Source organism: Numenius arquata, chromosome 1 (assembly GCF_964106895.1).
Source record: "Numenius arquata chromosome 1, bNumArq3.hap1.1, whole genome shotgun sequence".
NCBI lineage: Eukaryota > Metazoa > Chordata > Aves > Charadriiformes > Scolopacidae > Numenius > Numenius arquata.
The window spans coordinates 114349785-114469631 of NC_133576.1; the positions used below are offsets into that span (position 1 = coordinate 114349785).

Sequence of the window (119847 nt, forward strand, 5' to 3'; positions counted from 1 at the left end):
CATGAAGGGTCTCTCATGGTAGATGACACACTAAAATGTATTATGAGTCAAAACCCCTGCTCTGAAGAGCTAAATTAAGATTGAAATGTTCTGATTCCTGAATGGAGACATCATAAAACAGGATTGTTGATGAAAATTCCACCCCATAATTCCACCTTGTCTCCAGTGGAGGGAAAAAAAGAATGTGCTAAACCTGTTACAACTCACCCTCTGAACTGGACTATTAAAGACTGCGGTATATAAGGCAGACAAAAACTGATAACGCTTTCTTTAAATCACAACACTGCAATTTTGCCACTTCACAAGTTGATAAATAGCAAGTTCAGCTGTCCTCACAAGAGAAAGGGTGAAAGGAGAGGGAAGGCAACCTCATTAACCATCCTGCTTTCTGCTCCTTTCCTCATGAATTGAGGCTCAAAGCAGACTTGACTAATGAGCAATGGGAGGGAAGGTTGTTTACCTGCAGACTCACAATGATTAGAGAGAATATTTTGAACCCAGAATTTCAGACTGACATCTCAGCTTTGTAGCAGAGGATCCTCCTAGAGCACCTGGTGTCCTTATAAATAATTTGATGGAAATCTAAGTTCTGCTCTGATTAGAATTATAAATAATATGAGGAAGTGATGTGCATTGTTTCAAACTACTGAATACACTTGTATCGGCTTTTGCTGGACAGACCTAATTTCCTTCACAGCACCTAGTATAGGGCTATGTTTTGAATTTGTGATGAAAACAGTGTTGATAACACAGCAATATATTCTAGTTATTGCTGAGCAGTGTTTATACAGTGTCAAGGCCTTTTCTGCTTCTCACCCCACCCCACCAATGAGCAGGCTGGGGGTGCACAAGAAGATGGGAGGGAATATGGCTGGGACAGCTGACCCCAACTGACCAAAGGGATATCCCACACCATATGACATCATTCTCAGCAATAAAAGCTAGGGGAAGAAGGACGAAGTCATGGCATTTGTCTTCCCAAGTAACTGATACATGTGATGGAGCCCTGCTCTCACAGAGGTGGCTGAACACCTGCCTGCCAATGGGAAGCAGTCAATGAATGCACAACTTTGCTTTGCTTGCATGCACAGCTTTTGCTTTACCTATTAAACTGTATCTCAACCCACAAGTTTTCTCACTTTTACCGTTCCAATTCTCTTCCCCATCCCACTGCGGGAGAGTGAGCGAGCAGCTGCGTGGGGCTTAGCTACCTACCAGTGTAAACCACAAAATACAGTAACTATACTCTTCAGCTCAATGTTATATTGCCTTTTCCTCAGAAAACTATACCAAAAAACCCCAGACAAACTAAACAACAGCTGTAGGAGAAAACCGAGGAGGTAGAGAAAGCCCCGTGCCTCAGGAAGGAATATCACTGCATTTATAACTCTTTAAAATATTTTTTCTCTAAATGCTGAAAAAATTTTAATAATTCTTTTTTTCGACAAGGTGAAGTGCAAAGTCCTACACCCGGGGAGGAACAACCCTAGGCACCAGTATATGCTGGGGGCCACCCAGGTGAAAAACAGCTTGGCAGAAAATGACCTGGGTGTCCTGGTGGATACCAATTTGAACATGAGCCAGCAATGTATCCTTTCTGCAAAGATGGTCAATGTTACCCTGGGCTGCGTTAGACAAATTTTTTCCAGCAGGTCAAGAGAGATGATCCTTCCCCTCTGCTCAGCACTAGTGAGGCCACATCTGGAGTTCTGTGTCCAGTTGTGAGTTCACCAATACAAGAGAGATATGGACATACTGGAAAAAGTTCAGTGAAGGGCCATGAAGATGATGGAGGGACTGGAGCACCTCTCCTATGAAGAGAGGATGAAAGAGCTGGGACTGTTCAGACTTCAGAAAAGAAGGCTCACGGGTATCTTATCCATGTGTATGAACACCTGAAAGGAGGGTTTAAAGAGGATGGAGCCAGGCTCTTTTCAGTGGTGCCCCGTGATAGGACTTGAGACAATGGGCATAAACTGAAACACAGGAGGTGTCATCTGAACACCAGGAATCATTTTTTTAATGTGAGGGTGACCAGGCACTTGTACAGCTTGCCCAGGGATGTTGTGAAGCCCCCATCCTCAGAGATATTGACACAGTCCTGAGCAACTGTCTCTAGGTGGCTCTGCTTGAGCAGGGTGGTTGGACCAGATGACCACCATTCCGTACTTCTGTGAAAATAAGAAATTATGTAAATATTTACAAGTGCATGCTCATTTATAACTTATTTAGTCTTCTCTTATTTCATATTTTATGAAGTAGTTGTAAAGAATGAAATGCAGAAGAAACTTACCACACCACAGTATCACATAGTCTGCCATGCAGGTACTTTAAAACTTTCATTTCTGTTGACCATAAGTCTTCAGTACACTAAGACTAGGATTCATCTTACTTAACTCTGACTTAACTCTATTTCATAGAATCATAGAACGCTTAGAGTCAGAAGGGACCTTAAAGATCATCCAGTTCCAACCCCCCTGCCATGGGCAGGGACAGCTCCCACTAGACCAGGTTGCTCAAAGCCCCATCCAGTCTGGCCTTGAGCTCTTCCAGGGATGGGGCATCCACAACTTCCCTGGGCAACCTGTTCCAGTGCTTCACCACCCTCACAGTAAAGAATTTCTTTCTGGTATCTAATCTAAATCTCCCCTCTTTCCACTTAAAACCATTACCCCTTGTCCTGTCATTTCCCTAGGTAACTAACTAAATCATTTGTCAGGGTTCCTGCTACAGGCAGTTCAGTTCATTCCACTCATTTTTAACTGTGGTTAAATGGGTGCTTTTATGCAATAGAAACCTGAAATGCCACCAAAAGGGTTGTTGCCACATTCCCTATTCTCCTGCATCCCTCCATGGATAGCAGTAGCGTGCTCGGACCCTGACCCTGCTCATTTCAGCAGCTGCTGAAAGAGACACAAAAGGAGCAATGGGGTGAATGGGGCATGAGGGGACACCTCCTTCAGCAGCTGCCCAGAGGCATGATAGCTTAAAGTGGGCCTCTGACCAAGACCTCAGTCTACTACTCTCCACTGGCTGTAGAGGAAGTTCAAAAAAATAGTTCAGACAGTGCTGTCTGCTAGACAGAAATTAATCTCTTCTGCTGTAATTAAACGCATTTCATATTAAGTCTGATCAACTAAGCTGTGCTGCAGCCAGTGGCAAAACCCTACAATCTTCAGTGGTTCAAAATCAGGCCTTGTATATCTGCATGCAGTTCCCAGTGATGAAAATATATGCACAAAAGAAAGCTAGAATTTTATTTTTGTTACTTTGATCAGACAGCTTTAGGTCAATTGTTGGTATTTCAAATTTACTGTAACTCCTGTTACTAGGATCTGCCTGGTGCTGTATCCAAACAAAAATGTGTGCCTAAAAGTTCCACTTAGGCACACAGAAATATGTTCATGTAGAACATGATGATAACAAAAAAACATCCTAATTATCAGGAATTATACTAAAACTGAAACACACTGTCTTTGTGATAATAATGCAATTCACAAAAATTCTCCCAGAAGGAATGAGATCAGATTCCAGTCATTTTTAATATGGTCATTTTTCATCTGTTCATTAGTCTAGTTGCTTCATCATTTACAATTACATTTATATTAAGGATTTGCATATTTAACTCATTGGACATCTGTCTGTTGCTTTCAGTCTAGCTTGCCTGACAAAATCATATAAATGTTCCCATATGTCAATGACTTCATTCTAGTAAACACAGAAAAGGGATGAGGGTGCCAATGAATATTGCTAAGCTTCTTCCATAACTGAATCACCGTGGCAAAAAACCTCAAATACTATAAAAGAATTACTAGGAATCAGTCATGAGAAACAGCTGCATAGTTCTCCAGACTGTATTAAAGCAACATAGCTAATGTTGGAACCTCTGGGACTATGACTCAAGGAGAAACAGACTGTTTGTGAATATTCAAGCTACTTCTCAGACTTTGCTTTCAGTGTTACACAGCAATACCCTGCCATCCTACTGCTCCAAGCAATGACCTACTGACTGTTGTACGTCCAGAATTCCTAGAGAAGTGCCAGCTGCACATGTGCAAATCTGCTATACATACTCAGTCTAATGCAGGGGACACAGGAAAATATTAAGCTTCTCCAGGTTTCTACAACTTTCTATCCAAAGTTCATTCCTGTTCAAAAAGCAGACAAAAAGTGAGCTTAAAACAATCCTACCAGAAGTGCTAACACTTATCTGCCAGAAATACAAACATCTGCATTCACATAAATGAAGAAAGCTGCAGAAGCTATGCAATACCTCTTTGAATACTGAAATCACTGATAATATTTGGCCATGTTCTCAACCCATATAAGACCCTATGGACTTTGGTGTCACCAGCTTACTCTAGTTTTCCTTATTGGATGTTGATTTTGTAACAAATATGACCATCAGAAACAGAGGCTAGACATGGGATCCATCTCACCTGACTTCAGATCTCTATATAGAAACATTATCATTATGGTTAAAAAATACATACTTCTATGGCATGGTTCATTGCTCTATCTTTGATGAACACTAAAATGAGAGGAATCACTTGAACCTTTTTAGGATTGATATTTTCATACCATTGAGCAGAGATCTATCTCATTATCTTTCAGCTACTCAAAAATTTACAAATCTGAACTGAACAGCAAGGCCCCCTCGACAATCACTGGGGAAAGACAGGAAATTCCAGAGGGTGATGCCAGCCTGATATGGACATCTAAGATAGGAACAATGGCAGTCCATGGAAGAAAGTCACATCATTTCTTAGCATCATCATTCCTCCTAAGAGCATAGAAGGCCAGTGCGGGAACATCTTTCCATAATTATATATAAAGTCAGATCAAAAAGCAAATTATTCCACTACTTATATCAAAGGTGAGCAGGTCTGTCTCATAAAGTTTTCCTCTAAATGTAAAGAGGAGATAAATATGATAAATACCATGAGCAAGACTAGCAAACTGGTAACAACAGATAAGGAGAAGGCTGAAGTACTCAACAAATTTTTTGCCTCAGTCTTCACTAGCAATGTCTCTTCCCACACCTGTCAAGTGGAAAAAAGACTTTCTTGTGATCATCCCGTGCCTGTGTTTGCCATTTTTTCACATCATGTTCCTTCATCATACATAATACACAGAAATACAGAAAAGTATGGCCTGCAGCCAAAATAATTTCCACTAAACATGAAAAGTCAGGGAGAAAGCCATGCAGCTACTCAGCAAGAAACATGTAAGACACAGATGAATGTGAGTCAGAGATACAGAGGGTTTATTGACAGTACTGACTGCTCACACTTCTCTGGGAGAGATATGTCAAACAGTGGGCTCTGAAACGTCCTACTCTCACACTGGAAATCTAAAATAAAGATCAATATTTCAATTATAAGGCAATCTGCATGGATTTGAAAAGCAAAGTGTAGGAAGGAAAGAGCAGGGAAATGTAAGTATAGATGGATCCTATAAAAATATTTCCTCTGTTCCCCATAATCATCAGTCTAGGAACACAATACACCAGAGCTTGTACCTAGACCACCATTGCTAACAGTTACACAGACCATCTTCCATCCATTTGACTGCTTTACAAATCTGAACTGAAGAGTAAGGCCCCCTCAATGATCACCAGGGAAAGAAAGAAAACTCCAGAGGGTGATCCAATCCTGATATGGACACCTAAAATAGGAAAAATGACATTTTTGCTATGGGAAAAGTGCCCATTTTTGCTTTTTTTTTTCACGATGAGAAATTCTGCAAAGTCATTCTTTTATTCAACCTCTCTACCAAAAGGTATTCAGAAAGCATGAAAATTAATGACTGGAAATGCCTTTTCTTCTTTTCACTACTGAATACAAATGAGTTAGTAAAGTTCAGAAGTTTTCCCCTGTATGGGGACATATTTTCTCTTTCTTCCTTTTCTTTTTTGACATTTTATCATTTTTCCAATGAAGAGGTTCTAAAACTCTACAGATGAGTAGAAGGGGGGAAAAAGGCCAAAAAAAATGGCAAAAAAATAAAGAAAATAGCACAAATCTTAAATGTTATTCTATTTCATTCTAAGACCAAAAGGAACAAAAGAAAAAGTAGCAGTGAAAAAAGAACTGTAAATGATTTAGTTCACCTCTTGCTGGGTTTGCAAGATAATTCCAGTTGGAAACCCTACTTAGATTGTAGTCCAAGCTATGTGGTTTTATCATTTATCTGTCCAAAGTATATCTACTATATCTGCTATGCAAGCCATGTGCTATTTGTACTGTGCTATTTTGAGGGGGGCAGGAAAGGAAAATCTATCAGAAGCAATTCAGACATATAACAGGGGAACGACATAATCTGTTTTTTACTGAAACCTCTCCCATTCTTTCATGCAATTCTAGGCTTTCCATTTAAATGCTTGGCTAACTTTCTCCATGTTTACAGAGGTTGCTCTTTTTCTTACAGTGGGACTGATTGGAAAGTGTGGGTTTTTTTCTAAAATAACGACTGGAAATATGAAACAATTGTTCCTTACCGTGTACATTTTCAACTGCTTTTTCTCTGGATAATTAGAACAAGGCTGAAGCAATGACATTAAGAGGAAAAGCTTACGGGTCAATACAATTAATGATGTATTTTATGTGTCATCAATCAGTTCATAGATTCATAGATTCATAGATTGGTCCAGGCCAGAAGGGACCTCCCAAAGGTCATCTAGTCCGACCTCCCCGCAGTCAGCAGGGACACCCCCAACTAGACCAGGTTGCCCAGGGCCTCGTCGAGCTTCACCTTGAATATCTCAAGGGAAGGGGCCTCAACCACCTCCCTGGGCAACCTGTTCCAGTGTTCCACCACCCTCATAGTAAAGAACTTTTTCCTAATATCCAATCTAAATCTCCCCTTCTCCAACTTAAAACCATTGCCCCTCGTCCTGTCACTGCAGGCCTTTGTAAACAGACCCTCCCAGCCTTCCTGTAGGCCCCCCTCAGGTACTGGAAGGCCGCTATGAGGTCTCCCCGGAGCCTCCTTTTCTCCAGGCTGAACAACCCCAGCTCCCTCAGTCTGTCCTCATAGGAGAGGTGCTCCAGCCCCCTGATCATTTTGGTGGCCCTCCTCTGGACCCGCTCCATCAGGTCCATGTCCTTTCTATATTGAGGGCTCCAGACCTGCACACAGTACTCCAGGTGAGGTCTTACCAGAGCAGAGTAAAGTGGCAGAAGCACCTCTCTGGATCTGCTGAGAGGTGATTCTCAGTTGCAGTAATCATATTTATTTTACTTTGTATTTCAGTGCAGTTATTTCAGTACTGCTCAGCTGTAAAAATAAAATAGCTTAAGCTAATTAAAAAAAGCTCCTCTCTATGCAACACTTTTGTTATACAGGACTAGCTACATCAGGACTAGACTGACAGCCGATGTGAGGAACAACATGTGACATTGAACCAAAGGAGCCAAAGGAAAAATTATCACGAGGACCTCCAAACAGGGAAGGAAGCATTAATGGTAGCTGAACAACTTTTTCTCATACAATCACATTGGCAAATTTTCCTGACTGTAATAATTAATACTGATAAAATTAATAGAGTATCAAATTAATGAAAGTGTGAGGAAATCTGGAAATAAAACATGCAATATTTACCAAACAATACAATAATGTAACACTTTTCAAAAAACTTCTGTGAAAAAACATCTGTGCAAAAAAGTGCATTGGCTACCCAAGAGAAACCTGGCACCTGTGTGACACTGGTTTGCTGACATCTGGAGAGCAGACCTTCCTCAGCCAGAACTGACATTTTGCAGGAGCAACGCTTTGAGATAAAACCCACAGTTAGTGTGGCAGTGAAGGTGACCTCAGCTACAACACGATTTCTGATGACCAGATCATGTAACCATTCATTTTCTATCAAATCCTGCGTCATTCACTCTGCCCACAAACCACCAATGTGCCAACAACCAACTGTTTAATGTTTTGTTTACTCTGTGTACACTTTCATGTGTTATTCATTGTGGGTTATTCAACACTGCTGTGAAGACAAAACTGTGTGTTTCTGGGTAATTTTTCATGGTTACTTATGGCAAATGAAATTGTATTTGTCTCCTGAGCGTATGGAGCATTACATGATTTCAAAGGAAAGCTCTCATTGACTTCCATCAGCTGCAAGCCACAGAATCATAGAATTGTCTAGGTTGGAAGGGACCTTTAAGATCATCTAGTCCAACCATCAACTTAACTCTGATAAAAAACCATCACTAAACCATGTCACTAAGCTCTATGTCAACCCGTCTTTTGAATACCACCAGGGACGGTGCCTCAACCACTTCCCTGGGCAGCCCATTCCAATGCTTAATAACCCTTTCCATGTAAAAATTTTTCCTAATATCCAATCTGAACCTCCCCTGGCGCAACTTGATGCCATAAATTGGCCTCAAGTTGGCCTCATTTCTTGTGACTTAGCCACAAGAGCAGTGTTTCTTCAGTCTTCCTCTTTGCCCTGTCAGGAATCTTCCTGCAATATCTAGGACTGTGAGTGAGACAGCATTGAGACATTATTTGAGTGTTATCTGATATGGGTCAATCAGTACTGAACTAAATCTTCAGCAAAATGTTAAAATCAAGCCTGAATCTAAAGGTGTCTCTTCTTTATAAAGAAATACAAACCTAGGCCCCACATACTCCAACCACTCGTTCTAAGTCTCTGAAGTCCAGGAAGGCAACCCTAATACCTGGATAAACTCAAATGGAGGCATTTCTATTTGTTCCCTCCAATGCACTCTCACTCAATTATTGTCATGAAATGTTGTATACTTTTTCATATGTTATGTAGGAAATGCTGCATTTGAAAGAGGTAGCTGTCTGAAATGATCTAAAACTTAGTTATTCTAGAAGGCACTAGTTTCAGACAGAAATAGCAAAAGGCAATGCCAGAGACTTCTCCAGCTTACACCTGGACCGACTTCAGAAACTGATTTTTTGTCTAGCAATTCGGAATATTCTTTGCTGAGGAGAAGAGTGAGGTTTTATAATTAAGCCAGCTCAAAGCATCTGCAGAACTGGATAGTTGATGTCTACATCAGAATAATGCTGGAGTTGCTTAAAAGATGAGGTTATGGAGTCAAAAGAAAGGACATCCAGTATTTATAACCCACATTACCAGATAAATTGCATTGGTGGTAAAACGCTTATTTAAAGCAAATAACAATGATACCAGTGACATTAAGTCAGAAGGATCCCAAAATTGCAATTAAGAACCACTTCACAAATAACTGAAATACAGCACAGAGTTACACTTGAAAAATTATGTTCATAAGCCAGTTTGTAAATAAGAATATGCAGTTATACAATCTCTGATTTAAATTTCTAATTAAAAACTTTATCAGTAGGTTTAACTGTCTTAGTAGTATAGTGAACTTAAAACAGGATTATTTACATGACATAAAGTGTAAAACGTTAGTGCAGAACCGGTTCCAAACACTTTGGGCATATCACAAAAATCTGAGGTAGATTAACAGAAAGGTGATTAGCAGGACAGCAAAGGACAAAGGCTGGAGTCAGTTTCAGATTTTGATGATGACATTTTGACATTCTCTTACCAGGTCTAGGGTGGGATCCAGTGGCCTTAAGAGATATTTCCAGTGTCATGGACAATCCAAAACTTCTGCACAGAGGTAGCAGCTATGTCACAGGACTCACAGGAAAAATGTGGAGCAGCAGCTGAAGTCCAGGAACATACCCCTACCACGAAAAAGGACACTAAACTCATATACTTAGGAAACTAAATTTTCCTCCAGCATATATAACCAACGAAGCTTATAGAGTGATCCAGTTTATTTTAAAATAGACACCTACCTGTGATCAGCTGAATAATCTTCTAAGACTCTTGAGCTGAATTCAGGCAACTAAATCCCACCTTGTTCCCTGTATTGATCTCTCTTGTGTCTGGACATGATTCTCATCTTGGGTTCTTGATACAAATATGTGAATGATACAAGCAAGTATGTATAAGAACTTAAAACAGAAATAACATATCCTGTCTGGAGCTCCATAGAGATTACAAATGTACAGAAACATAGGAATGGATGGGATGTTTTCAGGTGTAAAGTCCACTTTTCCACAGCTGTAGAACAACAAGTCCTAAGTAAGAACTGTCTATTCCTTGCCCTTACATACACCAGAAGCCATGACACACTATTTCCCTAAACAAATGTGATACTATTCATACAAAAGACCAGAAGCACCAAAATATAGCCCTTGACATATCAAGAGCTTAGACAATAATTAAAAACACCATCTAGTTGAGAATATACAAACATGTATGATCTGCAAAGTCAAAAAGCATGTTATTCTCCAGGCAGCATTTTGTCCTAGACATAGTAATTAACATCTTTAGCAAAACAAAACAAAGACAAAACAAAAGAGACCTCAGATTGTGGAGGGACCCAAGTCAGTGAAAGGTGTACTATGCTTCTTTTTAGGCCACAGGCCAGTCTCTTCAGTTAGCCTACCCGGGCTACACGATTCCGGGACTGAAATGAACATCATAGGAAAAAGTCCCTAGAATCACGCATAGTACATGTTAGTATTGATAAGACATTTACTTTAATACATAAACAGAAATTACAAACAAACTTTTCATTACCATATGGAACAAATTGGCTCTGTTCATGTAAGAAAAGGCCAAATACTCTTGATTTCAGTATCAGTTCAAAGTTTTGGATTTATTTATCATTTACAGCATACTGTATAACAATAATAATACATGAAAGAAAGAAAATAAAAAGCCAAAATTAAAGGGAAGTAAATTCCCATAGGAAAGCTTTCTGGATTCTCTACACAAAAAGAAGATGCAGTGACTCTATTCTATCTGGAAAGCAACAAAAAGAATAATGGCTTTGAGTCAATGTTCTTCTTAACAGACACACTTGAGGCCCATAAAGCTGAAAAGCAGAGGCTGCCAATAGCTGGAAAGAAACATATATTCTCAAACAAAATTATGACCTGATATATATGACAAAGTTACATCATAAGGATACTTGGCCTTCTCACCAGGTGATTTTTTCCATGCCATGTCAGTTTAGCAATATTTGATCTGACTTCTTTTTAGAACTACTTCTTCATAAAAGTTATATTATTTATACTGAATAGCATGTTAAATTGATTTAAACCTGAGGCATATTGAAAATTTTATAATTTTGAGGCATGCAAAGAGACATATCATGTAACAGCATTCCTTCTGGGCTTGAGTTAAAAAAAAAGGGCCTTGCTTCGGCTATTTCATTGATCAGTTATTAATTTTACTACAGTTAAAATTAGTATTAAATAACTTAATCCAGATTTCCCTTAAGTGCTCGAGTCTCACTGTAGATGAGTCCCAACTGCCATGTTAGGTGAGTTAATTGAAAGTGTAGACCAGCAACATCACCATTTAGTATATGTTAATCTGGAGGGACATAAACTGTGCAGCTGGCCAAGTTTCTGATACCAGAGTTCACCTGATGCCTAGAATGTTGCACCTGGAAATTCTCAGAAGAAATATATTCCTGACAGCTATGACAAAGTCAGCACCTATTTCACACATAAACCAGATTAGGTGTTCCTAGGCCTGTTACCTTAAGAGCTCAATTCCTGAGGCATGTTCAGAGCACACGCAGCGGATCAATCTTTGTAAAGGAGAATGAAGTGTCCCTCTTTCCATTGTTAGTAGTTGCACGATGGTTAGTGAGACTACCAAAGATGGGGATGGATGATGGGCATTTAAGTTCACTCTTTGCTTGAGTGATTAAAGATACTGTTCCTGCTTTCTCAGGGAATCCCCTCCCTGCAGCTTTAGGATGTTCAGAAAAATGTGTTTGTAGCATAAGACAGCGTGAGGGAAGAGTGAAGGAAATGGAGCTATTTTTGACAGTTCCATTCAAATTGGGTCATTCTTCATGGATAAGAAAACATTCTTCAAACCAGATAGGAGAAAAGAACATGGAAGAAAGTGAGGAAAAACTCCAGAGAAAAAAATGTCTTTGTCTGTCCACAGATAAAATGTCTTTTCACAGATATTGTCTTTTGAGAGAAAGGACTGGTGTCTCCTCAGTTTTGTTACAAGGGCTCTGCCTTCAAAGGAATTTCTGGGCAGTAATTCTGCTGTGGAGATGGGTGGGAAAAGTTATGATTAACAACATTGCTATTTTCAACAGTTTCAACAATGTAGCATGTATGATTTCCCAAACAGCATGTTGGCATTCACAAAACATTCACAGGTACTTAGCTCTGCCTAGTTTGGGCATTACAGTATGTTTCCACTAGTAAAATGAACATGCCAAAGCACTTGTTCTGGCCCTCTGGCAGGTTGGCATAGCATGGTGCGCATCCAGGCTAGTAAACTCACCACCTTCCAAAACACAGCAGCCTTGTGCCGGGTGCCACTTAGGTGGCAGAATTCCAGGCACAGAATTTGCCTCTCAGAGCTTTGAAGTTACCTGCACACCTCTCTAGTATGTCATATAGGCCACACACACCCTCATCTGCCCTACAGAGTGGATAACTTCAAACCCAGACATGATCTCTGAGTTATTGGGCAGTTATTGAGCACAGTGTATCTTAACATGCTGCCTCTGGATGCTTATATTCCCAAGCTCCTACTTTGAGTTTTTGTTACTTCTATCCATATCAGACAGCCTTCCATGTTTTCTCAGGCTTGTCTTCTTGGTTAGGGCCCACAAAACCATTAATCAGCAGAGGCTCCACAACACACGCATCCCATGTCTGGTTCTGGGACTCAGCAACACACAAAACTGCTATTGAGTCTGGTCTATTGACCAGACTTCCCCGCTGTCATAGTTTAACCCCAGCCAGCAACGAAACACCGCACAGCCGCTCGCTCACTCCCCCTATCCCCCAGCAGGATGGTAGGGAAGAGAATCGGAAGTGTAAAAGTGAGAAAACTCGTGGGTTGAGACAAAAGAGTTTAATAAAAATATTAATAACATAATAATAATAATAAATAATATTAAAATGTAATTTAAAGGAAAATAGCAAAAAGAGAGAGAAATAAAACCCAAGAAAGAAAAGTGATGCAAATGAAAAACAATTGTTCATCACCAACCAACCAGTGCCCAGCCAGTCCCCAAGCAGCGGACCCCTGGCCAACTTTCCCCCTAGTTCATATGCTAAGCATGATGGCATATGGTATGGAATATCCCTTTGGTCAGTTGGGGTCAGCTGTCCTGGCTGTGTCACCTCCCTGCTTTTTGCGCAGCCCCAGCCTACTCGCTGGTGGGGCGGTGTGAGAAGCAGAAAAAGCCTTGACTCTGTGTAAGCACTGCTCAGCAATAACTAAAATATCCCTGAATTATCAACACTGTTCCCAGCACAAATCCAAAACATAGCCTCATACTAGCTACTATGAAGAAAATTCTATCCCAGTCAAAACCAGCACACCTGCTAAGGCCAATAGCAACAAGGAGGGTCCAAGTCTGCTACACACTACCTCTTAGGAGAAGGGAGGTCTAAGACCAGAAAGACCCATTGGCAAGACTACATTGTGCTGAGTGGGATGACGAGCAATGGATTAAGAACTTCCCCACACAGAGGGCCACCTTTGAAACCCTCTTTTGAGAACTGACCCTGGATATCCAGCCTGAGACCATCACAATCCAGCAGCCTATCCCAATGGAGAAAAAGATTTTCATTCTTCCCTCTGTAGAGCCTCACTACCCCAACTCTTGCCAAGTACTGGGTAACCAAATCAGTTTCAGAAAGCTTCTGGCATGCAAGAAGGTGTATGAGATTGCTAAGGCTATCAGCTGCATCATCTACACGTGACTACTGTGCAGCAGCAACGCTTGATATTTACTTTGGCATTGATTTTGGTGTAAGTATTAGGACAAAGATGCACTGTACAAGTAACTCTTTTTAAATTGGGTGCCCTGAAAGACAGTATCATGAGAAAAGTAGAATGTGTGAGTCAAAAGGCTTAAAGCAACCAAGGCTTCAGAACAGCAATTTGATCATACTGAGACAGTGAGCTGGCCAGACCGGCCTGGCAAACACCAAAAGAGATGATCCTGGACTGCCAGTGTGCTATAGCAAAAATTTAGTAAAGTCTATGACACCAAATAATCAATTGGCCAATGACTCTTATAAATCACCCCACTGATTTATTCATCTTCCATGTCTACTGGAAGGTCAAACTATTCCAGAGACAATGCTGTATCATGCAGCTGTCACTCCTTTGTGGGAACTTGTAGTGAACAAGCTCCACGTACAGCATATAGAATCATAGAATCATCCAGGTTGGAAGAGACCCCTGGGATCATCGAGTCCAACCATCTACCCTACTCTACAAAGTTCTCCCCTATACCATATCCCCCAACACTACATCTAAACGTCTCTTAAACACATCCAGGGATGGTGACTCAACCACCTCCCTGGGTAGCCTATTCCAATGCCCGACCACTCTTTCTGTGAAAAATTCTTTCCTAATGTTCAGTCTAAACCTACCCTGTTGGAGCTTGAAGCCATTCCCTCTTGTTCTGTCATTAGTTACCTGTGCGAAGAGACCAGCACCAACCTCTCTACAGTGTCCTTTCAAGTAGTTGCAGAGAGTGATGAGGTCTCCCCTCAGCCTCCTCTTCCTCATACTAAACAGTCCCAAACTATACACTATATATCAAACTATACACTTAATGTGGTAGAATTCATTTTACCGTGTTCCTCACGAACACATTACAGAAAAAGGTCTCTGACTGTTCTTGTCACAATATATATCACCCTTCGTGCTGACAAAGATAGATGTTTGTTCTGCACCATTTTATAGTTCTATGAAGAATTTAAAAGTATCTGCCTTTTCCCAACTTCAGTTCACTAACACAAGGTGAAAACGAAAGGCTGACAAATCCCAGCACATAGTCAAAAGGTTTTCCTTCACTGCATGATATTGCCAAATGTGCAAACCCATTCATTACATTACATTCTCCCACAAATACCATTATCAGAGCGGCTCAGAAACATAAGAGCAACTTCCATTGTTTGAATTTAATCAAGTGCTGTAAATGTGAGATTTCTAAAAGAATAAAGCCAAATATCATGGAAATAATCTTATTTATTCTGGATAAATACACAGCTGTGCCTGTGAAATTTTAAATTATTGACTTTTTCAAAAACTTGGGGAAGAAGGGAGGTTTCACCCTATGAAAAATATTAAAAACAAATACTAGCTGACATGTCAAACCTCTCACACTCAGTTTAACACTCAGTCTTCTGACTCTGCCATGATCCCTTCAGTGGTTTTTTTTTGCATCTTCACTACTCCAGAGCCCCACATGTCAGATATCACATGTCACCCTGATCTGGGATTTCCTGACCACTGGTTGGGCAAAATGGCTACCGGGCTGGTAGAACAGCAGCAAAGCCAGGAGCATGATCCCACTGCATGGCCCAGCAAATCCAGAAGCATGATCCCACTACATGCCCCCCTGCAGCAGCCCCTCTGCACTATCAGCCTTTCCCTGTGGCACCCCCAGCACACATACCATAGAGTGCACCTACTCCAAATGCAGGTGTGCATCCCTCCTGTGATGCTACACACACAGCAGGGAGCTGGTGCTGCTGTCACTCACCCCCACTTGCAAGCACACATCCCACATACAGACAGACAGCAATCTGACAAATTAATCCTCTGCGTCTGAAGTCTGGTCACTTGAGAGAGATGTTTTAGATATTTTAGATGCTGATTTCATAGCAAGCAATGCCAAAGGAATGAGTGTCAATACTAGTCTCAGGATGAATACTAATTTCTCTTCTGTTCAGGTTTCCTTTTCTTGTCACAAGGTGGAGCTAGCTATTTTAGGCTTATAGTCAATAAAACGGGAGAAAGAAAAACTCCTTTTTTACATCAGCAGCAGTACCAAGCTCCCCTGTCTGCCTTCCCTCGGCTTTGATATATACTGATGCTCCCTCACAGTTATGTGGTCAGAGTAATTAACCATTTGTATAGATTTGCCATGAGCCTTATGGCTCCCTTTTACTTTAGCATGTATGAATCTTACAAAAAGGACACTATTAAAGAGCAGAATAAAATAATGTTAAAAAAGTACTGATCATGTGTTATGTTTTATTCATGCATAACAAGATGAAATAGGTTCTTATAACCAGCAAGTAAAGAGCAAAAGTCCCTGGACTGGGTGTCAAGCTACGAAATGTTATATCAAAGACCTTGCCCATCTTTTGGATTACAAACTATTACTATTGTAACCCATTCCTTCAAAATGCAGCTGAGAAGATCACATGACTGAAATTAACCCTTGTTCTACAGAACTAAGAAATGTCCCTTATACCTGTCTCTGATCTTCTTTAAGTAGACACTTAAATAATCAGTGTATAAAATGCAATCAAAAAGCTGGCAATAAAGCTTAAACAGCAATTAAATACAATTTTAGAGATATATGGATTTAAAAATGTATTAGTTAAATTTTTTTGTCATTGCTTTATCAGGCTATATAGTTTTATAATAACTATGGATCTGCCAAATGAGCCTACTCCACCAGTATTAAATACAATGGATTATTTAATATTAACTGAATAATATATATATATAACACCTTTTAAATCTCTGAAATTTAGAAGCCTCTGACAAAATTTTCACTTCTGGCAACATCTTAAGTGATTTCTTCCCATCCGATTTTTAATGATCTACCTTAGCAGTACAGCCCTGACCTCTAGTGGGTTGAGTGAAACAGTCATTGCAGGCAGGATAACATGCTAATTTGGATTCACACATAATTTCATTTAAAGCTGGAAAATGTAGAAGTTCCAGCAAATCCTACGACAAGCTATTTTATTAAACAAATGAAAATTAATTACAGGCCAACAGCAGTACTGTGTTCCTCTTATGCCAATATCCATCTGATTGATGAGGTGTTTCTGAGACTTAGCGGATGAATGCTCATTCCCTTTGGGAGCTCCATATTAAGTAAACCCCATTATTGGTCTCTTAGCTATCTGCATAGTTTTTTTAACTTATCTTTTTTGGTTAACTTACCTTTTGCCCAAGAGATATCTATCATTGGATTCAGAAAAACAAGTAAGTCAGGTTAGGTACAAGTACATTGCAATTTTTTTATAATCTAAGAATTCCTGAGTACTGTGAAGACTTATGAACCCCTATTACATTCAGTGAAAACGTAACACTTCCATGATACATTCCAGACTTCAAAGGACCTTAGTTTTTCTGTTATTTTTGTCCCACAGTGAAAATTAAATCCAGAGCTCTGAAAAGATTGCTGCAATGATTTCCCATTGAAATATGGGAGGCTTCCATGTGCAGGCTTAAGAAAATACACAAGACACAACATTAAATTTAGCTGTCTTCATCCAGAAGGCCAAAGAAATCCACAAAGTGGTGGGAATGAGGGCTGTCTCTTTCAAATACCTGACACAGGGTAAATGATGTACGGACAGTCTTAACAGGATAGCCATAGCTACTCTACTATACTCCTCCCTGTGTATCCTAAAGTCTCTAGCAAAAAAGTGCTAATGAAAGCACTCATACAGTTGATTCTCTTAGTCATATTATGTACCTACATTAATGTAAATAATATTGTTCTGATTTACCATGAACTAAGCAAAAGAGAATAAGACCAAACTAGATAGACATAACATAACATAACATAACATAACATAACATAACATAACATGGTTTATCATTATTGGAATAAAAGATAATAAAAAGTAAAATGAAGATATCTCTTCCAAAGAGTCACAAATGTGCCGCACTTTCATATCATCTGTATATGTTTGAAATGCAAATATGCATATATATTTTCCAGACTTTTGAGTACTGCAGAAGAAGACCAACAAATAAATTGTTTGTGAAGTCTGGAAAACTCTGGCAAAGCAGCTCATCCAAAAATGAACTATGCAGAAATGGTACATTTCTTTGCTTATTTCTTACAAAAGCAACTCAATAGAAGACAAATTTTTTTAATTTTTGAAGGAGAAGAAAACATCCTTTTTCTATCTTTATTATAGATCAACTAATCAATCAATTAATTAATCCATATTAACTTTGTTCATAATACAAGTATGTATACGTAATTTGCCAAATGAAGAACAATTTTACAAACATTTCTAGGGATTTTTAAGGCTGTCCTAAATTTTGTTATGTTGAGATTCTTGTATTCAGACATCATTGCCTTAATTAGAGGGCCCTGTTTTATTGTTCCAGTATGGTTTGCCATGGCAACCTCACTGCTGTGATCTGTCATGTTGTACCAACTGGTACTGGACAAATTTTCTCCCCTGAAACACTCAAAATGTTAGAGATGGGTTAAAGGTAATCCTCCCTTTAGATACTAGCATGCTACAGTCCATTACATAAGCTTGGCATCACAGACTCATACTTAAATTTTCGGGGCATCACAAAAGGAAATAGATACTTATCTTCAAGCAGCTAAAGCTTATCCAAGATTCCTACTTTAGAGTGAGCTGAATTGATTTCTAGGCTTTACTGAGTATAACAAACACCTGTGCTCCTAGATCCCTTATAATTACTTTATGTGTATTAATTACGTACTGAATTCTACCCCAAGTCACTTCAAAACATTTACTCCACAGTGTTTCACGTTTTCTTGTCTACTGCCTGAAAATAAATAAAGGGTTTTCTCTGTAACTTTCTATGTGTGCTTTCATGAAGGAATATCAAATGTTCAGACAACAAATTGAACATAAATTTGAATAAGATTGTTGTTCATCTCTATTTGCCACCTGTAAAATTCTATTTAAACAGTCAAATTAAAAATATCTGCCTACAAAAGAATGGATGGCTGTACTTCACAAGGTGTATATGACTTTAAAAATAAATAGAAGCTGTGGGTCTTCAGCATGTCTGCAAATCACTTAAGTCCTAAATACGGATGTACATACCCAGGGTAGGAAATGTTAGCCACAGGGATTTATAACTGCCCACAGAGAAAGTCAATGACATAACTGAGTTAGAATTCAGAAGTTCATGGCTCTTCGCCCTAAGTTTAATTCACATGCCCACAGTCTGTCTGACTTGAACAAAGAGCCTCCCACTCATAGCATGCTGTCATTTCTTTTTTCATCTGTACTCAAATGAGAGGGACCATACTTGAATCACTATCTCAGCCTGAACATATAAATCTGACTCAGATTCATAGGCCTGCATGCCATTTAATTTTGAAACAGCACAGGAAAATGAAAAACAGCTTTGCAATTTTTATTGGGACAAATGTATCACTATGGCTACAAAACTCTCTGTTCCCATGAATGCATAGAACACACTAATGATGCAAGTCTATTTATAGACAGATAGACAGTATGAATGAAGGTTTGTTATTATTAAAGAACAATCCAATTTAGATTGATTAACAATGAGATTGACTTCTCACCTACAGAACTGTTTAAAGCTTAAAAAAACCCCACAGTCCCATCCATTTCTGGTTTGTATTTTTACTGTTCTACACAGTCAGCAAAGTGAAACGTGTATATTACAATTTCGTTCCTGTCTAAGAAATTTTGAAAAATATTTTTTAATCTAGTAATAGGTATCACAGATTCAGATTTAGTCTTTGACTGATCTTATTATAGACAACTGAGCTCACTGGTTCTTGTAACCTATGTGGTTTATAAGCCAGAACATCAAGAGGCATAGCAGGCTTCATAGCAGCTGCTGTCAATCCTTTACAATCGTCATGTGCTCCTTGTATACTTCAGGACCTGAAGAGTCCAACATCCTGTTCAAAGCCAGATCAGCTATGGGGGCAGACCAGGCTGCTTGGAGTTTTGTCCAGTCAGGACAACAGGTAGGTAAGAAAGGAAACTGTCAGTATTACACAACAAAAGCAATTTTGCTGAGCCAAGGCAGAAAAGCCATATCACACTACAACTGAGAGGGATGAGGAAAGGATGAACCTAAAGGGGAAATCAGTTTAAATATGAGAACTCAAATGCAGCAATCAACAAAACTGTGTTATCTTTCCAAATTCAGCTAAAGTCAAGTGGAGATCCATGCTAGGGATGGATGTCCACTGCAGAGCTCTTAATGTAATAAAGGAGACAGGCTTGTATATGGAGCCCAATGTGTTCATAAGCTACACCAGATAAGGTTCTTGACACAAACAGAAGAAAATCATGTTTCTTACTGAGGTCTAAAAGAGGGATGCTGCTATCAGGAAAAGGAGCTTTGAAGACACAGTTATGGAGAGAGAACAACTCTTAAGTTGGATGACTACAGCCTGGGAGCAACTGACAAGACTGTAGAAGTTGCATTTGCCAGGGCCAATCTACAGAGGACTTCAGAGAACCCAAGGCTGCATTTAGAGACTGCTTTAACATGGATTTCTAAGAGTAAATAAGAATCAAAAGGAAGGAATAAATGCCTGTTTCTACAGGGAACCAGTAAGGCTCCAGAGGAACCTGTGCTGGACCTGTGCTGTTCAACACATTCAGAAATCATTTGGTTAAGTGGGTGAACAATAAGGTGACAAAATTCTACACCACCAAACTGTTCAGAGTAGTAAAGATCAATTCACATCCAAAAGTGACTAAGCAGTAAAATGGAAGGTGAAATTCAATATAAACAAAGGTCAATTTAAACCCAAATTTACAGAGTCTGAATCTGAAGGAGAATCCTACCCTGATTTTTCACAAGTTGAAGGTGCCAAACATGAAAAGTCTAGAAAGCCTCCTCTTTAAATTCACCCATTGCCCTGCATTTATCTCACTAATGTGAACTTATGCCTCGCTAGTGCTAAGAGCAATATAGAAAATGGTGGGATCTTGCAGACATGATAGTACAGAACAGTTAATGCTAAAAGGGCTTGTGGAAAAGGAAATGTAGAATGCCTCTTTTCCCCCAGGCCTTCCTTTCATAGTGCAAATACAGTAAAGCAAAGCTAGAGGCAAACCTAGGCCCACAATATCCATGTATTTAAAGTGACCTAGCCTGAATACTATACTGGGGCTGTTCTCAGGTTCCTGAGAAAAGGAATACAAAAACTCATGTAAGAAAAAATTGAGAGCTCGATTAAAGCACAGAAGGGATGGAGGGAAACGGCTCTATTTATTGTCAGCATTCCCTGTTCTGAAGGAGAAAGCACAGTAATTGTTTGGTAGCAAGAACTTTCAATGAAATTTAGTCAGTAAACTGCAAGATGACTCATGGCATAATTTCTTGGACAACATCTATCTTCAAATGCTCTGCATGGGTAGGAGGAATGGTTACCAAGGAGTTTTAAAAGATGGCTTTTTAAATTACACATGCTGCACAAAGAAGAAAATGAGAAGATGAACAAATTGAAAGACAGATGGAACCAATCATAAGTCATAAGACGGACTGCCAACTCTGAAGACTGATTTTCCAGTTTTCTCACTGGACAAGTCAGTAGGTTCCCAGATCAGTTCTGTACATCCAGCCTCATTTGAAAACCTGGGTTCAAACTCTTCGGGCTTTTCTACATTGTAGAGATCACAGAGAGAACACAAAGACAACTGGATTAAGCTAACTGAAATCAAGTACATATGACTTTCTATAGGAAATCTGAGTATAAGATTTCTAAAAGTATGAGTAATTGGGGAGGGCAGGCTTCGTCATGAAGCCCACTGGTGTCATTCAATTGGGAAAAGACTATACAGGTGTTCATTTTTCAAACGATACTCAGAATTCCTCAGAATGGAAGAGAGTGATGAGGATGTTCACCTAGCACAATAAATAGCTAAATGATCAGGAAAGCATGTCCAGTGTTCCAGAGTTAACCACTGAACTCAGAAAAAGAAAAAAATATCTCTAAATTTAAAGCCTCTGATTCTGAGCAAGTGTAACAAAAGCCAGAAATGTATTGCAGGATTTGTATCTCCACCAATCTTCACTGTCCCAAAACCATCACCACAAATCCTGTAATCTTCCTAGGAAGGCAAGAACATGGATAGAATCTTCCAAGGGATTCTTGCTACATATTTTTAATAGAATTTTGAAGAAATTAACAGTTTTCATTTACACAGATGTTTTATAACTCTAGCTTGAGTGATTTCAGATGTATTATTGTCATAGACCTTATTTTTAGTTGATTAGTTCCAGTGACAAACTATCTGCAGTGAAAAGATTAATTTTCAGTAAATTATGACTAATATATGCCAAGTCAAGCAGAAGAAGGTAGAGTGACCATAATAGACTTAGAAAAGGCAACAGCAACCGTTCAAAACACCATAATTACAATACTCTTTACCATTATAATCATTGTGCAAAAGTTGGCCATATGTTCATCATTTGTTCCATCTGTGTACAATAAGGAATACATATTAATTTGTTTCTGGTAAGGGGATAAAGAGGGCATAAAACCACAATATGTTTAGAGAACATGCAAACCATCTGTGGTCCTAAGACATCTAGTTCCTCTTTTGAGAAGAAAGCACATTTCCAAATCCAAAACTCAAATGCCTTTGTAAACAAAGGTTTGCACTGAAGTAAGAGCAGTACGCTGTTTCTCATCCACCACAGTGTTATGTTAGGCAAGGCGACACCCACACACAAATAGGTAGATTGTGGCCAGGTTCTCCAGCCCAGATAAAACCTACCTTGGAGGCAGCTCTAGAGGAAGGTTGTAGGCGCTCCAGAAGGCTGAGCATAGCACAGGTTACTGTCTAGGATTGAAAAAGACATTTCTGCCTTGGATACAAGATATTTTGGGGAGTCTTCAGGCAGATCACAACCACGCACTACACCAGTCTTGAGAGACTAGATCTCCTCATTCCAGCCTGAAATGAAATGGGAAAAAAAGGCACTCAAAACTTGAATCCTGGTCATGCAAGGTAATAATATAGCTCAAGTGTCAACCTTTCATTTTCTACAGCTAGATAGTAAATAGTTGAGAGTAAAGCAAGAATCTTTTTCACATAGCGATAATATTTTTATGAGAATGGACAGGAAAATGGACACGACAGGCAGCTGTATTAACTAAGCCTTTGGATAGGAGGTCTTACAAAATGTGTAGCTCTCCTGCAGCTATTCAGGTCATCATTTCTCCACTGTGAATCCCTATGCGACTTTATAGCATTCAGCACATTGGTGCAGAGATGCTCTGAAAGGCAGCACCACACGAGCCAATCGAAGGCCTGAGCAGTGACAGAATGTGCAACCAACTAAGTGTTGGCATTGCGGTCACTAAGCTAGACCATGTCAACAAGAATATGTTAGTGTAGGGGTCCCTCAAATGGGATGATGATGTTGCTGGGCAGAAAGAGGCTGCCTGATCATCCCAAATAAAACATCTGAGTTCAAAACCACAGGAACTTTCTGCACATACCACAATGGTGATGAGCCAACACTCCACAAAGTTGCTCTAGGCATCAGATTAAGCTGAGATGAAATAAGACTTAATTTATGCCTGTATTTTGCCATGTTCAACTCTGACTAACCATATTAAAATACAGAATGTTACAGAGTTAAGCAGAAATAAAAAAAAGGTAACTAATCCTTTTGGAAAAAAGCCTAGCTAATGATGTAGCAATATCACAGTCCCAGGGTCCTTCAGTGCACAGAAAAAAGTGACCAAAAATGGCTTTCATAATGACAATTATGAAAGTTCTGATGACTTTTATAGTTATTGGGTAATGTGAAGCAGATGGCATACAGCGCAGAACTATAGAAAAAATTAGGTTGAAAGATAGTCCAACTGCCTGCTCAAAGGTGGGCTAGCTTCAAAGTTGGATCAAATACAGCTGCAGAACTGCTGTACCATGCATCTGTTAGGTGCCTGGACAAGTCCCAGAAGAACTGCCACCTGCTCCTGGACCAGGATGAGATCCTGGTCATCTCTTCTCTGGTGTTCAGGAACAACATGGGCTCCTGACAAACCATTAAAGTAGCTTTTCACATGCTGAAATTAGGTGTGTATCTTGTTTATTCCCTCATCTGAAGAACACTGATCCCATTAGAGGTTTTTATTGTAGGTACTGAGAACTCTGAGAGACTCTAGGCATCGTCAGAAGTTATGACTTCAAACATTTTGGCTAGACTCTGAATGTGAGAAACAGAAGGGCTAAGAATAATCCAGTGCTGAAACCAAAACAGTGTCAGCACCAACAAAGAGTACCCGAGTAGTCCTACAGGAAGCACACCACAGCTCTCTTTGCCCAGAGCTCCCTGTAGCTCCCCATAACTAAATTTCCTTCAGTTTTCAAGCCACCCCTTATTAGGACATGTCAGCACCGCAAGGTTAACAAAGGCATTGAAGAGTAGTATTAGGTGTGTTCGTTCGTACAGGACCGGCTGCTGAATCGCAGGATAGCACAATTGCTCATTGCTATGGACAAATAAATTGTGACTCAGCCAGAGGTGCTATAAAGGCCTGGGAGTAACAGGCAACGGGTCGGGTAAGTGCTGTGCCCAGGGACAGTATAGGCAATGTATAGTGTAGATGTGCCTGGGAAGGCTTGGAAATGCTTAAGAGTACGAATACTGGGAGCGCATCCCAACCAGGAACCCTCCTGACAGGATGCCCACAGAAGCGACCCAACACAGCACTGCAGGCATCTCACGTGAACCCGGCAGTTTGTTTTAGCCACATCCTTTGACTCTCCTATCCATGCTGAGGAATACAAATCATACTTTAAACTTTTTCCTAACATGATGATGTTTCAATCCTTTATCCTTTATCACAAAGAGTTTTTATCAAGTAATCCTAATATTTGTTAATCTGTAACAACATATTATTTAACCTTGCTTGCAGACAGATCTGATCATTGTTAGACAAGTATCTACCAAAAGCAATACAGGCATTATCTAACCTCTTTGGAGAAAGAGGTCACAAGCTGCCTCCAATCCCTTTGTTGTTTACTCTGTAATTAAAAGAAATTTACAATATGTATGTGAACATATATATACCAAATCTGCTGTGCAGTTCTGCTTAATCTTTTTTGACTGATTTTACAGAAATTTGAACATTCTAGAAAAAACAAACAAACAAACAAACAAATCCCCTAAAACAGGCACTTTACAAACAGAAGGCTTTTAATGCAATTTGAAAATTAGCTTTTATCATTTCAAACTGATGCTTGTTTGCATAATGATCTGATGAATCACATAGCAGTTCTAGCAAGTTACCCAGAAGCAGCTGGTAAAACACAATAATCTATTACAGAGAAAAGAGGCTTAAATGTTCTCAGTATCATTCTTTAGAGTAATTCCTGTGTACCTCAAATGGGAATTATGAAAATATGCAGCATTATGATTAAAATTTACATTCAGGCCCTGAACTTACACTAAGCAAAGCTTCCCTAGCTGTGTGTCTGCCATACCTTTCCCAAGTAATCCTTCTCTATCCTTGAATTGCTGTGACACCACCCAACCTGTCCTCTCTGCTCTTAGAGATACCAGTTTCCACAATGCACTGCCACCCCGGAGTCATACGTCAAAACCCTTCAACTATCCGTTAGGGCACCACTGAGACACAAGGAAACCTAGTCAGATCTTCACAGCGGCGTTAAACATTTGGCCTGCAGAGGCATCCAGGCATTTCACTAAAGCTAAGCCCTATACGGACATCTTGGCCTTGGATCACGGCCTTCCCGCCGCCTCAGCGCCCAACGGCTTCTCCCGGCGCGAGGGTGGCCCGCGGGCCGCCCGCGAAAGGGCGGGGTTTAGAGGCCCGCCCCCCCGTCTCTATGGCGACGCCGCGAGTCGCTTCCCGCCCTCAAACCTAACCCACCTCGTCGCCATGGCGACCTGTCCCCGCCCCTTCCGGCAGCCACTCGGAAGCGGCGGGGCGGAAGCGGCCGGGGGCGCCGCGGTGGGCTGAGGCGGGGGCGGATGAGCGGGCGGCGGGGGCGGCTGTGCGGGGCGCAGGGCCCCGCGGGAGGCCGGCAGGTGGGTAACGATGATCGGTGTTACGGGGCTTCCCCGCCCGCGCCAGGGAGGGGGCGGTTGGTCGGGTGGCGGCGGCGGCGGCGGCGGCCCCCTGGGCTGGGCCGGGTGGGCCGCGGGAGCTGAGGGCCTGTCCTGCTCCTTTCGGCCCGGCCGCAGCGCGGCCTTGCGGCTTGGCCCGTCACGGCTCTTTCCGGCTGGCTGCTGCGGTCGGTGGCTCCGTGCGGTCGCTGAGTCCGTGCGGTCGCTCTCCGCCCTAGCAGGTAGGCCCCTGTCCGGGGAGAGGGCGGCAGCCCGGAGGTGCGGTTGACCCGGCTGCCCGCCTGGCGGTGCTCGACGGGGCGGTTACGGCAGGACCTGGGCGGATCGGGCTCCCCGTCTGTCGCGGGGCTTGCACCTGCGCCTCGCTCGCAGCCGGACTGGGTGCTCTCTACGTCTCCCACTCCTAAGACCTGGCTTCAGCGTGGGCGGGGAGGCTGCTCGCAAAGCAGTTGGCCTGTAGGGTGCCACTGATGGACGCCCCCCCGGGCCATTCTGTGCAGGCTCCTCTTCACCCACCATCTCTTCATCTGCCAGAAGCCAGCAGGTTTCAGCCTTGCGGGGAGCTCTGAGTCATTGTCTGGGGATTTTCTTCCTATTGAAATCGTTTCCACGCTGAAAGAGCTGAGTAAGGTTTAGGGAGGTGTGAGGTTACAGGCTTGTGCCATCTGAGATCTAGGAAGGTGTTTGCCAAAGCCATGGCTGATGTGGAGTGTAGCTGCAATAGAAATATTTCCACAAATGAAAATTATATATGGTGGAATTTCTTAAGTGAACGTTTCAAGCATAATGAGGCACTGTACTGTTCAAATGTGACAGAAAAATTTGAGTTTTGCTAGAGTTCTCTCATCTCCTCACTGGAAATGGTATTAAGGATTTAAAGATTGGGGTTTTTTTTCCTACAATTATCTAGTTGAATTTAAAAATGAAATGATGTAGCGATGTAGTATCTGAGGGTAAGGACATCTAAGGAACATGTTAGTGCTGTGCAGATTTTATTCACTTCATAATTGGCATCTTGCTGTGAGTCAGTATTACACTAACATCTCCAAATAGTGCTAGAAGGCACTGCTAGTGGAATTGTTGTCTATGGAATAATACCTTCATAAAAGCAAAACAAAAAAACCTAATAGGGTGTACTAAGTGTTTGGCTGCTTGTCATCAAATATTCTAGCCTTCTATGCATCTGTGTATGTGATGTTTCGGGTGTCTAGGTAGACTGCTGCAATAGAGAAGAGTATTTGGCTATATAACTGCACTTATATGCTTATTGTTACTTTACTATTTAATATAACTAGTGTAAAATAATTGTGTAAAGTAGTAGTAGTCATTAGAATAGGAGCCTCTGTACTTACACTGAATGGAACTTTTTTGTTTCTACTTTTGGAGGAAAGGATACTTTGGAAATGGAATTTAAATACAGTTAACCACCAAAATGTTGTATTTAAATAAAATGCTTATTTAGTTCCTTAGTGATATTTTTTTTCTCCCTGTGGTTTTTTTTTTGTTTCTTTTCAGTACCCCAAGCGTGACCATAAAGTATGATTCTTTGCCTGCTGCACTGAACTTCTTAAGTACTTCTTTTGCCATTTGGTCACCTGGCTTCAACTACAATGGTAAGTTATGATTCGGGTAATCTATTTTTAGGTCTTTTCACTCTAGTCTTGTTGATGAGGAGAATGCCATTAATGTTTCTCATTTTCTTTAAAAAAAATAAATAATATATTTTGCTTGTCAATCCGGAGTTATAATATTCCTTTTTTTCAGGGATATTTTCATTCATAGCTTGTAAATACTTCTAAATACTTACTCGCTGTCCAGTGCATCATATGGTGTGTTTTCAGTCATGACTGGTTTTAGTCAGTTGAGTATAAAGTATAAATCCGGCCTCCACACAGCATTCTTATAGTCACAGGTGACAATATTGCCATAGATTTTTACCTATTGTCAGTCAGTGAACTGAATGTCTGAAATCATGCAGTTATCCACTAGACCCATGTAGAAAACATGAATATTTGACATATTCATATAAACTCCTAAACACTTCAAAATTTTAATGTTCTGCAGTGACAGGTTCTCATGTCACATCTCACATCAAGTGCTTTTTTTTTTTTTTTAGAACAGGTAGGAAACTTTGTATTAGAGACACTGTAAGTGAATGGTAAAAAGCCTGAGTATTTTTGCTGTATTGTTGTTACTGTCATATGCTTTTCTCCTCTGAATTCTATTCTAATGTACGAAATAACTAGTACTGCTATGTTTTGGACGTGGCTCATATACCGTCTGTTCCTTGAGGTTTGAGTAAGGTTATTTGCTTTCATGAACAGCTGATAGTGATAGGTTAAACTGAGGAAGCAACACAAATGCATATATATGGGAAGGAGTTCTTATTACAAGTGTTTCTAAGCTTACTGAAGAGTGGAAGATTCTCCAAAACACTTCTCTCTTTAAATAGTGTAGCCTAGATTTTCTACTTGTCATCTCTAATTGTTTTGGTTAATATTTGTTATTACTTTTATTAGGTGTAATTTCTGTTCCTACTTCTAATTGAATTGCCTTTCATTGTTCTAAGACTTTATAATTCAGTCAAAACCTTGCAACTGTAGGCACTTGGTAGTGGGATTAATTACTGTTGATGCAGTTGCTGAGTTTCAGCTTCTAAGTTTAGTATTGCCAAATAATGTTTGAGCCCATCTTCTAACTATAAATTAATATCAGTAGTAATAGAGGTTTTGTAGTGGTTTTTATGTGTAAGGCTATTTAAACAGTTAATATACTTTCTAAAAAAACCTTTGTAATTCTTGTAGCAACAAGCTTTAGAACTGGCATTGGATCGTGCAGAGGTAAGGAGTAGCTACGTTATTTGCTTGCACATAATATATTGGTCTCTCCTATTGTATTTTTATATTTCTTCTGAAAGGCAGTGGAGGAGCATGTTATGTAAATATGTGTGTGTGTGTAAATAATCACCATACATGTTACACTGGTTTTGCAAAATTCGCACTAAAATTGCAATGTGACATATTTGTCTCTTACCCGTTGTTCTGAGAACATCATCAGTTGCATTATGCAGGACTTCAGTTTTCCCCTTTTAAACCAGCAAATCTGTGTGCTGGTACACAGAGCTGCACATGGCACAATCAGAGCTGTACAGTGGTGGTCCAGAGAGAGCTGGCAGAAAAATATGGTAAAATCCTGTTTGTGTTTTTAAGGGTAGCCCAGTTAGAACAAAGAGGCAAGTGCCTTTGCGTTCATGTTCTTTCATGCTGACATCTGGTATAATGGTTACCTTGAACCCTATTATGGGAAAAACATGTTTCTGTGGGATAACCTCTCTTCATGGAAATTCTGAACTAAGCAGTTAATCAAAATACTTTAGACAAACAATAGAGATTTGGAAAAACCTTGTTAGAATATAAGACACATTTAATGTGGGATGATATCTTTCTTCGTTTTTAATTCAAATATTTAATGTACATGAATTCTATTTGTAATACACAGTTCTATAGAGAAAACTAGTGTAAATGCAAGAAAAAAGGGGAAAATTAAACTCCCTGAAGTTGGTTATGTTGAGGAATACTTGACTTGTAAATAGTGTCGAGCCAGTACACATGAATTTAATTGTATCTTAACATGTTAACTTGAGTATGTTAGCTTCAGTAGCATTGACTACTACAGTATTTTATAACTACAGTAGTGTTTACTACTGTAATTACAAAACATGAATGTAAAAATTAAGACTTTGCTTTCAAGTCATGCCATAGCCATGAAATGCTGTGTTTCACAGCTGAATTGAGTTGTGTCCTTGTTGATGACTGTAACGTACACCAGATCATGTTCAGTACAGTTTTGAAATAGTCATGTACCATAACCATTAATTACTTCCTTTTTCCATAGAACACTGTATGCTAATGATCTAAAGTTGCGTGGTAGTTAGAATTAAATTTCTTTGTAATATATATGTTATTTTTTGGTTTACTTTTCCCTTCTAGTACATCATTGAAAGTGCCCGTCAGAGACCTCCCAAAAGAAAATATTTATCCAGTGGAAGGTAGTAAGAGTTTCAGTATTTGGCTTTTAAATAGCATTTCTTTAATTTAATTTTGGTTACATTTTAAGCTTTTTTTTTAATTTCAGAAAATCTGTATTTCAAAAACTCTATGATTTATATATAGAAGAATGTGAAAAAGAGCCTGAGATAAAGGTAAGTGGAAATTGCTGAGAAGCTTTTCACTGCTGTCTGAGCAGACAAGTTCAGACAATATTTTTTTTTTTGTTCACCTAATTCCTTTGTTAAAAATAAATAAAATCTGGTTACTGTAGTAGTGACCTAAGGCTAACACTACAGGAGAAACGATTGTTATGAATTTTATGGACTAAACTCTAATTTAATAGCATCATCTTAGTTCAGTTTGAAATAAAACCAAGGTGATGGTACCCCTAAATCTGATTTTGAAGGTAGAATGCTGGCAGAGGATTCTAAAGATTGCGCTCTTGAGACGCTTTTCTTTATATGAAAAGAGAGAATTTGAAAAGAATGGTCTAGAATGCAAAGATATATCTAACAAATTTATTGGATAACAGTACTATTAAAATAACTGAGTGATATAATGTGAATAGTGAGGCCTAGACTGGCTTGAGTGACCTGTCCATTCTGACTTAATCCTGCGTCACTGCAATCAGCTGTGGTCAAGTTCAGGGCCAGTGTCAATGCCACATGCATTGTTGTCAGCATCACTGTTACAGAACCCATTGTCTAGCATGACTGCCATGAGAAAAAATGGGGAGAGTTTTTTAGAATGTGTGCTTTAAGTTCAGATTTGTTTCTTGGATAACTGATGAACTGCTAACATGTTCTGTGAATTTTTTCCATAACATTAACAAAGAAGCTTAAACAGGCTTAGCAACAATAAATCTAAGGTATAAAAGTCCCAAGCTACCTTGATAAACTGTGAATATCAAATGGAATGAGAAGAACAAGTGTGGAATCTGCTGTATCGCTGTTTCCCAAGGAAGTAAAAAACTATGAAAAGACAAATGTGAATGAGATATTAGCTACTGAGCGCCTGTAATTCTTTTTGGTGGTTCTGATGTAGTTGATTTTATTTAGCATACGATGCTGATTCAAATCAAAAATGTGAGTAAGGTGTTAAGCAAATTACAGACTTGAAAAGATTAAAACATCAATAGGGAATGAGTAACAAAATATTTGAGCAGCAGGGAGAAGATTGGGGTTGCTAGACTGAAATCTGGGGGGAAAACAAGGTAGGATTTCAGTGCTGTAGTTGTTGCTAAATTAGAAGGCACTTGGCAAACTTACCCAGCTGTAATAAAATTCCAGTAGTGAAGAGAGTTATCACAGTAGATGAAGTAGATTATTTCTGATCTAGATTTGAGTAAAAATTTAAGTTCTTTGTTGAAGAATTGGAAGCTTATTATGATAGAAGAATTTGTATTTAGAGCTCTTATTAACTAAGCTAAGATGTGGATAGTTAATAGATATCTTGGTCTTATGTTATGGATTATAATTATTGAAAATGAGAAGCTCAGAGATAAGTGCAAAGGTTAGAAGATAATGCTATGGTGAAACCTCATCCATGAGCATAGGGCTGCTTATTTGTCTCTTAGTTTGCACGATAAAACTGAAGAAGGAAATAGTTTTCTGACTCGAGTTTGACCAATTACTTGAATGTAGCTTAAAGGTTTTATGGTACAGAACTATCAAAGTTTCTATCCCACTATTGTGCCATTTTGATGGTACAAGTGGTAATTATACTCAGAAGCAATTTTTAAATTGATACTGAGTATTATTTTTCAGTCTTAACTTTCTCCTTTTACCTTAGCTGTTGTAATACTGCCTTTCTCCCATGTCCCTATTTTCTACCCTGCGGTTTACTTGGTCATTCGTATCCTTTTGCTTGGTGTTCATGGGGAAGACCAGATTTTCCATGATAATTCACAAGGGACTAATTAATTATTAATTCTCTATTGGTCCAGTCTGCCCAGCTTCATTAATTCTCAGTGTCTCTTCTATTTGTACATATGCACACTAGAGAGAGAACTAACTATGCTGAGGTGATTATCTAGAGCAATTTTTTTCATTTGGACTCTAGTGTGCGGTATTCCTGTACCTAAAAGTTGAAAGAAGTAAAAATCTTAACAATGGTTTTGAAAGCAGTCTTAAATACAAACATGGAAACAGTCCTGGTCTGTGGGTTGGAAGAATCTATACTCAGCAGGTAAATCTGAGGGGCTCCACTACCAGCCAAAAATACTAAAAAAATAAAAAAAAAAAAAAAATCACTGATCAGTCAGGTATTCTCAATTGGTGCCTTCTGACAGCTGCACATGGTAGCATCAAGTTTGAAGGCATCTCAGTATAATGAAACTTTCAGAACGCTGTTAATGAAAGTCACTTCAGCTCCATGTTGGACTAGTGCAAAAATAGTAAAGCGCGTTATCTGCGACTTTGCTGTAAAAGTGCGTCTAAGAGGTACACTGGTAGCTGTGGGGAGTGAGTAATTACGATACATGAATAAACAAAATAGTGCCAGATAACAGTGGGAATTTTTGTCCTTGATTAATCTCTAATGGTGATGAATGATATGCAGAGTTGGATGTATTTGGGAAACTGTATAAAGCATCACCTTCCATACATCTTTCTGTTCTTGAACGTGTAAAGAAACAATTGACTGTAAGAATACACTTTAAAGTAAAGCTAACCTCACTAGGGTGAAACAATCAGACTTTGTTCAGATCACAGTATTCGTGAAGTTTGATCTGCAAAAGCTTACCTTAGGTGTTACTTATGAAACAAATGTTTTCTTGCCTCCGCTGCAGAGGCTGCACAGCCCTTGTCTTTATGAGCTGCATTGATACTAGTCTCTATTAAAATGGCAGCCAAAAGATTGACACATAGCCGGTTACATCCTAGTGGAAGTATACTTACTTATGAGTTGCAGTTTTCTTTCAGGGTCTGATTTTGGTTCAGCTAGGTCACAAACATCTCCAGGTTTGAGTTTATTCCTTGTACTTTGTAACCAAAATATGATGTTCCCTCAAGATTTTTATTGAGTTAGGTTTTATTTTTCAGTCAATGTATAAAAAACTCCACTTTGTTTTTTCTGCTTCCTGAAAGAACAATGCTTAGTTTTCAAATAGTTAATAGTTCTGTTTAAGTTGAGACAAAATTGTACTTTCAAGGTGCATCTTCTATATATTCGTAAAGTGGTGCTGGGATGAATGAAATGTGTCCAAAGTCAAGGGAAGAACCCGGGGTGGTTGTTCTGGACTTCTGTTTCACAGAGATGTAATAAATAGTAACAAGAGCTTTTTTATGGAGATGATCTGTTTATTTTATAGTTTTTGACCAACTTTTCAGTCATAAAGGTAAGTGGGAAAATTGAATTAGGATGCCACAATAAGGGACAGGAAAAGCAGTCATGCGAAAGATAAAGTCATAATTTTGTGTAACTCCACCGCTGGAGGAGTAGATATTAAAACTAACATTTCACTCATGGCCAGAGACAGAGGAGTAACAAACAGCGTAAAATCACTACTCAGTCCTTTTAGGCAGGAGTACTCAGTATTCTTTATTTAGTGGTAGTCTTCAGAAGTCACTGGCAATTTAAGAAAGCACCTGTGCCTTCTCTGTACTGCTTCCCAGCCATCACACAGTCGCTGTGGTGCGTGTTCAGGAGGGAGTGCCACTTTTCTGCGGATCAAGTCAGAGGGGTTAGGAATTTTAGCTCATGTAACAGAGCAGTAGAACTGGCCTGGTTGCTTGATGTCTGAACTCTTGCGATACACTGTAATGAACACTTAAGAAATGTAATACACCTCAGGCCAGTCCTTGATCTTTAAAGTCTTTCCAGACAACACCTGAGCTAACGCTTAATATCAGCTCTGAGCTAGTATCTCTAATAGCTAGCTCAAAGGAGAAAGCTGATTTTTGTAGTTATAAAAAATTTGCATGCTTAGTGAAATGTTTGTACTCAAAATGCTAATTTACTCCAATGTCTTAGAGAGGCTTTGTATTTTAAAATAAGCTTAAAATAAGTCTTAAGAAGGTCAGGTCATATGAATGCAGGCTGAGAGGGTTGGGGCTGTTCATCCTGGAGAAGAGAAGGCTCCAGGGAGACCTTATAGCAGCCTTCCAGTACCTAAAGGGGGCCTACAAGATAGCTGGAGAGGGACTTTTTGCAAGGGCATGTAGTGATAGGATGAGGGATAATGGTTTTAAACTGAAAGAGGGGAGATTTAGATTAGATATTCAGAAGAAATTGTTTACTGTGAGGGTGGTGAGGCACTGGAACAGGTTGCCCAGAGAAGCTGGGGATGCCCCATCCCTGGAAGTGTTCGAGACCAGGCTGGATGGGGCTTTGAGCAACCTTGTCTAGTGGGAGGTATCCCTGCCCATGGCAGGGGGGTTGGAACTTGATGATCTTTAAGGTCCCTTCCAACCCAAACTGTTCTATGATTCTATGTGAATGGAATGTCAAAAATGTTCTTAGCCTCTGTTATTAACCTCTTTTCTTTCCTTTACCTGTTGTCCCCCTTCAACATCCCCCAAAAAATGCAACAAGCAAAAAAACCCGAAGTTATAACTGGCCAACTATTAGTGAACAAAACCAAAACCTGAAGATAAAAAATAAAACGAACATGTCATTTGCCAAATAAGTTTAAACTAGAGAGTGATGTGATTAACACAATTTATTACATTTGCAATTGAATTACCATTATGTATGTTACTTATGAGGTGTTTAAGGAGCAAAGGCCTTCCATAAAAATAAATCTCATGGTTATTTCTTGCACGCGGAGACAAATTTCTGGGGAAAAAAGATGAACAGTTTATTTAGAAATTCTATGAGTGGTTGCTAGTTAGTATAAATTATTCAGTGCCTGTATTTTGGGTGGGATAATGCCCTTAATTGAATGATCCTTTTTCTTCAGCTCATGAAAATAGTAAAGTTGAGTTAGAAACTTTAACAATATTATTAGTAACAACTTCTAGAAGCAGTATTCATTCTATACTAATACTAATAATTGGTATAAGTAATAAATTTCTTCTTAACCTCTCTTATGTAAGCTAATGATCCTTTTTCAGATCAGCTCTTACAGAATTCTCGTATTCCTTTCTGTCCTTCTATTGCCATTGCATAACTAAATATGAAAGTATTACTCTATCCAACACTGAGAAAGAACTTTTCCATCAAAAGATGACAATATCTCAATTCTTAAGAGGAAATACATCAGAGTTTGAGCGTTGACGTTGCTCTCCCGTGGCAATTACTGTACCCCAGGCTGCTTCATACTAAGTGAAAGCAAATAGCTCTGTCCTCTACTCAGCAACATGTCTGAAAATTGAAGCAATGCATGTGCAGTGTCGTATTCTGGGGTAGATATGGGGGGTTGTTAATAGGAGTTTTAACTGGAAAAGGTTTTGCATAATGGGTTACATCACCGGAGTCCGATGTAAGGAACTGGATTTCCTGAGTAGTCCCTACCTATACGGTTGCCATGACATGTCCTTATATGTCCTAAAATATTTAAATTTGTAGGATGTACATGGGGTCTTTGAAACATACTAATTAATTTTAAAATCTGTTATTGTGGGAGAGATCATTCTTACAATTAAAAAAGGGAATAGTGTCTGCAGCTACTGAATCAGATTTCAGCAAATACAGAGAAGGCAATACAATTAAGAAAGCTTCCGAATGCTGTAATTCTATATTTTAATCCTGGAAAGAAGTACTTGCTTCTGTTAAGAATATTTGAAAGTACTAAATACTTTGTTGCTATCACACGATGTATAGCATATAACTGATGGTGTAAATGGTGCTTATAGAAATGATACAAATAATAGTGCATTGTAGATTTACAACATTGTAACATAGGGTCATTCTTGTTAACTGTGTTGTCTGTGGACTTATAATTCAAGGGTTGTTTTTTTAATGAGTGTGGGGTTTTTTTTTTTAAAATCCGTACGTATAATAATACATAATGAATATACTCTGCTGAATGCAGCCCAATTAAATTTAACTGCACTTGTTTAGTTGTATACTTCAACATTAATCTAAATAGTACTTGTATTCCAGCAATTGTTTTTATTGCTACTGATTACTTGATAGTATTATGTTCATAAGAAATGTTTACTTTTAAAGCAGAAGCTGAGGCGAAATGTGAATTTACTTGAGAAGCTGGTTATGCAGGAGACGTTGTCATGTCTGGTAGTGAACCTCTATCCGGGAAATGAGGGTTATTCACTTATGCTCAGGGGAAAAAATGGTTCAGGTAATATTTTTGCTATTTATTTTTAAAAATACTCAGAATGCTATATAAATAGTTAGAATGTATTGTTATTTACTTTTAACTGTTTCACTTCTAACATAATCCCTTGTGGAAAAAAACACAACTGTATTTGAACTAACAATTTGCATAGAGCTGTGAGGTGCTCAGAAACGGTCTCTAATGGTGCAGTGTAAATCAGTAGATATGAGTCTTTTTGATAGCCTTCCATTCTTTGTTTTCCCTTAGCTTCCCGAGTTGCTTGCCTGAGTTTTTCTTGCTTTCAGGCTCCTTCTGTCATACTGTTTCTTTCACTGCTTCCTAAACCTAGGTCTGACTAAATGCTTGTTGAATGTCCCTGCTCATTGCAGTGGGTTAGACTAGGTGGTCTTTAAAGGTCCCTTCCAACCCAAACTATTCTATGATAAATGCATCTGTGTTCCAGCTAAGTTGCATCTTCATGCCACTGGCACTATGACATGCAATAAGAGCATACAGTTTATCAGCTGGTAGCAAAAATTTTGTCCCATTGAGCTAGAAAGGCATATGGCCTTTTGGCAAAATACAGGCAAAATCAAGCTCTGGGAACAGAAATGGATGTAAGAAAAATAATACTATGCAAAAAAGTTGCTTGTTTGTGTAGGTTTCCATGGGTACTGTTTTTTTCCTGTGCAAGCTTGTTTTATGTTTCACGTTGTTAAAGTTTGAATTTGAGAGGCAAAAGAAAATCAGAATGTTTTGTTTAAATTCAGATTCTGAGACCATCCGGCTGCCTTATGAGGAAGGAGAGCTGCTTGAATATTTGGATGCAGAGGAGCTACCACCTATTTTGGTTGATCTTTTAGAAAAATCTCAGGTTTGAAAGTTTTATTTTCAAAAAGAACTTGTGTTTTATACCCAGATAGGCCTTGATTTTTTTTTTTTTTGAATGCTTCACATCAGCCATTCCAACCACAGCATGTAAAACACTTGTGTGTTTGGAGCTGTAATATTTAATACCCCAAATAAATATTTTATTGATATATAGGAAAAAAATAATCAGTGTTGGGGAGAAAGGTATGGAGGAGAGATTGCTGTGGTTAAGGCTGCCAGACAACTTCAACTTGCTCTAGCAAAATATCCTTTTTCTTTGTCATGAAATATTTGACTTGGAAATTTCTTAAAACTACATTGCTGGCATATGAAAACACTGCATTTGGAGGTGTATGTAGTAAAGACTACTGGTCTGAAAATCGGTGATTAGTATTATTCACAGGATCACTGAATATTATATGATGTATAGTAAACTTTTTGGAGGCAGGAGCTGAGGCAGATTGGTAAATATTTGTTTATTTACAAGGGTTTTTCTTGTTTCAACTAGGTTAATATTTTTCATTGTGGATGTGTCATAGCAGAAATACGTGACTATAGGCAGTCTGGTAACATGAAATCCCCAACATACCAAAGCAAGCACATTCTCTTGCGTCCTACAATGCAGGTAAGAAGTGTTTTAAGTCGTTCTTCACTGTTAGGGTAGTTCCTAGACTGTATATGAGCTATTACTGAACATATGTTAAGAAATATTATTTAGTTGAAAGCTAATTACCATTATGTCTTCCTCCTCAGACTTTAATTTGTGATGTGCATTCTATAACAAGTGACAACCACAAATGGACGCAGGTGGGTTAGCAGTTATTTTAAAACTTTACAGTGATGTGGTAAATGCACAATAAAATAAAATTTATTTAAATTATTTATTCATGTAATAAAATCTGATGAACAAACCTTATTATGTTTTTGATTAATTCAAACTGTCAGTGATGTGCATACTGCTGCAGGGGACATGCTCCGGAGACCTGCAAAGTAACTTGTTAGTAGCATCTCCCCAGAAGATGCCATAGAAAATGATAGGATTTGCTAAAAGTTTTGTAGAATCAGACCTTAATTTTAAGTAATGCAGAACGACAGTATTGGAGTTACTCTAACTAGTTTACCTTACTTCATTAAACTTCAACATACATCCCCCGAGCAGCAGTTGGAGTCTAATGACACAATTGCTCATCTAGCATCATTTTACTGTTGATACTGTTACAATAAGGAGAATCCTAAGTAACTACGGTTGTACAGTTATAGTTAGCTAAATGCTGAGTAGCAGGGTGTACTTAATGCCTTTGTATTTCATGCTCAGATCCTTTTCCAATTGTAATCTAAAGTCCCAGGTAGATCATCTTCATGGCACTGATTGCCAGTCTGTCAATATAAATAACTGACACAAAATGGATTTCATTGCCCCTAGTACTCTATTTAGAAAAAACAAAGAAGACACAAACGCACAACGCACAAAAAAAGGAATATGCCCTCTACTTTTCAGAAGGATTTATTTTCCTATTGGAAACTCCACCCCAAGCTCTGTAACTCAAAGTAATGCTTAGTGATCCTTAACTGTTGAATATTTTCTTTTGTTGACTGTCTACACACAATTTTTTCAGTTTTGTTTAAGATAATGTGCACGTATCCATAGGTATATGTCAACTTAATTAGTGTAAAAGTCATTATATTTTTGCATTTATTAATAGCTGTGTATATTACAGGAGGACAAACTTCTACTTGAGAGCCAACTTATTTTGGCTACAGCAGAGCCTTTGTGTCTTGATCCTTCAATAGCAGTGACCTGTACTACAAACAGACTCTTGTACAACAAGCAGAAGATGAACACTCGCCCCATGAAACGGTAGTTTTCAGTGTGAAGCGTGTTGAAATTTTATGAAGTGTTTTAAAGAAAAGTATAAGCAATATAAGCAATGCTTTACGTGAAAATTTTGCTTTTCATATGCAGTGCTCAAAGTAATATCTACTTAAATACTAGGAATATAAGGAACAGTGAAGAAATTATATCTTATTTTTAAGTGCTCGATATTATACAGTATTTCAGTTAGCAGTAGATACTGTAATATGTGTATTTTTGTGTATGAAAAGTGTGTATATATATTATTAATGCGTTATTGCAGTTTTGATTTTGTTCTTTTTTGCATAATTCAGGTGTAAGCAGAGTCAGGTGGCAGCTAAGTAATATAAAATATCTAAATGGGTATCCTGCATGTTGGACTCTGATTTGTTAAAAGTTATGTACGAGTTTAACCCTGAGTGAAGAAATCAAGGGAATTACTCGTATGCTTGACACTTAGGCATATTAGAATCCTAGAAAACTTAAAAGTAATGTGAAATGCACTAGATACAAAATGTTGAAATTATTTCACTTTTGGGCATCGTTCTTCACTTTTTTCCACAAAAGCTTGAAATGGTTCATATTTGCACTACTAAAAGAGTTGCATTCACTCTGTAAAATAAAAATGTACTAATGGCCTTTCAGAATTACTGAAATATTTAAAACTAGATTTGCATTTAAATACTATGCTAGTGTACAACCAGTGGTAATATCTAAAAAAGTCTAAATGGTGAAATTGATCAAGCTGTCCTTAAAATTAGAGCTTGGTGGTCTACAAACTTTCTAGTAAAAAAATAGGTGAAGCTGTTAAATGAATTTCCAGAAGAGCATTAATGTACCAATGGGTTTGGCATGAGACAAAGAATGGAGGATAGTTACTGTGTTTATAACTTTATAGTTGCATAAGCAGAACACAGATCTTTTGACAGAACTGAAATCTATGATAATACACAAATATTTTTAGCTTGGCAGCTTTTCAGTTAGTTACTCATTTTGACACTGTACTTCAATTATGCATTTCAAAGATAACCCCATTCATAGTGCTGAAACACATGAACAGAATATTAGCATTTTTTAAAAATACAAAATCAAGAATTTAAGTTACAGTGTAATCCAGAATAGCAATTCTGAATTAGTATTTCAAAACCTGACTTCTAGTCTCAATGTGGGTTGCATTTCCCTGTGTATTTTTGTGTTTGTACACAGGTAGGGGGGAATTTCATTTTATTGGTTTTACAAGCTTATCTGTTATTTTACCATAGGTGCTTCAAAAGGTACTCAAGGTCATCTCTGAACAGACAGCAGGAAGTAGCTCACTATTCAACTCCGCCTCAGCTCAGACTACTTGACTACTTACAGAAAAGAAAGGAGAGGAAAGGAGCCCAGCAGTATGACCTCAAAATTTCTAAAGCTGGAAATGTAAGTGTTCTGAGACATAGGTGGGTATACTTCTAACTACTTATTTAAAACATTTAATACATTAATTCCACTTTTTCATCTTGCAGTGCGTAGATATGTGGAAACAGAACCCTTGCTATTTGACTGCACCTTCTGAAGTGGATGTAAGTCCAGTTGTTACCATTAGCAATTATTAGCAATTGTATTGTATGAAGAAGTGACTAAAGAGTATCCAGTATCAAAGAATGACCTTTAAAAAGTGGGAGTGACTGTAATGTTCAAAATGGGGTTTCTGTACTGTAAGGTATAAACAGAAGCTAAACCACATTGGGAACTCATTGTAATTGTAACACGATAGTTTGGATGAGATAAACAGTGCAAACAGACCTTTAATATTTTTCATCTGCCAGTTCAATGCATACATGTCTATTTGAAGTTCTCTGATAATACAAAAACAGAAAAAGAGATGAAGTAAGGAAATTATTTAATTAGTCACTTCTCAGCTTGGTAGCAATTCCTTTTTTTTTTTTTTGAGGAAAAAAAGTTATGATACTATGGGACATAATATTTTCAATAGTTTAATTTTTTTTATTTGAGAGTTCTAGTTGGGAGTTCTTCCAATCACTCTGTGTGCATTCTTCTTTCAGGGACTCTTCACATTCTTGGTTTCTGACACTGCCAAAGCACATACTACTAGCATAGAGAAGGGACTCAGTAGACTAGACGAGATTGTAGCTTTGGACTTAATAGGGCTGGCCAGAGTGTACGTTACACATGAAATGATGCTGTAAGTTTGTACAAACCTTCTCTCCCTTTGCACTTCAACATTGTTGTACCTGACCTAATCGGAGTCTTTAGGAGTTACTGGTGGTGTGAAATTTCTTAACCATACAACATTGCAGGCAGTGATTTCAATCTGTAGTCTTAAGTAATGTTTCACACTTTTGTTAAGTTTAACATAGGAAATATGGTGTAAAAGAATAAATTCATAGTAAAGTTCTGAAGGTTCTCCACTTTTTCTGAATGCATAAGACAAAAGGAGGATGCTGTACAGAGTATCAAGTTATCCTTGTCTGTTTCTTGCGCTCACTTCTAAAGACTGTCATGTTAGCCACTGTTAAAAACAAGAAGCTGTGCTAGATTGGCTTTAACTCTGGCCCAATATGACTATTGTTCTTTCTTTTCCGATATCTCAATTTTCTTTAAGGTGGAAAAATATGCCAAAGTGGAAAAGTCTATCAAGCCTGATGACTCACAACCAACTGTCTGGCCAGCCCATGTGAGTAGTTTAGACCTTTGGCCAAACTTCTGTGTCTCTAGTTAAAATGCCTCTTATTTCAACAAAATCTAAGTGATGTGAGAATACTCTTCCCTCCCCCAATGTAATTAATCTTCCATGTGTCTATATAGACACATGATTACCACAGATACTTATAATTTTATACAGTGCAGAATGCATGTGATCAGTCTTGTAGTTTCCTTGGGTTTTCCAAGAATGCGAGGAAAAGCACCTTTAATATCCCAAGGAATGTGTGCTGTGGCTATATAGTAAAGACATCGTAGTAAGTTATGGAGAGCAGTACTCTGCTCAATCAACTGCTTTCTTAACTCAAATACTCAAAGATTGATGGAGAAGAACTTCTGTTAAAATACTAATATTGGAAAGAGATGAAGTAATATTAAATAACTCTTACAAAAACGTCTTTCTGCAATGTTTAAGTTGAACCTTAAGATTTTTTGCGCAATTAGCCATAAATCAATTCATAATGTCTTTCCTCTGAAATTACAAAGAATTAATCTTTATTAACAGTATCTATCACAATGTCTTTGTAATTTCATATTAACAAAAAGTAGTACTTTCCCATAGAACTTCATCTCCAGCTTTTTAGTTGGAACACTTGCTTGCATTGTCATAATTTATATAAAATTTTCTATGCACATTTACGCAGTCTGCCTTTCCATATCTAACATGATTCTTTAGGGTTTGCAATATTTTTGTATTTTTACTGTAAACTTTTTCTTCTCATCCTTTTAGATAACTACTCAAATCACTTTAATTTTAGATAATGCACCCATTCTAGTGTACCCATAGTGTTTCTTACTTTATTGTATAGAACTGGCATATTTTACTAGCTGTTTCTGGTATCACTTGTTTAAGACTTTTTTGGTTATTTTCTTCTGCCTTTTTAGGAAATAAAAGATGATTATGTGTTTGAATGTGAAGTTGGTAATCAGCTTCAAAAAACAAAACTGACCATTTTTCAGTCTCTTGGCAATCCCTTGTACTATGGTAAAATTCAGACACTCAAAGGTGATGAGGAAAATGACAACCTATTAACTCCATCACAGTAAGTTGCGTGTTCATTTGAACTGTGCTGTGGTCTGACAGATGAACAAAGACAAACATTACTTATCATTTTCAGTCATAAAAATACCCTAGAGCTGGAAATCTGATGAAAGAGTTTTGTTTGAAAAATTCAGCTAATGAACCTAAAATTTTTTTAACCAAAAAAAACCCGACAAAATGTGTTCAAACAACCATTATGTCTTAAATGTACTTTTATGTTAAATCTGAATGTTCTTTTACATTAAAGATATATTGTATTTTAAAAAACAAAAAAAAACCTTAAAACCCTAACAGCTCAAATTGTGGAGACACGATGAGACATTTTTAGCACTGTTTTTCAGTGTTGCTCATAGTTTTGACTGTTGTCAAAATTCGCCTGATACTGTGAAAACATTAGACTTCGTTATATTGTGTTTACTCTTATTTAAATAAATTTAGGCTAAATAAGTGATGAAGAAAAACATGAGCTTCTAAAAAGCTTCATCACTTTGAAATGTTTTGAATCTGCTGTTGGCTGTGGTTCTACAAAGATTCTCTCTTCTTGGCTCTTTTTGTTGTGTACCAGATTCTTTGTGTGGAAGAACCTGTGCAGCAGAGTAGACCCTACAAATTTCAGTAAGGCAAGGAGCAGTGAGCCTGACCCAACTTTAGTTCCGTTAATGAAAGTTATTTTTATTGTCTAGTATGTAATTCCTATCTTATTTTTTCTTAAAAATCATAAAATCTTCTTAACAGAATGTTTTATCCCTAGACTGAGCTGTTTACTGTTTGTTTCTGTGCTGTTGTGGTTTAACCCCAGCGGGCAGCTAAGCACCACACAGCCACTCATTTATTCCACACCACCTCCTTCCAGCCCTTCTGGTGGGATGGGGAAGAGAATTGCAGGGGTAAAAGTGAGAAAACTCGTGGGTTGAGATAAAGACAGTTTAATAGGTAAAGCAAAAGCTGTGCACTCACAGAATTCAAAACAAGGAATTAATTCACTACTTCCCATCTGTGTTTCAGCACATATTCCAGCACAATCTTTGACATACCCACAGGACACAAGTTTATGTTTCAGTGCAAGCGTATTGATATCTTGATTTATATGTAACTTTTCTCTTGTCCTTTTTATAGTACCAATTCTGTAGCACTTACATTTTTTTAAAAAACGGGAGTAAAACTTCCATATTCTGTCTTTTGCTTTGTAGGCAATTTACTCTAAAAGGAGACCATATTAGACATGTGTGTATATTGTATATACAGTTATGAAGCCAAGTTTGTATCTCAAGTACTAAATAATACCGGATACAGTATTGTATTTTCAGCAGGTCTGAAAAAAGAGCAGCATTGACAGTCATGTTAAGTTTTGTGATTATAAAAATATGTTCTTTTAGTCCAATTCATGACTGAAAATGTATTGTACATTTTACATTTCAGGTTCCTTATTGGTTCGAAGACTGATGCTGAAAGGTAAATTAATATAGTATATACGACATTTGGCTTGATGCCAAATAATGAATTTTTTTCTTTTTAGCTATTAGGACTCTTAATGTTGTGGTTATTGAAACAAATGCAGAACAGATGAGGAAAATGGGAGGAATTATAAATAATAATAAAATTCTGAGAGCACTTAGCAAGAATTTCATCTTGACATTCTGTATGGTAAATTAGCAGTCATGGAAATTGTTCATTTGAACTTTAAGTGTAATCTAGGACTTCTTTATCTACAGTTTGTTTTTGTGTGCTGTGCATTACTTGTTTCTTTAGGAAAGCTGAATCAAGTAACAAAACAGTTTTCCAGTATATATTAGTTGTAAAATGATTATGGGTGACAATTCTGGCATAACTGAGGCAGCAAAATAAGTATTTCTTCCAAATGTTTGTCAGTGCGCATCACATTGGATAGCTGTGTTTCTTTGTGCATATGAGCACAGAACCTTTAAAAAGCAATCTCTGTCAAAGTCAGTTGTGGTTTTGTGCCTTCATAGGAGACCTCAGGGTGATGTTCATGCCATAGCTCTTCCCCCCATCCCCTCATCCTCTTATGTGCTTAGCAGGGGGACGAGTCCTTGATTTGGTCAAAAATCAATGATAATAATGTTCTTTATTTTAATAGATAATTTTGAGAAACTCTTTGCTTGTATTCTCTCCTGCCTCCTTTACACTGGTAGACTTTTGCTGTTTGTGCTGAGTTGGGGGATTGGTTGGCTGAAAACTAAACCAACAGTAATACAGGGGTCTAGTTTTAACTGGGGTTGTTTTCCTGATCATCTTTGCCACTGGGTTGCTCAAATCCTTCAATCAGAATAAGCAGTTGGATTTCAGGGACTAGGACAAAAAAAAAGCAGTAGAGGAGGAAGGAGGGCAGGACCACCTTTTTGAGTATGCAGCATTTTATTATTCCGATTCCAATGTAACTTTAAGGCAGTCTGAAACCTAATTGCTGAAAAAAGTACATTGCAGCCTTTCCTCTGCTGTATATCTTGGGGCACATGCTTGTGTCTGCATTAGTCATATAGCAGCATATTGAATCAGTGCTATACCAAAATAAAGCGTAGCTCATCACATTTAGGTGTTTTTCATTTAGCAGTTTTTCATTGAGGTTCAGTCTTTTTAGACTGTAAGCAACAACATGTCTTCAGCTTGATTTTTCAAGTTTGCAAGGTCACTGTATATTCTGCTCATGTTTGTGAAACAGTATTCCCTCATTGTAGTTCTTTCAAATTAGTAGTGGTGTAGTATTTGTTTTGGTAGAACAGTATTTTAAACTTGTTTGCCTGATGCTATTGATCCTGTAAATTCCTGGGTACATCACTGCTCGTTAGTGTCACCATGTAAGACCTGTTGTCATGGTTTTTTCCTCAAACCAGGACACCTGTCTGTCCTGGTGCTCAAAGAAGAGTGGTCACTTTTGATGTGGTAACTGTATCTTGGATTTACATTCAGTATGGACCTCTTAGTTCATGCCTTGCTTTCAGAGTCCTCATCTGACATAGATCTCAGGTTAAAGGAGAAGTGACTTTCCTGGGAAGCATAAGCAGAGGACACAGCTTTATAAAAGATTCAGGACCCCTGTGGAGGGAATGGGACCCCCATTGACTGACATCCCAAAGAACGGCAGTTGCTTTTGGGAAGGGGCCTGTTCTGTCTACTGCTCTGCACGTTCCTCCTAAAGAGCATTTCTTAAACTTGTTTCTTTTTTGCATTTGAAAAAAAGATGGTGATTAAAAGTTAAAATGGAATAAATTTAAGAAAAGAGCCCAGGAACATTAAGTAGAGAGATATATAGACATACAGGTGTTTCATATAAATGCATCTCTATTTTATATAGATATATGCATACATAATGTATACTTATAAATAACTGTATACGTTACAGTCATAAAATATTTATGTGTTTAAATATATAATGTGTTATTTAAACACATAAACACATTATTAATATATTTAACACGTATATTTATAAACACGTAAATATATTTACGTGTTTAAATATACGTATCTACACTAGAAGTTCAAAGTTGTTAATCTTGTTTTGTCCTCATTGTTTGTTTCAGAGTGGTGAACCAGTATCAGGAGTTAGTACAAAGTGAAGCTAAATGTCCTGTGAAAATGTTTCATAATTCAGGTGGATCGGTCAATCTTAGTCATCTTTCTCCAGGGAAGGAAATGGAAGTGAGTTTATCGAGCCATACGTTTCTTTTATTTGCACTTGATTATTGAATTGTTAGAATAAGTTTTTTCTATCCACATTTAAAAGTAAAATAAAAAAAAAAGTTCATTTTGAATGATTTTTTAAATGCTTTGTCATAATCATTCAGAGTATTTGGGAAGAGTTAGAGGAAAGTACTTTTGTTTTCACTGTTCAAATGTTGTGTCCTTTAGCCATGTCTTTTATTTTTTTTAGCTACTTATAGTATAGTTAACTCCAAGGTTTTGTAGCATTTTCCTCTGTTCAGATGAACCTTTCCCAGAGCAGTCTAATAAAATGCAGCTATGCGTTTTATTTTACAGGTCAGTAAACACAGAAACAGGTGTAGTAGCTGAACTTCTTTTCTTTTACCCTTAGAAATTATTTAAATAATTTTCTCTTTAGTCTGAAGATGAAAAATTGAAACCAAGCAAAGAAAACCAACAACAAAAAAACCCTAACACTGACATTTTTAAAGCGCATATGTTTACATGCACACATCCAGTAGAAATTCCTGCATTCCCAAATTCTTGTGTCTGTTGGCATTGCCTTGTTTTACTTGCGGCTTCTGGCTTTCTTGGTCAGATTCAGTACTCTAGTGGTGAATGGTATTTGGGCTTCAACCAGTCACTGAATTTTGTATCTGTTGAGCTATTGCCTTTGCTGCATCTCTCCCCTCAATACCTATTCTTAAACTGCAACAACCTTGCTCTGGAAGAGGTAGTTCTTCGTGGCAAAACAAAGCCCAGCAGTTGAAAGGAGGGAGTGCTTCTGTATGTGTGTAAACATATATGCACATAGACATATGCATGCACGTGTGTGTATATATCGGCTTTAGGTCTATCTCCTTCTTTATGTTGACTATATTATATCATCATCTGTTTTATGTCGACTATATTTATTTTATGTCAACCTTATGTCTTCCATTGACTATTTTATATCTATTTCATATCTTTTTTACGTCTGTCGACTTTGTCACCTCTCTCTATCACTTTTTATATCTATTTTCTGTCCTCTGTCAGTCATCTGGTTTATATCTATATTAAAATCATGGTATAACTTAGGGTGGGAGGACACTTCTGGAAGTCATCTTCTCCAGCTGTCCAAGCCCTTAACAAATGCTGGACCAAAATTACTCAGGTTACTCTAATGATCTAGTCCTCTTTTGAATGAGGCGTTAGTCTTTATTTTCAAAATGAAGAAAACACTTTTTCATAGTAGAAAGGTAATCCTCAGATTTTTCCTCAAAAGATTCTTTTTTTTACAAGCAAGCAATTAGAAATGTGTAGATGGAGCGCCTCTTACTTCTGGGAATCAGTGGAGACAAAGCTATCCAAAAAGGTTGATTCTGCACAATGGTGGATGCTCTGGCCTCTTTTTTTTTTTTTTTCTAATTGCAGCAGTTTTTTAACTGTATGTTTGTTTAGACACTACTTCATTTATGGGATACCTGCTTTATAGGTTAAAATATATAGGCTGTAACTGCAAATGTGTTTCACTGTGGATTTTTTTTGACAGCGTCAGCTATCAGAATTACGGATTTAGAGTCTGCTGTGAGTGACTGAGAATTACAGACTTGATTAGCTGAAGTTAATTTGTATTCAAACAACCTGATAAGCAGGCTATAAGAACAAACAGCAAGGGAGCAGCTTTCTGTTAAAAAGATTAGTGAAGTTCTGATCCCACTGAAGTCAATGGGATTTTCCTGAATGTATTTAAATTCCTACTCCTACAGTCAGGAAATATGATCCTGTGGCTCTAAATCCTTATTGGTTGGAAATAGAAGATTTATACAGATGGCGAATGAATGAAATTATGTCATTTTTCAAGTAAGACCAAACTGTCCTTTTATTTAAAATGCATGTGTTGCTCTCGCCTTTGAGAAAAGTTACTAAGAAGGATTTCAGAATTACAGAGAACAGTAAAACGCCTTAAATTTTTTTGCTTGTTTGTTTAAATTTTACCAGCACTTTCAAGCTGCTTCTTGATGGTAAGCATTTTATCTAAAGAGAGTTGGTCATAGGGTATGTTTTTAAAATAAATAAAAATCTGACATGTTTGAAGAGAATTTTGTCATGGTTTTGAGAAGTTTAATAGAAATTAATTGAATTGTCTTTTCTGTCAAATATGTAGAAGCTCACATTATTGCTGTGGTAGTGTTAATTTCTCTTTCCTCCTAGCAGCCAGAAAGTATATCAGGCTCTGTTCAGTCTTCAGTATTGGGGAAAGGTGTAAAACACCGACCTCCTCCCATCAAATTACCTTCAAGTTCAGGAAGTAGCTCTTCAGGTAATTATTTATTGACTTGGGCGTCTCCTTTCTATGTGTTCTACCTATTGTAAAGTGACATGATATCCCCTTAGTAAAGATTTCATTTAAAAAAAAAATAAAAATCAGTATCTTCTCTGTGGAAAGAGCATCATTTTGTTGATTTCTGATTATATTGTTCACAAAATTGGATTCTAACAAATATTTGTGTTAACATGTACTCGGAGAACAATAATGTATTTTAATTATGCTTTTTCAGGTAATATTTTTAGTCCACAACAGTCAAGTGGCCATCTAAAATCCCCAACTCCTCCTCCTCCTCCTTCTAAGCCTCCTGGTCTTTCTCGGAAACAATCTATGGATCTTAATCAAGTTAGCATGCTCTCACCAGCTGCCATGTCTCCTGCGAGCTCTTCACAAAGTGAGTCACGACCTAAATTCTCCATTAAATCTTAGGCTTTTGCATAAATGCTTCCTGAGATAAACTTCTTAACCTGTGGAATGATGAAACTTATGTGTACAGTGTACCCTAAATTGTATAAGTTGTGCAGCTTTAGGCAGGTCTCTTGTTCACTGTATGTATTTTATGTTTATTGTAACTGTGTTTGTTTTTTCTGTATATATGTATGCACCCTCTGTGTATACGTTTTAATACATTTTATGCAATTAGTATGATCTCATTTATGAAAGGCTGGTAGATGATGTGATGAGATAAAATTCCAAAGTGTAGATTTTTTTCCTCCGGTGTAAAAACAGTATGTTAGATCAGTTTGCCTTTACGTAATTGAAGCAACTGGTTTTTTAAATGTTATAGGAGCTGGTGCAGCTGTATCTCTATGTATGTATATAATCTGATCAGTCCCGAGGTGGTGATACAATAAACGATAAGATGATTTTTTAAAACACTCCTACACTGTTTTACAAATCATTGCTGATTGCAAGTGTGGTGGTGATGCTGCTGCTGATAGCACCATATTCTCAGGTGTTAAAATGTAAATTTTGATAGTAAGTGACATCCTAATTTAAGTATTTTCATTAACACTGACATTGTAATTGTAGCTATAGATCATAAACATTTTTTTAAAATATGTATGCGTCTTGAGACATTTCGTGACCAGATTTGTTCAAAGAGAAATCATAGCTGCAGTTTTTCAATTTTTTTTATGAATAATTGTATACTGCACATTCCAGTATCCATATATAACATGCATTTTGCATTAAATAATTTAAAATCTGGGTAGCTCAAGAGGTGTAACTTTTCTGCCTTCTTCTTTTGCACAAAGAAAAAAAGAAAGCTTACACAAGTTTTCTTCTAACATATTTACTCTGTCTTTATGTTAGTGCTATGAGTTCTGTAAATCTGCTGCACGCAGTTGTTACTTTAAGGCTCTGATCACAACAGCTGGACATTCACATTTATTTCCTTTCTTTCTGCAGGACATGAAAGCTAAAAAAAAAAAAAGAAAAACAAAAAATGACCTCAAGCTTTTTGGGGTTCTTGTTTTGTTTTTCTATTGATAGACTGTGCTTACTGCATCCACAACAAATATAGCTATACATGCTACCTTTAAGCGAAAGGAATTACACAGTAACTCTTAAAGATGCAGTATTATCCTCTGGTTCTTAAATATTAAAAAAAAATAAAATTATTTGAGATAAATTTCATCAGATATCAAAATTGGACAAATGAGAGGTTATCAATCCCATGATTATTGAAATAGTATATGTTCTTTGTTTAATCTGTTGTTTTCCATGATACGTTTTTAACACAATGCTGTTGTGCAGACAGTGCATATAGACTCTATGTATAACATTTTAGGACAAAAACATTAATTAGATTAAAATGGTCACTAAGAAATTGTTTTATTTTGGTGTAAGTATTTCTGAATGGAGTTAACGACAATGTATGATAAATTATGGAAGGACTTAATGGAGGATACAAATTGGTGTGTGGCTTAAGGAATTACGCATGGAGAATGGGTTTTCTGTGTGATTATACTGCATCCTTAACAATGAGTGCGTGCTGCAACACTCGTGTCGTGTAGAAATTAACACTTGCAGTCTAAAAAATGGAACAAAATTATCAGTGCTAAATAAGATTCCATTAACCTTATTATACAAAAAAGGACTGGCCTTTTATAACAAACTAGCACTCTTTATTTTTCTCAATGAGCAGGGTCTGGAACTCCTAAACCATCTACTCCTACTCCAACCAACACCCCTTCATCGACCCCACACCCTCCTGATGCTCAGAGCTCAACTCCTATTACCCCTTCTGCCACCCCTACTCCCCAAGATTCAGGCTTCACCCCTCAACCCACTTTGTTAACCCCATTTGCTCAGCAGCAAATGTCTCTGAGCCAGGCACTGCCTGTAATGACCATTCCTCTTTCCACCATGGTAACATCCATTACTACAGGAACAACCTCCACCCAGGTCATGGCAAACCCTGCAGGACTTAACTTCATCAATGTAGTGGGCTCTGTGTGGTAAGTTTTTCTTCTTTGTTATGATGGTTTCTTAATTTGCCCTGGGTGGGTTGGTTATTGGGGGCAGTGGGGAGGGTGGGAGTGGTACAGGACTCTCCAGCATCCGTTAGGATAGATATTTTTCAGGATCTGCAATACAAAAAGATCATTCACTTTAATTACAAAGTGAAGAGCCACTAGAAGCTGTTTGTATTTCTCAAATATAAGGCACCTACTATCAGAATATTGAAAAGGTCTATTAAGAAAACTGTACTTTCAGCGTTTTGGATGCATATAATTGAATTTCATAAGACTTAACCTCTATTTAAGTGGTTTCTGAGGTTTTGCTCTTCAAGTTTGAAAACTTTTGTATGAATCAGAGAAGTAGAATATCATATGCAGACCACTGAATGAAAAATAGAGATTAAAGTGCTTATGAATGAAAGGTTGTATGTAAAATACAGGAAAACAACAAATCTGTTTTTTAACAATTTAATCAAACATTGAGGTTAAACATCCTTTAATCCTTAAAACTTATTTTGTGGTTTAGAAAAAAAATAAATGCTGCTGTAAAGAACACATTGTGTGGTATAGTGCAAACTGCTTTTTAGACTAAATGAAATTCTGTGATCAATGTAAGATGGTCAGCGTAAGACACATAGTGTGCTTAAATACAAGTATCAGACACTTAAGTTACTCATCCAAGGTGTTCAGCAGTTATCACTGATGTTTAATTAGAGACATCTCTTCTTTTTTTAAAGTGCAAAAAGAAAACTCAAACCTGTTCCTTAACTTTTTTTATGATAGTACACCCATTTTGAAGACTGTTGATTTTCGGTATTTCTAGAATTAAAGAACCACTTGTGTTTTATTTTCCATAGATTATAACAAAGAAAAAAAGTCCTGTATATGGAGAGTAAGGATTTACATATTAGTTATACTCTAGGCATAATGATTTTTTTAAGCTGCCTTGATGCTCTATCCATAATCCCATTCACAGCAAACAATCTATTTACTTGTCATGAGACAGGGGAGAAATGTAGTTACACAGATTCGCTTGTACCACTTGGGCTTGATGTCTTGTCTTTCCTCTTCTACAGTGGAGCACAGACACTGATGAGTGGTTCAAACCCTATGTTGGGGTGCAACACTGGTGCCATAGCCCCTGCGGGTATAAATCTGAGTGGCATTTTACCATCAGGAGGTCTGGTACCAAGTGCGCTGCCCGCTGCAATGCAGTCTGCCTCTCAAGCAGGTTAGTGTGAATAAGTTGAAAAGCCACCCTTCAGATAGGGACAGTGTGAGAACATATTGTAGAAACAATGGACGAAAGCAGCCATTGTGTGACTAGATTGTGTATTTGATGGCTGGAGCTTGGGAACAACCTACATATTTTGGCAAAGTGTAGGCTATTTTTCGAAATTGATTTTGAGGAAGTAGACTGGGGAAACATACTCTAAACCTGGATCGTTTGGTATGCTTAGAGGAATTTTGATAGAAACTCCAAATTCAAATGCAACATTGATAATGATCGCTGCCAGAAAAAAGGCATGACTGAACTTAGAAAGAGGCATCAAATGTGTGTGGCATTTTATTCTATCACTGGTACTACTTTATTCTAGTAGGACAATTAATTAGTTCCTTATTGCTTTCAAATATGACTAAATGAATCTGTGTGCCTCAATATTCATTAAAGCAGCATTTAAATTCTTAGTTTACTTTTTCTGAAAAAATAATAAAGACCAAAAAACCAATAATGTATGATTATGGAATCAGATGTATAGAAGAGACTTCAAGATACCCATGCCTTACACTGAGGCAGAGACAAATCTGTCTGAACCATACTCAACCAATGCTTATCAAAACTGCCTTTAAATACCTTCACTAAAAAAGATTCCAGTCTCCCTTGGTAGCAGTTTGGAGTAATTCATTATCCATACGAAATGTTTCCTTCTAATTGCAGTGCATCTTCTTAATTGTGAATTAAATTATTTTTTTCTCCTGTTCCTTGCAGACATGAAAAATAGTTGTTCACCCTTCCTCTTTACCTTCTAAGTATCAAACATGCTGTCATGTCCCACATTTGTCTTCTCTTTCTGATAGGTCGTATTTTTCAAACCTTTCATAATCCTGTCACTCTCTTCTAGACTGTCCAATTTGCTTACATCCTTCTTAAAATGTGATAACCAAAACTGGACACAAGCCTGAGCTTGGCTGATTTACCACTGTGGAGCACAGCAGAATAAATGCATCTCATCTCTTTCACAACATTCCTGTTAACATTTCCTCAAATGAGGTCTGCCTATTTTTTATTTGTATTTTTCGCAACAGCATTACGTTAACGTAAGAATGGCTTTACTGGTTTAGGCCAAAAATCTGTCCAGTTTGTATTCTGTCTCCGACAGTTGCCATTAGAGGATACTTAGGAGAGAGTTTAAGATGAGGCAAAAATGTGAAGTGAAACATCCCTTATATACAACTGTACCTCTTCTGGCAATCCACAGCTTTGAGACTTTCTCAGCTGAAGACTATCCACGTGGATCTCTGTGCTTAATATCCAGTGCTAAACTTCTAGTCTGTGGATTTATCTAATTGCTTTTTGAACCCATTTATATTTTTGGCATCTACGGCATCTTGTGACAGTGAGTTTTATAAATGTAAATTGTGTGAACAGGTTCTTTTCTTTTGCGTGTTCTATAGTTTGTGATATGGATGATTTGGATGTGTTTGTGACTTGCTGTAACTTCTCATGTCCTTTCTTGCTGTACAGACACAATGCTAGTTACTCGCAATTTTGTACTTGTTCATTTGTCTTTTTTTAATTCAATGTTATTGATTTTTGGACCCTTTCTTCTATTCCCTGGGATCACTTTGAATTCTAATTCTGTCCTTTTGAGCACTATCAACCTTTACCAGTTTGGTGTCACACATGTTTACATTCACACATAAGAGGTGGGAGTAGTGAGCTGAGCTAGGTTGGTGGCAGACCTCTGTGGGATTCTGTTTGACAGCTGCTGTTTAACTGGAGCGTTTGTATCTGTTCTATACTCAACTCATAGCATACTACATATACATCTTTTTAGTGTAGCTTTGAAGAGTGCCACGGGTAATAATGCCAAAAGGTCTACAAGTCAGACATATCTTGCCAGAAGCCCTTAGGGGGGTGGGCAGTTACTAAGATTTGGGGTGGGATTGTTTTCTGTTAATCATTGAGAAATTGAGAGCCTGTTACTTCATTGAGCCCTTGGACAATTCTGGATTTACTGTACAAGCAGTAAAACTTTTTAAAGCCAGAGGAAGAATCACTGAAGAATAACTGCTGTGATATTCTCCACATTCACTTTGTGTAAATGCATTACCAGGTTATACATTACAGGGTGCAGTGTTTAGCAGCAGTGCAGTTTTCTTTCGTTTAGTCGGCTCTCTTTAGCTTTGAATCTGGATAACTATGAACTTGTCAACATTACAGAAAACGCAGCATTATATTAAGTATAAAATTTAAACTTGCCAGTTTTCCAACTACCAAATGTTTAGAAATTATCCCAGTAGAAAGGTGTATTAATTGCAATACACATATATAATTAAGTGAAGACTTCCTACTAATAAAAAGATGTTTTCTTTAACAGGCAGCCCCTTTGGTTTGAAAAATGCATCAAATCTTCGGCCCTTAAATCTTCTACAGGTAATTGATATACTTGGACACAATAATAATGATAATTTCTTAATTATCTTTAGAGACGTGTTTAGTGCTGCTTACTGCATTGCCCCACACAGATCTTTGAAGCCAGTTATCAGACAAATCCTTTACTGCAAATTCTAATTGCCTATTTAAAACACTTAGAGCAAGAGAAAAAGCTACTTCCATAAATATAGCAGGTAGAAATTATATTCTTAGCTCACAACAAAGCAGTCAGTAACAATCTAAAAATGCTGACATTTGAATTCATGAGAAATCCTAAAATACAGTTTTCAATTTAAGGATTTGCCTACATTCTTACTGCAAATTCATTCTTTAAACTGAAGTTAAAATTATTTTAAAAGTACAAAACGGTAGAATCACTCAGGGGTTACACATACAAGGCCTAAAAGCTGAGCTGAATACGCACAGGTAGGTGCAGTATTAGCTTTAAACAGCTTGTGGTAACGGAAATAGACATTCATGTGAGATAGGCAGTTTAGAAGGTCTGTACACACCTTCTTTCCACTAAGCACACATACAAATACAAACATGAGCAAAAGTTGCTCATTATGTCAGAGCTTCATTTAAAAGCAGAGCAGGGAGTGTTTGTGGAACCGAGTGTAGTTCCTGGATCTTGAAATCAGCTGCAGTTCGAGATGCAGATGTGCAGCTTCAGTGTTCCACAAATGTTGCACCAGGCTTCAAAAATACCAGTAAAAGATGAGCTGTAGCTCTGCTACTTCCTCTTCTCACTCCTGTACACACTCCAGAAACATGGAAAAGGGGCAGGCACAGGAGGCAGTTATGCCAGAGTAGAGCTCTTCCATAGAATTTGAAGTTTGTATTTGTGTGATTCGATGTTTGAAGTACATCCTTTCAAGCTACTTCTGCCACTCGTATAAGCCAAGAATAATTTGGCTGAAATCAGTGCAATTAAAGCTGGGGCAAGGGAGAGGAATCAAGACTGTTTCACTTAAACATTTTTTTTTGTCAGACTTTGCAGCTTGTTAGTTGGAAACATCTATTAAAACACAGTGGAATATTTTGAAAGTGAAAATAATGCACAGTGCTTTTGAAAACTAGCATTTTCATTTCCAGTATCAGTATGATCTCTACTATTTCAATTAGAGTAATAAAAATGTATTTTCCTGTGGAAATATCTCCCTATAATTTAATGCAGGTTCATTTGCTGAGTGTAAGGCTTTTTCACAAACAACAGCAATTGTAAAGTGATTAATTTAAAAGGAATTAAAAAAACAAAACAAAAAACCACCACCACCAAGAAAAACCCGGGCCTCCAAGGATCACTTCAGGGCATGCTCTAGTGGCTGAGATTGTAGGGTTTTTTGTGTGTGTATGGTTGGACTCGGTGATCTCAGAGGTCCTTTCCAACCATGACGATTCTGTGATTATCAATGTCATGTTCATCCTAGGACAGTGGGGAAGCTCAGGAGTTTGATTGAATTATGCCTTTTGGTTTTAATCTTCAACAGCTTCCAGGTGGTTAACTTATTTTTAACCCACTCCAGCAGCAGCAGCTGTCACAGTTTTCTCTTCAGCAGCAATCTCAGCAGCCTATACACCTGTAGCCCTCAGCAACAGGGAGAACAGGTGTGTGCCAACAGCCCTCAGCCTGGGGTGCATGGATGAAACAGTTTCTTCTATTCTCCCCGTCTCCCCAGTAAATGAGCCTTTACACAACAGATCTGAAGCAGAGGGGGAGGAAGGTCTTCCTCCAAAACCTTCTCAGACTGCAGGGACTGCAGTGGCCTTGTTGCCATGGCTGGAGCTGGGTTATACTACTTTTATTTATATCCTGTATAGAAGAGCTGTAGCAAAACAACTGGCTAAGCATTGTCTTACTCTAGCATGAAGAGAGATAGCCCTACTGTACGGGTGGTGTAAAATCAGCTTAGTCTTGTCCTGTTTTATCACTGGTGCTGTTCAACAGAATTGTTCTCTTTGCACCAGAGAAAGCTGGCTTTAAAGCTGTGATCTTAAGACTCTTGCTCTACTGCTGCCTGTAGTTAGTGTTAGAAGCCTTAATCACCGAAAAAGTCTAAAGTCTTTGATAGAGACCAGTCTGGTCACAAAATGACAAATTTTGAGTGGTTGGTTTGTTCTAAAAATCCTACCAGTACTAATGCAGCAATTTGGGAAAACCAGCTGCTCTGCTTTTGTGTTATCTTTTGTCTTCCCTGACATGCAGGTCTTCTGTTTACCAAATAGTCTCTAGTGGATACTCAGTTTGTCATAATAATTTTTCTTTTGCTACTGTAGACTGTTCATAAATGAGATAGCGCTCTCAAATGTTTTTATGGTGTATAGTCTCCTGTGCCACGGGCCTTGTTCTGGAGTGTGGGACAGTTTAAAGGGAGACTTTCAGATTTATTCTCAGAATCCAAATGTCAGTAACTAGTTGAATTACTAAAAATAATTAATGTAAGCTCGTGCTATTAGGTTTTATTTTCTAGACGTTGGGCTTTAAGAGCATTTACAAAAAGGCTGATGTAAGTTCTAGTCCTTCTTGCAGCAGAAGTTCTTCTGGAGGAAACCAATCTCTGCGTTGCCTAACTTGCCCAAAGGAACTTCTCTCTTACCACGCATTATAGAGTATGGGTAGGGTCGTTAGGTAAAACAAGCTATTATGAATACCAGATCCCTTGGCTTTCAGTAAGGACAAGAATGTATGTGTTCACAGTGCTGTAATCCAAATGCTTAGTAGAAAAAAACCCAAAGTTCAAAAAGACCAACAATTTTCTGTGTTGCCAACAGAATATATACATTCTCGTCGCATACTTAGGGTTTTCCCCCTGCTGTTGGTTCTATGGCTTTCGAAGTCTTTCTTGGTCGTCTTCATCGAGATGGTGATGTCTTCTTAATGAGTAATTTTTTTGGTCAAATTTACCTCGCTCTTAGTGGCATTATTTCATGTGGTTATTCTAAAAAAAAAGCACTGCACCTCCTGGAAATCCACAAGGTCAAAAGCTTTTTTTGTTTCTTCTAAATCATGCAGTTTACTTAAATTGCATATATAATACTTTATTTCCCCACTTTATGAGTCAATGCATAATTTAAGTTCTAGAAAAGGTCATAATTCAGTACCTTTGACTCCAGTAGACACTACATCAGACACTCCACCAATTCCACTTAAGTGATTACTGTGAGAACTACTCTGTTCTGAAAATAAAATTTTAAAAGCAGGGTTTGGGGTTTTTTTTATTAAATTAAAGGAGTGTGGGGTACAATATAAATATGTGAATGTAAGTTTCAGACTTTTGACATTTTGATTGATTAGGAGCTGCACATCAATGCTTTCAGGTGTCACCTGAAGACTTTGGGGTTGGGACGGAAAATGTCATAAGGTCACAACCATAAACTGTAGTCTCTGCTGACTGCAGGCAAGTTGACAACAAGAAGGAACTTCTGCTGGGTAACAGGCGTAACACCCTTTCTGCCAAAACAGAGCTATTTTGGGGCATTATAGCCTGTATCTGCATGCACTGGAAGATGTGGAATTCAATGGTTCTTAAGTGACACTTCAAACATTTGCCTTCACGCTGGCTTTATTTACTTACTCATTGATACCGAAGTTTGGTAATAAGGATCAAGCTTTCCATTTTTGCTAGGGGTCTGACCAAGGTCCATCCAATCAAGATCAGGCATTATCTGCCCAACAAGCTGCTGTAATTAATCTGACTGGAGTAGGGAATTTTATGCAACCTCAAGCCACAGGTATGTGCTTGCTGAGCCTCCTTTTGTAGTTAAGTGTGTACCTTGATAAATTCACACTGAAATGAAGTTTGGTCTTAAAGAAGTCTTACATTAGATCAGAACAATTTACTATGTATTATCAGCACATAAATTATACAAGAAATACTGGACTTTCAAAGCATGCAGTTTTCTGCTTTGCTTGGCAGTTTAGTAAATTGATAATATCACATGAAAATAAGGGAACAAAAAGATACAAAAAGAAAACATGGGGAGCTTCCACGCCAAACTTCATCGAGGAATGTTTCTTTAACTGTGTGCTTAACATCCAGTACGAGAAGCCTCTTTGTGTCTCCACAAGCACTTCATAATCGAATTATGTTCTAACTAACAGACTACGTATATCATGTATACTTTATTCTGCGCTGTTTCCAGTTTGACTCTGAAACTAATTCTATTGATCCCCCTTTTCTGTTACACTCTCTTCCTATGTCTTCCTTGCCCGACCCTGACAAGCTCGACCTCTTTGACCCGCCTGCTTTCCCCTTCTCCTTTCTTAGTGTTGTCTCAGCTTGGCTCTGCCGTGAACAGACCTGGGCAAAGCCTTCCTCAGCAGAGACTCCAGCTCTCCTCTGCCTTACAACAGCAACAGCAACAAGCCTTGCAGCAGCAGCAGCAACAGATACAAGTAATCCAGCAACTTCACTCTGACTGTGTTTAAAAAGAAAGAAATACAATTTAAAAAATACAATTCTCAGCTCCGAAAACAAGTCTTGCCCCTTTGACTTTACTTTTTTTTTTTTTTTTTAATGAAAACAAATGTCTTTATGGTCTCACAACTGAAAAAAAAACCCATATTAATTTTGGCAAACTACATTAGGAAAGATGTGAAATCTGTGGTTCTCTCAGCTTGGAGCACTGAATTTGTTCTTATTCATTTAAGCCATCCACCTTCCTGATTTGCTAACATTCAAGGAGTGCTTGTGGCACATACCTAAACAAGCTCTGCCAGGTGCCAGTAGATTCAAAATAGCGTGAAATTTAAGCACCTGTAAGTTCAAATATAGCACTGCTGCAGTCAGTACGTGGGAGCAGCAGCAGCTCTGGCAAAGCATTCCTTTAGCATTCAGATGCTTTATGAAAATATTTTAGTTTTTTTTTTTTTAGCACACAGTCTCCTCTTTGTCATACTTAAGAAAACACACACAGTGCATACACTGAAAAGGTATTATGTTAAAAATGTACTACGTAACCCAAATATTCACTGAAGTTGCTGAGTTACTGCAGTTACTGCAATGGAAAGGGGCAAAGAAACAAAGCTGTCCGAGTACACGTGTAAAAATGTTACGATCCGCCCTCAGCAGGCTTCTGTGCCACTGGTGCTGCTTGACTGTACCCATTGCCCCAGTACACGGTCTATTCCTGTTGTCAACCTGGTGCTTCATTTTTTCTTTTTCCTTTTCATTTTCCACCCCCCTCCCACCTTCCTCTCATTCTTCCTGGCATGAAACGCAGCTTTACAGTCAACACTAACAAGCTTTTTTCTCCCCCCTTCTCCTTCCCGGCAGCAGTTGCGATTCTTGCAGCATCAAATGGCTATGGCGGCGGCAGCAGCAGCAGCACAAGCAGCTCATCTGCATCGTCAACAGCATTCAGGCAGCAACTCAAAAAGTAAACGGAAAAGAGCCACACCGGCCCCTCCAAAATCCTGAGACTTGCCTTTCCCCCCTATCCCCCCTTTCTAAATAAAAAAACAATGCAGAGGGGATTTTTTTTTTTTTTTGAAGATTAAAAAGGAGAAAGCTTAAAAACAAATCAGTGTTTTACATTACTGGTGGGGAAGTGAACTTTTGACGTTACACTGAAATACATGAAGTGGTTTTGGAAGCCAACCATACAGAACTTAAGAGATTTCACCTATAAAGCAGCTAGGGTCTGATTTCCTGAAGTCACTTAATTTTTTAAGAGAATGTTTTATCTTGTATTTTTTACCACTCAGCAGCGTTGTACATAGTACAAGGATGAAAAACATTTTAGAAAAAATGAACTTTGTAAATGTAGTATTGGTATTTGTTTATTTAGTATAAAAGGTTTGTGAACACTCTAACAAATACAATTTTTACAAATCCATTTTCGAAAAAATCTCTCCTTTTGTTCAGTTGGGCTTTATACTTTTTATTACTTTGTCTATCAGCTTCTTTACTTCTTTGTGCCTTGTAATTGCTCTGGTGATACAGTCCTGAAGCTTGGCTCCTGTAAGAGGACTTCCACCTAAAAATTAAAGGGAATAATTCAGTTTTCTATTTATACTTCAGTTGAGTATCTATCTCTGTATGTGTTTTCCAAACGAGACTATTAAGTAACACAGTCATTCTCATGACCAGCAACCTTCACCTGGGGAGCTTACAGCCTCCCCAACTGAAGCCTGAGGCAAAGAAAACAGAAGCAAACTGGAGGTGTAACAGGAGACGTGCTCAAAATATGTCATTTGCCGTATGTAGGTCAAGCTGTGACTTCGTTTTGAACTTCAAATAGAATAGACTATTTCAGCTGGAAGGGACCTGCAACTTCAGTCATGCCACCTTTATCAAAATTAATTTCAAAAGCAAGTCAAGTAAGTACTCAAGCAGACAGCCTGTTACCGTAAAGCACCCACATTTTACAAAGAAAAGCAGGTACGTAACATCTAGGTCAAGAAAAGACTATCATCTCCATAGTTTCCTGTATAATAAATTTGGAAGTACCTGGTTTATAGACAGAACATAGTCTGTCTTCATCATCAGTTACAATAGTTACTGTTCCTGTTGCCAAGTCTTCTTCCTCAGCAGTTGGATCAACAATGAGTAATGTGCTTGAGAAAGAAAACACACAGACAAGTTAGTATCTGTAACTCCATTAACGTTATTGCAAAGTGCACGTAACTTACTCATTTCTACTGAAGTCTTACAAAACACCTGCAGGTGGATTTACTGCTTAGGCTTACCTCCTTTCTTACCAAAATGCATCAATTTAGAACAAAAAAACCCCAAAGAATGAAGAGGGAGATTCTACATATTCAAGTGCATGTGGCTGTTAAAATACTAGTTCTTTAAAATACAGGTTTATGCCTTAAGTTTCATACATTTGTGACACCGACGTATTGCAGGAAAATGCCATTCAACTGCCATTTGCAATACACAGTCACTTATTTCATAGTCAGGTAAGGAAAATGGCACTGATTTTAGGTGTAGGCTGCACTAATCTCTACTACACCTTAAGGCAAAATAGTAAATTCACCAAAGTAGTTCTCAGTTTCTTGTCAGAAAACTCTACGACCACTCAGACTGGGAAGAGTTCAAAAATGGATTTACTGGGTTCCTTAAGGTAGCCAAAATAAGCTGTTGTACATCACATGATGCAGATCATTAAAAAGAGATTAAATATTGTTATTTTTAAACCATTTAATAAGTTAAAAATAGAGTAAACTAATGGAAAAATTAAAATTATAAAAAAGGATCTAAACTATAAGCCAACTTTGCACAAGAAAAACTTGAACTTAAAAAAAAAAAGCCAACCAACCACTCTTCAGACTTAGTTTCTTGAAAAAAATAATTAAAATCGCTACCGTTACAAACATTTGGCTGTAAGGGCAGGTATTGTGACAGGTAAGACTTTAGCTAGAGTTTTCATGAAGCCTCAGTTTACACTGTTAAACTAAAATTTAGTAGTGATGTAATCAAACTCAATCGAGCAGCTGGAGTACAGCTACACCAAGTGATGTTTATGACATCGTTATTATGATGTTCATTAATTTGCAGGGGGGGAGTCAGTAGCAAGGCTACAGGAGCTGACTACAGGATATAGACGGCAGGGTAATAGAATTTCTCAACTTGAACTCACATGCAATGCATAATTAAAGGTTTTCTTGGTAATTTAAAACTTTACCAATAGTTTCAGATTGCCATTTAATAGCAATAGTGTAATGAAAACATCACTCCGTAGCCATGCTACTCAAAAATACTGCTTTATTAATTTTACCCACATGCTCCGTGCGGCATCGGCCCTTTGCATGACACGGGGACCTGGCGCACACGGAGAGTTCGATGCATCACATTTATTATTTACGTATAGGTTGACTCCATGGGAACCAGCTGTGGAGCTGCATAGCGCCCCGCACCAGCGTTCCTCGCCCGTGGCCACGCTATTCAGCAAACCAGAAGTTTTATTTATTCAAGGAGAGTTTTTACGCAGAAGAAAAATGTCTCTGGAAGCCAGAGTATTGTTTAGAGGGCTGTGTCAACAGCTGTAGAAAAACTAATAATCAGAATTTAAAAAAAAATAAAATCCAAACCACCCAACAGAGGCACACACACACACTCAATATTTAGTTTGAGGAGCTAAAGGGACTTGAGTAACTCGTTTGATGCAACAGTTGGTTTCAGTGAAGGGAACAAAGCCCAACAGACTGTCACTAAAAACTTTCTGCCACAGGCAATTTTTTTGTCTTATCGGTAAGTATGTGTGATTTATGTGCAAATAACATCCTACTGACAACTGACTGCCCATCACCCTATCCAAACTCTCACTTTCAATCTACATCAAACATCAGACACTCAAGAACTGGTATTAAAGCAATTAACAGAAGTGCTCTGAAGTATTGGTAACTTTCTGCTTTGATTCATTTTGGCAATGAATTGGTCAACGTTTGAGTTCGGTGCTCCCCCCATCCCATCTCATATTTGAATGAAAGAGCCTGTTAAATCACTTCTGAGAATACAGATTAATGTGCCATAAACCCTTGACATATCTAAAAACACCTAATCTTACATCAGCTTCATCGCACAGTCGGCACCATCTCATTTGTCATCTTCTACTTTTCAAATGGATACCACCATAAAAAACTGCATTTCTTACAAGCAGCGGCAGAACACACACTTAACATACTTGGACTAACAAAGAGCCAGTAAACAATTTCAGGTGAGGAGTGAAGTTAGTAGATGTGATTATTTTGAATTTTCATAACCAGATTCTTTACCTACATGAACAGTGACTTAAGAGTGCTGGTCATACCCAGCTTTGGGTGATTATGTTTTCACAGTTACCCCCAGGTTCTGTTGTTCTGACTGGACCATTATTTCTTGCTTCCCCTGTTGACTCAGTTGCTGGTACAAGCTGGTCAAAAACTACCATCTTCTGTATCAGTTATTTACACAGACTTCTACAACATTCATTACACTGGTAACATTCTTTCGTCTCAAAGATACTCCAAAAACATAAAACAACAGCCCAGGGAGGTGGTTGAGTCACCATCCTCGGATGAGTTTAAGAGTCGTTTAGATGTGGTATTGGGGGATATGGTGTAGAGAAAAACTTTGTAGAGTAGGGTAGATGGTTGGACTCGATGATCCCAAGGGTCTTTCCAACCTAGATGATTCTATGATTCTAACACCTATTCCTGTACTTTTAAGCTTATCTTTCAGGTTGGGAACCAGTTCTGCTTTAAGCCACAGAAAGAACTGTGACAGACTTCATTTTGTTCTGTGTACTCGTCTTGTGTTCTGTGTACTGCATCCAGCTCTGGAGTCCTCAGCACAGGAAGGACATGGACCTGTTGGAGCAGGTCCAGAGGAGGGCCATGAAGATGATCAGAGGCCTGGAGAACCTCTCCTATGAGGACAGGCTGAGAGAGTTGGTGGTGTTCAGCCTGGAGAAGAGAAGGCTCTGGGGAGACCTTATAGTGGCCTTTCAGTACCTAAAGGGGGCCTACAGGAGAGATGGGGAGGGACCCTTTATCAGGGAGTATGGTGATAGGACAAGGTTTTAAACTGAAAAAGGGGAGATTTAGATTAGATATCAGGAAGAAATTCCTTACTGTGAGGGTGGTGAAACACTGGAACAGATTGCCCGGAGAAGTCGTGGATGCCCCATCTCTGGAGGTGTTCAAGGCCTGGTGAGATGGGGCTTTGAGCAACCTGGTCTAGTGGGAAGTGTCCCTGCCATGATGATCTTTAAGGTCCCTTCCAACCCGAACCATTCTATGATTCTGTATCACAGAACTATAACTCAGTTCAACAAGAGAGGCTGCGGAGTTAGGACCAAGAGAACCAGCTCTGCCAGAGACTGCGTGCTCTTCACTAGCAGAAGCGCGTAAGAAGGGCAGAAACATAATCGGTGGCATCCTCTGTCTTTCACTTCTTTTATATACACAGTTGTTTTCGTAAGCACAAAAGAGTTATGAACTTACTCATCAAATATAGCAAAGGACGTGGCAACCGGATGCTTTCTGATAATCAAAGGATTCTTCTGTTTTAGATTAACTTCTGGTAAACCAGTTTCTTCATTTATAGTAACTGATGGCAACTGTACTGAAAAGATGAAAAAAATGACAACGGTATAATATTAAACATTGCTGCTTTACGTAGGCCTAGAGAAGTCCAAGACTACTGAAATATTTGAGCTGCTCTTTTGCCATATCAGTAAGCCACTGAAAACAGATCCAAACAGTTTTGGCTACATCACTGGTGTTCTGTACCAAAAATTTATCAAATTTGAGGAAAGTATTTAGCTTAGAAATACCAATTCAAGAAAGTATTCTCCCCAAGCTAACACGCTACCTTACACAGAAGCATTTCCTGCTTCCAAAATGCCAAACAATACCCTTAGAGTCATATTTAACAAGAAGTCCTTTTCCCTACGTGCGTTTATAACCCTCATACCTGTGAATAATCAATCCGTACGTTGCATGCATTGCAATAGGTTTTTCAAACTACAGTGCATTCAGCTAGGAATATTCCGTTGTGACAAATAAGCGAAACACCCAAGAACTTACTCCGCCTGCACAAAATACGTTGACAAGGCAAGACCCTGATCTAGACATTAAAGTTGTTTATAACCACTGCTGAAAGATTCAGATCTCTGACACGGAAGGACACACGGCAGAATAGCTGTTAGTCTTATATGAGAGAAATAATACACAGACAAAAAGATGCTACTCCCCAGGTGTTACACATCTATGGCTTCCATACCATCGCGTCCACTTTCTATTTGCATTTTAGTAACTTAGCATTCAAGTGGCAGGAAGAAAACAGTCTTAAGTAACTGTGAACCAGCTTCACGCGATTCAAAATTAACTAATTTCTCCAAGCGACACTAACCAGAGCGCATCTCTTGCTCTAGGGAAGACTTACCATTTTTTAATGCTGCTAGCAAAGCAAAGGCACTGGCATCCAAAATGTTTCCATCATAGTCCAGACATATGATATCACAGTATAACACCCAAGCAAGCTATCGAAAAAAGGTTTGCAGAGGTGAGATATTACAGAAGTTAATAAGCAAATGGTGCAGTTATCTAAAAAAATCCTGGGCACACAGATACTTATTTCTATCATATGACTTTTACACTTCAGATGTAAACCAAGCTATGAAGACTAAAAAGCAAGAAGAACAGCAAAACAACCTGTAACCCCAAATACCTTCTTTAATGTCTCAACACTGTGACCGTGTTAGTACATCCATCTTCATTTTGAAGTACAACTTACCTTGCCGTTTGTAATACATAAATCTTCTTTCGCTATCATCTGTGAACTAAAATAAAATGAGAGAGTAAACCAGGAAACAGAAAATTGTCTTGCGTAGTTGTTTTTGTTTTAAATGCATTAAGGTGATTCTCACCTTTCAATCACATCTGCAATGAACTGACTCGCTGCTTGAGCCTCTTCACCAGGTGGTCCAGAGCGAAACCTCGTTGAGCAGAGGGATGGCAGTTCTACGTTTGGAACTAGGTAGCAAGAATCATCAGTCATAAACTGAAGAGAGCAGGCAATGGGGTATAAAAATAGAAATAAGACAGTACACACACTTAATACCATTTTATGTACTTCAAATGAAAGGCAAGACTAAGATTTTTTCAGTCAAGCCCTCCTACTTGTCCCCTCAAAAATAAAGTGATGCATGAGTTTGTATAAAAGAACTTGTAGCACTCTGTACTCAGAAACTCTATGTTCCATGGAGAAGCACATACTTCTAACTACCATTTACTGTTTGTAATCCTGTGATGACCCCACACGGCAGTCATGATATCATGACCCCACACGAACTCTTCTAAGGTGCTAAACATTCTTAAGCAGATGAAAAAATGACAGCATTTTCATCCCACTGCCTGATTTTACTGGTATACTGTCCGCTTTTCCTCAACCATTAAAACCTGATTCTTTAGACATGAAGCAAAAACATGCATAAACACTTGTGAAAAAAGCCCAAAGCATAATCGAGTTCACTGAAAACAACATACTTTGGAGATGCCTTATAAAAAAGGAGATGTAGTCTAAGCTCGCAGTTCCACGGAATTACTTAATTTCAAAAGAAACTCCAAACAGTAGTGAGGAAGTACTTGGGACTACACTGGGACTCGGGATGTACTTGGGATGTACTGGGACTTCTACAGTTCTCCGAAAAACTAAATTTATTTTGCTGGTTTTAAGAGTTCAATTTTTTGCCTCCTGGGACTGCAAGACAAAAGTTAATGTACCTTTGCTTCCATGCCACAATCTTTTATAAATGAACTGCCTTCCCTCTCTTAACGCACACACTTCCCCCTGCTGGAGGTTTGTTTTCAGCCTGGAATAAGCAATAAGGTGGCAGCTTTACATGGAAAACTCACAAGCAGAGCAGGGGAAATTCTGAACATTCTGAAGCACTGCCTATACATCACTTTGGAAACTGATTTTAAGGAAAGTAATACAATTTTACCCAAATTCATTCTTTTAAGAAGTCTTCACAACACACTCAACTGTCCCATCATTACAGCCTTTTAGTTGAAGCAATGCAAGATCTGAGCAAGATCCCTACTGAAAAGCTTACCAATATATCCCTGATCAGCAGAATCTGCTGCGGGTGCAGCAAGTTCCTGGAGAAAAAAAAAAGACAAAAATGAAGGGCTGAATTTTGTACAAAAAGATTTTCCAGCTATTCTATACAGAAATGGTAATTTTCTTGCCAGTTATCATTACAATGAGATTTACAAGAGCCATTTTTAATCAGCCTCTGTCTGGATTTTTCCTATGGGAAAACTCAATACAAGGACATGAAGTGATTTTGTTCATGCCAGGCCAGGAGTAAAGCTGAGGCTACAAGTCCAGCCAACTAATTACCAATGTACTTATTGATCAATACTCGGTAACTCTTCAATTATATAGCTTTTATCTAGAAATAACAAAGATTTTATTTTTGTATATATCTTTCCCCATACACAATACACACCACAAAACCAAATGTTCTCAGACTAGACAGGTAGCATTAGACAATTAAATTATGTATTAACTTTCACCTCTGAAAGTAACTCAGGTGAAAGACTGTTACTGTGTCTGACTGGCACATTATTGTAACTCTACCAGGGGTTCGTTCATCCTGAACAGGAATGCACAAGTTCAGCTAACAGCTAAATTAAAATAAAAAGCAACCATACCGCTTTAACTCCACAAATCACCGTAGTATTTCCTAACTTCACAAGGGCAGAGCCATCTGCAGTTGTAATTGAACCTGAAGAGACAAAGTGCCGTTCAATAAAATCTATTTCCCCATTCAAAGGGCCTTAATTAATGTCCACCTTCACAAATGATTTACTTTCCATCATTTTATATTAAATGCAGGCCAAACAAAGTCTCAATGAATCCAGGGTGGGAACAGAATCTATCTATTACACATCTCTATTAAACAGTCAACCAACAGAATCACACAGAATGGTTGAAGCTGGAAGGGACCACTGGAAGTAGGTCATCTGGTCCAACTCCCTTGCTCAAGCAGGGCCACCTAGAGCCAGCTGCCCAGGACCGTATCCAGATGGCTTTTGACTATCTCCAAGGTTGAAGACTCCACAACTGCTCTGGGCAACCTGTGCCAGTTTTTGGTGACCCTCACAGTAAAAAAGTGTTTCCTCATGTTCACAGGCAACCTCCTGCGTTTTAGCTTATGCCCACTGCCTCGTGTCCTGTCACTGGGCATCCCTAAAAAGGGTCTGTCTCTGTCTTCTTGACACCCTCCCTTGAGGTATTTATATACATTGGTAAGATTCCCCCTCAGTCTCCTCTTCTCTAAGCTAAACAGTCCCAGCTCTCTCAGTCTTTTCTACAGGAGAGACGCTCCAGTTCCTGCATTATCTTCATGGCCCTTTGCTGGATTCTCTCCAGTATGTTCATGTCTCTCTTGTACTGGGGAGCCCACCGTTGGACAAAGCACTCGAGGTGCAACCTCACCAGTACTGAATTAAGCAGAAGGATCACCTCCCTCAACCTGCTGGCAATACTTTGCCTAATGCAACCTAGGATAACATCGGCCTTCCTTGCAACAAGGGCACATTGCTGGCTCACGTTCAACCTTGTGTCCACCAGGACTCCCTGGTCCTTTTCTGCCAAGCTGCTTTCCAGCTGGGTGGCTCACAGCATATATTGGTGCCTGGGGTTGTTGCTCCCCAGGTGCGGGTCTTTGTGCTTCTGTTTGTGGAACCTGATAAGGTTCCTGTTGGCCCCTTTCTCCAGCCTGTTGAGGCCCCCCTTGCCAGTTTGGTGCCATCTGAGAACTTGCTAAGGGTACACTTCACCCCATCATCCAGATCATTAATGAAGATGTTGAACAGGACTGGACCCAGTATTGATCCCTGGTGTAATTTTTTAAACCAGAAATCCCATATGGTTACTGTAAGCCCACGTTCTGGCTGGCTTACACCAAGCCCTAATGGAAGGCAGCTTTGTACAACGGCAGAAACCGGCAGTGTCAAGTGTCAGCAATAATCAGCAACTACTCCATGCTGGTAATTTTACTTTTAGAAATTACAAGGTGTAAGAAAGGCAGGTAAAGTGCTGCTGCTCACTGCATAAGAGGTATCTTGCCTCTGCTTGAGACAGCCATCAAGCTCAGAACAAAGCAGAAACCAGGAGTCACTGCCCCTTTCAAGATGCTAGAGCATCAATTTTGCACTGGTCAGGATACGCCTACACACTGCCTACAGCATCTATAACATGCCCTCCTGATCTTAGAAAGAGAGAAGCTTCTACAACCACCTAAGTTGTGCTGTCCATATACCACTCCAGGAGCAGAACTGAGTAATTAAACTGTGCACACCAACCCAGGAGCATGACTGAATAACAATGCTCAAATATATTACCATACCATTCATTCTCTTTAATACTTGTTGAAATTATAAATAAAAATCCTTCCTCTTTCTTGTTTCAAAATATAACAACCAAGAAAACTGATTATCAAATCATTAAGGTCATTATTATAATCTGAGACTAATAATACCCCCCCTATTATTATTATTCCAAATAAACACTTGCCTATGTTGACGGTGGTTGCCCGGAATTCACCTAACTCCCTTCCATCAGGTCGACAGTTCTCTTTCTAAACAAAAATTGCAAAGTTCAAGTTAGAAAATGTATTTTATTAAATAACATAGCAATATTTATGCCATAGGAGTTCATATAAAATAGTATTCCCTTCTTTTTAGCAGAAACATGCAGCTACAAAATGCTAGGGAAAACCAGATCACATTCTAGACAGTTTTTCATCAACTGATATTTAATTTGTGGTTGTAGGCCTGCAAAAAAACTACTTTATTTATTGTATTTAGAAAAAAAATATAACAATAGATTGATCATCTCAAGAGTAAGTATTACAGGCTAGATTCAGAATATTCTCCAAAAACGAATACTCACTGATACCTTAAAATGAGAGTTTCTACCTGTTTGCACTGTATGTGATTCCCCTCCCCCATCCCCAACTAGTGGAGCTCTTAATGTTAGAGTGCACAACAGAAGAAAAAACACAACACACCCCAATGAAACCCCCACGTTCAAATACTGTCAGTCAGAAGCTGTACAATACCTGAACCTTAAGTTAGACACTGCAGCAATTCACCATTATGTCAGATCTAAATTAGTATTCAGCACAATTTCAAGCTTCTGAAAAGCAAATACTTTTGGTTCAATTATGAGAACCAAAACTGACTGCAATAATACTGAAGCCATTTCTAAGTCGATACTACCTTAGTAATGGATAGAATAATTTGATATACCGAAAACTCAGTGGTTTTCCTTCACAGTTGCGGTGAGCATAGTTAGCAGCAATTATTTATTTTTAGTAACATCTAAAAGCCTGGTCTGACATAATTTTGTACTAGACAGAAACCTGCATCACCATCTTGGTCAAATTTAACTCCCATTCCTTTTGCAGCCAACAGAAGCATTTATTTACCCATCATGTCGAACAGGGACACCACCTGCTGCAGTATTAATGCCACAGACAGATGGAAAAATGTCCTGAAGAGTATGACTGTTTCTCCCCTGCTAAGTGAGTTCTTCACTTTTCCTTTATAGTTTCAGCTTGCCATACAGAAATTAGAAAAGCAGAAGCAAGCAAGAAAAAAAATTATTATAAGCAATTTATATATGTATATCGTGTTTTACTCACCAAAAATCTTCTATAGTATTCCAATGGTTCCACCGTTCTAAAACAAATAGAAAGAGAAATTCACATGCAAGCTCCCAAGTAGTTAAGAGACAGTAAAAAAGATAAGCAAACACAAACTTACAACAACAAATAATTTGAGAATCAGGATGATCAGCAAAGCACCTTAGGAATATGGTTACAGGCAGATGAGGAAACTCTAAACAGATCTAAGAAAAAGATGTTTTCCTACATTCACTTCCAAAATGCTTCTTCCTTAAAAGGAACCTGTCTGCACATACATCTAAAACAAACTACTAGCTTTCACCTCAGTAACTTTGACTATTAGTTTGAATTCAAAAGGAGTGTTTATCGAGACCAGGGTGTAATTCTTTTGAAGAAATGCAGAAAGGGTAATTTTATTACAATGTCTCAAATATTTTTAGTTCAAGGACTGCACTCATGTACAAACTGGCTTAAAACGATTTTAGTCTTGAATTGTTACATTTTTTCTTAGAATCTTTAAGAAAATGTAAAATTAAGAAACATCCTTCATGCAGTGCTTCAGTTGAGAAACAATTGATGCTTATTATTAATTAAATACTACTAACAGTGTTTGTGTATTAGTCTTTTAAGCAGAGAACATTAAAGTAAACAAAACTCATAAAAGTGACACTAATATTTGAACAAAACCTCAGTTTTCCTAAAATAAGCACTTCTGGGGGGAAAAAAAAAAAAGGATAACTGGAAAATAAAAGTTTTCCAAATGCAAACTAACATACACAGGTATCACAACTCATGATGGCAACCATGAATTCACTCCTGTTGATTCTCCGTATGTGGGTCCCATACTACTGTTTTTTAACCCTGACACATGGCCTGTTCTCTTCAAATTCATGTAAGAGCACTTGCTAAACCTCGTTTCACACATTTAAGCTATTAATCTGCAAGAAGCAAGAACAGTGGAACAGGCTGCCCAGAGAAGTTGTGGATGCTGTATCACTGGAAGTGTTCATGGTCAGCTTGGATGGGGCTTTGAGCAGCCTGATGAAGGAAAAGACACCCCTGCCCATGACATGGGGGGTTGGACTAGGTGACCTTTGAAGGTCCCTTCCAGCCAAACCATTCATGATTCTAAATGGAGCAGTTATAAATGGGAAGCCACTGAATTCCCTAGTGTTCTATGCTCCTTGTAATGCTTCACTAAACTCATTCTGCCCATATCTCTTTCCTTCGGCAGAGAAGGCCCTCTTCCACTTTTAATGCCCCAGGAACCATGGGGCAGTCCAGGCTGGCAGGGCCTCTGGAGGGTATTGGGTCCAACCCCTCACCCAAACCAGGTCTATGCAGAGCAGACAGATCTCTCAAGGCCTTGTTCAACCACACTATCTCCGAGGATGGAGATACCATAGCCTCCCTGGCTGACCATCCTTCACTATGACTCCCCCCCAGCCAAGATCTATTCAGAATCACATTTCAACCTCCATCCATGGTCTATCTCTTCTGTCTTCTCCACACCCCACCCGAGGAGGTAGCTCAGGGCCTTAATGATCTCTGTACTTGGCCCTTTTTTAAGGCTAAACAAACCCACCTTGGTCACCCACCCTCGCACATTCCATAGAATCATGATGGTTAGAGTTGGAAGGGACCTTAAAGATCATCGAGTTCCAACCCCCCTGCCATGGGCAGGGACACCTCCCACCAGACAAAGTTGCTCAAAGCCCCATCCAGCCTGGCCTTAAACACTTCCAGGGATGGGGCATCCACAGCTTCTCTGGGCAACCTGTTCCAGTGTCCCACCATCCTCACAGTAAAGAATTTCTTCTTAATATCTAGCCTAAATTTCCCCTCCTTCTGTTTAAAACCTCGTCCTATCGCTCCATTCCCTGATAAAGAGTCTCTCCCCATCTCTCCTATAGGCCCCCTTCCGGTACTGGAAGGCTGCTATAAGGTCTCCCCGGAGCCCCCCTCAGCGCCTCGGCAGTTCCCCCCAGGACCGTGCCCACACCATTCCCGTGCCGTGATGCCCCAAAGCGGCAGATCGACACGGCAGTGGGAAACAGCATCGTAAAGAAAATGGTAACAGTTAAAGCCAACACACTGGAGCCCTCTCCCCTCCGGGCCCACGCTGCTGGGGACGGCGCAGGGCCGCGGCGGGAACAGGGTAAAGGCCCCAACGGGCCCCCGCGGCGCCGCCTCGGCCCTCGGGAGCGGGCAGAGAGGAGCCCGCCCGCCACAGGGGACGAGGAGCGGGAGGCACACCCGAGCGCCGTGCAAAGAGGGGAGCAGCGGCCTCCAGGCCCGTTACTTACTTGAAAGCCGTCGCCATGGCGGCGCGGCTGCCGTCCCGGATGTGCTGCCGCCTTGTGACCCGGCAGCAGTTGGAGGGGCGGCCTTAGCGGGCCCCGGCCGCCGGGAGGCGCCGCCGGCTTCCAGCCCCGCTGGCCGGGCGGAGCGGCCCGTTTTGGCGGCGGGCGCTTCCGCCTCGCTGTCACTCGGCGGGCTATGGCGCTGTCCCTGTCCGAAGCCGTGGCGCTGCTGGCCGCCTTGGCCGTCTTCCTCCTTTTCCTGGTGAGAGCCGCGCCGCGGTCGCCGCGGGCCCGGGGGTGGGGGGCGCCATGTCCCCCTCGCCGCTGTGTGGGGCGGGGGCCGCAGAGGGGACGCCGAGCTCCGCGGGCGCGGGGCCCTCTGAACCCCCCACACCCGCGGCTGTGCTTGTACGTGGTTTTATGTGGGGAGTGTGGTTTTGCAAGGCGTGGGGTGCAGCGCCTTCAAACCGGGTTAAAATGAAGCGTTTCATCCTTATACTACGTCATCTTATAAAATTATGCCAATAACACGTTTTCAGGGTAAGCGTTTGGGAGTCCCGTGTGTTTCCGACTGGAAATGCCGTGTGTATTCAACATACTTCACCAGCTGGGAAGTGCAATGCTGCTGCCCATCGACAGTACCACATATATGGTGTCCCCACATAAAAGTACTGCAAAATCCAAGTTCTATAGATTTGTTTCAGAAAAATGCAGAAAAATAATCAGGGCCACAGTTTTGCGAGCTGGACGGCTGTTCATTTCAGTGTCTCTGTGCAGGTCAGAGGCCGCGCCAGCTCCTGTGGTAGACATCACTTGGCAAGGAGGCAGCGGGGCTTGGACCACAACTTTCACGGAATCAGAAGATTGTAGGGGGTGGAAGGGACCTCTGGAGATCATCTAGTCCACCCCCGCTGCCAAAGCAGGTTCACTTAGAGCAGGCTGGACAGGAACGCATCCAGGAGGGTTTTGAGTATCTCCAGAGAAAGAGACTCCACAACCTCTCTGGGCAGCCCATTCCAGTGCTCCATCACCCTCAAAGTAAAGAAGTTTTTCCTCATGTTGAGAGGGAACTTCCTGTGTTCCAGTTTGCATTCATTGCCCCCTGTCCTGTCACCGGGCACCACTGAGAAGAGTTTTACCCCATCTTCTTGACACCCGCCCTTTAGATATTTCTAAGCATTGATGAGATCCCCTTTCAGTCTTCTCTTCTCCAGGCTGAACAGACCCAGGTCTCTCAGACTTTCCTCGTAAGAGCGGTGCTCCATTCCCTTGATGATCTTTGTAGCCCTCTGCTGGACTCTCTCCAGTAGTTCGCTGTCCTTCTTGAACTGGGGGGCCCGGAACTGGACACAGTACTCCAGATTTTCTTTGGAGGCGTCTATGTGCTTTGTGGTTGAAAACAAGAACAAGCTAATGACGCTGACAGCCATTATCGTAGGTGAAATGGATGCATTAAATGGCAGGAGAAGGTTTTGGTCCCACATGGTTTGGTCAGTGGATGGAAGTTGTGCACCGCTGGCCCATCTCATTACTGAAAAATGCTTGATTGCCCGTTGGAGCACATTCAACAGCTATGTAAACCTTTAATAGAATGCTCAATGATTTTTCTCATTCTTTTTTTATCACAGATTTGTATGATTGCTTATGTAACTGCCGTAAAAATGCCAAATCTTCACCTACGTGAAGAAGAGAAGTTCTTCGTAAATGCTGAAGGCAGGAAAGAAGCTGTACCAAGTATACATGATCCCCCTACAAAGGAACTCTCTGTTGTTGTGCCTTCATACAATGAGGAAGACCGGTGTAAGATTTTTCTTGTTTTGAGAAAAAAGAAGAAAATCTATCTGTTGTTACTCTAATAACACAGAGGTCAGTTTATGTTAGCAGTAGATTCTGGCAGGCCAGATTACGTATCTGATTTTGGACACAGTTTCCAGAAAACAGTCCAAGTACATTAAATTTCAAAATTAAGACACAGTGTAACTTGATTTCTGCTGCTAAAAATAGCATGGGGCACTTGTAAGAATCCTCTTTATTTTAATGAAGTCCGGCAGAATTGCAGCTCATAGCCCCTGTAAATCCTGTAAGACAAGAAGTAGAAAAAGACTTTTAAAATTGATTTAAGGGCTTCCCTTCTGTAAGCAACATCAGCAGCTTCAGACAAGCAGAAAAAAAGCATGATCTCATTGGTTTCTCTTTGACTTTTGACTTGGCCATACATATGAGTACATACATATGAGTACAGCTTTCCAATATCTGAAGGGAGCCTACAGGAGAGCCGGAGAGGGGCTCTTTGTCAGGAAATGTAGTGACAGGACAAGGGGTAATGGTTTTAAATTGGAAGAGGGGAGATTTAGATTAGATATCAGGAAGAAATTCTTTACTGTGAGGGTGGTGAAGCACTGGAACAGGTTGCCCAGGGAAGTTGTGGATGCGCGATCCCTGGAAGAGTTTAAGGCCAAGTTGGATGAGGCTTTGAGCAACCTGGTCTAGTGGAGGTGTCCCGGCCCATGGCAGGGGGGTTGAACTCGATGATCTTTAAGGTCCCTTCCAACTCAAACCATTCTATGATTCTATGATTCTGTGATAATAAAAAGTGAAGGCTTTCAGATGCAATAGAAATAACCAAGCTCTCTAAAGCTGTAGTTGGGATTGACGTGGTAGCACACACTGTCATTCCTTTTCTTTGCTCAATTTAGCTCTGTGGTTGTTTTCAGCTTGCTTGTGCAGATGCTTTTGGTGCTTTGCCTGTTATAATCTACAAACCTGACCTCCTCCACTTTTTCTCTAGTACCTCTTATGATGGATGAAGCTTTGGATTACCTGGAAAAAAGACAGGTATTTTCATTTTGCATTCAAAATTCATTATCTATGTATTATGTATAGTAAGTCAGTGATCTGTGCACTTTGTTATTTTGGTATGTGTTAAGACAGTATTACTTAGCCACTTAGCAGTAATGCTTCTGTCTTTTATCAGTTATTTTTAGATTGAATGCTGGAAGGTATTTTTAAATTAAATAAAAATTTAATATACTATTATAAGATTAAAAATCTTTGTATGCATGATATCTCTCCAAGACAGAGACTAAATATTAACCATATATTTAACTTTCTAAACTAAATCCTGGTTTGTTCCAACAAGTTTTTTAAGCATCTTTTCTTCATTAGGATTTGTTCTCTGGGTAAGAAGCCCATTGTGAAGGTTTGTGGGTTTTGTTTTGATTTTCTTAACAGTGATGTTGTTCTGAGCTTACATCCTTTACAACTAAATTGATTTTTCGGTTCTAGATGGTAGCTGAGGAAAACTGTGACTAGCTGAACAGGCATCATATAAGGCAAAATTCTTTAATTATAATTGCCATCTTAACAAATTTACTACATGATATTGGTGCCTGTTGGCAAACATTAATGAGTTAAAATCTGCTAGAGGAAAGAATGCTGATGTTTGAAAGACCTACTACCTACTTAAGAAATCGGATGAAATGCATTATTTCTGTTTTTCTTTTCAAGAAACGAGATCCTTCCTTCACTTATGAAATAATAGTGGTTAATGATGGTAGTAAAGATCAAACTGAAAAGGTAAGGAAAAGAGGTGTCTTACCAGGTAATCAGAGGTATGGATTTTTGTACTGCATTTGTGAAATATAACAATGTTTTGCCGTTACGTTTTGGTACTTGAAGTAGTTGACAATTGAAATTCCATGTTTCTGAATACTTTCTCTCATTGTCCTGTATGGATTGTGGATGTCACATACATACATGCATACACATACTCTTTTGCACATTCTTTTGCAAATACTAGTATTCTTGATTGGCAGCTGTGACAGCCATTTTCCTGCAGCTGAGATTCTAAAAATTCTAGTCTTCAACAAATTTCTTATGAAATATTCTGCATTTGCAAGGCGTGCATATGAACTTGAGGACACTAAAAAGCCTTTTAAAATAGCTGGTTCATACTGTGATTGACAGAACGACTGATAAGTCATATAGCTCTTTCCCATACCCTTCACAGCATTGTTCATTTAAAAATCCCCATGCCAGTAGTAGTATTTTCAAAATAGTTCTGCATTCTTCTGCTTCCACTTTGATGTATGTATGTCACTGGAAAGGAAGGCTGGCCAACTTGAGGGTTTGTTTTTACTACTGCTTGGAAGATGTTTGAATCAGCTACTAAAATGAATGCTGCTTTTTCATTTACTTCTCTTAAATTTGTCCGTTAAGGATTGGTCATATATATTTTTTGACTGCTTTACATTCCTTCCAGCATAATTTCTAACTGAGCCATGGGCCTCTGGACTTACAAGGACTTGAGGCAACTTTTAAAAAAACATAGAGGAGAAAACTCATACTTCCTCTTCCCGCAACATGGAACAAAATGTGCACATCCCTGCAGAGTGAATGGGATTTTAGATCACTGTGAATTTTTGTTTAAACCACAGATGTCAGGAAGACAAGTGAGAAATAGGTAGCAAGCAGAAAATTCTTTTTCTTTGATTAACTATTGGTGTTGGTATAAAAGGTCTGTAATAGTATGATATAAATTACATTGTATTGAGGTTTTTGACTTGGGTGAATGGGGTTTAGAATTGCATGGGGGAATATCCTGTTCTTACTGAACATGACTAACTTCTTCAGTTTTCTCATGTTGACTGTGAACTGATTTTTATTTTCCCAAACAGACTCCAGCAAACACTGGCAATGTATTTGTGCCGACTGAAGTGGTTATATCTCTGTGCTATTAATTTTTTTTTTAAAAAGGGTGAGCAAATGTAAACTTCTACGTTGATTCCTGGTTGTGTTTTATGCTGGTTTTTTGTGTGTCTATCAGGTTGCAATGAAGTACTGCGAGAAATATGGAAGCGACAAAGTGCGAGTGCTTTCTTTGGTAAAAAATCGAGGGAAAGGAGGAGCAGTCAGGATGGTAATTTATACTTTCATCTCCTCCTCTGTCTGAACTACCTGTGCCCAAATATGCAGAAGATAGAGCTGTGCTGATTGACATTTTTAATTCAATACATTAATGAAAAGGTTATCAGAAAACTGAGTACAGGTTCTATAAGTTAAGGCAAAAACTCTTTACAAAATAAGCTTATTTTAGATCTTGGAAACAGTATTTGCTTGCCAGGAAGATCAATAACAATTTTTTATGTGAGAATTCAAAAGGGAAAAAAAAAAGTTAGACTTGAACTTCATGTTCCTATTAGTTCCACTTAGAAATAGACTTGCATTTAAAAAAAACAACCAACAAAAAAAAACGCTTTACAGATGAAAGTAAAGCTTTTGTAGAGAAAATACAGCTAAATTTGCAAACATTGCTTTCCAGGTCATAGTTGTGGTTTTAAAAATGGCTAATGAACAAACACAGCAAAGTTTGTGTTTACTGAAGCCCATGCTGTCACTCACATTCAGTATTAGAACCAGTACAATTTCTGCTTTCACATAATAATTTGCACGTAGATATTATCATAAAATCATGTTCTAAAAATAAAATAGCTGTTGCACGTTCATAAGAAACATCATTTTCCTAAGATTTTTTGCCCCTTCTGTGTAAAAGAGTGGTATCATTTATGGGTTATCAGTGACTATATCTGTATTTTAAGCTCTGTCTTTGATATGTCAATTTAATTTTTGTACGATACACAAATAACTACAGCAAATGGAGAAAACATGAAATTAGAAAGTGTGGAGGGGTATAATTTTTAAGTTATACTAAGAGAAGGAGAATGATTCTCTGTGTAATATAGTTTTGCACTGCAGAGTGTAGAGTGGGTGTGTATACTACTTATGCCAAAACTAACCTTTGGCAGGTTTTTCCAAAGTCACACATGCTTGGTGATGACAGTATGTTTGTCAAACCCACTGCTAATTGTTTTCCTGTCTGGACCCCTTCAAAAATTGTCAGATATGTCTGACCAAGAATATGGCAAAACAAGCTGTGGCACCTGGTGCATCACAAATGTTTTGCAGTGGTACCGTGACTTAAGACTTTGTTTCACAAAATTATTTTAAGATTATCTCTTGAACTCTCTTGAAACAGTGTTAGGAAAAAACAGTACTGCATCCTCCTTTCCATAGCACAAATAACAAAGAAAAGCAGTGGCAGCTGCTAATCACTGCTTCTTTGTGCTCCCCTGTATAGCTGCCTGTAGCAACTTTTTGTCTGTCACAACTTTGGTTTGTAAAGCTTTTAGTTTGCAAGCTTCTCTGGAGAGGGATTGATAACCTTCCGTGTTCATGCATTGCCTGTCACTGTGGGACACTCCTCGCTGTGTGACGCCTCTAGATGTTATTACAATATAAATTGATAACTTGTTAGTAGCAGAATGTTAAGATTCATCTGTTGTGTTGAATCTTTAAGATACCACTGTTCTAGTTACTGCACTAGGTTTTTGCAGTGTCTTGCAGCTGGCTTATGACAAATACTGATTTCAAAGGTGTTGATTTTTATTGACTATTTTGATTGCAGGGTGTCTTAAGTTCTCGGGGGAAAAAAATTCTTATGGCTGATGCAGATGGAGCTACAAAATTTGCAGATATTGAGAAAGTAGAAGAAGGTCTAAAAGATCTTCAGCCATGGCCTGTGAGTATAAATTCTCATGTTTTTAGTTCAATACACATGCATACAGATCGATTTCTATATCTCTTCAACTTGAGTTCTTTGAGATCCAGTTGAAGATCTAGGTGTAAGTCTGAAAAGCAGGTGTAAGCTTAGAAGCTGCAAGAGTGGGCTGTCAAGAAGTAGCTTCCACAGAGTTCTTACCTCCTTTGCATTCACTGTGCCTGTTTCAATGCAGTACATAATGTTCTATTTACCATTCTTCCTTTGAAGTTGTTTTACTCTATAAATACCATGTGTTGCCGACTCAGTTAAAAAACAATTTTTTCTTTGTTAACTGCTTTGTATTTTCTTTTTATCTGATGTCATCCTGTATACCTTTAAGGATGCATCTTAATTTCGCCCTATTTTATAGAGGTTCTCTTTTTTCTCAGAGTTGTTAGTGTAATGACACTATTTGCAAAAAGTTTTATTGTAAATACAAATTCAAAAACCTGTGGAACAAGAGCTCCTCCCTGGGTAGTCATTCTCTTTTGCGTGCTTGACTTGAAAGAACCGAGGTTTATTTTCTGCTTAAATGCAGAACGGTGAGGTATTTGTAGCTGGTTTCCTGAAGTGCCAGGAGGGATGTGCGGCCTTCCAGCGGGAGCTGGGAGGGATGTGCCCGTTTGAGTGCAGGACCACAAGAGTGGGAGCCGCCGGGCGGCAGTGTTTCACCGATGCTCTCCGTTACCCCAGGCAGCAACAGCTGCTGCTTCTCCAGCATCAGTCCCACACTCTCAAGTATAGCAGATGTGAAAGATTTCATGTGAGAAGTAGTAGCGTGAGAATAATTTAAAACCTTTTTTTTTTGGATCACGTCTTTTAATTTAAGATTATATTTTTGGCTGATACCACAGCATTTTATTCGTTTGAAGGTACATCAGTGCAAAAAGGATTTTATTCTGTTACGCCTTCCACAGTGCAGTGTTTAGGGAAAACATACATTATAACTTTAAGTGCCTAGGACAGCTGAATGCTTATCTCTGCTGTTTAACACACTTATTGTATGCATACTTCAAAGGAACAGTGTAAGCTAAACCAGACCTGAATAAATTGCAGCAATTTGTATGCACCATGTGCAAAATGTAATAAACTTCAGATGTTCTGTTAATTGTAGAAAAAACTGATTTTAGCCTCAGAATCTAGCACTAGAAAAAGTATAGCTGCAGGAAACAGAAAAGTATACTGCTTTGAAGTTTTTTGTTGTACAGTTTTCAACACAAGGTTCCACTGATTCAGAAAATGTTAGTTTAAGTAATAACTTTTTAATTTGTATTCCTGTGCAGAACCAGATGGCTATTTCCTGTGGTTCTAGAGCTCATCTGGAGAAGGACTCAATAGCAAAGGTTTGTTTCCATTTCCTGCTGTGTACTAATGCTCAAATACTTCTACTATTTGATTCTGCTCTGCCAATTTTACAATTAAGTAATCCATGTTTGTTAAAGAATGGAAGCTAAAAAATAGGAAAAGCTTGTCGTAAGTGTAGCATATGCTCCATCGTATGCAAAGGATGTGTTCTAGATTTCAGGCACTTTGAACTGGTGTCATTTAGTGTTCCAATTTATGGATTTAATTTTCCTAGTTGAGAGCATGTTACAAGCAGAGGTTTTGATCCCTGACAGAATTGGTAGCTAGTACCCAACACAGGGGCTGGAGTGGAAGGCAGCTGATGAGTTCATTGTTATTGATTCCTTTCTAGTGCAAGAGCTTGATCTGCAGATATTGAAACCTGTTTAAAATGAGTTAGGGATAATTAGCAGCAAACTGAAGAGTATCTCAATTTGTGGGGAAGTACTGTAATTTTTCTGTATTAATCATAGTAAAATTCTTGAGTTTTGAACATGCAGACAGTACTGTTCTGTGTGTGGCTGTTGTGGAATAAACAGTGATGCACAGGCGCACAGTCTTATCTTGCATCTGGTTTTCTGATGTCTTGGCAGACGGTAGTTGACAAAGCACAGGCCGGGAACTTGTGTTGCAGCAGACGCATTGCTGGGCTAATTTTTTCAGCTTCAGTAGATGTGCTCATCATGTTGAGTGTTCTCAAGAGTAAGCTTTGTTTATACAGATGTTTAATATTCAAAATGATTCTAAAATACATACACAACTACTAAAGTAGTTACAAAAGTTCAAAAAAAGTTACACTGGTAATATTCAGCCCCGGTAGCTCTTTAATTTTTTCTTCTGGTTTGTCAAGTAGTATTAGAGTGGTTAACTGGAAAGAGTTCTTGTAAATACTGCTGCGTGTGTGTTAGCATCCTCACAAAAAATCCCACAGATCCAAAACCTTCATCATTATCAGAAATTAGGATAAATCTTTGACATGGTACTTGCATGCTTGTAGCACAGAATATACTGTTTGCAGTTATTTGTTAGCTGTGCAGCCAGTGTATCCTGGAAATGTTGCTACTACAGGGAGACTGATAACTTTGAGTCCAGAAAAAATGCTTCATTGTGTGGTCAGGTGAATATAGATAATCTTTCTTCAGTGCATTCATATTTCTTTTCGTCTTTGAAGGTCTTGCTGCATGGGGGAGAGGAATTGGAACAGCACTTCATCTTTTAATGCAAAAGTACAACCTTTAGGATGTGTTTATCCTTTGCTTCCTGTTTCTCCCCCTATTTCTGACTTTTTGATAAAGAAGTGACCAACTGGTTAGGTAGTACTGTTCTGTTTGAAATACATAGCACATTTCATCACCCAGCTGTCCCTAGACGGGAAAGGAAAGACTGCGTTTACCACATTGGGAAAAGACTGTTGTGTAGTGCAATAGGTATAAAAAAATTGCAGAACAGTCTTTGAGAAGTTGGAATTTCTCGCTTAGTGGCAGCTAAAACAGTGGAACGAAGCTGTGATAAGCAGATGTATGGGATTTATCAAGACCAGAATTTCACCTTTAAATTCAGTCTTAAGACATCAAGAATTCTATTCTGCCTCCAGAATTGTTAGTGTACTTAAATTAGTACACTAACTGACGGTTAGTGGACTTTAATGAATCCATAGTATGACATGCATGAATAGTCTTGGAAGTGATGAACATAAGCCAAGAGCTCCTCTTTGTGAAGTCAGTGCACAGTTTCACTGGCTGACAGTCATGCAGCCTCTTAGAGCTTCCTTTTTGCGACTTGTGTTCTTGGTCACACAGGGGTTCACCTTCACCAAAAGAGCGAAGGAATACACACCAGATCAGCCATTAACTTAAGGCTAGAGCACTTTTTGGAGAGGCACAAGCTATGAATTTGAATTTGCTTAAGCCAAAGGCTATTACATAATAAGCTGAGCAGCTTTTCATTTTTCAAGTGAGGTTTGAAATTATTAGCTTTAAAGGCGTCTCTTATCACCCAGAGATGCTTACCAGTTAAATTGTTGGCTCCTAAACATTTTGCATGGTATTTGGCTTGCAGTCTTAGATAGAATCACTTAAATTGAGCTTAAGACCAGCAGTGAGTTCAGAAGGAATTTGTGCATCAGAATTCTAGTTGTTTAGGAGCTGTCTTGAATAAAAGACTAGGAGGGACCTCTGCAAACCCAGAGTCCAGCATCTGGATTCCATGGACAAACTTATCTGTATGATTATTATGTCAAGAACGAAAGTGTAACCAAAGAGTAGACTGAGAGAACATTTACCAGGAACATAAAATATATTTGTGAAAGCAAAAGAACAAAAAGACTGTGTAACATTGCTGGAAATATAAAATCAAATATTGTCTTGCACAGCAGCTGTTACTTTAGTCCTGTTTTCACTTGGTCCATCATATACTGCAAAAAGTGTATTATCTAATTGCATTTCCTTAAGTGCCTTAACACGATGTGTGCAAGCTCTGGAGATCATTCAGTCTTGAATGAAAGGAACAACAAGAGATGCTCCCATTTGTTTTTTTCTTTAATAATGTAAGACTTTTTGAAAAAAAAGTAATTGTGTCAGAGTAGAAGCTGGAACCTGTTTGGTTTGTAGTGTTTATTTTTAGGAGTAGCAGTCTTTATGTGGTCCTGCTGGCTTATTCTCCATTGTTTGTCCTGATAACCTTTGAATTTGTTGGACCTGTTCAACCAATTTTTAGGAAGACAAGAGGACTAGACAGAGGGGAGAAAATCACTTTTAAGTGTCCAGTGAAGTAGAGCATGTGACGTGCTATCCCCCTCCTCCTTCATTCTTTTCCTAGAGTAATTCCCAGAGAATCAAACAGAAAATACTGTGGTTGTCCTGCTCATTAATAGAAATCCAGGTGAAAGTTCCTGCTCCACTTGATAAGGCCTTATCCAGAATGAAAAGCTGCTCTGAATTTGGGAAAGCAGAAAAGAGAACTTGGACTTCTCATATCCTAGGCCAGCGCACTAACCATGCGCTTGACTGGCAAGTCTTTCCTTTTCAGATGTAATTTTGTTTCACTGTAACAATTGAAAAGTTCTGGTTTCATTCCAGTACAAAATAAAAACAGTTTACAGACTTTGAAAGCTATCATGAAACAGGATTATTGTCCTGTAAGCCAGCTCTTGTTCAAACGCTTCACTCATCACTTAAATGAAACCATCTTAACTTCTTGCCTTTTGTCCACAGCGCTCTTACTTTCGAACTCTTCTTATGCATGGGTTCCACTTCCTTGTATGGTTTCTCTGTGTCAAAGAGATCAGGGACACGCAGTGTGGATTTAAACTTTTAACCAGAGAAGCTGCCTTGAGGACTTTCTCAACTCTTCATATTGAACGCTGGTAAATTCTTTTTTTTGTTGTTTTTTTTTTTTTCTTAATTGAACATGGTTTTGAAAAAGTAATTTCGGTATTGCAGCTACTACGAAGCATGTGATGTCTGTGTATAAATCCTATCTGCTCAATTTAGATTTCTTGTTATGCTAAAATATCCTGTTAAATGCTAAGAATTCTATTTTATTATTAAGATATACTTCGGAAAATAGTTGGATATTTAATTTTATTCTTCTCGTGATGACAGGGAGAATGGGCTTACTAAGTTTAGATTATAAAATAGCATCCAACATAAACTGCAAGGAGGATTTTAAGACTATATTGCTGAGATTTTGGGTGGCAACAAATGACTCCTTGCAAGTCCGTTTTACTTTAGCATGCGGTATAGGAAGTTATGTAATACGAAAATACTAAGGAGGACATTTTGGTTTTGCCTTGTCAGAGCAACTGGTAACTGATGATGAGAGGAGAGCAAACAAAAAGAAAATCCCAATAACTCTTCTGTTTTCACCTCTAAAAGAAATCCCAAGCAGACAGGTTTTGACTGTGTTGTAATCCACTCCCTATCTCTGAGAGTCCTCTCTCCTTTTACAGATACAAGCCATGCAAGCAGAGTAAGGAATGGAGAGAAGCTGTTATTAAGCTAAGGAAAGTTAAGAGTTATTAATCCTATTCAAAACTCTTAGCAGTCTATTTGTATGCATTACAACCTCACAATTCAGTGCTGTTTAACCAAAACATTTTACCTAAAATCCGTATCTGATGTTTGTAATTGCTGCAGGCCCAAAGTGAAAGGAAATGCCTACTCTTTGCTTATTTTCTTGGTAGAATATTTCATGAGAGAGCTACTGATGGATCTCATTCATTTAAGACAGTAGAAAACGATGGATAGGCTTTGAATTACTTTAGAGCTCTCTTTTGTTGTAATGCAGCTAGAATAGTTCCCTTGTGAGAGTGATACAGTCATGACTACTGTTACAGGACTGAAACACTGTTTCCACATAAATACCATAATTTCTGTAAATTGCCTACACCACAACTGTTGCTGAAAAGGATGGCTTCATTAAGTATAATCAAATCTTTTCAAACTATTGTCTTAATCCAAGAAAATCTCTCATGGGCTACTGCTTGCTGACAGGGAACAGAATTACTGAACAATGTTCTTATACAAAAATGCATGTAATCCTGCAGTCCTAGGCAATTCCAGTACATCTAGCTTTAGGTTGAGCTTTGGCAGTGATAGTTGAGCTATATTGCTCCTCCAGAATGGGGCTGCCAAGGTAGAGTTGAGGAACATAGAGCTTCTGTTGATGTGAATCTGGAATTGTGAGCAGTCAGCATTCGGAAAATCCCTTTCCTAGCTGAGTGATTTGCTTATTGCCGCAAAGGAAACCGTAACTGAGCCAGAAGTATGATTTGTGCTGCTGCCTCCAAAACCGAACTTTATCTATAAAATTCTGTAAATTTCATATACAGGAATTTTCTAAATACATGGTTAAACATATAGGCAAGGCCCAGAAATACGCATCTCAAAATTACCCTATTTAACTTCACTTTATAAATTAAGTGCTTCAAGAAGGAATACTGAAAGAAATGAATGAGGACAATCAGTTTAATCTATAAAAATGCAATCTTCAATCTTACGCTTTTTAAACTAAAGATTTTGAATATAGTTGCACTTACTACTCAGATGTATTATGTAAACTATTCAGGGGTTTTATTAAACTGTCTTAAGAAGCTTTCTTCTGCCACTCAGATTCTCTAGCAACAAAGGAATGAAAGAGTAAAATTGTGCTGTACCCCACTATCCAGGAGTAGAGGCAATGAAAAAGGAATATTGCTAACTTTTTAATAGTAATTATATTGCTGGTGTGGAACACACCAGTTCTTCATGTCTTGGTGTGTTAATTCGTTGTGTTTATATGTTCTGCTATAAAACTAGCAGAACATATATTCTTCTATTCTTGCTCTTTTATTTACAGTAATCCATAAACTAATCCCCTGAGTGTTTTCTTATTTATCTGAAATGTGCTGGTTAGTGATGAAGAATGTTTGTTTTGTTTGTCCAGAAAAGAATAACTCGAATTGTTCCAATAAACAGCTCTCCAGATATTTCCAAGTCACAAATTTGCCTAAAACAACAATAGGATTTTTTTAATTTGGTTTAATTTTCTGCCAAAACAGGCAATATATTGTCTGTTTTTATCCTCATCTGTCCTTCAGCAGTCTCTGTGCTTCCCTGCCTTCATTTTCATACTTACTGGCTAATTTAAACCAAATCTGACAGAACAGTAGAGATGTCAGGATCTAAAGCTTTGGCAAATTTTGTGGGAACTGACACCCTCGTAGAGGAGAGAAACTCAGATTATTGCCACTGCTAGAGGAAAAGCTACGATAGGGACTCAAAAGTTACTTATCAGCTTCACAGTTAGCCATCTAGCATGGGAGATAACATGTCAGTGCATAAAACTGAGTACTATCCCTTTCCCAGTTAATATTTATAAGATCTGGAAATAAACTGGGAGATGGGGAGGTATGTGGGGAGAGTGGGTATATTAAAGGAAATGGTAGTCATAAGTGAAACGTCTGTGTTGTACAGACAGTTGGGATGGCGGCAGTTGGAAATTATATAGGGATAGCAAACGTTCATTCCATAGAACCATACATTGGATTCCTTTGTATGTAATAATGTAAGAATCTGAAATAGCCCAATGATGAAAACTTCCTATTTTAAACAAAACTAGTTCCTCATACCTTTCCATTGTATAGCATGTGTGTAAAAGGAAAATTAAAACTGGTTAGATGTTATGCTGTGGAAGTTCTGTACATATCATGAGTATGAAGATTTAAGAGGAAGAAATAGTTGTCAGTATTGTATTTCCGCTGACCCGGAACAATGGGGCGTCTCTAACTGGGTCACAGAACAACTCATTTGTGCTCAGACTATCAGCAAGGGGTTGCAGAGAAACCACTATCTTGATATTGGACAAGAGGCTCCGAAATCTGTTTTTATTACAGCCTCTGCATCACTGCATTTCGGCTATTTGGCATCTGAAGAAATTGTTTGATTCTTTTTGAATCTTAAAATCCCATTAGTGAAGCGCAGCTCTGTTAGGTATTGAAAGAAGAATTCAGTTCAATTCAGTATGGTCAGCGCTCAGATATTCTGGTAATAATGTAGGAGAGTGCTGGAGAATATTCAGCAAACCAGCAGCATTTAACAGGATAAAAGCTGTCTGAGAGACAGCACCCTGGTCATTGCATCTGTCGAGGGCTCCCCTGCTGCTGAACTGGAGCGTGTGGTGAGCTCTTGAAGAGAACGAACACAGTTTTTGCAGAAGCCTCATCCGTCTTGCCTGCTCAAGTCTTGTCAGGCTCAGATTTTTTTGAGGTAGCGTAACGCGAAGGGAATTCTTATGTGAGGACATAATAAATATTTTGACTAAACAGTAATACATAACGTATTTACTCATTATGTTAATATAAAATGGCTATAAAATTGGCTATCTAATAATTCCTGCCCAGAACTGTTAAGTTAGAATATAAACGCGCACACACAGCAGACAGGATTTGCTGCATTGCGTCTAGAGGGCATCTACATGTCATCAAGCCTCCCTTCTTAGACAACAGAAAAAGGGACAATTTTAGGGTATAATTTATTTTGTCCTAATAGAGGCCACTAAAATATGCCAGATGAAGCTGACTGTTTCCTGCCCTCAACTATAAAGGGCTTCTAGACAATTTGTACAGAAGGAGCTGTCTCTGCTGTAGATGACTGAAGCTCAGCAAGGTAAATTCAACTCATAGCGTAGTAATGTGTAAGAAAGAACGTGTCGGGTTGCTGGTGCCTCACCTGCATCAAAAGGATAAACTATTCACTAAATCCTGAAAGTACTGGGTTGGAAGAAAAACTAGTGAAACAATTTTGTATCAAAGGCAGCTCGCTTTCTGGGCTGTATAGGCAGCGGCCACTGCTTCTATAGGAAGAAAAGGCCTCAAGAATTCTTCCCTTCAGATGAAGGAATCCAGTAGTGTCTTTGCATAGAAGAGAGCACCAGCGCTGAATTTGCGCTGGGCAGTAAGAGGCTGTCCTGAAGCACTGGATATTGTCAATACTACTCCAAAAGGAAGAGCAATATGTATTCGAGACATGATATGGGTTTTATGTTTTTATTTCTTTGTCTCTCAGCAGGCTGATAACATACATCACTCAAATCACTCAAAGAGCAAGTGTTAGGAGCACAATCTTTTTCTTGGAAGCTGAACATCTTATGCTAGTAATAGATGTGTCAGTGTAAACAACATAGCTATCCTGCTGCTAGGTTGGACAGGCTGAAAGATTTCTAAGTGTCCGTACTTAAATCACCATCAGAAACCCTAAAAATAAATGCATATGGTGTTTTCAGTGTTTCACCAGTACCACCAATAAAATGGAGTCTTGTGTTTCCATATTTACCTTTCTTATGAAAAAGAAGGGGAGAACATCAAGACCTTCCTTTATGTGATCTTATGTGCGTATTTGGCAGTTTCAGTATTTGTTTAATCATAAGGAAATAACCCAATATCAACTGCATTAAGAATGAAAAATTAATTGCTTACACCTTCAGTTCTTTCTGCTTTCTTCATGCTCTTTCTATACCAGTTGACATTGAATTGAGTATCACCTCTTTAATGTTAAAAATTCCTGAAAACTGAGACCACAGTTTTCTTCTTGCTATGTTGAATTTGATTTATAGATGCCTATATTTAGGAAACCTTAAAAGCAAACTGAAATATACAAGGAAAAATTAGGAAAAATACTGTTTTATCCTTATGGTTATAAGGATCATGTAACACTTTTTAAAGAGATACAAAGATATTTCCTAGAATATTTTGCCAATCTAACCCTAAAGTTTCAAAAGCATTTGAAAATTTACAGGTACTGGAAACTGTTTATGTATTTGATACTAAGAAATCATGCTTACCTCCTAAACTATGGGTTTTTTGTGAGTATTCTCATTGATTTTTTTGTTTAACTGTCCTTTGGAGAGCTGGCTGTATATATACGAGTACAAACCCAATGTACTTGAAATGTACTTTCCAAATAGCAAAGTTTTAACATTAGTTTGAAATGAGAGCAACCTTTTGAACAGGGAGCATATGCTTTGCATTTTAGGTTCTGAATCTGATTACACCACTAATCTATTTTTCAGAAATGGATGGAGCACATTTTTTAAATTAAAACTTAAAAGAAAATTAAAAGGGATATTTTAAAAACATAATAGAGACAGTTGGAATTACTCACTTTCAGACTCCAAAATAAGCTCTAGTTCTGCGTCTCCAGTCTTGACCTGAGAAATGTAACTGTTTGTGTTAAATTTTAATGCACAGGTTGGAAACTGGAAAATTAAATGGTATCACTAGTAGAATTTTCCTATCCTAAATTTCATCATTGATTTCTTCTGACTACAAAAAAAAAATAAAATCATAAATTTTCTTCTTGCCAGAAAATATCTTTCCTTACCTAGGAGAACTAGACATAGCAGCAGTTACTGTCCTACCTGGAATACTGATAAAAGGAGGAGAAATTCAAAACATAATTCTAGTCCTGGTTTGATTGACATACTTTTGTAAAGTGGCAATTTATAATGATACGCAACTCAGCAGGTCACTGATTAGATCAAATTGTGGCTATTACTTTTGTCTATAAAAATTGCCCTATGCACTGAACAAGCCATGCTGTTTCACATTTAAAACTCAAAAGCTCGATATAAGAAATTAACGTTTGTTTCTCCAGTTTGTCACTAATCTCTAAATGTGAATCTCTATATAAAAATAATGGAAAAATGAGCATTTATATTGCTACAGGCATTTTTTTCCCACTCCTTTGGCATTGTAGACCAAGACGAGCAGTGGAATAAATCTTTTTTTCCTGGTTTTGTGCACAAGTAGAATTGTTTCTGAATGTCTAATCAACACAAAATATTTTACTGTTATAACTATGTCTGGTTTGTCTTTTAAAAAATCCTGCTTGTGGCAGACGTGAACTTTCAAAAGCCCTGGTGCAGCTAGAGCAGTACTGGCAGTCGGACCCTCTTGACATCCTATTTCATTCTTAGACCTCTTTGGCCATTGAAAGTTTTCTCTGCCCATTGAGAGTTTGCTGGAACAACGTTATCTTGGGTGTAGGAAAGTCCTAAATTCCACTTACAACAGTATAACTGAAGGCCTAATTTTTATATTTGAAACACTTAATATTGGACCAGCAAGAAAGAGTGCTAGTGCAGTTTTAAAATATAGAATAATTTTTCAGGATAGATAGTTTGTAAGCTGAAGCATTTTAAGGGTTCAGTTTAAAAGGGTTGAATTCGATTAAACACCTACCAACTTGGTCTTCAACTGAATTCTAACCAGCATCATCTTAAATTGTAACTTTACCAAATGTGCTCCTTAGCATAAACACAGCCACATGGTGAGTTTTTCTCTTTCTGTATTTTACACTTCATGTTTGTGTTAATTAACACATAATGGAAACACTATTAGAGATAAAAGGGGAAGTCCTTTGCACCATAGATTTTTGGGTGTCTAGCTTTGGCTACTTAGATCGGAGACTGAATTCATTCAGGCTGGAGCCAAAGTTAGGTGTTCTGAGCTGTGTCCCCCTTTCCAGAGGTGCCTGCTTTCACTCTCTGCAGCAGGATCCAGCGAAGTACACGGTGTGAATAATTCCCTGCTTTTTCGAAGAGTGCTTCTGACAGACATTACCTAGTCACAAATGGCTTCATGTCAAAACACATGTATTGCACTCACCAACTCATTCATCCACTGGTGTTGCTTTGATCTCCTCTAGGGTAGGCTCCAGCTGAAATACCCACGCTTAAATCCTGACTATGGAAACTTCTCTGTGGTTCTTCTCTACCATCTGGATCTGCTGGTCTGTAGTACGGGTGTAATACTCTCAGTGTATTGAATACACTGCCAGCTATATTCCCCAATTAACTTTTCTAGTACATGTATGAGGTGTGCTGGAAGGTGGTGGGGAACAGGGGAGGAAAAAAGCTATCCCAGCAGTATACTGCGAAAGTCATTCTCCTTTCAGCTTTGAATAGGTTTTTTTTAATTTCAGGATATGTTCACTGTCACACAAATGGCAACCACATGTAATGATATTAGTGTTCAACCTGATTAATTCCTGTGCTTTTAATCTTTTGCTTTGAGTGCTGTAGTTCACCAAACTACTTAATGTTGCTGTACTGTGATGTATTCACTGACATTCCAGTAATTGTTTGTCCATAGGAATTGTTGCAAATAACTACTAGTTCACTAGGCTAATACTTTATGTAGTAATATTTTTAGAGCAGCTCATACAGTATAATTCATCAGACAATTATTCTGTGTCTCTTAAGATTTTTAGTCAGTTAAGTAGTAAGTATTACAAAATTAGATTTAGTCTTAGTACATATGACTCATAAACATTCAAAGGTGAATACATGGGGGGTTTGGCTTACAAATGTAAAATGTCAGCAAAAAATTAAATAATACAACTTCAGTAGAAGAGACCATGGCATAAGTAATAAAATAATATTCAACCCTCATTTAAAGAAAACAGTGAAATGGCAAGGCTGCTGGGAGCAGATTCAGCTCACTGAGGGAAAAAAAAAAACCACATTTATTTTGTAACTTTTCTTGTGACAATTAAAAAGCCTGTGTCCTGACCAAAATTGGATTTACAAAGTGGTTCTAAATTCTCTTTACACGATAACCGTAGTCTCTGTGGATAACCTCTGTTTATGCTGCCTTTGCCTGTTTTGATGCTGTCCAGAGTGATACCAGTAGCTCTCCTGTAACACACACGGCCAGTGGGAGTTCAGGTTGAACTGCCTGGAGTTCAGGCACGTTAGGTAATGATTTCACGGGCAAGCCAGTGTGCTGTGGTCTGCCCTTCAATGGGAACCTACATGTAGTACACCCCAGAGGGTGGTACTCAATGGCTTTAAGTCCAGATGGAGAGCAGTGACAAGTGGTGTCCCTCAAGGGTCCATACTGGGACCAGTACTGTTTAACATTTTTATCAAAGACATAGACAGAGGGATTGAGAGCACCATCAGCAAGCTTGCAGATGACACCAAGCTGTGTGGTGTTGTCGATACACCAGAGGGATGGGATGTCATTCAGAGGGACCTGGACAGGCTGGAGAGGTGGGCCCAGTTGAACCTCATGAGGTTCAACAAAAGCAAGTGCAGGATTCTGCACCTGGGAAGAAACAATCCTCAGTATAAATACAGACTGGGGGATGAGGTATTAGAAAGCAGCCCTAAGGAAAGGGACTTGGGGGTGCTGATGGACGAGAAGCTGGACATGAGCAGGCAATGTGCTCTCGCAGCCCAGAAGGCCAATCACATCCTGGGCTGCATCAAAAGAAGTGTTGCCAGCAGATCCAGAGAGGTGATTCTGCCACTTTACTCTGCTCTGGTGAGACCTCACCTGGAGTACTGTGTGCAGGTCTGGAGCCCTCAATATAGAAAGGACATGGACCTGATGGAGCGGGTCCAGAGGAGGGCCACCAAAATGATCAGGGGGCTGGAGCACCTCTCCTATGAGGACAGACTGAGGGAGCTGGGGTTGTTCAGCTTGGAGAAAAGGAGGCTCCGGGGAGACCTCATAGCGGCCTTCCAGTACCTGAGGGGGGCCTACAGGAAGGCTGGGGAGGGTCTGTTTACAAAGGCCTGCAGTGACAGGACGAGGGACAATGGTTTTAAGTTGGAGAAGGGGAGATTTAGATGGGATATTAGGAAAAAGTTCTTTACCATGAGGGTGGTGGAACACTGGAACAGGTTGCCCAGGGAGGTGGTTGAGGCCCCTTCCCTTGAGATATTCAAGGTGAAGCTCGACGAGGCCCTGGGCAACCTGGTCTAGTTGGGGGTGTCCCTGCTGACTGCGGGGAGGTCGGACTAGATGACCTTTGGAGGTCCCTTCCGGCCTGGACCAATCTATGAATCTATGTATGCGTCATACCTGAGTGCACATTTCAAAGTGGACTTCTGTTGTTGCAGTCATTAATAGTTTTGCAGAAATGCACTGCACTGCTTAAAAGGAGAGGGTGGCTTGAAGGAGAGGGAAATAACATCTGAACTTGGCTAGCAACCTGCTGAAGTATGTCTTTTTGCTTGCGCTTGCTCACCTGGCTGTCCCTTTCTGCCCTTTCTGTAGTGATAAATGGGACTACTGGTGACTTGAACTCAAGCAGCCCTTGAAGCGTGAATGAATAATGTTATTTTTTTATTGCATATATTTTCTCCAATGGCAAAAGATCTTTTTCATTTAAAAAAATATTGTCTTCAACTTAGCAATGAAAATTTAAGGAGATTCTGAATTTAGGAAGTTATTAAGAGAAAATGTAGACTAGTGTTGAATTTTACTTAACTGCCTTGCAGCCACATTTTCAAGACCTACGTAAGCTAGTTTGGAACATCTGTTCCATTGACTTCAAACTGGAAACCTTATCGACAGCTTGGCTGAAACTCTTACAATTCCTTAACCTTCAAGGTTTAGTTCCCTGGGGAAAAAAAAAAAACAAAACAAAACAACCAACTCTGTGTTTAAATATGTATTGAATATTTAAAGTGGCTGGCCATTGACAGTCTTTTCCAATACAGACTAGTATTTTTAAAAAGCTTTTTACTGGGGCAGGGGGCTGTTTAGCTTAAATTCCAATTACTAGAACTCATTTAAGGAACAAGAGCACCCCTACTGGCATTTGAAGACTACAAAGAGGAAAGAAAAAAAAAAAGACCTAGCAATTAATAAATCTAAGAAATCTAACCAAAATCACCAGAATCGTCATAACTGTGATTTGCATTCGCCTTTGTCAATAGTAGCTACTGGTATATGCTGTTATCTACATGAGCATCACAAGCTGTAGTTGCCAAAACACTTTTCTAATATCAAAAGCCTCGGTGTCTCAGATCCAGAAGGCCCACTTGAGCACACAGTTGCAAGAATGAAACACACAAACAGTTCTCTGTGCAGAGAACTGAGAGGATAAAAGGGTATTTTGGACAAACTGGGCAGGGTCGGGGGGGTGCAGCTGACTTGGAGTAGGATTGCTTCCCCAACTCATTTTGCTTCACAACCTGCAAACAATTGTGCCAGTGAAAAAGACAGGTCTCTCAAGAGGGTTTTTGTGTTGTACATTAAATGGTCACCGGCTAAAGTACAACTGTTGTTCAGGTTCCGTTATGCACAGTAACATAAATCATTTCTCACTTCTGTGCTGCTGCCTTCATTCTTGATTTGGAAAGTACAAGGAGAAACCATTAGATCAGCGTGAAGCTGGAAGTTGTCCCCTTTGATGAAACAACTGGAGATGTAGATTGACACTGCACGTTTGACTGCTTGGTCTTTAAAAATGTTTAAATCACAATTATGGCAGAATGAAAAGTGAGCAGTGATCTGAACACGGCATGACCTATACCTTCAAAAACAGGACACAGTGAAGTATTGTTGTCTGCATATTGGTTATGTTCTGAGCCATTCAGTCAGGGAAATTAATTTCCCTTTCATGTGCATCTGACCTGTAGAGCATTGGTATCAACTTCGTAACTGAACACTAACCTCCTTAAATCAGACTAGGGTTTTAATTAACAGTGCCACCATCTTTCTTCTGGAAATAAGTGTGACTGTATTTGCTGTTTCCTGTTCTTCTTCAGGGCGTTTGATGTGGAACTTCTTTATATAGCTCAGCGCTTGAGAATACCTATAGCAGAAGTTGCTGTCAACTGGACTGAAATTGAAGGTAGGAAAATTGTTTCTATTCTTGTAAGATTCCTTATGTGTCAATCCACAATAAAATATTCAAGGATCTTCCCATCTTTTACCCAGTTTTGATAACACACAGCCTTCTTTCCATACAAATTTGGAATTTCATGTCCTTGCCAGCCTTATGCCATGGCATGGTATAGGAAGGGTAGATGAAGGGGTATCAAAGGAGAGGAACTCTGCACTCCCACTGGAGACAACAGTAGGTAGTTACACTGCTAGGACAAAGCACTACTTTAGCATGTCCTCTTGCTGTAATGTGTTATTAAAAATACTGCAATTGTGAAACACTGTGCAGGAAGTCTGACCATCATTTATTGATTCAAATCCATTTCACTGTGTCTTGCCTTCCAAAATTCTCAGCCCACCTATTAAGGCCTCCTCTAGGGCACCGTCTCTTCTTAAGATGCGATGTTCTTTAACACCTGTAGGGACGTCTCTGTTACTGTGAAGTGTAGCTCCGTACATATTTCTTCATAGCAAAGCCAGCTTAAGAGGTACTGCTTGCTTCTGCTCGCTTCCTCCCATCAAATGCAGTTCCTTCTTTTTTTCCCTTTCATGTTTTTTTTTCTTTTTTTTTAATCTGAATTTCTTCTCCTCAACACAACCCCTGAACAACATAAAGTACAATGAACTGTAGCAGTGATGAAGGGTGAAAGTAGAGAACATCTTAAACCAACTTTACTAGAAAAGAAATGTTTTCTTTCAGTGCAGTTCCACATGTACATTGCACCTAACACAAACGTTAGCAGAGATGGAAGAGGGCTTGGTTTCATAGTGTGGGTTCCTTACCTTGCCTGAAGATTGGCACGTTCATATTACTGCTGTAAGACAACGTGGTGGTCCTCTTCTCCAAGGTCACTAACAAGTCATTTGCTTAATTATTGGTGTTCAGGTTCCTATTTACTTGAACAAAGCCTTGTCGCAGAGAAGACTATGCATCTTGTGACATACATGGAATTACTGTGCTGCTTGCAAACTACAGTATCCTACTTAATAATGTAATTACTATAAAGCAATAACTTTCACAATAGAAATTTTTATTAATGTTAAGGTCTATGTTGTAGGTCTGAATGTGCTGAGAATGCAGAGGTTCATGACTACTTAAATATGTGTCTTGCCAATGCTCATTTTTTCTAACAATATCCTTCTGATTTTCTTCTTCATTAATTACAGGTTCTAAATTAGTTCCCTTTTGGAGCTGGCTGCAGATGGGCAGGGATCTTCTTTTTATACGACTGCGATATATGACTGGTGCCTGGCAGCTTGAAACAAGAAAATGTGATTAGGTTATTTACATTTTCCAAATATATTATTATACTTAATGGAACATGAGAACAGTTTCAATCAAGTAAAGTGGTGATGAAAGCTGAGGTAATTCTTCATTGCTCCTGTTGTATGTTTCATTTTTGCAGCACGTATGTGTTTTATAAGATTGTCAGCAGGGATTTTGTACAATGTTTCAAAAAGACAAAGAATTTCCGAAATATTTTCTTATCCGGTAATCAGGTTTTTACTTTATTGAATAGTAGCTTTAATGTCTTATAAATTCACTCAAATAAATGTATCTGCTTTTGTTTCATCATACGTTTGGAATTTCCTTATACATATTAAAAAGAGGCGCTCTATTCTGCATTGTGCAATATTGTGTTGTGAATGATCACAACCATTTGTTTCTGTAGTATCTGGAAATATATGGCCATATTTCGACTTGGAATTATCAATCATGGTCCATGGTGATGCATGTTTAGATTCAATGTTACGGGCAACATTAATGGGTTTTACTGAGTTATGACACTAATGTTCATAAGGCTGTTTTAAGAACTTTCAGTAGTCTCTTGACATTCCAGATGTTTTCGTCTGAAGCTGAAATAGTTTGAGATCAAACTGCAGATTGTCTCCAGACTGTAGAAGGTCCAAGAGAAAGCTCATTTCATTTAAAAATGTTGTCTTTCATAACTATGTTTTGTTCATCTGTACTAATTAATACTGCATGCTCAAGGCTGGGAGTCCTTGGCATCTCCAAATCTGTAGTGAAAAGGGTATGGAAAGCTAATTCAGATCATACAAAAATGAAACCCAATGTACACTGGGGGCCTGCGCATTAGCAATGCCAATTTGATGTTGTCGTACTTCAGATGAGATCAGAGAGGGAGGGAGGGGTGTTGAGTCTCTCGTAGGAAAGTCATACTCTGTTACAGTACACAGGTTTCAATAGAACTTTCAAAACAGTTGTGGGTTGCCAAAAAACTAAGCCAATCTTTCTTTCGGAAACATGTACAAATTTGAACAGATTTAAACAATGAACGGTATATGGTTGTACTTTCACATATGATTTCACTGGTGATTTTTCTTATTCCTTCTGCAATGTTGAATTGAGTTTTCCTCCTGTTAGGGTTACCTCAGCTTTCAATAAATTGAAGTGTTGGAATAAATTCTCAAAAAGTATCTTCAGTTTGATTTCACAGGCTTTTATTCTCTTGCCTAGTCCACATACATCTCTGTCACTTCTGCAGAATCAATCGTGTGACTCCTCGTTGCCATTGCCAGAATAAAACGCCAGCTTCTCAGTTTTCGTAAAGTGAATTTCTCTGATCAAACCTGGACAACGACAGCTCTGCCTATAATTAACTAAAGTCGCCAACCAATTCCCAAAAGCAGATTCCTCGTGTCCTACCTTAAAATTGAGCTTATTTGAAATTTTAACCAGAATAGTTCGCCTTTTTCAAGTGATGAGGCTTAGGACATGGGGGTCAGTCTCTTCTCCCAGGTAACAAGCGATAGAACAAGAGGAAACGGACTCAAGTTTTGCCAGGGGAGGTTCAGATTGGATACTAGGAAAAATTTTTACACTGAAAGGGTTATTAAGCATTGGAATGGGCTGCCCAGGGAAGTGGCTGAGGCACCATCCCTGAAGGTATTTAAAAGATGGGTTGACATAGTGCTAGTGATGTGGTTTAGTGATGGGTTTTGTCAGTGTTAGATTGATGGTTGGACTAGATGATCTTAAAGCTCCCTTCCAACCTAGACAATTCTATGTTTCTATGCGTTATTTTCTGCATGATAAGTAAACATCTGGTGACATCTTATTTAAGAAAAATCTGCTTTTGAATTGGATGCCAAAGCATGGAAGAGGAGTGCTAAATTTATGATTTTTTTTTAATTCATCTGTGCATTTTCTACAAAGTTTTTTCAAATCATTGCAGATAAACTCTCCAATAACTCTCTCCTTATTGAGCAGCCTCCTTTAGCAATTGTGCATTTGTCAGTCCAACAAAATACATGATAGCTTCCACCTCAGAGATGCAGAAGTCAGGCTGGATTTCCCATCTTTGAACTTTGTGGGATTGGATGCTAGAAACTGTTGTCAGGGAATTCTCTTATGCTTTCAGTGTATTTGAGCCATGGATAAAGGTGACTACACGTCTTCATAGTCCAGAGTCTGCTCTCTGGCTCTGAGGTTGATAGACATGGCACTGGTCACACCCATGTGCCTAACTCTCCCTTTTCAGGTGCCTCTCAGAGCAGGCTTGTACATCTAATCTGTCCGGTCGAGATAGTCCTGGACCTGCACTCACTGCCCCAAAATCTTTCGAGAGCAGGGATGAGCAGCTGTGGGACACCTGGCACAGTGCAGTTTACTTGAGCAGGCATTGCCTGACACATTCCATTGCAGTGAGGATAAAAGCTGACTGGGAGAGGAGGAGACTGGGGAGAAACAGAAAAGGAGACTGATCTGGGGCTGAGATTGAAAGCCAGAGAGTGAAACGGAAGATGGGAAGTACTGAGATTGTATGAGGAATGGAGCTGGAACAGTGAGGGACTTGGCAAAGAGACTGGAAGAAGGGAATGGAGAAGACAGATCAGTTAAGGGCAGAAAAAAACGAAATGTTTGTCATGAGGGAAGGGGAGGCTGAAGTGGGCTACTAAGCCAAATCTTCCACAAGAATAGGGTTAGGACAGAAATTGTCTAAAACAAGTTGGGAATCTGGGCTGGAACCCAGGATCCCTTTTTCAGTCTTTCTTAGTTGTCATTTAACCTCCAAAATCCTTTGGCAAATCATATCGCATTTTCTTTCTCTGCTGGTCCATAGAGAAAGTAACTGGCTACCGGTATCAGTTATTCTTCCAGCCCTGGTCACTCAAATCTGCAGCAGGTCTACGGGCTCCAATTCTGAACTGCACAAAGGGGCAATGGACTCTTCCACAAAGATGTGGGAGATGATACAAACTAAGTTTCAATGAAAGCTCGCTTTTCAGAGTTAGAAAGCCAGGGGTGAAGAACATCTTTCTGACTCGTTCCCACATTTTGTGTATGTGCTATGAGAGGAGATACTTGCTTATGTCAGAATGAAAACAACGTATTTTTAGTGCATGGGACTGATTCAGGAATCAGTGAGTTGTATGGCAAAGGCAACTTGATTGATTGGCCGCCTATTTAGAAAATGGGAGTTTGGATAGGGTATAAATGAGACAAAGGATTGAAGAGAGGCAGTATATGCTCCTTTATCAGATAAAGTTAAAATAAGACGGGCATTTGGTTCTTTTTCCTCTTGCCCAAATGGTCAACACATTCAAAGAGAGTGTTACAGATTCAGTTCCTCTATGGTTTAAGCCCACATCCAAGCCTGCATCTTAAGAAATGGTGAACAAATTCCCAAACCCTCCTGCACATCACTTCAAAGGGATATTTGGACAGTTCAGTGATGCAGATATGGCACTAGCCCTATCTTTTCAGCAGATCAGAGTTGAAAAAATTGAGTTCCAAGTCTGTCATAGTGTATTCTGACGTTGAAGCATTATCGGTTGCTTTTCTGAGAAGTGTTTTTCTTTGTGTGGAATAATCTCAGGTCTGGAACAGTTACCTGCACTTGTTGAACCAACTGCTTCAAGCTTTCTCTGAAGCAGAGGCAGCAAAGGAGACTTATTTTAGCTGAGAAGGATGGTAGGCTTTGCCTTTTGTAGCTCGTACAGTGATCAGAAGTCTTCTGGGGAGTGTACTCAACTCCTTGTATTTGCAGATTATGAACTACAGGACACGCAGGCTGTCACAGGAGACCAGGACTCCACCAGGCATATACTCTTAACAGAAGGTTAGACTCATGCTTGGTTTAAGGTTTGTGCTCTCAGTCAGTTATCAGCGTTCCTCTAAATGTGTGTTGGACATGTACCTGTAAACATGATAGAATCATAGAATTGTCTAGGTTGGAAGGGACCTTTAAGATCATCTAGTCCAACCATCAACCTAACTGATGAAAAAAAATCATCACTAAACCATGTCACTAAGCTCTGTATCAACCCGTCTTTTGAATATCCCCAGGGATGGTGCCTCAGCCACTTCCCTGGGCAGCCCATTCCAATGCTTAATAACCCCTTCAGTGTAAAATTTTTTCCTAATATCCAATCTGAACCTCCCCTGGCGCAACTTGAGGCCATCATACTCTTGAAGCAGAGGTACGCCTGCTATGTAGATCCCAACAAGGAGCAAATAAAAGTCTATCAAAAAGTGGCTTTTTACTGTCAAAACAAAAATGTATGAGAGCCTGTCCCTAGAGAAATATAGTACACCTGAGAAACTTCAAAAGATTTTCAAGTCCTTGACTTTTACATGTCTTCAGGTCAGGCCACAGCACAGCAAAGATTTTGAACACTCACAAATCTCAGTTTTGGGCCAGAGGTCTTAAGTCCCCTTGTGTCTTGATCCCTGTATCAATATGTGGGTCAACATTAACTTAATCCAAATATTTACTGAATGCAGAGAAAAGGAAGCACAATGACAAGAATGCACTGAAAACTATTAAGCAAATGTGAAGTATAATCAGATGTTTTGAAAAGCAGCTACGCAATGGCTATGAATTATTTAAATAAGAGGTCACCACATGGCAGAGACCCCAAATTACAGTATTAATTACAGAAGCAGCAGTCTGACACCAAAACATTTTACACTAACCGAAGAATTTTATAGAATTGTCAGTGGCAGAGTGATGGGAAGCATAACTCATTTAGAATTGCCAGAAATCAGATCCTTTAGAAGTGAAGAACACGTCTAATAGAAATCTGTAGCTGTCAGATCAGAGATGCCCTGTCTTTGTATGAAATATATATCCTGACAATCATTCACATCCTGATCTTCCCCAAGCTTTTGCCTTAAGAGTTAGCTGTTCTTGTTAAATCCATACATTTGTAGATACTTACTAGTTACTCACTTTAGTTTATTTCCAAGTTTAACTTATTAAATATTATTACCATTACTACTACTATCTGTAGCTATCTGAACCAATGGGAAGTTTGGAATCATGTATCTTGATTTTCCCACGAAGATCACATCAGGTGACAGAGGTTTTGGACCAGACCCAGTAAGTGACTTCAGAAGTTAAGCATCAGGTTCCCCGGGTGCCGACGTTTCAGGTTATTGGAATCCAGAATCCTGAACAAGGCACCTTTTACCTGTGTGAAATGCTACACGTCCCGGGCCAACCTCCTGGCTTCAGTCAGAGTTGTCTAACGTCAGCCTGTCCAGGGTGCGGGGAGATCTCTCTCTGCTCGTTGCACAGCCCAGAACCCTTTTCTTAGGGCACGAAGGAGTAGAAGCCTTTCAGAAAATTGGTCTAAACTTTTCCCTTCGCAGAGCAGGGGCCTGCGTTTGTAGTCTACCAACTCAAATCTGTGTCTAAGAAATGGGAGACCAAGAGCAGATTCCCACACTGGAGGGAGATCACACCCGTATGTCCCGTGGGGTGTTCTCTAACCCCTTTCTACTTAAGATGTTCCACTGTGCCCTGATGGTCATAAAGCCCAACAGTGAAACATAACTCCCCTCATTTATCACGGCACTTAACCTGTGGATGGGGAAGAGCTGAGTTCCAGCCCTTCTTTTGGGGATATTTACTGTCTGTGTACTATGTATTTACTATGCTTACCTAAGATATCAGGTGATTGATTTCTTGAGAGCACTACTCTCCTCTGTGTGCCTTCGGTCCCGGCATATCTCGCCTGTTGCACAGGCATCCCAGAGTCAGTGGAAGATTCTCCCAGGTACCATTTCAGAAGCAGCTATGCTTGTTTAATTGCACAAAGCCATAAGGAGGAACATTCCTGCTCCCTCTGTGCCTGTTCTGGGGCTGCTGGGAGTCTCCCTCAAGCCAGTTCATCTCACTGGAATGGGCAGGATGCCATCTTCCGCTTGTTTGGTTTTTTTTTTTCCCTTTCTTTCCTTCTGAGATAGTTTTCTGCGATTTCAGTGATTTCAGATGACTCAGTGAGTGGTCCAGCAGGCACAGGGTGCAGCAGCAAAAGGTGGACTTCCCCTTTTGACAGCTGTGAACTCACCACAAGCTTGAAGAATGACTTGCCACCTGGAGGCTAGGACAGTTAGTTCTAAGGTAGGAAATGGAAAGTATGTTTTCTGTGACAAGTCTAGCAGTTAACTCAATATCCCTAATTGGTTTCAGTGACACTGCAGCACTATCACAAAGCAGGGTAACTCCTACATGAGTAATAACACAGCTTTAATCAGTTTTAATCTATACAAATTACTCAGAGATCACTACTGTGAAGTATAAGCAGCCAAAATAGAAGAGAGCCCCAGTTCATTCTGCAGAGTTGTGTTCAATAATACATCAGTTTACAACTCAAAGCTTCTGTGCAGACCCTTCCACCACCAAGAGTGCAGAGGAGCCCAAGTTAGGTTTTCACCATGGGAAATGAAATTGTATTAATACGTATAAGCACCACAACATCTCCAAGCCATTGAAGAGTCCCAGCCAGTACTTAACTTGAATCCTCTGTGAACATTTAAGGCTCTGGAGACCTATCCATAATTATTTATGTACCTATTGTCCAAGTGTTCCTTGAGTTCACAGTCATAATGCTAACTGCAAACTAAAAATAGTAGAAATGGAGAGACAGGCAAAGACAGAAGGCTGCAATGAAGTTTCTGTATCTCAGTGTTTATTACTTAAAATAACATCTAACCTTATTTATGATCCGTGTATGTTTCTTAGGGATGCAGTGGCATGCCTGTTATAGCTCAAGGGGCATGAATTAAAGAAGTGTTCCAGCATTGTTGAGGGCTGCACCCTGGCAGCTGAGCCGTAAGTTATCTACCTCTTCGGGATAGGGATCCAGAGGTTAAGAATTGGATGCTACTATGTCGTGCCTATTGCGTTAGCCAATGGCACATGAGGGAGTCTCGAGCACACTAGCCCAAGGGGTCATCGAGGCTCAGGGGAGAAGCTACAGACAAACCTTTGTTTCTTACTGGAAAAAGAGATGGTATTTTTATATGACCTAGCTTAAATAATAGTTGTGAGATCATAGCTGAGAGGGGTGTGCTCAAATATGATTTCATTTAATAGATCCATCAGAAAAGAGCGAGCTAACTAGCTCCATTTTCCTGGATATTTTTTACTCCATTTTTCTTCATACTGTTCATCAATCTGTTCAACTTCCCTAACTGCATAATTAGATATTTCCCTGGTGTAAAAAAAAAAACAAAAAAACAAACAAACAAAAAAAAAAACAAAAAAACAAAACAAAACAACAAACTTTTCCAGTCCTGCTTGCTGGGTGCAGTCTTCCAAGCAGCAGTACCCGTTTGCAAGTAATAGTGAATCAGTCTCTACATTGTCTGTCTATCTGCCAGATTCTTATAATACACACATAAAACACACGCAGCCTCCAATATGTGCATGTTAGTGCAAAGGGTAGATCTTTTTTTGCTAAAGCAATGTCCACGATGTCTGCCTGTCTGTAGAAGGAGATAAATTCTTGCTGGATGTGGAATCCACTGGTAACAGTACTCCATACCTGACAAATGTAGGACACCCAGTTTAAAAGAAAAAAATTAAACTGTCTAGCCCCTTTCAGACCGGCAGGCAGGTCAGCAGTAGCTCTCCAATGCACTGTAAATGCATGACTGCAGTTATTAGAAATAATCTGATTTACTTGAGGCGAAGAGCAGCCAGCAAGCTGCAGCAGCACGGGGTGTGGGTCAGCAGGGCATGTTGGCCAACTGCGAGGTAAGCTTTACCACAGCAGTTCACCAAGCCCAGGGGAAATGCTTCTAGCTTCTCTTGAGGAAAGCCACGCCAGCAGGGAGTACTCCTCTTTGGACTTCCTGCAGCTCCCAGGTATTGCATTACGGCCTCTTAATTCTCATACCTTTTCTGAGGACACAGTCTACCATCAGTGAGCAGCATTCAGTCGTAAGCTCTCTGACAGGCGTGGGCACTTATCCTTTGCCTACACTTCCTCTACCAGTCTTCCCAGCACCCCCGTGCAAGCATCAAATTATATAAATAACTTACTCATTCTCCCAGTCTCTTTCTATGTGTCCTTAGTATTCAAGGAACAGCTGCAGACCAGACAAACATCCTCCCGAAATGGCTTACCCACAGGTGATCCTTCTTACCTACATGACCTTGATTCCTTCTCGGGTCCATGCCTTTGCATCAGTCAGGCTCTGCCTCCCTTGGCTCTTCATGTTCTGCTGTCAAAATCACTTTCCTCCTTTGAACTTTCAGCAATTTGTTGTTTTAGCAGAGTGAACTTCAATATCTAGACTGAATCCAAGCCTTTGTTGCTGGCATGTTCTATACAATATTCTTTAAGAATGAGGTGACATTAACTCTGGAATTCCCATCTGGTTTTTGCCATGTACTAATGTTTCATCTGGGTTTATTCTGAAGCTGTATAAAGATCCCATTACAAAACAAAGGGAAATATTGAGTGTCAGCTTTTGGACTGGAGATCAGAAGAGCTGTTTGAACCACAGGATGATGAAGAATCATTGAATTCTGCAAACAGTTTTGGCAAATTCACTTTGCATGGTCTTTGGAAAGCAGCCGTCCACATGTGGGACAAATCTTTATCTTCCTATCTTTGTAGAGTAGAGAAAGGTTTAGCTAATGATGTCAAGGACAGGCTTCACCCTGTAGCCACATTACAACCTCAGTTGCACGGGTTGTCATAACCTACCCTGCTGCAAACTCTCAATCATCTGCTGTCAAACCAGGAACTGGGTCAAAACCACAAGGAATTTCTAACTCTTTTTTGGCTGACTAGGCCTGATGCCATTTAAGGGCTCAACAGCAGAACTGCTGATAACTTTCACATCTTGTTGCCAAAAAAAACAACAAAAAAAAAAAACCATGGCCATCTTCCAGTCTTTAAGCCAAGTCATAAGTTTTGGAAATGGTGTCAGCTCAACTATCAACTGTGTCAGCTCTTTGGTAGTTTTACAAGTCTGGCTAGATTCTGCCTGGTAGAAGGTTTCATGATAACAAGAGCTTAAGCACAGATGAGTTTGGAAGAACCTTTACTGTTTCTTAATCAAACAATAAAATTCTGGTCTCACAAAAATGTTTTCTGACGTTATGTCTAATTTTACTATTCTTCACAATTTATTTTCTCAATAAAATGTTTCATGAGAACAGGAATAGAAGAAAAATAACCGGTTTTCTGCAGAAGTACTGCAATGGGACTACAAAAAGGACCAATTATTCTCATAAAGGAGACAGCAAGAAATTTCATTCCAATATTTGCTAGAAAGCTAGGAAAAAAAAAGAACGGTTGACTGCACAAGAATATATTAGATTTAAGCAACTTCTGTGTGCACTATTCATGTCTCCGTGCATCGCCTCAACTTCCATGATACTTCTGAAATTCTTGCACCCACACCCCTATCTGCATATAGTGCAAGTGATCCCGTGGCAAAGAAAAATCTGGACCTTTTCAGTTCACTTATCAAATTAATTAATTATTTGGAAAAACTCTTTGCCAAAATAAATAAATAGAGCTAGACAACTTACTAGAGCTATTCATCTTTAAGTGGTAAACAAGGAATAGGGAATGTTGCGATTTGTCAGACCCTGCAGAAATACTGCAGAGTGGAGGTGTTATTCACCATTTTGTCTCTGTGTGTGATGTTTGTCTTCCACATACTTGCCAGCGTCTTCCTAAGTCTCATTCTAACCAAGGAAGAGCTAACTTCATGTCCTGGATGTTGCCTTCTCCAGACAACAGAAGAGGATCACGGTAAAATCCCAAATACAGGGTCACTGCTCAGGTACCATAGAAATTAATTGCACCCGAACATTCATTCAAAGGAGGGAGAACATGGTTGCATCTTGAGCTGAGAAAACTGAAAGAAGGAAAATCCGATGCAAGGCCTGCTCCGTTCCCTGAAACCATGGGTGCTCTGCCTCCCATACCGAAACAGTTTCAGAGAAAGTAGTGAGGGAAGGTTGATCTTGCTGCGTTCACCCTCCCCCATCGCAAAGGAATGTCAGCAGTGGCTTGAACAGACCTGCATGTTGAAGGCAATCTAATTTCACATGTACTGATTTCTCTGGGTTGTAAAATAATGAAGCATTCTTTCTATTCCTGGCTACTTCTGATTTGCTCAAGATTATACAGCACATCAGTCTAGCCCTAATCTCGAAGATAGGCTTGATAATTTCTTTACCCTCAAAAAACCCCTACTGAATTTTCCAGTGGTAGGGCAAAATATTTTAGTATGTTAGAACAGCAAACATTCACAGGGGGGTATGAAATGATTTTGTTGATTATCCGGGACCCCAATTACCTGCCTGCAGGCTGCACTACAAGTCCTGGGGTTTTAGCTCCTTTCCTCCTAAGATGTTCCCTATTAATGCCAGCATTTATGCATATAGCTCTGTAGGTGTGCAGTCAACACCGAGCAATTACATTCTCTGCTTTGAAGAAGTTTTATTATGCACAGCGAGTACTTTGGGGAGAACACCATCTTTGCTACAAAGTTCAAACCTAGTGCATAGTATAGTTGCACAAGTTCGAGCAATGATGTGCAAGAGCTTTTCTTTTTTTCCATCAAGCAAGATTTTTGGGGAAACCATTTGGAGAGTGGTTGTACATAAAGCCACTACTACACTCAGTCAGATATTTAAGAGTTAGGGAAAGTTAACAAGTGCGTAGACTGCTATTCTCAGATGTGCCTGGATAATAATTTACAAGGACCCTAAAAGCTTCTTAGGAACTTCACATTCCTAGCTCTGCAAAAGGTTCATTCTTTCCATGTTTCTTCTGCAGACTTCTCAACGTTTTGCCCCTTATTTAATCTGCTTTTATACTCCCTCACAGCTGAATCCCATACAGTCCTTCTAGATAGTGCTGTGTCCTGTATAGATTAATTCTTCATTCCCTAAGAAGAGGACAGATCAAAGTGAGCAGTGCCCCTAAGAGGGCTGTTGCCTTTGTAGACAGTAAGACACCGAAGAACTTCAAAATGCCTTGGCTCACATTTCCCAGGGCTTTGCTTACTGCAGCAAAAAAGCTCACAGGAGACATTCACTGGATATAAAGCTAGTGTCAAACATTATCTTTCTTATCGAACAGATAAGGTAATTTAAAAAAAAAAAAAGAAGATGCAAACTTGACATCAAAACGTTACGTGGCAACACACCGTTTAGGTTTGATAAGTGCTGCTAAGTCAGAGGGAACAGATCTCTAAGCAATCCTGCTTCATCTCTAAGCAATCCTGCTTCAGCAGGGGAGTTGGACTAGATGATCTATATGGTCCCTTCCAACTCTAAAAAAAATTCAGTGAAATTCAGTAAATTCAGTGACCTTCACGTAGAAGAAGGGTTCGCAGCATAGAAGTTTCACACAAGAAACTCAGCAAATGCCAGAACAGAGCCGCAACGTGGTAGTGCTACCAGTATTTTGGGTTCTGTTGTGAGGCATTATATGGGCACACAATATTTCAAATATAGATGTCATCTAGGAAATTGATTACATTAGTGCAAAGCTGCTCAAGTTTTATGATGCCATGGCTTTCTCAACAGCAGGGAACAGTCACTCTTACAGATCTACTACATTTTTGCCAGAAAATAAAAGGCTAATGACTTGAAATATGAATGCCACAGTGAGGCACATGATTAATAGCCACTGAGTAATAAAATCATTGCTGACAAAATATGTCCAATGAAAAGTTTAAATCTTTTCCAATGAAAAGTTTAAATATCCCCTTGGGAAAGGAGTCCTCAGTCTTGTTTCCAGTGCTGTGGAGGCATTCTATTCAATGGCCTGTCAGGCAAGTGTTGCAAAGTTGTTCCCAGCACATGGACAAGAACCAAGACTTGCCATTCTGAGACACATTCCTCTGTAAAAAAGGAGGCTGTGTACCTCTCCATTTAGTCTGTGTCCTCAAGAGTCCTGTGCTCTGCTGAACAGCAGCCTGATTCCAACAAGAGTTCAGTGACCCCACGCTAGACTTTTCCATAGCTCGGTGGCTGTTTCAGAAAGGAGGTACCATAGATCAAATTCCTTTAAGCTAAGGAGGACTCAGAGCCCCTCTGCTCCCCTTTGCTGTAACCATTATACTACCATGGTAACATAGTCCCAACTTCCTACCTTCCTCAGAAGATGGACTGCTGCTCACTCTCCTACAAAGAGCTGCAAGTCTCCTGTGAAGCTCCAAGCGCCTCTTGAAGCACACATTTCAAATGTACCATGTATTTTCTAGCAGCTGACTCCAGACAGCTTTGCTCCCACACAAATGAGCGCAGAACCAGAAATTGCCATGCAGAGGCACAGGGAGCCCCCAGACCATTGAGAAAGAGCCAAGTCACTAAGCCTACATCAGGTTCCCCTTCTGCTGTAAGGTGTAGGCTTATTCTTCTTGTCTGTCATCTGCATCTTTTCCTTCCTGTCACTACTGCACAACCGTACCTACATCAGTATGTTGTCCAGCTAACATATCTGAAGTGTGCTTCATTTTCAGCTGGAGCTGTTACCCATCAAACTCCCCACATGGAGGCCCAATTATAAATGCCTGTGCAAGGGAAGGGACGAGAATCACAGAATGGTTTGAGTTGGAAGGGACCTTAAAGATCATCGAGTTCCAACCCCCCTGCCATGGGCGAGGACACCTCCTACTAGAGCAGGTTGCTCAAAGACCCATCCAGCCTGGTCTTGAACACTTCCAGGGATGGGGCATCCACAACGTCTCTGGGCAACCTGTTCCACTGCCTCACCACCCTCACAGTAAAAAGTTCCTTCCTAATATCTAATCTAAATCTCCCCTCTTCCAGTTTAAAGCCATTACCCCTCGTCCTATTGCTTCACTCCCTCATAAAGAGTCCCTCCCCATCTCTCCTGTAGGCCCCCTTTAGGTACTGGAAGGCTGCTATAAGGTCTCCCCGGAGCCTTCTCTTCTCCAGGCTGAACAGCCCCAAATCTCTCAGCCTGTCTTCACAGGGGAGGTGTTCCATCCCTCTGATCATCTTCATGGCCCTCCTCTGGACCTGCTCCAACAGGTCCATGGCCTTCCTGTGCTGAGGACTCCAGAGCTGGACACAGTATTCCAGGTGTCGTACACACAAGAAGGCACAGCCAGGGAAGGTGGGACAGTCCCCACTGGTAGCAGCCCTGTCTTCCTCAGGTGAATACCACCATGGAGCTGCACACACACTGCACTGACCCCACTGTGGGAGCACCTAGTCTGGCCCATTACAAAGAGCCCTCCTACCTTACACTGTGAGAATCACCTGCTGTGACCAAGCACCTACTCTTATGCTCAACAGCTTTCAACTGAGGGGCTAAGGCAGGCAGGGACAACTGTTGTAACTGCCATCAAAACTTTACCAGAAGGGGATTTATACAGTCATGTTGTGGAAATGAGATCCATTCCCCAGCTCTTCATTAAAGCCTAATTAATCGGGAAACCATTGTTTTGTAGCATAAGACTAAAAGGAACATTATGATCAGCTACTTCTGCTAGAGAAAACTAGATTGGGAGTATCATGGGAACAGAAAATAAGCTAAGCAAGGAAATTTTTCCAAAATTTACTCAGTCCATGCTCTCATTTCTTCATCCCCTGAAGAACCACTGTGCAGTAGTCATTTACAGTAGTCAGTCGTAAGTCTTGTGTTCACAAGATACACAGTACAATACCCCAGGAAATGGCACCAGCCCACTGGAAGTACCAAATAACATTAAAGAAACCTGAAAGGAGAAGTTGCATCAGCCAAGGGGAATATGGGCCAGGTGACAGACTCCAGCTCATGGAGTGGCTGCCCCCACCAGAAGACTCCTGACACTGTTCATCCCATAATCAGCCAGAACACAACCTCTAAGCCAAGGCAAGATCTGACCTGACATCTAGAGATGGGTCGTATCACCACCACACCCTGGCACCTAACCACAGCCTGGCACCTGGTACCACTCCAGTCTAGGCCCAGCTAACTGGGGTATAAAGGGGAAAGCAGCATTCAACTTTTCTTCTACAGCTTTTGATCATTCTTCTTGCTCACATCAGTCGACCTCCTGGACCTGATACAAGAGGATACAACAAGCACTAAGTGCCCGCCCCTCATCTTCCCTATCCATCTCTCTTCTCAGCAAAGCCCCATGAGGCTGCACCCACCTCCTTACCTGTTAGTCGTAGTGCAAGCAGCCCAGACAAAAATTACTAATGGCTCCTCATTGATTTCAGTGGTCCTCTGCAATGACTGTAACTCATTACTGGATCAAAACCCACAACTGCTACTCCTGCGCTTCCCACATCAGGATCTCTGAGCCCCTATTTCCCTAAACTGCAACCTCTCAACCTGCGTTCTCCACCACCTGGAGGCTGTTAGGCAAGAGAGCAAACACCTCACACTTGCTGGTGAAGAGATTCTTCATCGATTTTATCTCACCCTGCAGGAGAAGAGGGTAGCCCTATCCAAATACCACAAGCAGCACAGCAGGCCCTTGCCCCATTCACACCAGAAGTGTTACCCTTCTAGGAAGCCCTCCATTTCCCAGGACTTCCCTACACAACCTTCATAGAATCATACAATCATAGAATGGTTTGGGTTGGAAAGGACCTTAAAGATCATTGTGTTCCAACCCCCCTGCCATGGGCCAGGACACCTCCCACTAGACCCACTAGGTTGCTCAAAAACCAAGTAAACCCAAAATCACTCACCCTCAGGAAGCCTTTAAAATGTCCCAGGTAGGACATAAACTCCTGTACCTATTCCTTACCACGTGCAATCTGGTTTTCCTACACAGCTGGGCTGCCGGTGGTCTAGATTGTTAAAGAACTTAGCTGCCCTATTGCAGGCACACGTCAATACAGGGTAACATACCAACTGAATTAGACATACAGCCCTTAGTACAGCAAAGGGGAACTGAGTTGTGGCATTGCCACAGTATATATTAAATATAAGGCGTCTTTGCCTGGGACCCGGTATTTTACACAGTGTTGTGATTTGTTATCCACACCAAGGCAGAGATGCCCAGGCCACATCATATTTTCTCTCTCGTAAGAGCTGAAGAACTCTGGCTTCCCTAAATGTAAATGGAGAGTTTGAGGAAACACAAGCCTTTGATGTGTGCGGGGAGATGTAATGCATTTAGGCAGAATATTTTAATTATGTGAATTACAACAGAGCAGCCTGCTCTTTCTCTTTTTTGCATGCTGAGTCATTTCCACTTGGACTCTGCAAACATGGATCCATGCACTGAGCGTTTAAGTATTTGGAATAAACTGTTAATGCTGTGCTCTAGCTTTGGCAAGCCTCGAACAGAAAAAAGAAATCACTCCTTTTCTTCTTTATTTCACTGCGCTTGTTAGTGCCTCCTTTGGAAAAGACTGGAGCTAGTTGAACGTCCCAGTTAGAGATACACAGTGCCAAGGGCCAGTATGCTGAAACTATCTCACCCAGTTCCCAGGGACTGACTTCTGAAATGTCTCTGAGGGTTTCAGTTGCCATCCAGTCTCATTTGTGTACAAAATATGGAGAGATGAGTCAGAGCAATTTCTTGCCCTTTATGAAGAAAACCTGATACCTTGTGCATAGTTGTGGTATTTCCATACACAGTTTACATACTTGCCACCAACCTAGTTTTATTTTTCTTTTGAGTCTTTTGATTTTTTTTCATACAGTAATTGTTCTGCTGAAGTCTGTAGCTAAATGAGGTGTTTATTCAGCATCTGTGCCTTCTAAATATTTACTAATGAAGATCTTTTTAAAAACTTTTTTCCTCAGCCTGTTCACTAGGCAGCGTAACTTTTTCCATTTCTTTGATCCTGAAGCCCCCCTTATTTTTAATTATTCTTCCCTTGGCAGCTGAAGGAAAATGTGGCAATATATACCAAACCCTTCCCCACCCCTCCAGTTAACAAAGATACCAGTTGTAGATCAAAGAATCCATCAGAACAAACTGCTTCCTATGCAATAAGCCCTCTGTCTCTGGAATAAGCAAGTTTATCTTCATTGTGCATTCCGATAAGATGTTATTATAGTAGTGACTTTAATTACATTTCTCATTATTACATTAGTGTGCAGTAACATAGGGTTTTACTGAATCTAAATGTGTTAGTTTGTAGAATATGGTGCCTTTAAGTCTTGTGATGGAGGGAAATAAAACTTGGGAAGCCACAAAACAACAACAAAAAAGCTTCATTTTACACTCAGTTGGGCAGATGTTGCTGTGGAAGGAATGAGGAAATTTTTCTGAAATACATACCTGAAGGTGGAAAAAGATGAAGAGACATCATAAAAAGGCAATAGCATATGCATCCTTGTACATCGCTGTAATGCAAATAAGTAAGATTCTAGAAAATATGTAGCTGCTTTATGACTTAAGCAATAAATACTTTTTTGTCTGAATTGATATACCTAGACACATATTTTAGTGGTACATCTTTAAATCTTGATCTATTTTCCTCCATAGGAAAACAGCTTCTTCTCCCCTATTTCTTTTCTTTATGGTAAGCCTAGAAGCCATAAGACTTCTGAGAGCTTTAAGATGCGCTATCTCAAAGTATTTTGTCTTAGGCATTGAGTGGGTTAAAAAATGTTTGTAGGTATAAAAATATTCTTTACGATTTGTACATTTTGCATGTCTAAAAAATAGTCACTGAACTGATACTTAGTAAAACAGATTTTCATGTAACTCAGCTTCTCTGATAACTTGATTAAATGTGAGGCCTGGTATTTGGTGCCAGGTGATTCCCAGGGGAGTGAATTTATCACATGTTTAGTCTTGCAGTCCTTACTCAATAACTGCTTGATCTATAACTTATTGAAAATGGTGGTAATTCCCATGAACTGCAGTCAATTTTAAGTCAGGGCATAAATTACCAAATGCATCTCCCTCTGAAAGGCACAGACCTTCAAAGCAACCATTGCTACTCATCCTATGGAGTAGTAATAACTGCATGATCTCCAAGACAACTGCTACTAACATATTTGCAAGGAGTGGATTGGAGTGCAACGGTTTTCTTCTTGGAACCCCTAGGCAAAACATTCAGTCGGTCCCCAACTTGTTTTAAAGCAAACACATGGTAAAATGATGCATTGCTTGACCCCTATTGCTTGAAGCAACTATAGGTTTATGAGGTTCTTTTTACTTCTGCCAGATAGTGAGAATACAGATAAATCTGATCCATATAAATCAAGTTTTTAATTAAAATACAGTGGGTTTTCTAATACAAATGGCATTTTCCTTTCTACTTACTGCATCCTGCTTCAATGCTTACACTGAACAAATAAGCTATGCTTATCAGTACAGTGTTCTTGTCTGTCAAATATCACTGGGTTTTTTTTTCCTCTTATTATAGTTTGAGTTTTAAATAGTCTAGATTTCCTCCCCCCCACACACCCAAAAGCATTTATACTGTCTTTGTTTAAACCATGGGAGTGTTTTAAAATAAAACATTATTAAGAAAATGTTAGCCGTCAACATTAATTGTGAACATCTTTTCATGTTTTCATCTGCAGAGGCAAGTCCGAGGACACCAGTTAATGAAGAGAGTTTCAAATGACATTCCAAGATGGGCTGTCTCAGAAAGTGAAACACATCTTTGCAGTCTCTGTTTTGAGACACTTGTTAATGGGGTAGTAAGTCCACAAAAAAAGAAAAAGAAAAGAAAAAAGAGTTAACTTGCCTGTTGTGGCCGTTATTTTCCCCTTTAAACAGCAAGAATACGAAGAAACCACATAAGCATGTGAGCATCCAAATAACTATACCTTCTAAATAAACACACCACGCAAAGCCTTTTTAGGGATCACTGCTCTATGTCTGGTTTATAAAGATAAAACATGGTGAGAACTATCAAGAAGCTCACAGGTGACTAAGGTAATGATTCCATATGCCCATCCCTTAACATTATAAAGAGAAAAATCTATAAAGACTAGATGATCTCTGAAGGTCCCTTCCAATCCCTGCGATTCTGTGATTTTGTTCCTGTTTTGTACCAAACTTCTGTAGAGGGAACTGGTTAAACTGAGTTTCAAATGGAAAAAGGCCCACAAGAACTGAAATTAGCACATTAAGATGACCCCACTCTTAATATTCCCAAAACATGCTGATTTTCTTTATACCTCTTCTTCGTTGGTAACATGACCAGGTGAAAAAGCTCTCTACAGACTCACTTTTAAATGCACTTTTAGAAAGGGTCAGAAAAGATATCCTGTCAGGTCAATAATTTCTTGTGAAAGGTTCTGCTCACTAAGGATGGCTTCCCTAACCCCAAAAATTCACCATCTAACATGAAAAGAATATGTATTAGACTCAGTCTTGACTGGTAGAGAAATCTGTCACTAAATTAAAGAGATTGCTTAAGTGCAAGGTACCATGACGTGACTGCGTTTGTGATGTATGACCAAAAGAGAGTTCAGATATCTATACATGTTCTTGGTAATTTAAAAAAAAAACCAACAAAAACCAACAAAGCAACGCAGTCTCACAAAGCTGAAAATAGTTAAAAGCTAAATCAGCTGAAAAGAAAGAAAATAAATAGCAAAGGGAATAATAATTAGGAACTGCTTAAGACATTCTAGGAGATGCTTTAAAAACCACAATCCAACTGAGAATGGAGGCTATTCTGGTTAACAGAGAACAGACAGACTCAGAAGGGGTATGAATGCAAATATATTCTATAAAACACGTGAGACAAAAAAGAAATAGAGATTTTAGGAAAAAAATAATAGTGAAAACAAAAGGAGGAGAAATACACAGCTAGCAGAAGTAACAGTAAGAAAGGAGTTAAGCATCCCAGAAATTAAAGTAATTCAGACAATTATTTGTATCAGTACTAGGTGGAAACGATAGAATTGTGAATAATAAAGCAAAGACTTCAAAAGTATCGTGGGAAAAAAAAGTTAAATGATACATTACTTATACTGCAAGGTAATAACATATTTTCTATTTTAACGATAACTGAAGATGATGTTAAAAAGCAAATCCTAACTCAAGACATTTTGAAAGCATCAGGTCCTGACACTTTGCTCTCAAGAATTTTAAATGTGAGTGCTGAGAAGTTTTCTGACCAACGCACACGGTTTCAACAGATTTTGGAAGGCTTGGAACACTGAAGTGGAATACAGCTAATATTATGCCAGCATTTTTAGAGATATGTGGAATAGGTGGTGTAATTAGAGGTCTTTCAGAGCTAAAACCAATTCCAGGTAAAACACTGGAACAGTTTACACAGTTCACAGTCACTAAAGAATTAAGGGAGGACAATGTAAGTACCACCAGTCAACAAACATATCCGGTGAAATTAAAACTGAATTAAAAGTTTAGCTGGTAAAGGAAATGGGTTTGGTATTACAGACTTTTCAGAGGTATTCAGCTTCATGCTACCTGACATTTTAATTAGGAAATTAATGTAAGCTTTATTGAATTTGTATTATTCTAAATCGATTAAAAACTGACTAATTCTTAGGTCTGAAAATGTCACCATAAATGGGGAAAAATTTATCAGCTTGATGGGGTTTTAATGAGGGCTCAAAGAGATCATTTCTTGACCTTACAGTATTTAACTACATTTTTAACGATGCGGAATAAACTATGAAGTTGTTACTGAGAACTTTGCCATTGACATCAATTATGGCACTGTTGAAAAGGGGAGAGAAAAAAATCAAGGGGATAATGTAATTAGATTCTCAATTGGACAGGTGAGGACCTCAAGGTCACTCTTATCCCTCCCCATTTCCAAGGAAGGACCAGCTGTTCTGGCAGATTTTTGCTTAATCTGCTTTTCAGGGGGAGAGATTCCCCCCCATCCTTAGCGAAGTTATTCCAGTACTTGCTTGTAAGCCTGGGGCAAGAAAACAGTGCATGTTTCTGCACACTCTAAAGCAAGGTGACATGCGGGAGCGAAGAACATTTGCAGGCAGAGGTCTGACAAGGTGGGGAGTCTAACCTGGAATCTAAAGAAATCTTGGGCATCATCTCAGCAAGAGCCAAAATTCTTAAAATGCTAACGTGATCTCTAATAGGTTGAAATACAGACTCAATAAACAAGGCTAACAAAGCTGGCTGAGCTCCATGTATGTCCCCTGATGTCTGGTAGAGCTGGAGAACTCTGGGTTCTTGATGTCCACAATTCAAAAAGATGTTGAGAATTTGGAAAGGGCTCAATGGAGACCCCGCCAACTCTCAACATGATTTAATCACCTGACACTTACGGGCCATTCTCAAGTGTGTGAAGGAAAAAGGTAGCATAACCATAGGCTGTAAAGGAACAGACATGTAGTAATAATGAGCTTTTAGCTTCTTGTATGTGAACATACAAGATCAAATTGCTAGAAGCTGAAGCTAGAGAAATTCAGAGCAGAGAAAGCCATTTTCTTTTCAGCAAGGATGAGCCTAACCACGGAACAGCTTAGCAAGGCTTGTAATGGATTTTCCATCACTAAAGATTTCAAAATCTGTGTTTTTCCTGGAGATTTGCTCTAGCTCAACCATAGCTATTGGCTTTGATGCCAAAGTTCAGGGAAATCCTGGGACTTCTGGGTATGTGTGAAGTCAGAGGACAGTGGTTCGTTCTTACTGTTTATGAATCTTTACCCACTGTTTCTTTCCATACTGTTTCTTTTCATCCAAGCAAATCCTCAACACCAAGAAAACTGCTCAGGCTAGTAAGATAAAGAGTGGACTCAGATGAAACGGCTGACAGTTCATCTGATTCTTCCCAACCTTAGGTGTGAAGTGCAGAAGGTGAAGTGAAGGCAGGGGATCACAGCAGTTCTTGAACCAATGCCAGCTGAGACTGAGGCACATAAATATTTCAACTGGGTCAAGCAAACAGCAAGGAAGTGATTTCTTATTACACATTTCAGCCAGCGCTGCCTAAAAAGAATGGAAACAGAATCCTTCTAGAGTTTACTTTCTGAGGTTTACTAAGTCATCAACATTGTTATGCAAAAGAAACATTCCTAATGCAGAAGTAAGTTGTCTCTGTCCTCTTCCTCCACGTGGTCTCTGAATTTTGAGGAGAAAGCAATAGACTTTGTCAATGGGAAGATCTTGTACTTCAAACTAATCTCAGCTAGCCTGGGGTCAATCCACATCTCTTGGAATATAAAGACATCCCAAGAGTCGTGCTGCTCTGAGCATCTCGGAGTCTTATTCTCTGCAGCAGAGAACAAACTCAGCACAAATAACAGGACAGGGAGCAGGATCTCAATGCATTATAAACTTTGGTGGATTAAAGTCAGGTCTTTGTATGTGGATCAAACAAAGGGAAAAAAAACCCAAGACACTCTATGGAGTTTTGGTATCATGAGATGATGACAAATTTCAGTGGAATTACTTTAAATTTATGTTCCTGTAGCTCAGAGCAGAATTTGCCCCCAAAATCTTTAATCACAAATAATATGACTTCATTCTTGTGCAGCTGCTTCAGCAGGTACTTACATACACAGAATAACAAAAATCTTTAGCTCAGTTACATGCTGGGCAGAAAATTATCCTTTTCAATTCTAAAAACTGTACTAACTTGGTCAGTCCAAGTGTTTTCCTGAGTCTTTTTTGGCTGGTAATTGAAAGAATGTTTTACATTTGTTTGTCCATATCACAGTGTGCTCATTCACTTCTTGACACCTCTTTCGACTCTGGAGGAAAAGTGCCGTGAAGCTAAATGATAGATTTTAGATCTTACTGGTCGTCTGACCCAAAAGGGACAGAATCCACATTCTGGTGGCAGTACATGAAGCCACTCCGCCTGCTCACCTCTGTGTCTCCCAGTATTTCTGAACCATTGCTTTACAGTCTTCTCAGGTGCTCCTTGCTACATGTCCACACTACTGCCAATTCCCTTTCTTCCTTCTCTCCCTTTAGGCATGCATCTCTTTCTCCTGCCCCTCTGAATTTATAGCTTCAATTTTAGAGTCCGAAGCAAAAAGCAGTGAGATGAGCAATTCTAATGCCTCTGCTGTGAGGGAACAGAGAGCCCAGCTGCCCAGTACAGTCTCTGCGATGCTGCATTCACCGACACATTGCACGAGATGATTGCAGCTGCTTTCTCCACCTGTTTTTCTTCTGAGAACGAGCATCTTAAGACACAAACATGCAGAAAATTGATGTGAGTAGCATGAAAGCTGTTTGTACAGAGCAAATGTTTCATCCTGCTTGTGCTGGAAAAGATGTGTGACAGAAGACTCCCTGATGGTTCCAGTGTTTATTGTTAAACCTGATACAGATGTGTCCAAACTGTCCAGACCTTAGTTAGGACACTGAGAAACTTAAACTGCCTATGAATAAGAGGCAGGGTAAACTGAGCAAGCTCCGAGCTTCTAGACAGCACAAGCAACATCAAACTCAGCCAAACCCGAGGGTGAGGGGTTGGGGCTGGCCCAGTCCTACCTTGGGAAGGGGAGAAAAAGGTGTGGAGCTAGGCATCCCGGCAGGGTTTGGGCTTGTTGTTCATTGCGGCTGCTTGAATAGCCAGCTTCTCCTTCTCGGCAGCGCTGCCCTGCTCGGCTGACTCCACCCTGCCATACGGGAACAGCCCGTGCTTTCCAGGGCTCTGGCACAGGCAAAGCAGACAGCAGGACCACAGCTACGCTGCCGTTCCCAAGAATCCGCTGCTGGAGGCAAGTGCCTGCCGTTGCCTTTGCCACGAGAAAGCCCATGAGGAAAATGTAACTCACACAGTAAATCTGGGATACCATGGCTCGAAGTCTTCTAGTGCCCACACCAGCATGCTGGGAGCCGTCTGAGGTGTCTCCATCGCGCAGCGAATGACACTGCTGTTGTAACAGCCATTTCTTGTTCAGGGGTGGGCAGTGCCAGTGCTTCACTGGAGCCCTAGAGCAGTACGTACAGAGTTGATATATTCAGAGCTCTCAGGAACCTGCAGTCCCTTCCAAGTGGAAAATTCATGTTACTCTATGTGTTTTACAGTTTTGGTGCTAAAAGAAATTAGAGCCCCTTCCTTCCCTTTTACAGCTACATCCAGTCTTTACTATTTTCTACATATCCTTTTACTGATGATTTTCTTTACAGAGCTATCCAGAAAAAAAAGACAAAATACAAACCCGAAAAAGGAGAATACTCTCAGATCAGGTTTTGGTTTATGAGTAAATAAGGTTGGTCTGTGTTTTACGGGATGGGATTTGAGAAGGAAAGTGACACCGTGTGCAGGCTCAGGGAGGGCATTTGCGCTTACAAGGGGCAGGATGGGAAATGAGGCACTCGAGAGGGATAATGGCAAATGAGAAGTGGAATTAGCAGAGCCCAGGCGGTGCAGGGGAGTGACAGGTGATGAGTCACGCCAGCAGGAGGAGGGGAGACTGGAGCCTTACATGGGGACACAGGCTTTGAAATCCAGGCGGATGAGGATTTGGATTTGGG

General features: G+C 39.4%; 3 protein-coding genes across 4 annotated transcripts; 2 read left to right on the plus strand and 1 right to left on the minus strand.

Moving 5' to 3' along the window:
* The first annotated feature begins 25754 nt into the window (after nt 1-25754).
* On the plus strand, nt 25755-60537 carry SUPT20H (SPT20 homolog, SAGA complex component). 2 transcript variants are annotated; one of them, XM_074152182.1, is made up of 23 exons: nt 25755-25837; nt 27392-27489; nt 28681-28716; nt 29866-29924; nt 30011-30077; nt 36040-36166; nt 36913-37016; nt 37521-37637; nt 37766-37819; nt 38731-38870; nt 40127-40283; nt 40370-40426; nt 41470-41541; nt 42453-42610; nt 44029-44061; nt 46149-46266; nt 48466-48571; nt 48810-48971; nt 50970-51039; nt 52119-52273; nt 54645-54700; nt 58327-58432; nt 59977-60537. In XM_074152182.1, the coding sequence occupies exons 2-23, from the start codon at nt 27487-27489 to the stop codon at nt 60081-60083; spliced, it is 2064 nt and encodes a 687-aa protein (XP_074008283.1). In that variant the 5' UTR covers nt 25755-25837; nt 27392-27486; the 3' UTR covers nt 60084-60537. The 2 variants fall into 2 exon arrangements, with proteins under 2 accessions (XP_074008283.1, XP_074008275.1); XM_074152174.1 differs by having other exon boundaries at nt 25796-25837; nt 48463-48571; nt 50727-51039.
* Nucleotides 60192-73192, minus strand: EXOSC8 (exosome component 8). Its single transcript, XM_074152222.1, has 11 exons — nt 73138-73192; nt 70850-70886; nt 69718-69781; nt 67851-67924; nt 67247-67292; nt 66059-66164; nt 65926-65971; nt 65575-65671; nt 64632-64752; nt 61153-61259; nt 60192-60679 (listed from the first exon to the last, which is right to left on the minus strand). Exons 1-11 carry the CDS (start codon nt 73152-73154, stop codon nt 60564-60566), a joined length of 831 nt encoding a protein of 276 aa, XP_074008323.1. The 5' UTR covers nt 73155-73192; the 3' UTR covers nt 60192-60563.
* Nucleotides 73193-73222: 30 nt separating this feature from the next.
* On the plus strand, nt 73223-97668 carry ALG5 (ALG5 dolichyl-phosphate beta-glucosyltransferase). The gene is made up of 10 exons (XM_074152234.1): nt 73223-73396; nt 74763-74934; nt 75923-75969; nt 76642-76710; nt 77960-78052; nt 79598-79711; nt 81016-81075; nt 84289-84440; nt 95120-95205; nt 96405-97668. The coding sequence occupies exons 1-10, from the start codon at nt 73331-73333 to the stop codon at nt 96515-96517; spliced, it is 972 nt and encodes a 323-aa protein (XP_074008335.1). The 5' UTR covers nt 73223-73330; the 3' UTR covers nt 96518-97668.
* The last annotated feature ends 22179 nt before the right edge of the window (nt 97669-119847 follow it).

Coding starts and splice junctions, on each gene's coding strand:
- SUPT20H (XM_074152174.1), top strand. Junction 37,017..37,520: donor ATCTTTTAGAAAAATCTCAG/GTTTGAAAGTTT, acceptor TGTTTCAACTAG/GTTAATATTTTTCATTGTGG. Junction 48,572..48,809: donor TTCAGGAAGTAGCTCTTCAG/GTAATTATTTAT, acceptor ATGCTTTTTCAG/GTAATATTTTTAGTCCACAA.
- EXOSC8 (XM_074152222.1), bottom strand. Junction 64,753..65,574: donor GCTAGCAGCATTAAAAAATG/GTAAGTCTTCCC, acceptor TCATCTTTTCAG/TACAGTTGCCATCAGTTACT. Junction 61,260..64,631: donor TCCTTTGCTATATTTGATGA/GTAAGTTCATAA, acceptor TTCTTTCTCAAG/CACATTACTCATTGTTGATC.
- ALG5 (XM_074152234.1), top strand. CDS start 73,331: ATGGCGCTGTCCCTGTCCGAAGCCGTGGCGCTGCTGGCCGCCTTGGCC. Junction 73,397..74,762: donor CCGTCTTCCTCCTTTTCCTG/GTGAGAGCCGCG, acceptor TTTTTATCACAG/ATTTGTATGATTGCTTATGT. Junction 75,970..76,641: donor ATTACCTGGAAAAAAGACAG/GTATTTTCATTT, acceptor TTTCTTTTCAAG/AAACGAGATCCTTCCTTCAC.